Below are 106,384 nucleotides of genomic sequence, written 5' to 3'. Positions count from 1 at the left end.
TTTGAAATCAAAGAGCCTCATGAAGGAGTTCTGAATTTGGGGGATGAGCATGTGAGCGGAAAAAAATCACATTTTTTATTTTCACTCACTCCCAAGGGAAAATTAGCATTTCCTTCAATTATGAATATAGGTAACACATCACAGTAGTGTTAGCAGTACCTATTGACAAAGTCACAGATATTTCACATCATATTACAGTTTTTGGCAGATCTGTCAAATATCACCTATACTCATCACTACTTTGAAATTATGATAGTTATTTGACCCGCCACTAGATTTTGTTATTTCATGTGTTGATACAGGAGACATATATTGCCTTATCACAAATTTGTTTTAAAAAATGGTCTGGTAGTGATACTTTAATGTAATTGGTGTTCTTAAAATTCTAATTTTAAAAATATTATTCACTAGACTTCCAAAGGTGTCCATAATCAATCCAAACATAGTTAAGAGTGCCTGCTATGGTTTGAATGTTTGTATGATACTCAAATTCATATGTTGAAACCCTAATCTCCAGTGTGATGGTATTTGGAGGTGGGGCCTTTGGAAGGCTATTAGGTTTAGATGAGGCCTTGAGGGTGGAATCTCCATGGTGGAATTAGTATATTTCTAAGAAAAGGAAGATACCTTCCCCTCTCTCTCTCTCTTGACCATGTGAAGTTACAGCATGAAGGTGGCCAGGAAATAACTTTCATTAGATACGGAATCTGTGGGCACCTTGATCTTGGACTTCCCAGCTCCAGAATCATGAGAAACAAATGTTTGTGACTTTAGCCATCAAGTCTGTGGTCTTTTGTTATAGCAACCTGAGTTGAGTAAGCCCCTGTACAAGGGCAACCTTGCACTGAGAACTAGTCACAAAGGTGGAATTGGTGACACTGTATTCACTGAACAAAATATCATTTATTCAGGATTTTCATGATATTGTAGTAATGCTTAACAATCTGATATCAGAATTGTTCCCAACTAGCTCTTTGTCTCATATGAGACTCAGCTAGTAATAAGATATGAGAATTAATAGGTTAAACTATTAAATTATTTAAGACAACATATTAAAGTGCTTTCTTGGGAGCATGACTTTAGAAAAACTTAACTGACTCATTGACTCACAGGCCTTGGCGTCTTGACAGCTATTTTCCCCCTTTGGTAAAGACTCTAAAGACATGTCAAATGGCTTAATGTCTCGCTTTTAAAAATGTGCAGTGTATTTGTGGGGAGGGATGGTTTTTCCTTTAAATGTCATTTTATTTATTTTTTCTCCACATATAAACATTTTTCTTTGGAGAGATGAAAAGATATAAATTATGATTGATTTATTTATATTGAGTGCTTTTATTTTGCCTTATATTCATGCTGAGTGCTCACAGAAAGTATTAGGTTAATGAGTCTGGAGACTAACATCTTCTGTTTATCTACTTATTTGGGAAACAGAAGATCTCTAAATCATTCAGTGTAAACTTGCCTGTACTATGTAGCTAATTGCCTCAAACTTTACCCAGGAAGCTCAGGCTTCATCCATGCATCCATCATAGTGCTATAAAAACACTAGCTATCACTCTAAATCATTGTATAAAGAGGTCCTTCCTTCCTTTTCCCTTACCCCTTTTACCCTCTCCCCTGGTATTACCAGGAGGCCACCGATTGGTGTTCTGTGATTCTCCTTTTCCCTTTTGTACCCAAAATAATTAAGGTGGCCATAGCTATTTGTTCTATAGCCCTTCCTACATTCACTTTCTTCTTCTTCCTCTTTACATCTTCTCTTAGCCCCTATGCATCTATTTTGCTCTATGTTAGTGATAGGTATCAGCTACTTCCTGAACAAAGCAGCAAAGTGGATAACTAGAATGTCAGTAATATTCTGTGAAGCTGAACAAACTGATACAAGACGGGGAGATAGACCCTGATCCTGTCAGCTGCCCTTCTACCACAACAGCTTCTATCTATTATATTTGTCTGACTACTCCCAGTAAAATTTCATTTGAGTCTCAGACCAGCCCTTATAATAGCATTCTAGGGGCTGGTCTGAGTTTAGAAACAATTGAACTGGAGGATATTCTTGGCATGGTTTAACATTATACTTTGGCTGTGGTACATGCGAGGGGAAGACTTTGATTGTCTAGTTGTTCGATGACAAGAACCATGATGAGTGTGTAGTAGTAGCTACTCTGTTGGCCCCTGAAGCCACATGCTGCTATGGTCAAAAGGACAAAGCTATGTGGTTAGTTGCTTGTCTTGGAAGACTGTACTGGGTTGAATTGTGTCCCCACCAAATCCCTGTCCACCTGGAGCCTTAGAATTTTACTTATTTGGAAATAGATTTTTTTCAGATGTAATCAAGTGAAAATGAGGCCATACTGGATTAGATTGGGACCTAATTCAATAACTGGTGTCCTTAGAAGAAGAGGGAAATTTGGACCACACACACACACACACACACACACACACACACACACACACACGAGGACAACAGCATGTGAAGATAGAGGCAGAGATTGAAGTCATAGATCTATAAGCCACGGGTTGCCAAGGATTGCCTGCAACCACCAGAAGCTAGGAGGGAGGCATGAGATGCTTTCTCTCTCTCTTTTTTTTAAAATTTTCTATATTGATTAAGGTATTACATATGTGTCCTTTTCCCCCCATTTCCTTCACTCCCCAAACCCCCGCTCATGCCCTTACCCTCCTGGTGTCTGTGTCCATTGCTTATATGCATGCATACAGGTCCTTTGGTTGCTCTCTCCCCCTTACTCCCACCCTCCCCTGCCTTCCCTCTGAGGTTTGACAGTCTGATTGATGCTTCTCTGTCTCTGGATCTGTTTTTGTTAATCAGTTTATGTTGTTCATTATATTCCACAAATGAGTGAAATCATGTGATATTTATCTTTCTCCGACTGACTTATTTCACTTAGCATAATGCTCTCCAGGTCCATTCATGCTGTTGCAAGTGGTAGGAGTTCCTTCCTTTTTATAGCAGCGTAGTATTCCATTATGTAGATGTACCAAATTTTTTTAATCCACCCATCTGCTGATGGGCACATAGGCTGTTTCCAAATCTTAGCTATTGTAAATTGTGCAGCTATGAACATAGGGGAGCATATATCCTTTCTGACTGGTTTCTTGGGATATATTCCTAGAAGTGGGATCATTGGGTCAAATGGGAGTTCAATTTTTAGTTTTTTGAGGAAACTCCATGCTGTTCTCCACAGTGACTGCTCAAGTCTGCATTCCCACCAGCAGTGCATGAGGGTTCCTTTTTCTCTGAGTCCTCGCCAGCTCTTGTCATTTGTTGATGTTGATGATAGCCATTCTGACAGGTGTGAGATGATACCTCATTGTCATTTTTATTTGGAGATGCTTTCTCTTTTAAACCCTCCAGAAAGAAACAACATTGCAGGCACATTGATTTTGGACTGATAGCATCTAGATAAATATTTGTAGTTTTTAAGCCACCCAGTTTGTGGTATTTTGTAATGGCAGCCATAGGAGCCAAATACAGAACCTTTAACAATTCCTTCCTATTCCCTGTTCCTCTTCCTGATACTCTTCCACTTTCTCCTTAAGTCCAATATCTTATGCAGTCTCTTCCCTCCCCTCTATTGGGCTCTTTTCTAGGTTGTTTAACCTTTGGCTTAGGTCTGTCAGTTTCTTCTCTAAGGGATCTTGCATTTGAAGCCTCATTTCCATTGAGTGAAGGTCATGTCGACATCCTCAAGCTGTGGAACGGGCCATTGTCTGTTGTGAGACTTTCTGTTGCCTTTATAATATTGTCTTCCAGAAGTAGACTCTTTACCCCTTTATTAGGAAGGTTCTGGTAATGAAGAGCCCTGAATAAGGAGTCAGAGAATTGAGTTTGAAAAACTTGTGCTTTTAGTTATTTCTTAGGTTCAATGCAAGGATTAAGAGCAAGAAAAATTAATAACCCTGGGAACATTCCTTAAATAATAAAGGAATGGGAGCTGGCAGATAACTGTTCCAGCTTCCTGTTCTTGGGGAGAAGAATTCTTAGGTGCTTTTACATGATTCCTCTGAGACTCAATAATGGGACTGAGCCCTATTGTCCACCAGTTAAATTTTTACCCTTAATAGACTCCCCCCGCTTTTCCTTCTCTCTCCCATTCCTTTACTCTGCTTTCTGAGAGCATTTCCCAAATAAACTACCTATACTTGCACTCAAGTCTGTGTGTAAGACAGCATACTAAAGATGATTCTAGAAAGTAGACAATCAGGCTAGGATTGTTTAGTAGAACTGGATCACTTAAAAGCCAGTTTACAACAAAAACCTTATTGGTCGTGGTAGTAACATCACAATATTTAAAAGTTTCTAGAAAAGTCTCTGCTAGGTCAATGGGGAGCCCCAGAGGACAGAGATATCCCATTAGAAGAGTCCCATGAGGGACAGGAATAGACCAGCTTCTAGAATGCTATGGTAGTTGAACTTGAATGCCTAATAATGGGGGTATCAGATATCTATGTGATTGGAACTGCCTATCATAAACTTTGTCCTTAGTTGGAGCCCCCAAATCACGATGTTAGAAAGAAGAAGTTGCAACATTGTATGACAAAATAGTACATCTGGGAACTCGTCACAGGGCACAAAGTTAAGAGATAGGTAGACCTGACTCCCATGTCACATACTTCTCTTGTACTCATAGCTTTCCCTTAGCTAATCCCCATAGTTTCTTGAGGATTTCCCTATGATTAACCAAGACAGGAGAAAAATATCCAGCCTAGGTCATTGATGGGTTGGTTTACTATGTTGGTGATATCTGAAAGTGGACTGCTGTTGCTCATTGGCCCTGCGTGGAGTGTACCCCATAGGCAGTAATGAGGTGAAATCCTCCCAGTGGGTAAAGCTTTCAGTAGTAAAGTTTTGGATGACAGAAGTGTTCTAAGCATTGGCTGGTTGGTTAGGGATGTGAAAAGAGCAAGACTGGAAGACTGAAGTAAAAATTTAAAAAAAGTGGAAGATAGATGGACCTATTAGTATGGGCACAAACATCTTTCTGCTCATAGAGTGTCCACTAGGAAGCATCCATGTCAGAGGTTTTGGTTGGTAATAAGGTGGACAAAATGATGCAGCCAGTGGATGTTAGCCAGCCTCTGTCAGTTCTTGTGCAATGGGCCCATGAATAGAGTACCTATGTTTCAATGATCTATTGTGATGTAACAAACCACACCAAAACTTAGGGGCTTAAAACAATGATTGTTTTTTAATTTCTCATGATTCTGTAGATTGCACAGGTAGTTATTTTGCATTACTTGATTCTGGTTGAGCCAGCGCTATTGGCTAAGGGAGCATTGGAGCTTCTCTACAAAGCCCTTGTACTTAGCTAGCTTGGGCTTCCTCATAGCAGTATGGTCTTAGAATAGTCAGACTTTTCCCATGGTGGCTGGTTTCCAAGGGGAAGCATTCCAAGAGCATGAAAACAGAAGCTTACTGCTGCTAGTAAGTCATCTCAAAACTTTATGGCTCAAAACAAAAATGATATATTATTATCATTCTATGGATCAGGAATCTGGGTCAGGCTGGGATGGGTGGTTCTTCAGCTCTATATGGTGTCAACTTAGCTGCATCCAGCTAGGGGCTAGGTCCAAGAAGTCTTTATTTACATGTCTGGCACCTCAGTGACTCAGTGCTTCTCTGTGTGGCCTTTATTTTAGTTCAGACTCAGACCCATCATTCGTTTATCGAGCCTAAGCTTGTACCGCAGAATATGGATTTAAAGTCCCTGCACTAGTGCCTCTGCTAGTGTCTTAGGAACTACTACTGTACCTGATTTACTGACATGGATCCTTTATAACATAGCCTTGGACCAAGTGACCGATTTTGGGGGCAAAGGGTATGTGACTATGGGCTCATGAACACAAGATCTCTGAGTACTACAATATATCACATCACTTGAAGCATTGGCTTGATAAAATGTTGGAATGGCCCATTAAAGTCTCAGATAAGATGAGAGCTTGGAGACAACACCCTGTGGGCTTGGGCACTGTCCCCCAATTCTGAGATGCACAATACCAGGTTCTTCAGAGGGTCCCCAGCAGGACCAGACCCCAGTTACCTACAAACCTCAGTAACCAGCTCAAAATAGACCATTTGTTGTCTTTTCTTTCTTCTCTCTCTTGATCTTCCATCTCCTTCAATTTGTTTCCTAGAGTCACCTTTCAAATAAACGACCTTCCCAAGTCTATTTCTTAGGCTCTGTGATAGGGAAGCCATACTCTGACACTTCTTAGGATATATTACTTTTTGCTATTATGAAAAAAAGAAATTAACATTTTTAGCATACATCTTGCTTTTCAGATTATTTTTTGGTAGATTCACAGAATTTAAAGTGTTGGATCAAAAGGTATGGATTGCATTCAGGGCTCTTACTCTGTCCATCAAAAACAGTGTATTATTTTTGAAAAAATATGACATTGTTATGTCTCACTAAGTATGTACGAGATCTCTCTCTTAACTGACAATCCAAACTTCCTCACCCTCAGGCCCAGCTACTGTAAAGGGGCATGGTTTTTCTGTCAGGCATGCACATATACCACTCTAGAAATTCTATCGGGAGTAGGGCCATTCTTTGGAGCAGGGCTATTAAGCTTTTCTGTGTATCCAAATATTCCTCATATCAGAAGTCAGCTGTAATTGGGAGAACATGTTCCTCTCAAGTGGCTGCATTTAATCACAATTACCACAGTTTGAGAAAAACAGAGAGCTATAGTTCATGGAGAAATGGCTTTATTCTGTAAAAAGATGGAATACACCCTTTGGCTGAAAAAAATAATGGACCTTATAAATAGTTGACTTTCCTGGTAAAGTGATGCCCCAGATAGAGAAACTGAAAGAGTGATTTCAAATATGAGCCCAAATATAGTATGCTAAAGGAATCTAACATGTTCAATGCCTGGAACTTGCCATTTATGTTCATCAGTGAAATACAAATGTGTTGCTCTCTTTGTTGTGTTCTCCCAAAGTGGACTTTAAACCAAGGATTTGGGTGTAAGTGATTTGTTAAGCCCCCAGAAGAAACCAGTGAAGGAATAGAAGCAGCAGCCTGGGATAGGGAAGGAGCTAAGAAAGGTGAAATTTCAGGTGGAGTCCCAGACTCAGCCTGATCTCCTAGGCGCTTAGTGTTTACCCACCTGAGGCACAAGAGCTGGGCTTTAGCACTTCCACATCAGTAACTCATTGGCCATAGGTCACAGTGGGGGTGGGATGGACATCCCAGGCACTGCCTCTTCTGATCAGCTAGGGGATTCCCTTGTCCAAGGGAAGGCCCCTGAAAGTCCAAGGCACAGGTAGTATTAAAAACACTGAAGCTGGGGATAGGTGAGCAGAACTAGTACAAGGGATCCAAGAGAAACTGGTCAGGTTTCAAAAAGAGTCTGTTACATATGCCTGAAGGTATATGTTCCTCCAGAGTGACAGTGCCAATACAAAGTGGAACATTTGCAAGGCACCCCGAACCCTGGAATCTTTACTGATGGATCAACTCAGGATTAGTGGGGCCATTCTGGAGACAATCTGGGAAGTACTTAGAGATGTTAACTGTGCAAAAACCCTGTGACCCTGTAGCGATCCTACTCCTTTTTAATTGCCCCAGAGAACTCACACAAGTCTCCATGGAACCTTGTACAAAGATGTGTGGTATAGCCTTGTTTGTGGTAGCAAAGAACTGGATAAGTTAAATGTAAAATAAAGATGTAGAGATAGTCCCATAAGTAGGATTTTTTTTTCTCCCTTGCATGCATAGATCCTTAATTATTTTTTCATTTTGCAAAGGCTTTAAATATATTATAGATCTATTTTATATATCGTTTTTGTAATTTGAAGAGCAAACATTATTTTTAAAGAAAATAATAAAAATTGATGAATTAACTAAGCTAAAAAGAGCAACAGAAATGAGTATCAGGATATATGGGTAATATCTTCAATGATGAAGAAAGGATGGTGAAGCCCTGAAGGTGTGGCCCAGTGGTTGAGTGTCAACCTATTAACCAGGTCATGTTTCGATTTCTGGTCAGGGCATATGTCCGGGGTTGTAGGCTCGATTCCTAGTGCGGGGCAGGCAGGAGGCAGCTGATCAATGATTCTCATCATTGATGTTTCTCTCTCTCTCTCTCTCTCTCTCTCTCTCTCTCTCTCTCTCAAATCATTAAAAAATATTTTTTTAAAGAAGAAAGGATGGTGCAGTTATTCTCCCTTATCCTTTCTAGGGTCACACTGGTTTCCTTTGAGAAGTCAGTCCCTTCCCATCCCTGCCCTACTCCCCCATTCCAGTACTCCAGTTCTAGGAGTTGGCCTGCTTGGGCTAAGCTGGCCAGCTGAGTTCCCTGCCTTCCAACAGGGTCCTGATTGAGAGTGAGGAGCAGTGATCCAGGCCTAACCCCATTAGGTTTCATAACACAGAGAAAAGACTGGTCCGAAGTGGTCAGTTTTTCATTATGTACAAATGTGTCCCTGAAAAGCCTAAAAGAGCACCATGTTCCCTTCACCTGGTCACACTTAGATTTTCTCATTCTAGGGTATTTAAAAAACAGAAGAATTTAACTGCATTTAATCCCAATTACCACAGTTTTAGAAAAACAGAGAGCTATAGATCATGGAGAAATGGCTTTATACTGTAAAAAGGTGGAATACATGGAGCGAGTCAGGGCTGTGCCCTGTAGGTGCCTGGGGTGTAGGATTAAGGCTGACCATGCAATACTGCATAGTCTGGGGAGGGTCCCTGACTCTTCCCACCTGGGACACATCTGTCACAACACCCAATATATAATTGTATCTACCGTCATAAAATCAAATTCAAATAAAAGATGATCAGTCCCCCATAGATATATTAGGTAAGAGGATAGTGGTTTAGGAACAAAAAGGAAACATTTGTGGAATTCCCTGTATTTTCTTAGGAAGATTCCATGACTCTTCTGATGATATCTAGATTTGGCATTGCTGTTCCTAATTTATTACCTCCCAGGAAGAAACACAATCTGCTGAGTAACACTGATGCTAAAACCGTGGGAAACCAGGAGATAGTAGGACTTTGGCTCCATCAAATTGAAAGTGAACTACATTAGCAAGCTTCTTGGGGGAAAGCCTGGCTTTGCAGTTACAATGTTATGTTCAGTTCTTTATTATTCCCGGATTCTAAGAACTGTGGCTTGTCTCCTTTCAGTTTGAGAAACAAAAAGACCAGAGAGAGTATTGGCCTGACCAAATATAGACACTGGTTTGTCTTTGTTACTACTTAGAGGAAAGTGTGACAGAAGATTCTCCAAATGTAGGATTATTTAAAAGCCACTCTGGGGTTTTAAAATGCAAAGACCCCACTTGGAAGTTCAGAAATAATCAACTGCATGTGGTGGACTAGTACCCTGATTTAACCTTGCTTGCTTGAAGTATGGAGAAAAAGCAATAAATACAGAGCTGCACTAGATTATGTTGCAAGTAAGGGAATTGCAGACTCAGACTTTCAAACCTGGAGAGGCTTGGAAGAAGGACTGGCAGTGCATTTTCTTCACTCCTCACATATAGGGTGTCCCCCCAAAATGTATACACACTTTGAATAATTATTGATTCCATTGGGTTACAGCTGAAAAGAAATAAACATTAATTAAACTATAAAAATGTATGTGTATGCATTTTTGAGGTCACCCTATATATATAATGCTAACACTCTAACAATAGAGGTAACATATGTGAAAGATTCACATTTGTCTCAGTTATTTCCTGAACTTAATCTCCAATTTTTTTCATTCCCTTAATTTCAAATTTACTGCATAGATTTATTTTTGCATAGAGATTAACATGTACTTATTTACTGACTTCAAAAGCTCATACTGTAGAGGCAATACAATGTTGCTTATATTATCCCATTCCCCAGCAGTGACATATCTGTGCTCACTACAATACGAATTGTAGAAGCAAGAGCCCTCACACTGTGTTCACTGAGGTCGCCAGCTGAAGTTGAAAGAATTTGGACTACTCTTGTCTTCACTGTCTCATAAGCTGATGCCTACTGAGTCACCACCTAGTACTTCCCTGCATTTATTTAGTTACTAGAGGCCCAATGCACGAAATTCGTGCAAGGGCCTTGGCCCCGGCCCCCATCCACCACCGCTGTGGCTGGGGGCTTCTGCTGCCTCTGCCACGGCCCCTGTCCACTGAGGCTTTGTCTGGAAGGAAGGATGTCCGGAAGGACGTCCAGTCTAATTAGCATATTATGCTTTTATTATTATAGATAGCTGTGTTCCCAGCAGTTTAATATGGTGGGTGTTCATTAGATCTGTGTTGAGTGAAAAGGTAAATCAGAGGGGGAGAGAGACAGGGAAGAAAAGGTGGAGCACAAGGGATTCTTAGGGCAGTGAAACTATTCTGAATGATATATAATGGTGGATAATTGTCACTGTATCTTTGTCAGAACCCATAGAACGTACAACACAAAGAGTGAATCTTAATGTAAATTATAGACTTTAGTTAATAATAGTGAATCAATATTGGGTTCATCATAAATATTACACTAATACAGGAGATAAATAATTGGGGGCACTGTGCAGGGAAGGAGGAAAGAGAACATGTAGGAACTCTGTACTTCCCAATCAACTTTTCTGTAAACCTAACACTACTCTAAGAAACATAAAGCCTATTAATCTAAACAACAACAAGAAAATATAAATAACTTAAGTCAGATGGCCTTAGCATGTTGTGTATTGTAAGAAAACAGAGAACCAAATGTAACTAGCATAGGCAAAGAGGTAAATGTGTTAATGTGTTGGTTTGCTTACACAAACCAAGGGAAAGCATGAGGGGAAACTGAAACCAGGAACTTACATGCTCTTTTTCATTTTTATAATGATCTAGATAGACTTTCTTCATAATGCCCAAATGACAGTGGCCTATAGCTCCCAGGTCCACAACCTCCCAGACTTGCCACACTGAGAAGGGGCACTCTCTTACTTTAGTTCTTTTCTCCTTCTCCTTCTTCTCCTCCTCCTTCTTTCTTCTTCCTTTAGCTCTTTTTTTTTTTTTTTTTTAAAAACACACATTTTATTGATTTTTTACAGAGAGGAAGGGAGAGGGATAGAGAGTTAGAAACATCGATGAGAGAGAAACATCAATCAGCTGCCTCCTGCACACCCCCTACTGGGGATGTGCGTGCAACCAAGGTACATGCCCTTGACTGGAATCGAACCTGGGACCCTTCAGTCCGAAGGCCGATGCTCTATCCACCGAGCCAAACCGGTTAGGGCCCTTTAGCTCTTTTTAAAAAAATCCTCAAGGGAATTTGGTCAGCCTACCTTGGAAATGTGAACCTCTTCAGACCATTTGTGGCATTTGAGATATAGGCCCCAGTTAGCACATGGTGTGCATAAGGCTGGACACAAGTAGGCATGATAGGAGCCCATTGCAATTATTCTGACCAGAGATGTTGGTGGCTCAGAAAAAGATGCTGGAGATAGACAGAAGTGGTTAGGTTCTGGATCTAGTCTGCAGATAGGCCAGCAGAATTTATTGAGGCATTGGGTGTAAGGTGTGAGAGAAAGTAACGAGAATGACTTCAAGGTTTTTATCCTGACAACTCAAAGGTTGGAGCTGTCTTTAACTGAGTTGTGATGGTTAATTTTATGTGTCAACTTGACTGGGCTAAGGGATGCCCTGTGAACTGGTAAGACATTATTTCTGGGTGTGTCTGCGAGGGCATTTCCTGAAGAGATTAGCACTTGAATCGGAAGTCAGAGGAAATCAGATGTATTCTCACTAGCGTGGGCTGGCATTATCCATCTGTAGATGGCCTGAAGAGAAAAAACAGTAGAGGAAGGATGAAATCTCTCTTTCTCTTCTGGAGCTCGGACATCCATTTTCTCTTGTCCTTAGACATCAGCTCTCCTGGTTCTCTTGGGCCTTTGGGCTCTGGGACTTACATCAGCTGGCTGCTCCAAATGTTCTCAGGCTTTTGGCCTCAGACTGGGAGTTACACCACTGGATTCCCTATTTTTCAGGCCTTTGGACTAGGACTGAATTACATCACTGGTTTTCCTTGTTCTCCAACTTGCAGATGGCAGATGATAGCATATCTCAGCCTCTATAATTACATGAGCCAATTCCCATCATAAATCTTCTCTTATACATATTGGCTCTGTTTCTCTGTTGAATCCTGACTAATACATGAGTAGAGGGATATTATAGTGGCACAGGTTAGACTCGCAGCGGTTCTCAACCTGTGGGTTGCGACCCCTGAAAATACATCCTGCATATCAGATATTTACATTACGATTCATAACAGTAGCAAAATTACAGTTATGAAGTAGCAACGAAAATAATTTTATGGTTGGGGGTCACCACAACATGAGGAACTGTATTAAAGGGTTGCGGCATTAGGAAGGTTGTTAGAGGGATATCAGGAGCTTAGTTTTAGATATGGTAGGTCTGTTAGTCATTCAGTTGGAGATGTTAAGCAGCTGGATACACATAAGTCTATTCCTCTAGGTATCGCTTGACATATTATGGACTGTAATTGTTAACTCCTTTCTCTAGAATTCAAGCTCCGTAAGAGCAGGAACTTTGCCTGTTTTGTTCACTGCTGTATCTCCAGTACCTAGAAAAATTCCTGGGGCATAGCAGATACTCAGCAAAATTTACTAGAAAGGTGAATGAAGAAATGAATGAGGTTGTTATGTGTTCAGCACAACAGTTAGGAAGTGTTTGAAAGTGAAATTGCTTGACTGGCTGTTACTAGGGAGAGGTTTACAATAGGCATTGTCTAGCAAACATTTTCTCTGAAGAACTATGTAAAAATGAAGAGACACTTGCAAGGCTTCTGTAAACTTTATTTTATACTTACAGGCCACTGCCAATGCAGGGCCTTGGCTTTTGGCTCATTTCTACAGTTTTACTTGGAAAGATGTGGTAAAAGTAGAAACTGGAAATATTCCTACTAGTAAACCACAGTTACTTACCAGTCCATAAACAAAATGTCCATTGAAGCCTGTGTGGTTATTAGGAAAGCTATGACTTTCTGAATTTATAAAATGCATTATGCATATGCAAGAGAGAAAGTTTCTTAAACAAAAAAATAGTTGTTTAAACAAAATGGTGTGAGTTTATGGCTTACATTATGGGTATATATCAGTGCATGGTATGTACCAGCGGAATAATGGAATTCGACTGCTTACACATCAAAAAGCCCTGCAAGGGGGTCCATTGGAACCTGATATCATTTTATATGTGACGGTGCTAAAACGCAGCCCAACAAATTATTAGCTAATTTATCATCAGGAATATGCTTGGTGTAGTCTGATATACACATTAGATTACTTGTCAACCTTATCACTGAGTTTAGTTGAGTATTAAGACTATATAATTACTCATAGTTTAATGACATTTGTTCCAACAACCCCAAATATTGTTTTATCAAACCAGCCAATCAGCCAACCAACCAAGCAAATAAAACCCTATTGTTAACCCATGACTCGTCCCCTTTCATGCTGCCTCCCATGTTCCACTTGTAACGGTGACATAGTCACATGCTTTATGAACACAGATTAAAACTGACTGAGGCCGACTGTCATGATAAACAACCACCTAGATTCCAGTCCAAGTGTGTGCTTTGGCACAGCTACAAGGCATCATTATTAGATTACATACGTCCATACATAACATCACACACATGCATGTATCACACATACAAATATATTCCATAGAGATAATAACAGAAAAATTGGCTAGAAGATATGTACAGTTGTATACATATATACACACACACACATGCTAAAAGATTTTCTGCTCTACTCACAGTCTGTAAACATTTTGGAAAATACCCAGCAAAAGTCACTGTGGGCCCTTTCAAATGGTGACCATGTGAATTGTGGGAGAGGGGGAGGTGTTTAAGTTCACACTGGAAACCCAGAGAAGTGAGGAAGCATAGTTCATGGTGGCCTTTGGGGTGATTATATTCACTGACATGATAAACTCAGCCAGCCACTTTGAAATTATGTTTACTCTATGGAAAAGGGAATGATCAAAAAAAGTCTTTCTGCCAGTTAACATTTAAAACAAAGAATATGAGGTGATATGTACACTATATATACATACACACATATATGCATATATGTACATATATATGTATGCATATACATACATATACATGTTACTATTACTAAAAAACCTCAGTGAAAATTTCCAAATCTTCTAAAAATATTCAATTCTATTCTCCTAGGTTTAGACTTCTATGCATTAAACTGAAAGTCTTGGGTATAGTTAAACGACACGTACCTTTACATTTTGGTATATGATATTGATTGTACATAAAAGACATTAAAAATAAATTGGGCTTATGAAAAATAGAACTATTTGATTCAAGCATTATTTTATTAAAATTTAAGATGAAAAAATGTTCAGGATATCCTGTAATGAAACACCATCAAAAAATAGGTTCTTAAAAATTCTTTGAATAGCAGCTATTAAACTGCCATGTGTGGTTATCAATTTGTGCTTTAGTTCTGTATTTGTTGCAGCTTGAAAATTTATGTTAAAAAAAACCCCACAGTGGCATGAGAAACAACCTAATTTTTCACTAAATTGTTTTACTTTTTTTTTTTTTTTTTTACAAAATGAGCTCAAATAATTATTTTTAGGCTGCTATGCAGTTAAAAAATACTGGCACTGAATGACATGTCAAAATAAAGGTGACTTATGCCCATACCGTGTTTGCAAAAAAACACCAAAACCATTTAAAAAATATCTCTATTTTATAACCTCCGAACTTTCATGGTGACCAGTTCTCATTAAACATTTGACAGAACAGCCGTGAAAGCTAGGCATGCATGTGAAAACGGTTTTCATGCAAAAGTAGTAAATATCCTTCTGTTTTCATTTAACAGTCTCCCTATCCCCTGACAACTCTCACCATTTTTTAGTGTTGAATATAACATACAGAATACGTAAATTAGATAAATTAAAGAAGTAAGAGTCATTGAATTTGTGGGCATAAGACAGTCCACTCTCTGATGTTTTGGAAAGCATTTTCCAGGCGTAGGTCTGAGTCATGAGAGAAGAGACTTCTGGAGACATAGTTGCTGTGTTTTTTTTCTCCAATAAGGTTTGAAGGAATATTGATTAATGTTTCTTAAGCTGTTTAGTTTATACTATCCTTGTGGCTACTCCTCTCTGTGTTGTGGTTGTTTTGTTCATGGTTCTTCCACTGGATGCTGGTTCCATTCATAGGGACTGAGGTCATCAGACTTTTGGACTGGTAACAGCAGCAGCAGAGGCAAGACTGGGAGAAGAAACAGATGCTAAATGACATGACGTGTGTTACGTTCCCACCAACAAGGGGTAAATGCCCACAGACATTTGAGGACAGAATGTGAACCTTAACAGTAATCTAGGGTATGGAGTCTGTAAACCCTAGGTAGAAGCTAAATTGTCCATTCTTGTGCAGTGAAATATATCCCTTGTTTCTTGTTTAAATTCTAAGTAAAGAGGGAAGCAGTTTTGGCCAGAGGAAGAGTGCTCTATGACTTGGGGTGGGCATGAGTGGGGGATTAGGAGGGGGGCCTAGCATTTCTTCAGTGTGCACCACTGGTGTGGCTCTCTGCATTGTGTACCTCATCTGATGCTCACAGCCCTATGTGGTAGTTGCTAATTTCCTACCAAGTTGTATGAAACTACCAGGTTTCATCTATTTGTACAAATCTCCCTTTAGATTGTAAGTTCCACGAGGGCAGTCACTGTGCTTTTTTCCTGTCCACTTTATCCCAAATAATAATAAACTCATACTTAGCACTTATGATTTAAGCACTTAACATATAGTATTAACCCACTGAATCCTACTTATGAGATAGATATTGTGACTGTCTGATTTTACAGACCAGCAAACGAAGGAAGAAGGAAGGGCACCACCCAGACCTGGGTTTGTCAGTAAGTGCAGAGCTGTGATGCAAATCAAGATTGTTTGCTTCCTGAGCTGCACCCTTGACCTCTATGCTACTCTTCCTAATATGTGCCATGAACTAACATCCTGGCTACAGATAACAGAATCCAATTCGGATTAATTCTATGTTAAATCATTCCAGGAACTGTGCTTGGAGCTTCTGGAGGACATGGGTTGATTTAGCTACAAGAAGGTTTGAAGAACAGAAGGAAACTGATTTCAAATGCAATTACATTAATTCAGGTTTCCAGAGCAATAAGTATTTACTTGTCTTGAAGAGGCTATTATTAAATATACTATTAAGTAGTATTTAGAAAGAGCTTTCTTTTTTAAAAAAATATATTTTATTGATTTTTTACAGAGAGGAAGGAAGAGCGATAGGGAGTTAGAAACATTGCCTCCTGCACACCCCCCACTGGGGATGTGCTCGCAGCCAAGGTACATGCCCTTGACTGGAATTGAACCTGGGACCCTTCAGTCTGCAGGCCAACGCTCTATCCACTGAGCCAAACCAGTTAAGGCAGAAAGAGCTTTCTTAACAATAGAGTTTATGTTTTGCTGAGACTGTTGTTAAAACCTAAAAAAAAACATAAGGAAGGAATAGGATTTATGTATTCTATATGACCTGCAGTTCACATTTGAGCCTTTCTTTTTAAAGGAGGGTTCTAAATTGACATGTTATTAAGTTAGTTATTTTTAACTTTAACCTCTGAATATGTTGTTGTCTGAATAGATATTGCTTTTCTTTTATCCTGACAATCTAACCATCTTTCTGGTTAAAAATCTGATTTTCACTTCTCTACTGAAAAGTATAGCTGATGAAAGTAATATTTACAATTGGAATTAGCCATACCTGTTGGCTACTTAATATACTTATTTGGTTTTCCTTAAAAATACTTGCAAAATAGTCTTACCTGAAAACAATTTTTAAATTTCTTGCTCACAAAATATAGAGCTATTGGGTTTATACATGAATTCATAGTTGCCAAGTTAATGCCGATATAATCCATGAGCAGCAAGAAACTAGAGCAAAAGAAAATAGTAGAATAATTAGCACATAATGTTTTCAAAACTGCAAACTAGCATTTATCCCTAGAATAAGCATTTTTCTTGCCCAGAAGCCATTTCTCACAGGTAGCAGTCAGAATTTTTTTAAAGTCCTTGTTTAAATGGCACTCTCAGTTCTGCAGAACATTTAACTGCCACTTGGTTAGCTCAGACTATTATGCACAGCCTCAGGAGGGGAGCAGCAAGATTATAGACATGGCTTGCACAAATTTTGGGATCAGTTATGAGTTATGTCAGCTAAAGAAGAAATAATCAACTTTGCAGTTTTAATTTCCAGGGCTAATGAGAATGTGGACTAGATGGTTTTGTAAAAGTATCATAAATGTGAAAATCAGAGAAACTCCAATTTCCTAATGGGTACGTAGGATCATACCTAAGTAATTCACATCGGTTCTTGTCCATCTCATCATACACGGTTTTCTTCAAAATACGGCTTAAATGAAGAGGGAACCAGCAAAGAGCAAAAATTACAACCAAGCAGAAAACTGTTTTTGCCACTTCTCGACGCTAAAGGAAAGTGAGAAAAAAAGTACAGTAAATTCGTTGTTTTTCGGCTAGATAAAAGAACTACATAATAAGGAAGTAGTTGAGAGCAGAGAAAGAATAACTCAAAGAGGAGCCAGGACAGCCTGCCTCACAGTACTTCTACCTCTTTAAGATTTAGAATCCAACTTCAATAAGGATTTGCTACTGACTCTTTTGGGCAACTGCCAGGAAGGACGGTGGCTTTAGGTTGGTTATTAGGACTAGGGCAGAGGTTCTGTGGCAGGGAGAGGTAGGAACTGGCTGGAGTAGAGCCAACACTGTGGGTGCGCCTGAGTGAGTGTGTGTGTGTGTGTGTGTGTGTGTGTGTGTGTGTATGTGGCAAATATATGGGGAAAAGCATTATCTAAAAGCATTAATAACAGGTAACTAGCTAGCATTAATTACAGCATAGCAGTCAAAGTGACTGAACTCACCATGTTAAAGAATGGACAAATCTGCAAAGATGTTTGGAAAACAAAATAGAAATAGGAAATAGAAAAGAAAAAGCAACAGCAGCCTGGACGTGGTGCTCAGTGGTTGAGTGTCATCCTACGAACCAGGAAGTCATGGTTTGATTTCCGGTCAGGGCATGTGCCTGGGTTGCAGACTAGTCCCCAGTAGGGGTTGTGTAGGAGGCAGCTATCAGTGATTCTCTGTCATCATTCATGTTTCTATCCCTCTCTCTTTTTCCCTTCCTCTCTAAAATCAATAAAAATATATTTAAAAAAACAACAAAAATCATCAACACAGCAATATGTTTTCTCCATTTCTTGATCTTTAAGAGAGCTAGCATTGGGATATTTTTGCTTTAAAAATATTTTATTAATGACATATTTCCCAAAGATATATTGTTTGCAAACATAGGGATGAGGGTAAAGGATTATCAGCAATGATGATGAGAAAACCTGGGACATGCTGACCCTGGAGTGACTTTAGTTGAAGGTTTACATACTTTCAAGTCTGCACAGGATCAGGAAAATCATACGTTAGGGATTAGCAGCAACCAGTCTTTTGTGTGCATTATGCTTGAGTAGTATAGCGCATGCATTTAGAAGGCTAACTAGGAACATAAAATGTAACTTGTCTGTAACTGGGATCAGTTAATGTCAAAATAAAACTGATTGAAAACAGGGTTTGGAAGAGTAATGCTGGTTCAACCAAGAGCATATAGCATTAAGTATAGGAAGCCTAGAGCAAACCCACATGATTAATGGAGTCATTTAAAAAGATTTGGGGGCAGTTATCACAAATTTCGACTCTAATTCAAAGAACTGAGAGTTCTTTAATCTTTTTGGAGCTATCGGACTAGCTGGGATATACTTCAGAGAACACATAAACCGAGCAATGATTGAGAAAAATAAAGGATTCCAATCTGCAGGAATGGGAGATCATTTTAAAGGATCATTTTGTGTAAACAGAAAGACGGTGTGCCCAGAAAAATAAAAAAGTAAAGTATTAGGGGGAGGTTATCTTCTCTGAGTTCATCATCAAAGAGGATAACCCTTTTAAAAGGTAATATTAATACATTGCCATTACAGTCTTCTATTTGCTTACCCAATATTCATCCTCCTATTTTCCCTGCTATCAATCAGATTCTTGGTTTTGTTATAGCAGCGTGGGAGCCTGGGCCTAATCATCTGCATGGCTACCTGGCAGTTCTGACCAATTAGATTAAGTAGAAATTGTGTGAGGTTTCTGTAAAGCTACTTAAAAGTGGGGGATACTCCTTTGATGCTCATACACTCATGTGATCTATGTTCTTCCCCTTTTTTTGCCTGGAAATCAGATATAACTCATGTGATCTATGTTCTTCCCCCTCTTTCTGCCTGGAAATCAGATATAAGGGTAGAGCTGTAGTTGCTGTCTTGTGATAATGAAAGGTCAGCAAAGCAGCAGACACCTGCCTGTGAGTCCCTTTACCACTGAATCAATAACATCTGAACTTTTTGCTGTGGGAGAAAGATAAACCCCTCCTTGGTCTACTCAATGTTATTTTGTTTTGTTTTGTTTTTGCTACCAGCATCCAAACACAATCCCTAACTGATAAAATTGTTGTCAGCATAACAAAGAAAAACTTGAGAAACATACAAGAAGCAAGATCAAGAGTCCAATAGGCTAACAGTCGAAGACTGACAGGGCTTTTCACTCTAAGCTAGCTCCCCCATAGTTCCACCTGAAGGCCTTCCAGCCAGGCTTGCTCGTCTGCTCTTAGAACCTGCTACAGCTTTGAGTGTGACACAAAGGAATGTCTACTGCATAAGGACCAAGTCTTGGATTCTAATTTCCATTTGGTTGAGCCACTCTCTTAATCAATCAGATTCTTGGTTTTCTTATAGCAGCGTGGGAGCCTAACCTAACCTTCTGCATGATAAGGATAATGCCTGCCTTGTCTATCTCACAGCATGCTTGGGTGAATCAAATAAGAAGATAACATGGAAATGCTTTACAAAACTTTAAAAATGCTGTGTAAATGTGAAGTATCATCATATTATTATTGTTTCCAATCCCTATTGAATTATTTTCAGAGAAAATACCACTTATAGCTTAAACAGGCTCAATCATGGTGCTGATACAAAAATCAACATTTAAAACACTGTTTTTCACACATCTATTCTAATTAATTATTTCCATTGCAGGAGTCAGAGGTAATAATTGCTTAATATGTTTCACATTGGGAATACTTGAAATTTTCATGCTTGAACAATGTCATACTAAAGTTTTTCAATATAATTTTCCTGTTAAATTTCAACAGGAGGTAATAGCTACCATTTTTATGGCACGTTAGATTTTTACAAAGTATGTGTATGCATATTATTTCCTTTGATTCCTATAATAACATTGATTTATATGATATTATGCCCAATTTACAGACAAGGAGCTGAAGCTCAGAAAAATTAGTAAAGTAGTTGAAAAGAGCTGCTGCTGAAGAATGATGCTTGTGTATTGTAATTATATAGGGTGGATTTACAGGCTCCATCTGAAACTCACATTAAAATTTGCTGTGGTGTGGTGTCCTTTTCTGCTGAGATTTAGAACTTACAGTCCTAGTTTTACTCTTTGAAAAGTATCTATGAACTTTTTCTGGATACTTACTATGAGTTGGATTCTATTAGATACCTTACATGCATTAGGTAACCCCCTTGACGTTATATATATATATTTTTTTAAAAAAATATATTTTATTGATTTTTTACAGAGAGGAAGGTAGAGGGATAGAGAGTTAGAAACATCGATGAGAGAGAAACATTGACCAGCCGTCTCCTGCACACTCCCCATTGGGGATGTGCCCGCAACCAAGGTACATGCCCTTGACCGGAATCGAACCTGGGACCCTTGAGTCCGCAGGCCGACGCTCTATCCACTGAGCCAAACCGATCAGGGCAATTATATATTTTTAAGAGGAACTAGAAGCTTAGAGAGATTAAGCAATTTCCCCAATGCCACAGAGCCAGCAAGTTTAAGACTCAAGTTTCCCCCTCTAAAGCTGTGTTCTACTTGTTTCCCTGGAGGGACTACTAGCAGCCTCCTATTGACATATTCAAATTCATCCTAGAACTTTGGTTGCTCCAAAACTTGACCTCTTCAAATATATAGGATCATATTTCTTGTCAAGAGTCTCATCTTTGATGTTGTTGATGTTGCTCTAATGAGGTTCATCTCCTTTCTCACTCCTCAAATGGGTGGTTTCCATGTCATGTTATAACTGACCCCTCTCTTCCCACCTGAAATACCCGCTGGCCTTTTCTTTCCCATCGATCCCATTTATCTTCCATGAACAATTCAATCCCCTTCATCCATGAACAGTTTTTCCATGACTTAGTCTCATATCTTCCCTGGATTTCTACAGCATAGGCTACTTTTGCCACACCTTCTGATTCTATTTTCCAGTTGTTTCCAGGTTTGTATTTTATTTCCACAACAATACTGCAGAGCCTGCTAGGGGAGACAGTCATATGCTCCTTTTTGTCTTGGCAGAGTTCCAAGCCAAATTCAATGGATACACACACAAACACACATGGTCAATATACTCTTGGCAAAACCAGTAAACAGTTCCTCCATTTGGGCCTAGGATCCAGTTAGGCTCCCTATTTCACAAAAGAAATACCTAATATTATAACTATAAAGAAAATAAGACATACAAGCAAACAAGACAGTATTTTTATTTTCACGAAAGCAGGCTAAATCTTGAAATACAGTATTTGTAAGCCTTTTGTTGTCAAGGACAAAATAGTCTTGGCCAGATTTTCATAATCTTATTACATTTACCTGTTTAAGATGTTCACTGAGGGCAATTCTCAAACTTCCATTCCTTCTGTTTAACATCTCACAAGTCATGAGGGTGTAGAAAATTGCGGTGCACACCAAGGGCATGCAGAAGTAGAAGCCGAACAGCCACCAGTCCTTCACATCTTGGTAGAACTGTAAATGAAGAAAAGGGAGAGAGAGGGCGGGGCTTTATAAGGTAAATTAACTGTGTAGTGCCTCTGGGTCCTTAAAAATCTTCATGTTTGCAGATACTTTGTATATTTATGCTCTCTGGTTGTGGCAATGAGCTTGGGGTGGTGCTCAAAACCCAATTAAATTGGCAAGTCTAGAAATTATCCTGGCTTTATAAAATAGCACATGAATAAACTGCATTAAAAAAAAAGATATATTTTATAAGACACCTTAATTGTACAATGGAAGAGCCCTAATCAATAAAAAGAATTCCCTTCCAAAGCTCACAAAACGATTCTGAGACATACAGAATATATATTTATCTTTATTAGTGAGCCTCAAAATTTTGCTAATGTCTGGTTTACTTTTGGCTATTACGGTCAAAGTGTACTTAATGTGAATATCTTGTTTGGAAACAGGGAAGGTTATGAATGGCTTATCTGTGTAGCTTTGGTTACCAGGAGTTAACCCTTTGCCTGGTATGCCTGCTATGTGACCTTTTAGCTAGCCAGTTTGAGCCATAAATAATCACGCCCCTTCTCACTCTTTTTAATACTTACCACCTGGAAACTATCAAGACAGAGTACCTTATCTGAAGGCATATTTAGCATGATCTCTCTATGGGCAGGAGTTGCAAATACTAGGATTATTCACTTTTATGTCTTTTTAAAGAAGAAAATTTAATACCCTATAAAAATGGAAATTGGAAAATTATATCTACATTCTTCTTCCCACTAAACTAATTATCAACTTGGGGAGAAATGCTTTTCTTTTCCTTATTCTGTTTCCTCAGATTGTTTATTTACTATGGATAATGCAGTTATAATATCTCAGTTCCCACAGTAAAAACTAATCATGTTGCTCTGTGAAAAACTAGACAGTTTCTGAATATAGAAGAGGCACAGTGGGATACATTTATAGCATGTTTATTAAGATAATCTATAAATGGTTCCTGAGGAAAAAAAGTTCTGGGCAGAGGTTCCTAACTATTTTTATGCCATAGACCTTTTTGGAAATCTGGGGAAGACTGTAATCCTTTCTGGGAATAATATATTTACATGCATAAAATAAAATATGTACGATTATAATGGAAACTAGTTACACAGAAACAGTATCAAAACATTAAAAATAAAATTTTGATATAGTAATATAGGTGTTTATTAACAAATTAAATGACATATCCAATGGTGGTTCTAATAACTATCAGAATGTTGAAGCAATGATGACTGTAAATGATATTGCAAGATTATACAAATGTTATATGGTATGAAAATGTATTATTTCTATTAGTGACAAAAATGTAGTTTGTTGCCTATATTCATAATTGAAAGAAGTGATAAATTTTAGTTATTAGTTAGTGAAAATAAACGTGTAATTTCTTTCTCATTCAAGTGAACAGACCTCTGGATTTTAACTTCAGGTTAAATCAAACTCCCATTTTATGCAGATCTTTCCCTATCCACATCACACTGTAGAAAGATTTCTGTAGTGAGCTTAAAAAACAAACAGAAAAAATCAGGACTCTCGAATACAAACACTCCTTTAAGTACCCTCTTCAATTTGTATCCCCTTCGTCCAGGTGCATTGCTGGCTGGAGTGAATGCCCAAATGCAGTTACAGAGGGCCTGAAAGATGACCCCCTGAGGGGCCTGGATGGAGTCCCCTTGCCCCCTCCATGGCAGAGGCCTATAGACAAAGGGGTCACAAATTCCTTTTGAACTGATGTCATCAGCAAGGGCGTGGAGGGACCTCTCTCCAGTCTGTTACAGCAAAGTATAGGAGGAAAGTGTGAAACAAAGAATAAGAATAAAATTTGAGAGAAAAAAACAAACAAAAAACAGGAGGAGAAAGAGACTCTCAAATTTAAAAAAATTATCAGTTCATACTCATACCCTTTACTACAACCCTCTAGGTTTTTCCTGCCTGAAGGAAAAACATTGCTTGACCATTTTATAAAGGAGACTCAGTCATTGCAAAGTACCCCTTTTCTTTTTGTCAAGTTCTAGTGATTAGTAAGTTCCTATGTTGAGCCTCTTCTCCCGAACATTTTATTCAGAAATATTTAGATTGCCTATTTACACTGCCCAAATTCTGATAACCTCCTACTGACTACTTTGTTTTCCACTATGGAGATTTGACGTAATAAAAAATTCAGTAGATAAACAGACCTTAATTTTAAGGTTGCCAGTTTGGCAGCTTTCATGAATAGTTTTAATTTTAAAACAAGAATGTCCAAGCAGTATAACTGGTCAACTGTAAAACCACTAATTTTGTGAATTTTCCAAGTTAGGAAAACATACCTTCAGATGTCTGAAAGTGATTAAATGTGGAATCTGAGCTGCATGAAATTTACATCAAAGCACTAAATTATGCTGATTTAAGTGAAATAGTTATCCTTTTGGTTTTCCTCCTCAGTCCACCTTTGACTAGTTTTGCAAAGGTAATATGCATTGTAAGTATGTTTCCTGATTACACGCATGTGATTAAGCTTTTCAGAGAAACATTAATGTGACCAGATGTACTAAACAACAACTGAATTTGTTAAACGGAGCACTTTTTAAAAAGTTCTGCAAATTTATATTATTTGTACATGCAAATATAACTTTCTTCCTACTTTGAGTTAATTCTATCTTTAAAAAATGTGTGAGCAACATATATTTACCTGAGTAACCAAAAATAAGTATCAGCATGTCTGTCAGATGGAAGTTGTGCTGTATTCCGTATTATAAAACAGTAGAGGCCCAATGCACGATATTCGTGCACAGATAGGGTCCCTAAACCTGGCCAGCAATCAAGGCCAATCTGTGGGGCAATTGGGGGTCCCCGCTGGCACCCACCTTGGCCGGCCTGGTGCTGCCCACTCCCCAGCTCCGCCCCCTGCTGCCGCCAGTCAGTCGACTCTCTCTGCAGGGCAACTGGCAGGGCGATCGGGGTTGGGGGTGGGAAGTGGGGGGCCAGCTCACATCCTCCTTGGCTGTCCTGGGGCCTTCGGACTGGGGGCAGATCCTGCATTGAGTGTCTGCCCCTTGGTGGTCAGTGTGCGTCATAGTGACCAGTCATTCCACAGTTTGGTCAATTTACATATTAGGCTTTCATTATATAGGAAGTAGCACTTTATACATATAATCTCTCTTTCCTAATAAATGCACTTCAGAATTCTGGGTTTTTTGGTACAGAACAAAAGTTGTATCTACAGTTGTGCTATAAAAGTAAAAACAAAATAATTGTTCTCTTCAAGAAACTAAGCCCTAGTTTAACATCTACTTTTTATGCAACTGTAGAATATTTGACTGAACTAATAGAGTAAACCACACTGGGCACTGCAGAGGTATCAATAAGTTGTGGTGATGGTAAAGTAAAAGTGAAGACCTCCTCCTCTCCCCAGTTAATTCCCTTGAAGCTATTTGTACCTTCATGAACGCTGATGTGGCATTGAGCATACAGGTATTATGCTGTTCACCCTTGTATTCAAAGGGCACCATGACGAAGCCAATTGCTTCAGGGATGGCCAGGATAAAAGAAAGGATCCAGATGGAGACAATCTCAATGGCAGTGACCAAGGGAATCCCAATTCCCTGAACACGACTCCAGGAAGCAACAGCTCTGTACCTGAAAATAAAAATGGGGTGATGGAACCAAGGTGTTAGGGAATTTTGAATTATTTCAATTAAAAAAAATTATAAATGCTGCAAGTTCCCTCGCTTGGCCAGTGACCAACCATTGGCTTTTTAGGAACTTTTTTTTGGCGTTCTTGTGTGAAAAACAAGTGGGGCTGTTAAAAGTTCTACCCATTTGGAAATCAATTGCCTGGCAGGTCTAAGTCTGAGCTCTTCATTTGGCATCTAGCATAACCTTGTGAGAATATAGAATGTGGCAGCATCAGATAGGAGTGTCTATGGTTGTTTTTTCAAATTCCTCATCCAAGGGTATGTTTTTATTGATTTGAGAGAGAGAGGAAGGGAGAGGAGAGGGAGAGGGAGAGAGAGGGAAACATTAATGTGCAAGGGAAACATCCGTTACTTCCCATTTGCACCACCTGACCAGGGATCAAACCCGCAACTTGGATATGTGCCTTTACTGGAAATCCAACCCTCAACCTTTCAGTGCATGGGACAACACTCCAACCAATTGAGCCACACCAGCCAGGGCAGCGTGTTTATGTTTCTTAAGTGGGGAGGGGTAGAGGGGGGAAATTGGATGATAGAAGAAGTAGTGAAAGCTGCTGGTACTTGTAATGCTAATATCTTACTTCTCTTTATATATTACAAAATAACAACATTTGAAATCTTATCTATGAAGTGGAGCTAGATATCCTTAAGTGAATAGTGACCATAGATAGTCCATCATTTTCTCTTTTCTTCTACCCTCAAAATATGATTACAGTGAACCTCTCCCGGGTGGCAGTTTTAGTAAATAGAGAGTATTTCTGGTAAATGTCAAAGAATGACTATATCACTTTCATTATGGTCCTGAGCTAGAATATATAAAAATGACTTAAAGATACACTGATTTCTAATCTTTAGTATGTATAGTCTAATAGAAAGAACAGTTTTTATAGAAGCATAGAATATAAATGTAACTGAACAATTATGTCAATTAAAAAACAAATTGGCATTAATAAATTGTGTTTACCTTTTACTTTAATATTTTTGTGATAATAATCACATTTAAATGTTAAGTTTAAAGAAAGATTGGTTTATGGTCTTTGATCTGATGTGATGGTCTGATGCTAACTACTTTCAGACTTAGTACTAAGAAATGACCTGTGATGTAGTATGGTATTTTTGTGGCTTCATTCTTGAAATTTTTGTTGCTGTTGTAATGGAAAGGAAACACTCTCCTTTTTATAGCTTCATGAGATAGAGCCAGGAGGCTATAAAACAGATCGAGGCATTGGAGACAGGTACACATGGGTTCGCAGGATATGCAACTTAATGTGGAAGATTAGTCAGGAAAGCCAGGCAACTTACAAGCTACCCATATCTACCAAGATGAGTCCCATCACTTATATATCAGTGTTCTATCTCAGTATATCTTCAAGATACATCTGTGAAAACACAGCTTCTTGGAATTATGCTATCTTGTTCTTCACTGTAGATTAGTCTATAGTTTTGGTATGCACAATGATGCCACATGGGATATATACAGCACAATTTTCTGGAGAAATGTTTTGCAAAAGATTTTTAAGGTAAATAAGTTTAGGGTGCAGTACAATCTCTAAAAAAGTCCAGATGAGTTCAGAATGGAATAAAATACAGCTATGCAGAGACCAAGAAAATCCTTTTACGATATGGCCAAGATTGCATTTTTAAATTCATGGTTATTTTCAGTAGGATAAAGATTGCTATTCATTTTGCTACTCATTTCTGTTACTTTTCCTGTTGCCTCATTAGACTGCTAGCCTGAAGTTCAGTGAAAAAGGAATGGAGACTGAATGTCTATATCCCGAGGCTCTCAATGAGTTACACTAAGCATCTATTTCTTCTCTCCTCCTCTCAGATCAGTTATCAGGAAAGGTGACTTAAATAAAATACTTTAAAATACTCTCTTAAGGGAGTAAGAAAACCAGATGTCTTAGGCAGGATTGAAGATAGAAAGTGGTTTAAATGTAGTCAACATGTACTTATAATGAATATATTCAAAGACCAGCTTCATTTTATAATGTGACATGAGTTCCCAGAATATGACATGTCTATAATCCAATGTAAATTAAATATTTAAAAACAAATAGAAGTAATTTTTAGTGTCTAGCTTAGTAAATTATTTACAATCAGTCTGCTCCTTCATTAACACACATGACTGAGAACTAGAATATTTTCCATTTGTCATCATAGTTGTCTTGATAAAATCTCTATGAAATGAGAAAACAACCATCAGAGCAATTAGAAACAATTGTGATGATGGAGGTGGGGAAAGCTGTGGAAAATAAGAAATGCTTGGATCCAAGATAGCAGCAGGGTAGGTGGATGTTACACTCACCCCCTCCCAGGACGAGCCTGGAATTACAACTAAAATGTAGAGCAATCAACCTGAATAACCAATTGAAGGCTAGCTTAAGAGAAGTCTTATAAGGAAGGATTTACAGAAGAAGGGTGGAACTGGGGAAAGGGCTAGCCCCACTCCACCACATGGCAGCTAAGATTTTGGAGGGATATCTCAGCTGAAAAGGTTCCTCCTGAGAAGGGTGCGGTCTCAACCCCAAGCCAGGCTTCCCAGACCAGAGCATCAGAGCTAGGAAGACATGGCTGTGAAAATCAGTGGGGATTCTATTTGTCAGGGGGCCAGGAGAGTCTGCTAGACACTGGCACCCTCTTAAAGGGCCAATGCACAAAAATCTCATTCACAGCCACTCATCTTGGGCTCCAGCAGAGGGAGGGCAGATTGGACTAGAATCACGTGAAAAGAGACTGGGCTTTATGGCTCTGTGAGAGAGCTGAAGGGACAACTGCCAGGATCTCTGTGCTGAGTCCCTCTCCCATACCCCAGATGCCTTCCTACTTGGGTGGAGCACTCCCCTCCATATACGTTAGCCTGGGGGAATGCAATTGCCTCACACTCTGGACTCTCTGTTGCACCATCCTGGGAGCTCGTGCCCTGAGGAGTCAGCTGCCTGGGCTGGGTTGTAGAGGTCTGGGCAGACTAAGGGATCTCAGTAACTGAGTTGAGTGGCTCTGGGGTGGGGGCTACTCCCCCACCTTCCCTCAAGCCTGACCTGCACCTCTCTTTCATGGGAGATCCACTAGCCCAGCCGTGGGCAAACTACGGCCCGCAGGCCGGATCCGGCCCGTTTGAAATGAATAAAACTTAAAAAAAAAAAAACAGACCGTAGCCTTTTATGTAATGATGTTTACTTTGAATTTATATTAGTTCACACAAACACTCCATCCATGCTTTTGTTCCGGCCCTCCGGTCCAGTTTAAGAACCCATTGTGGCCCTCGAGTCAAAAAGTTTGCCCATCCCTGCACTAGCCCCATCTTCTTGACTCTTGAAGGCCTCCCACACACCCAGTGGCCAGCTTCAGAGAACACCAGAGCAGGATCCAGGTAGCTTCACAAGCAGCATATCCAAAGGGAGATCTTAGCAGGTACCAGACCCTGCTGAGGTGAATTCTGCTTTTTTGTGGTCAGTATCTGCAGAGCAGCTTGTACATCATGGTAGGGATCGACCCTCCCATTCAGCCAGCCCGAGGGTCCACCCCACGCGTGAATGGGGTCAATAGCAATCAAGACTCAATTACAACAGGAGGGCCCACATAACTCACACAAGGGTCATTCCTGGAGCACCCAGTTTAGGTGAGCAAGGAGACTGTGCCAATGGGTCCCACAATACAATATATAGTTGATGTATTATAGAATTGTATATCTGAAACCTATATAATTTTAGGCCACCCCAATAAATTCAATAAAAATAAATAAAATTTAAAAAACTGGATGTTCCCAAAGTGATTTCTTTTGGAATATAATAACATAGCACATATCTACTCAAATAAATTCTTCTTACTATGAGTGATTATAAATAGCCTTCAATCTAGTCATCATAGAAAATCTACAAGTGTAGATCCTATCTCCAATAACTGATATTTGAGAAAAAAATCCCTCCTCTTTGAAATGCTTTCTATTCTTGGCTTCCCCCACATTCTCCTGGTTTTTCTCCTGCTTCACAGGCTACTCCTTACTTCCTTAGCTGGATCCTGCATATTCCTCTTAGAATATGGCTTTAATATCATTTAAACTTTTTATATGCTGATAAATAATTCTCAAATTTATATCATTTAAACTTTTTATATGCTGATAAATAATTCTCAAATTTATAACTCCAGCCTAGAACCTCATCTCTAACTCTAGACTTGAGATATCTACTCAGGTATTTAGTAGGCAAATACTAAACCTAACCTAATTCCAGTCTTCTTCCTTGTCCCCAAGCCTGCCTTCTTTTCAGTCTTTCCCATCTCAGGCCAAAACTCTGAAGTCAGCCTTCACTCCTCTTTTTCTCTCCCACCAAACAGCCAAGTATTCAGCCAACCTTGCAAACTCTTCCTTCACAGTATTTCTAATGCAATCGCTTTTCACCACCTCTCCTGTTACCATCTTGCCTGGATTATAGCAATAGCTTCCTAACTGGTTTCCCTGCATCCACTTTGCCCTACTGCAATCTACCCTGAACACAGAAACCAGGTTAAAACATCAGCCAATCATGTCACTCTGTTCTCAAACCCCAATGGTTTCCCACCCCAATGGGAATACCTCCCAGTAACCTCAGAGCTGCTTTTTAACTTTCCTTAGGTCTTTACTCAATTGTGCCTTTTTACAGAGGCCTTCCCCGAACATCCTATTAAAATTGCCAGCATCCCCTCAAACTTACCTGTCCTGCTAACCCTAATATATTTTCGCCATAGCACTTACTACCATGAGACCAGTCAAATATTTTACTTATCTATTTTTTTTTTAATTGTCTGTGCCCACCCTTCTCTTTAGAATAGAAACTCCATAGGGTAGACATTTTGTGTGTTGGTCACAATACTTAGAACAATAGATGCTGAATAAATATTTATTAAATTAAGTGTCTTTGTTTCCTTACCATGCATTTGCCTTTATTGGCTAAAGTCGATAGAACACTATATTGTGAACACTTTCTTATTTTTCAAGCTAGCCCTGAATAAAACAACAGATAAAGAGCTAATACGTTTAGAATTTTAGAATCAAATAATTAAAAAGCCAGGAGGGACCTTTGGGCTGATCTTCCTCCCCTTTATGTTCCAGTTAGGAGCCTGAAGACTGGTGTGTTACCATGTCCTCTGCCTGGTTTCCAGTGAATTTTGTACCCTGTCATGTGATATGCCAAAATAAAAGTATAAATTACATGTTTTCTTTCTGTAAAGTTGTTGGTTACTGTATACAGGGTGGGGCAAAAGTAGGTGTACAGTTGTTTGTGCAGAAAATAATAAAATCATTAATAAATAATGATACAAGAATACACTGTGTTTCACAGTACTTACAACTATACACTTATACTTTTGCCCCACCCTGTATTTTTTAAAAAAATATATTTAATTGATTTTTTACAGAGAGGGACAGAGAGTTAGAAACATGAATGGGAGAGAAACATCGATCAGCTGCTTCCTGCACACCTCCCACTGGGGATGTGTCTGCAACCAAGGCACATGCCCTTGACCGGAATCGAATCCGGGAACCTTCAGTCCGCAGGCCGACGCCTTATCCACTGAGCCAAACCGGTTAGGGCCCACCCTGTATTTTTTAAAATAGATTTTTATCAAGGCCAGAGATGTTTAATGCATGTTTTGAATCTTTACAGTATGGTCTAGTATGGCCATTAATTTTTTAAAAGTTTATTATTGAATGTGCTTTTAAACAGTATAAAAAGCAAATTCAAAAGATAGTACTTCAACAAAATCTTTTATTTCTTCTTCTTATTTGTCCATTTCTATTCTAATAAGCATAGTTTGAATATAAAAATCAGTTATAATTTTATTTTAGCTTTATTTACATTAGATTATTTTTTAAAATATATTTTATTGATTTTTTACAGAGAAGAAGGGAGAGGGATGGAGAGTTAGAAACATCGATGAGAGAGATCAATCAGCTGCCTCCTGCACGCCCCCTACTGGGGATGTGCCCGCAACCAAGGTACATGCCCTTGACCGGAATCGAACCCGGGACCCCTCAGTCCGCAGGCCGACGCTCTATCCACTGAGCCAAACCGGTTTGGCTACATTAGATTATAAAAAACTCTCATGTTTCTACAGAGGCATATCATTTATTAATTTAATGGTTACCCTGTATAATAAGATACTGATGCAGTTTACTTAAACCTTTCTTTAATGTTCATATTTCTAGCCTTTGAAGGTGTGAATAACACACCTACAAATATATTTTTTCTCTTTTTGAATGATTTTCCAGGATTAATTATCTTGAGTGGGTAGGATTATTGAATTAGAGAAATAGAAAGGTAACTGAAGTATGTTAAAAAACCTTCCTACCAAGTGCCGATCAAAATTTGCCTACATTAGGATTTATTATTTTTCTTTCAATTTCCCACTTTCATGAGGTAAAGTGGCACTTCTGTCTTAACCTCTGCACATTTTTGATTAACAGCAGACCTGACTGTATTTTTAATGTTTGTTTATGATTTATGTCTCATGTGATAGACAACCCAATTGCCATAGAGAGGTTTGGAGGCAAAATACTAGGTGTGAGAATTTTAAAGAGAAACACAGTGTGGTGGATTAAAAGATAGCTGCCCATAGACACAGACAGCAGCGTGGTGATGGCCAGAGGGAAGGGGGCAGGTGGGGGCTGGGTGGAGGTGGGCAAAGGGGAGGAAAATGGGGACATCGGTCATAGTATCAACAGTAAAATGAACTAAAAAATGATTTTAGAAAACATAAAAACAAAATATAGCAGCAAATACTGTGACACTTTTTCAACTGAGTCCTTCAACTTGGATGCAGCTGAAATGATGCTTTGCCACTTTTAGGTCTGGTCTCTAAGCAGAGCAACAGGTTCCCCTTGGAGCCCTGAGCCTGCTGGGCAGAATGTGTTGAGGGGCCCTAGACTACATGGAGAGGGAGGTGGGCTCCGCTGAGCTCAGACTTCCAGCTTTTCTTGCCAACAGGCCAGACATGTATGTCCTGCACGAAGGAGATGCTCAGCTGCCAGCTGAAATCCACCAAGGGACCCCAGTCAAAGTAACAAGGATCAGAAGACTTGTCTGTGGTACGATAATAATAAAATGGTGGATCTTTTAAACCACCGTCTTGGGGTAGTTGGTTATCAAAGAAAAATGAGCTAGCAAAATTAACCAGTTGCCTGGTTTTGACATTAGAATTAAGATAAAGAATGAATAACTATGTGAAATAGGGAACAGAACCCCAAATGAGATCTCAAGTTGCCCTACAGCCAGCGTTGGACTTTGTTCAGTCCCCACGTTCTCTCTTCTGGCTCAGCCATTTCTTCCACGTCTTCACTATTGTCATCCAGCAAAGGAAAACCATAGCACCAGGAGAGTAAGGAGAAAATAAGTTCATGTCTAAATACAAATGAAGGTTTTCAGAAAATCCCCTTCATGCTTCTTAAATTAGGATGAACCTTTGATATCACAGAGCCCACTGAGCAGTTATTTGAAATTATGGGATGAAGAGCTGACATCAACTTTTGAGTTTGAGACCTATCAAAGTTGCCTTATTAGTCAATCTTTGCAACTTTTCCAGGTGTCTAATTGTACATCATTCTGGAGTAGTTGTTAAAGGAGTTTTATCTTTTTACAGCCTCCTTCTCCAGGCAACTTTTAACTAGAAGTTGAATCTGTACCCAAACCCTTTTCCTGGTCTAACCTCCATCATCTTCCACTTTAAATACGACTGCTAACTACAAAGAACAGCACTGAATTCTCCTCCCCAAACTCAAAGTTGCCACCTGCCTTGGGCGGGTAGCTCAGTTGGTTTGAGATTTGTCCCAATACAGGAAGGAAGGTTTAGAGTTGAATACTCTGTCAGAATCAGCCAATGAATACATAAATAAGTGGAATAACAAATTGAGGTTTCTCTCTCTCAAAATCAATAAATTTTTCTTAAAGTAGGTTTAAAAAAATCCATCACTTATGGCATGTAAGAATATCTATTTTAATTATTGGTAATGGTTGATTATTCATATTTTGCCGGGAAAAATTTATTCATTTTAGAAATATACTTATAGGAGTATACTTTTAGAAGTATACTACCTTAGAATTTAAAAAATTATTTCACTGATAAAACTGAATTAGGGATCAAAATAGGTTTCTAAATTTCCTCATTCTTTTTCTGAAATTCCCACTTTATCTTTTTTTTAAGTGACTATGGATGTAAAATACAAATAAATACGAGTTATATTTGAGGAGGAATTAGTGAAAAGGTTACATCTCTTGTTTACCTTATTCAGATTAAAAGCTAACAGAACTTTTCTTTGATCCCACAGCATCCTGTATTAATTGAGCAATCAATGAAATAATAAAGAAACTGTATAGAACTTGGATGTACAGTTACTCTCATTATCCCCCCCCAAAACAACTCGGAAATGAGAGCTAACTGATATTTTAAAAAAATATATAAAAAAATCATGAAAAGTCTTTCTAAGCCATAATTGACTCAGCTCATACACTAATAGCATGGATTCCCAAGTTTCAAATTGTTTTGTAAAAGGTTCCAATTTCCTTTTTTTCTCTCCTTAGTTTAGTAAAAGAAATAAAAAGAAAGATTTTCATATTTTTAGTAGAATGCAATGCAACCAAATCAAGACTCAAAGCAAAGGTACCTTATCTTCAGGAACTAACTGTGAATGATTCATTCTCGTGTGAAACATTTTGAAACAGAAATGTCAAAATAGATTCCCTACATGCAGGTCCCCAAGCTTAGAGTCAATACCAAATAAAATGTAAAAATAATAAAAAAGGGCCCATGAAACAAAGAATGATGAGTTTATTACCAAGGAAAAAATTCCTGGATTAAAGTAGATTTTTGTGGGAGTGGAATTTTAAAATGGCTTATCTTCTTGACCTAAAACTGAGACCAAGTCTTAGTAAAATATAGGGTGTCTGCCAAAAATGTATACACACTTTGAATAATTATTATTAATAATAATAATTAATTCCAATGGGTTAAATCTGAAAAGAAAGAAACATTGAGTTATCAACTGTTAAGTGTGTATACATTTTTGGGGGACATCCTGTAGATGCTTGAAATTATTTTTTCTGTCTTAAAAAACACACACACAAATATTAAGAACATTGATACAGAACTGATAATTTGTAATTGAATGTTTAGTTAATTTTTTCCCACGCATGGTGGGGATGGTATGGGTGAGGCAAACCAATACCAGAAATAGGAATCTATGCCCTATTACTGAATTAGAAGGCAAACCTTCAGTAGGATTTTGTTTTCTAGAAGGGCTGTTCAATCTCTACTCCTTTTAATATGCTTTTTAATTAGAATTTTTGTTGCCATTAGACTGCCAAATGAATATAATTGACAAAATGCTCTAGATGCAAATTGCCTAAGCCAAAAATGACCAATAATCAGTAAATATGAAAAGCAATTCTAAACGGTAGAGTAAGACTGTTAATATTTTAATTCACTTGGAATAACAACTATCCAGGCACCAACTCTCAATGCTTCTTGACTTCCCTTCTTATGATAAAAATGCTTTTCTAAATCTAACAAAAGAGTAAAGGGAAAGAACCACATTACCTGTCAACACTGAGAGCACAGAGATTGAGGACGGTGATCCCCACTGAAGACTTCTGCAAAAAAGGGAACAGCTTGCATAGAAATATGCCAAAGTCATTGTGATCAAAAGGCCAGCGCCCAGCCAACAGCTGAAAAAAGGAGACAACGTAGTAAGAAATGGCAGAGCTGGCATGGAATACATGGACACATACTTCTAATTATCTTCCAAACTTCTACATTTTATTATTCATTATGCTTTCCCGTTAGCATGGTAATAACAGAAGTATTCTTCTTCTCCTTTTTTTCATGTTTTAAAGACTCAGCAATCTGGAAAAGTTTGGAAAATGATAAATATAACAACAGAAGAGATAAATCTTTGATCTTACATATAATAGTCGTAACAACTACTTTTAAAGAGTAGCAAAAGTGTGGGGCTTGGATGATAGCTTAACAGAGAAGCAAGGCAGTCATCTCTTATCAAATTTTGCTAAACCATCATAAGTAAAGCAAATCATTTTCAGCTAGTGGAATTGGGAGATAATATTGTCTCCTGACAAGCAGCCAAAGTTTTGAATGCGAGGTTATGAAGAATACTGGGAAAATGAAGTGGTTTAAGATGTACTGACTTTGTCAGCTGGTTAACACCCAAAGCTATTTGGAACTTACCTTTCCCTCTGTGCTTGAGGAGTTGACTGCTTCAGTATGTGTGTCATAAGCGGCCTTTCCTTACTAAGACTCAAACTTGCCTTTATCATACAGAGAAAAGTGTGGGTTCTGTGATCTGTTTGTAACATTTGTGGAAAATCTATTTTTCCATGTTGACAATTTAAAGTCTTTGTTGGTATGAAAGGATGGACCCCCTCTAGTGGCTGTGGTAAGTAGCAAGAACATGAAGTCCCTGGAGTTGCTGATATTCTTTTAATTGGGGTATTGCACAAGGAGAAGAATAGTTCAGTTACCTAAGAGGGGGAAGTCTTTGCTGAATATATGATGCATTTTCAAAGTAAAAATGGTATTAATTTCTTTTCCAAGTTTTGCTTAGTGACTCAGAATTTAAACTTTCTTCACTCAGTAGGAAACACTATCCTACTAACTAGATACATTTGTCTTTTTTTCTTTGCAAAGTACCTATTGCCATAGTAACTCTAAGTTGAGCTTCGAATTTCTGTTCTACCATTTCTAAAACATTATGTGAGGTTTAATTTCATGGTCAATGTGGTCATTAATGGGAGTCCATTGAAAGAGGGTGGGAAACCAGTATCCCATAGATACAAAATCAGAACCTATGCATTTTGAGAATTTAGTAACAAAAGCTCTCTAAAATTCTATTTTTTATGGCTAAGATCCTATACTGACTTAATTTTAGAAGTTATCTTTAGTCTTTTAATATATTTCCCTTTCTTCTGAATAACTTTCTAAAAGGACCTTTGTCTTTATTCCAGTCCTGCCTCTAGTCTCTTCTTCCTCTTACTCTAACTAGTCTTCGTTGGTGTCTTCTCAGAATTTCTACATAAACTTTTGTCCAAGGATAACTGATAGGTTCTTCACAAAAACACTTCCCTAAACTCTGACATTTTTCACGAAGCTAACAATTATACCATTGCTGATTGCTGGTTATTAATGCTTGATGCAAGCAAAGGCAAAACACCATTTCTGGGATGAATCACCCCTATAAAGGAAAAAACACACCTGAAAGCTCCTTTTTATAGAGTTTGGTATTTTATCCCAGAAATGTAATTCCCCATTAAAGACTACAGAGATATAATTTAAATGTGTAGGGGTTGTCATAGGATAAGCTTTGGAATAGTTGAACTGTTATGTTATTATTGGTTCATTCTCAGAGGCAGAGGATCCTGAAATCCACTTGGATGGATTTCCCAATAAAAACATCCAATAATGAGAGAAAAAAGGATGTTTCTTGCTTATCTAAGGAGACTCTGAAATCCTGTGAAGGTCTAAGTGACATGTGCTAAGAAAAATGATGCAGAAAAATCCACAACTGAGCATGTATTGTTTTGGGCCAATCTCAGTTGAATTTTTTCCTTTTTCGTGCTTGCTTAAAGTTTTAACTAAGGCTAGGTGTAAAGGAAGGACTGAGGGAAAGATATGGTTTTGGTGAGCCCAAAAATATTATAGAATTGTATTTCATTGACACAGATAGGTGTTTGTTATTTTTGTTGTTATTTGTCTTTTCTCCAGGAGTGAGCATTGATTCTTTTGGGGAAGTAGGGACAAAGGGAAATGAAAGAACTCATTGAAGGAAAAGGTTAGATACAACCACAGTGTAGACTTCCCCCACCTAAATCTGCCCCATTCTGAAAGATGTATGGATAGTAGCTGTTCCAATGCAGTCAGGGGAAATTAAGCCCTGCCTGGAGGCAACTTCTTCCCTTTCTGGTTAAATGTGGCTTCTTCAAAGATGCTCTCCTTAACTACCCAATCTCAAATCACGTAGGACCTGCTTGTTATTCTGATTCATGGAACCAACGTTGGAGTAATTTTACATTTAAAGTCTCCTTTCAACTCACTCTGTTTTAGCAATAGAACATATACAAAAGGAAGAGGCACCAAAGAGGCATGGAGTGCAGCTCACCCATTTTTCTCTTATTAGAAGAGGCATTTTGGAACTTCTGAAAGACTACAGGGAGTGTGTACTTTCTTTTATATACCAGTATGTAAAATTGAAAATAAAAAATTTTAAATGGTAAAAATAAGCAGTATAAAAGTATAATGAAAAGCATGTTTCCCTTCCAATCAAGGCCCCTAAACTTCCTGCCCAAAGGCAGCCACTGTTAACTGTGTTTTCTTCTGGAAATCTTCCTAAGTACATACAGGTATATGCCTTTCATAAAAACAAGTGGAACTGTATGAAAAACAATACCTATTAACAGTCTTTTATGATCCTTTTTCCTAAAGTACTTTCCTGGGAGGCCTAATCGAAAGGTTTTAATTTTTAAAAGCACAATGATGAAACAGTTTAGGCTAGGATAGAAAAAGATAAGCAACTGCTTAGGATAAATTAGATTATGCCAAAAGAATTAGTGGGTTTCATAAAATGTGAACAAGCTACTACCAATTGGTTCACAGAGTTAATCTGGTACCTTGGAGCAGTCAATTCTTATTTTTACTATAAAAGGGCCTATAATTTCCAAGCATATAACATAGTTCTTAGTATTACCATTTTTTCCCTGAAAACACATTCATCTTGTAATTTATTTTCTATTTAAAACTTATTTCTCAGTCTCTCAAAGTAGCATTTCCACTCTTATTGTTGAAAAAAACAATCACCTACCAACTGTTGCTTGAGAAAGTGGGAGAATACTGGTCTACTTCAGACCCAGGTTGAAGAGGGCAGGTCACAAACTATTTTCTTGGAGACCTAACACTTTGGGTTGAGATGGGACTGCTCAGCCTATGAGGTGCAGAGCAGGCATTTGGCGATGATGCACATCCTAACGTCTAAAATGCATACGGTGCCCTCCCCTTCTCGGGATCACAGAGGAACACCACAGAGCACTCACTGAGGCAGCAGAGGGCCGCCTGTGGAGAACAGATTTACTGAAGGACACTTGCCTTGGTTCTTACATAGGGGATTTTCCCTCAATTGAAATATAAAGTCCCTGATCATCATCTGAAAACTAAAATACTACTAAATGGCACAAATTAATGTAGAAATGGGTGATTTGGATTGTGTCAAAATCAACATCATAAAATTGACAGGCTGAATTTTTTTTAAGCCTGTCAAAACAGATTTACAGAAGGACTTGTATCACATGATACACTGATAAGCATCCTGTTTTTAGAAGGACTAGGTTCGAAAGCAGGATGTCCACTATTATATTTAGCACAAAGCAATATCTACTTGGTTGGGAATTTTTAGATAAGAGCAAAGTACCTGTTTATGTCAGTTTTCTGGAACACACCCAACAACCAGAAAGTCAGCAAAAATATAAGGAGCCAATGGTTGATGTGAAATTTACACCCTAAAGCCTGTATACTTGACTCCTGGGCAAAGTGCCAGAGTCTTCACTGCACATTGATTTATTCTAACTTTACACCCAATGCTATAAAGTTTACCTTTTCTTGTTCTTTAGTCCATTGCACATCCAAAGCTGCTCATTAAAAGGAACCTTCCAGAGTGACAGATCCTAGCCGTGGCTGTACATTAGCATGATTGAGGGAGCATTTAAAACTCCCAGTGCTTGGGCCATGGCCCTAGATTAGTGCTTCTCATCTTTGGCCCCCAGGGGACATTTGGTAATGTCTGGAGACATTTATTACAACTGGTGGTGGGGGAGAGGGAGGCTACTAACATCTATTGGGTAGAGGTCAGTGATGCTGTTAATCATTTTGCAATGCACAGGACAGGTCCGCCAACAAATAATAATCCAGCCCAAAATGTCAGTAGTGATGTGGTTGAAAACCATATTGTAGATCAATTAAATCAGAATCTTTGGGGTTGGGACAAAAGCCTCAGTAGTTTTTAAAGTTCCCAGGTGACTCCAGTGTGTGGCCAAGGCTGAGAATCATTGCTTTAGCACGGTGGTTCTCAAGCTTCAGCCCAGGGGTTCTTAAGCTTTAGCAGCATGAGAATCATGAGGATCATCTAGAGGACTCATTAAACCAGATTGCTAGGCCCTAACCCCAGAGTTCTGAGGTGGAGACTGAGAATTTGCATTTCTCTCTCTCTCACACACACCAAAAAAAGGTACAGGTGACCTAACCCTAATGTTGCAGTCTAATGTCTCAGGCCTCACCAGTGTAACACTACAAAATAAGGCTGTTCTTCCCCAAATTCAACATAGATTATGAACTCATAAGATTTAGGTGCAAGTACAAGATTTTCCTGTTACTAACTGTGTGACCTTGGACAAGCCATTTTCCCACTGTAAGTCTCATTCCTGTATTTGTTATTGGGATGGTTCTCATATCTGCCACATGATTGATGAGCATTTGGAAGGCTCAAAATGCTCATGAAAGAATTCTGTAAACCGAATGTATACCACACAAATGTTAGATATTTTGAACTGCTATGATTTATAATCATAAACTGAAATGTACCATTTATGCAGGACTCAATGAATAAAAAGATAATATAAATGAATTTCCCCCTCTTTATCCACTCCAGATGGTAATATCTCTTGCCAATTAATGTTGTTACTTGGACATTATTTTTCAGATCGGCATAACATCCTAATAATGAGATAAATGAAACCAGTGGCACATTTTTCTTTGTGTTTATTTTCCCTCCACCCTGTGTGGTGAGGCTGAGGGATTCTCCTCCTCCCCACCGTCTCACTCCACCCATCCTAGACAGGAATGAGGGATTTATGAGTACAGTCTGTAATAGCTGAAAACCTGAAAGTAAATAAAAGGTTCTCTTCCCCTCAACATGAATTATTGTAGGGTCACTTGGAATTGGACATGATGGACCCGATGCCAGTCTTAAAACAAGTGGGGTTCGAGGTTTTCTTTTTTTGCTGGGGCCAGGGCTGGGATGTAGAAGTTGGTACATCATCAAAATAAAAACATCTTCCAACAGCACAGGCTGAGATCATTATAAGCCTGTGACACCCAGGACAGGCCTTAATAATGAGAGTATGCTCGATGGGTATTGCAAATTTAAAAATCAAATACAATAAAATAAATAAACCACCGGGTGTTACTGAGAATAGATTTTGATCTTCCATTATGCTTTAATTGCTTCAGGATTGAGGACTAGAGCATTCATAGAAATAAATAAAACCTGTGGCTGCTACCCTATGCACACACTCTTTCCTGCGATAGACTCCTCTTGCCTCCTGACCAGCCCAAGCAGTTAGAGTGGATGACAAATGCAGAGCAGAACAGGAACTCCACAAGTGTTCCCAGCTCTGGCACGAGGTGCCCAGGGACCCCGGGATCCGTTTTCATTGATGCGAGTGGCCTGGCTTACTAGTTAAGTGTGGGCCATGAAGCTTGACTCATGGGTCAGACAGAAGGCTCTGCCATGTTCCTGACCCTGTGACCTTGGCATGTTGGTGAACCTCACTGCTTCTCAGCTTCCTCCTCTAGAAAATGAAACAGAGATGGTAGCTACCTCAGAGGACTACTGTGGGCAACAGAAGAGACAATCCATAGAAAGGGCTTAGGTGAAGTAAGTATATGGAAATGTGAGCTATTTGCACGGCCCATGGTTATCAGTCTCTACTTTTTAAAATTATTTTTGATTTCAAAAAAGGAAGGGAGAGGAAGAGAGAGAGAGAAACATTAATAATGAGAGAGAATCATTGATCAGCTGCCCACCCTCCCCCCACTGGGGATTGAGCCAGAACCCGGGCCTATGCCCTGACTAGGAATCAAGCTGTGACCTCCTGCTTCATAGGTCAATGCTCAACCACTGAGCCATGCTGGCCAGGCTATCAGTCTACTTTTTGTCCTGTTTTCCATGAGGTTGTGAAGGAGGATCATCCAGGTCACCATGCAGGGTCATGACAGACCACAGAAGCATAAAAGCCCCCATTCTCAAGGAAATCGCTACCTAGAAGATAAGCACCAATGACAGTTCCTAAGGAAGCTGTGTAACAGTATTCTGCGGGGGGGGGGGGGCGGGGGGGGGGAGAGGGGAGGGCGCACAACAGAAGGAGGAGGTGGTGTGGCACATGACAAAGAGCCCAGGTTCTGGAGCCTGCTGCTTTGTGCCCTGGCATGACTTGGGCAAGTTAACTGTGCCTCAGTGAAAACTGGAGATAAATAGAGAACCCGGGTCATGTGGGTGATGTGAGTATGAAATGAACTCCTGGCCCATCACAGATCAGATCATAAAGGTTAGTTCCTGTAAGAGATGGTTCCTGTTACTCCGCACTTAGCTTGGAAAACATGAAACTGTTGCTATTATTTGCTACCCATATTGTTCACTGTTGAATATTCAGTGTTTCAGTTTTGCTGAAGCCCTAACTTTTAGAATCTGAAACACATAAATGTTAATAATAACCAGGAGGAAGGGAGGAAAAAAAAGAGGAAAAATACTTTTTTTTTAATTGCTTAAAGTATTACAAAGAGTATTACATATGTCTCCTTCTCCCACCCCTCCTTGATAATCCCCCAGCCTCCCCTACCCTCCAGTGGAGGAAAAATTCTTTTTAAAGTCAGAGTTCCAGAGTCATGAAGGTTTTATTTCTTAGAGGAAAGATGATTCACCCAAGATATGGGATTATTATCCCCAACAATCTCAGTCATCTGAAGGCTGGGAAGACAAGGAAATTTCTCATTTTGATCACTCTGCTGTAAGGATGCCGTTCTGGATGCAAAGTCTTGAGACTTCTACTTATTTTACATTCACAAAACCAAAGGATCACTGGATGGAGAAGAATTAAACTTTGCTAAAGTAGAAAAACTAGAAATACTCAATATAAAAATTATACAGGTTAGTTCCAAATATACATCTCAATGCTTTAAAATTTCATTCGTAACAGAGAGAAGATTTATGTTGGAAAGAATGAATCTGGCTTTTCCTGAATAGAGAAAAGATTTCACACATATGTCATGAGTGGAGCCTTACATTTGCTTGAAACAGTGCAAGCATAATTATGGAAAATAAGTGCTCTGACCTGGACACACAAGAAGGCCCGCCATCTAATGAAAAAGTTTTATTGTTTATTTTAATTAGCAGTCTCATGGTAGTACATGCTAGTACTCATCTGAAAGAACCATGCAGGCAAAACCAAAGTAGAATTAAACAAAACAAACTAGCAGCAATCCCTACATAGAGATTTAGGTAGTAGCCCCAAAAACTTACCAGGAAGGTGGTGATAAGTAGGAAAAAGGGAAAACAAATGGCACATTTGAAAGCAGGCAGCTTATTTAGTGTAAACAATCTTAAGATCTGGAGTTAATTCTTCATTATAAAGTATGTCATGTGTTCATAATTATCCTATGTATAAATGGAAACAATGACAGAACAAAGATATGGTATGCAGCATGAAGAAAATGATACCATATGTGACTTTCTTGGGGGAAAAAAGAATGCAATTGATGCTGAAGCTGATGTGTTACAGTAAATAAGGCTGAGGTATTTTTGAATGTTTAATAACAGAAACTCATTAGAAAATAAACAATTCCCAATAGCTGAGGCATAAAGTAAAATGGGAAGACATACTCAACATGTCTGAGTTACCAGTCATGTTATGATGCGTCACATAATAACGAGTGCATTTCAACAATGCATCCGTTAACGTTTTAGAAGCCTTGGTTGTCTTCTAGAAAAATGCTATGTGTGGTCTAGAGAGTTATTAAAACTACAAAAGTTTTATTTAATGTGAAGGGGGAAGGATGGGACTGAAGGGAAAGTTAGAAATTGTGGCTTCCAGCTCTAACCCTATTGAAAATCTTTGGGCTTTGAGTCCCTCCTCTGCCAAATAAGAAATGTCGGGCTAGAACTAGATTCTTTTTAAATTCTCTGCTAGCTCTTATATTGCCTGATTTTTTTCACATCAGAATTCCAGTATGTAACTGGTTTCTCTGAAACTGTTATTAACTCCATTTGTCCCTAACCTAACCATAATCCTTCCCTTCATTTTTTATGGTTAATTTTACTTTCCCCATTTTTCTGTTATTCTTCCCATTAAGTGTTTTAGTCCCTTTTGCCTTTTCTTTTACCCCAAAGGATTAAGGATGTCAGAACCTGAGGAATCCCACAGACTGAAGCCTTAAGACTATTTATTTACTTTGAATGTATGAATAGTATTTTAGTACTCTCCAGGGAAAAAGCTAAAATATATAGTAAACTTGCTCTATGTGCCATAAGCATCATATTTTAAATATTATCTTAATGATATGTAAAATGCAGGAAAAAATAGTAGCTAAGTGGCTAGTTTACCTTCCAGTCAAGGGTCTATTATAAATAATAATGTAAAATTAAGGCTCTTAAAATAGTTTTGAAAATTAGTTTGATATTGCCTTATGTCTTATTTATGATCATTTGGAAATGAGATAACATTAACTGTACTAGTAAAGAACAAGAGATTTTAACCTAGTTTTCCTTCTAGTGTTGATATTTGATAATTGCTGCACCTTCGCTGTAAGAATTTTGTTTATTTTTAGTGCTAGTAGAACAAAAAGATGTACAAATTAGGGGTCTAATGTAATTAGCCTACAGTGAGCTGGTATTCAATTAGAAACTTGAATACTCAGAGAGACTTGTACCATTTCCTTGAGATTAGAGCCAATGTTTTATTTTATTTTCATTTTTCTTAAGGACCTGGTATGTTGTTCCACATGCAGCAAATGCCTAAGTAATATTGACTGCCATGACCATAACCATTTAAGCAAATGTTAACATCAGTCTGGTAAACAACATTTATCTTAGATTTTTAAAATTATAGCATTTCAGACTTGCATAGGTGCTTAGACATCATCTAGCTCTCTAAGTGTTGTCTGTAGACTCCCTGGGATCTCTGAGAACCTTTCATGGGTTCTGCAAGATCCAGATATCATTAAGAGATTATTGCCTTTTTTACTGGTTGACATGTGTACTGTTGGTGCAAAAGCAATGGTGGCTAAAACCGCTAGTGCCTTAGCATGAATCAACACAGTGGCACCAAACTAGTCTAATAGTCACTGTATTCTTCACCATCACACACACTCAGCAAAAAAAATCGAGGGATTATGAGTAAGGGTGTGGAGTTCAGCAAGGTCTTAGGATGGAAGAGCAATATGCAAATATGCATTGCATTTCTATATACAAGCAATGAAAAATTCAAAAATGAAATTAAGAGATAATTCCATTCAAAATAGCATAAAAAAGAAAATACCTAGAAAAGTTTATCAAGAGAAGTGTAAGACAGGTACACTGAAATATACAAAATATTGGAGGAAGTAAAGAAGATCTCAACAAATGTTTATGGATTGGAAGAATCAATATTGTCAAATGGAAATTTTCTCCAGATTTATCTAAAGGGTCAATACATTCCCTATTATAGTCAAGGAAATTAACAAGTTGATCTTAAAATTTACATAGAAATGTAAAGACTTAAAATAGCCCAAACCACTTCGAAAACAGAGAACAAACTATGGCTTTAAGTACCTGTTTAAAAACTTACTCAAACCCACAGTAATCAAGACAGGATGGTGTTGGCAAAACAACAAAGAGATTGGTGAAAAGAAAAGAAAAGAAAGTTCAGAAATAAACCCTTAAGCATTTATTGTTAGTTGAGTTTTGACAAAGGTGCCAAGGCAATTCAACGAGGAAAGAATGGCCATTTTAATAAATGACATTGGAATCACTGGATATGCCTATGCAAAAAAAATGAACTTAGATGCTTGCCTCACATCATACACAAATTCAAACTGATTATAGATCTAAAAGAAAGAGCTAAAAATAAAAACTGTTAAGGAAAAGATAGGAGAATTTTTGTGTAATCTTGATTTAGCAAAGATTTCATAAATATGATACCAGCAACATGATCCATAAAAGAAAAGTTTGATAAATGGGATTTAATCAAAATTAAGAACTTTTGCTCTTTAAAAACACACCATTAAGAAAATGAAAAGCCAGAGTGGAAAAAAAATATTTGCAAATTATATATCTGATGAAGAATTTTTGTCCAAAATACCTAAAGAACCCCCACAGCCCAGCAGGCATGGCTCAGTGGTTGAGCATCGACCTGTGAACCAGGAGGTCACAGTGTGATTCCCAGTGAGAGCACATGCCCAGGTTGTGGCTTGATCCCCAGTGTGGGGCATGCAGGAGGCAGCCGATCAATGATTCTCTTTCATTATTGATGTTTCTCTCTCCCCCTTATCCTTCCTCTCTGAAATCAATAAAAATATATTTAAAAAAGAACCCCCACAATTGAGAAATATAAAGGCTAAAAGATTTAAATAGACAGTTCACCAAAGTAGATACACAAATAGCTAAGAACATGGAAATTAAAAATCCATAGGGGAATATCATTAAGGGAATGCAAATGAAAACCACAATGATTATTTTAATAAGGATTGCATTGAATCTATAGATTGCTATGGATATTTTAATGATGTTAATTCTACCAATCCGTGAACACAGTATATTCTTCCACTTGTTCATATTCTTCTTCTGTTTCTTTTTTCAACATCCTGTAGTTTTCCGAGTACAGGTTTTTTACCTTCTTGGATAAGTTTATTCCTAAGTATCTTAATGTTATTATTGTTGTTGCAATGGTAAATGGGGTTGTATATTTACTTATTTATTTTGTTAATCCTCACCCGAGGATATTTTTCCATTGATTTTTAGGGAGAGTAGAAGAAGGAAAGACAGAGAGAGAAACATTGATGTGAAAGACACGCATCGATTGGTTGCCTCCTGCACGAGTCCTGACTAGGTCCCAGGCCGAGAAAGAGCCTGCAACCAAGGTTCGTGCCCTCAACTGGAATCAAACTCGGGACTCTTTGGTCTGCAGCTGATGCTCTATCCACTGAGCCAAACCAGCTAGGACGGGATTGTTTTAGTTTTGTTTTTTTAATTTTCTCTTTCTGAGAATTCACTATTGGTGTATAAAAATGTCATCAATTTCTGGGTGTTATTTTTGTATCCTGCTACATTGCTGAATTCATTTATTAAATCTAGTAGTTTTTTGGTGGAGTCTTTAGGGTTTCCTATGTATACTATCATGTCATCTGCGAATGATGACAGTTTTACTTTCTTCTTTCCAACTTGGATGCCTCTTATGTTTTCTTCTTGTCTGATCGTTTGGCTAAGACTTCCAGTGCTAGGTTGAATAAGAGTAGTGAAAGTGGGCATCCCTGTCTTATTCCTCTTCTTAGGGAAAATGGTTTTAGTTTTTGCCCATTGAGTAATCGTTGGCTATAGGTTTGTCATATATGGCCTTTATTATGTTGAGGTATGATCCCTTTTTTCCCACTTTGCTGAGAGTTTTTATCAAAAACGAGTTTTGGATTTTGTCGAATGCTTTTCCTATGTCTATTGATGATTATGTGATTTTTTGCCTTTCAATTTATTTATTTGATGTATCATGTTTATTGATTTGAGAATATAAGAAAATAAAATTAGTGGAAACAATGGAAAGATACAAAGAAACAAAACATTTATGACATAAATGACACCAAGACATTTATTTTGTGAAACTAAGCTAAAAGTTCACAGTGGTCAGAGTTTTTTGTTTGTTTGTTTTATTTTGTACAGACAGTCTGCAGAATTGCTTTATTGTTTGCTTTTAAAGTTAGGTCTATTAATAAAGTTCCTTATTCAAATTGTTTTGGATTTTATGGTATCATTTCACAAAAAAGAATATTTGATATGTAAATTTTTAAAATTTGAAGATTTCTAGTTTCTTTTAAAATATCAGTTGAGCCCCAGCTGGTTTGGCTCAGTGGATAGAGCATTAGCCTGAGTTAGCCTGGCACAGAGGACTGCAGGGTCCTGGGTTCGATTCGGGTCAAGGGCACATACTCGGATTGCAGTTTTGATCCCCAGTGGGGGGTTGTGCAGGAGGCAGCCAATAAATGATTCTCTCTCATCATTGATGTTTCTATCTCTCTCTCCCCCTCTCTGAAATAAGTAAAAATATATTTTAAAAAATCAGTTGAGACATATTCCCAAATGTCATCTGTTTATGCCTTCGCATTCCCGTTTTAACTCCTGTGCATGTTATGAACATAGGGAGGCAGGTCTAGCAATGTAACCTTTAGTTTTTTTAGTAAATTCTGATGTTTCAACCCCAACTGAAAATATGGACTAGCCATAGACACTCATTTTCTGGATCATGTCCATACTGTCCTTTCCAGTGACTAGGGGAGGACACCAGTGTGAAAAAAATGTTCCTCTGAGCAGATGTCTGTGTCTAGAGGGCAATTGGTCCATCAAAGAACTCACTCTTTCCTTTCAGTTTATTTTTTTATTTTCTAGCTCCCTTCTGTCAGTTGGCCTCACCAACATGACAATGAGTATAGAATACAAAAATCTGTTTACCAGATGTTCCAATGCAAATCTGCAAGACTTACAACATGCATGCTATTTTCGAAGACAATCTTTGTTTCATACACATTTTCCCTTATAATAGCTTACTTCTGTTTTAAATAAGTGACTAAAGAAACTGTTAGGTTTATGGAGGAGAGAAAAGGGGATGACATTTATCATTGATCATTCTGAAAATATACTTCTGTACTAGAGATGCCATTTTGATAACTATGAAGTTTGCCTTATGAGGTAGGTATATGGGAGAGAAGCAGAGTGGCAGCTTAGCTAATAGCATGGCCTCTGACATCAGAATGGATTCAAATCCTGGCTCTACCACTTTTTTTAAAAAAATATATTTTATTGATTTTTTACAGAGAGGAAGGGAGAGAGATAAAGAGTTAGAAACATCGATGAGAGAGAAACATCAATCAGCTGCCTCCTGCACATCTCCCACTGGGGATATGCCCGCAATCCAGGCACATGCCGTTGACCGGAATCGAACCCGGGACCTTTCAGTCCGCAGGCCGACGCTCTATTCATCGAGCCAAACTGGTTTTGGCTTGCTGTGTAACCTTAAATAAATCCTTAAAAACCATCCTCAGTTTCTTTATTTTTGGAATTCAGGCAATACTAGTGAATCATATGTTTGTTTTGAGGATCAAATGAGTTAGCCTGGCACAGAGTAAACACTAATTAAGCTTTAGGTAATATTATTCTTATATTATATATTGGTATAAATAACATTTTTAAAAATATATTTTTACTGATTTCAGAGAGGAAGGGAGAGGGAGAGAGAGAAACATCAATGATGAGAGAGAATCATTGATTGGCTGCCTCCTGCATGTCCCCTACTGGGGATCGAGTCTGCAACCTGGCATGTGACCTTGACTGGAATCAAACCTGGGACCCATCAGTCTGCAGGCTGGCGCTCTATCCACTGAACTAAACCGGTTAGGGCAGTGGTCGGCAAACTGGCCCCTTGAGTGTGGGTCTTCCACAAAATACCATGTGCGGGTGCGCACTTACAGTGCGATTGAAACTTCATGGCCCATGCCACGGGGCCAAAGAGCCGCATGTGGCTCGTGAGCCGTGGTTTGCCGACCACTGGGTTAGGGTATAAATAACATTTTAATATTGCATATTTTCCTTTATTAACTTAAAATGTTTTTTCAACATAGTAGCCATTATGTTCTTGTTAAATTTAAATGAGATCATCTAAAAGCTTCCTCTCTCACCCTGGCTGTGTGGCTCAGTTGTTTGGAGCAATCTCCCGTACACCAAAAGGTTGAGGGTTTGATTTCTGGTCATGGCACGTACTTAGGTTGGGAGTTCAATCCCCAGTCAGGGCTCGTAGGGGAGGCAACCAATTGATGCTTCTCTCTCACATTAATGTTTGTCTTCTCTCCCTTCCTCTCTTTCTCAAATCAATCAATCAATCAATCAATCAATCAAACAAACAATAAATAAAAGCTTCCAGAGAAAATAGATGAAGGCTTTATAAAGATGTATTGGTAGGCTGATCATACTTCCTGGTTTATGCAGGACAGTCTTCGTTTATGCAAACAGTCCAGATGTAATTATTAATAGTGTCTCCTTTTACTCTCATAAATATCCTGGATTGGACAATAACTTTGTATTGCCACTTTTTCAGCCACCCACTCTTAGATTAATATCCTCTCCCTCCTTCTCCAATTTACTTTTATTTTTAGCACTTATCTTATATGCTGCAGGATGTACCAAAGACATGTATACACACTTTAACAGTTGATAACTCAAATGATGTTTCTTAATTTTCAGCCAGACTAAGCTTTGAACAAAGAAAATTTATCCACTAGACTTTTTTTTATGGGGATACATAAAAGGTAAAGTTTATGGCACAAAACTGGCAACAGTTGATGAATTGAGGGCACACAAATACTGAACGAAATGATTCTTGATGTTTGTGATTCCATTGCTTCACAGTACCAGTAATGCCTGGACCAGAATGGTCATCAGTTTGAATATAAGTGTTGACCAAAAAATTATTCATTTGTGTAGATTCTTTTAAATTTTGAAAATGAACTGTATGTTAATAAACCCTGATTTTATAATCATTCAAAGTGTATATACATTTTTTTGGCACCATATATATGTATATTTATTTAACTAGCTTATTATCTTTTTCTTCTATGAGGGCAAGGATGCTGGTCTGGCTTCTACTTACTGCTATTTCTCCAATGACCGGTATATATTTTTGAATGAATAAATGAAGAACATGTAGACAGGAAAGACCTGATGTGACTGAGAAATCAAATGGCCAACTAGTTTCCATCCCCATTACCTTTTAGTATAAAATTTGATCTAAAACAATAGAACTTGCATGTTTAGGATGTTCTGAGAAGCATAATTTGACTAGCTCTCATTATTGATACTAGTCTCCAAGTAAGTTGTTTTAAAAGTTGTGATGGCAAAAATTGTCAGTAAAACTAAAGATGTCTAAATTCTAACAGGTGACCTCCAAATTACACATTAAAAAATAATATTAAGTCTTTCTGAGGGCACTCTTGATTTTTGCTTCCAGAGTCCAGGAACACTGGGGGCTTCAAACTTTCCAAATTTAAATAAACATTTTATAGTATGTGGTTTTATAACATTTTAATGTTTAAATTTAAAAATAAGGCTACCAAAAATTAACACCAAATGATACTTATGTTCAGTTCTATTATTGAATTTAACTATTAATTTTATAACATAGGAAAGTTTTCCCAAGAAAAATAGACCTTGTTAAAAATAAAATTGTAGCTATAGAAAACTCTCAGGAGTATATGATCTAGAAAGCAGTTGTAGAATTTCTGGAAGTCTATCAAATTTACTTTGACAGAATTTCTTAGAACATCCCTTATTTAACTGCTCTATAGTCTTAGAAGAATCAATTCCAGAGACAGTAAACTTGATTCCCCATCCTCTTTCATTTTAGTTCGCACACTCTTCAAACTAACTGTGTAAACTTTGTATGATAATAAACAAAAAACACTCACATCCTGGCAACTCATAAGATGAAGACACTATAGAAATATTTCAGCATAGAAGAGCCAGAACATCTGCTTTAATTGATCAGAATGCTGGAATCAGTGCAGCACTCCCACACGCGCTGTGTACCATGTGAAAATTCCTGTCTCCCAGTAAAACTTTACCCATCACTGTTTTATGTTAAATGTAGAATACAACAAACTCTTTCATGACCTGAACTGTTTGATGGAGGAATATCATCAGGAATGATGCTTTTATTTATTTATTTTTTTCCCCACCTCAACACCTTCCTAATGAGAACAGGACTAAAACCATCTCTCCCTCCTCAGCCATGGGAAACAAGCTTGCAGTTATGGACTGTTTCCATCCCCCACCAGAAATGGTATAACTGCGCTATGAGCCAAATGCTGAGGGTTAGCAGAGTAACCTCACATGAGAATAATTACTTCACATAACCATGAGAGCAAGCAATGAGGTTCCCAGACACAGGAAACGAAAAGTCAGAAGGGGAGGTAGAGTTGGAGAGGGTTCTGAAGCCTTTCCAGACAGCAACTTCCTTCTAACAGCAAATTGGGTAATAAATTTATCACTCTGGCATTTGATATGTACATATATTCTTAAATCACCTGGTTAGCATGATGTTTTGTGATGCACGTCTTAGCAATGGCAGAAAATCAACTGTTTCCTATTCTCTAAAGAACGAAATCTTTTGTGCTATGAGTGTTCATTTTCATATTCCACATCACTTGTAGGATTAATATTTCAATCAAACCACAATTGCAACTACACTCAAAGAATGTATGTTGCACAGAAATCCTGGAAAGAACCTTTGGCTTGGTTATCTTTACAGAGAGAGAGGAAATTATACGACACAATGCCTGAACCATAAGGAAAGAACTCTTGACCTCCAGAGACAAAGGGAAGGGGGGAAAGTGATCCTGTTGTTATGTGCTGCTCTGCTTTGCTTGTGCATTTATGGATGCTGAGACATTCCTGGTTTGAAGGAAAAAAGTAGAAATTCAGTAAATTAGAACAGCAGGTTTGCCTTTAGATCTGGAATTGCGTGTGAGAAAACCATTCTTATAGAGGCAACGATAGTACATTTTCTGATTTGACTCATTCATCAAATATTTTTAAAGCTGCGCTCAGTGTTAGATGCAGGAGACACAGTGATAAATGAGAATGATGGCAGCTTGCCTCAAGGAACTTGCGGTCTAGTGGGTCAGACAGGCAAGTGAATTGGCAAATACAATAGAGTGTGTGTTACATGCTATTACAGGGTTAACAGAGGGTGCCCTGGGAGCACAGGATAAAGGCACTAACCTAGCTGGTCATGCCAGACAAAGAGATGTTTAAGCTGCGATCTGAAGAACAAAGTGGAGTAAGCCAGAGGAGGCATCAGGGAGAAATATTTTAGGTAGAAGGTTCATGGCATTCTCAGATGGAGCAGATTAGCTGGAGTAGATAAACATGAAAACCATGAAGAGAGAGGCACCTGGAAGGAGGCAGAGCCAGAGCTACATACAAGGAAAACTAGCTGGGAGGTGTTGTATCAAGGGGCAGAAATCTTGGTAAAGGGACACATTTTCTGTCTTAAAATTCAGGGATAGAGTTTCTATACCTAGTTTTGCACTATTATTATTACTGGAGTACAAGAGAAAGGTTTGCTTTTATTTGCTTGATGATGAGTAAAAGGGTTAGACAATATCCTTATCACGTGTGCAATTCATTGGTAATTTGATCAACTTGGGAGACTAGCATGTGCAGACCACAGATAATATCCTGTGCCTTGTCCATAAATGAAGAATTCCTCTGAGAAATTATCAACATTATCATTATTTTAATTTGAAGGTCTCAGAGGAATCTGATTAGAAGTTGATTTTAATAGCTAAGGCTCTAATCAAATTCTAAGCATATACTGAACAGCTATTGTGTTTGAAGCATAAAATCTATAAGTTGTGGCAATTTGCTTTTGAGACAGAAATTGTCTTGATGATTTGATGTGTTGAGAAACAACTTTTGTATGGCTGCCCTGACAGGATGGATCCTAGTTGTACAAGATGTCAAAGGCTGTGTGAATATGGAGATAACTGGCTTGGTGTGAACATCTCTGGTTTCCACATTTCTCAGATCCTCTGCCAGAGTGACATATTGGGAGCCTTGACTTTCCATTGCAGAACATTCCTGATCATTTCATACAGAAATTATATTTGTTTGTTTTTCATTGTTGCCCTCAACAAGAGGTGGTTGCTTAGATTAGACCCAATTAGTAATCAACAGTCAGTTACTGGATGCTCTCACTGGCTCTTTAACCTATTTTCTCAGATCTGCTGTACCCTCTGTGTTTCAATGAAGACAGTAATCACCTACAGTATTATCTCTGGTTCCAACTTCCCGATATGCATGTCAGAGATTTCTATGCTGAGTCATTGGACTCAACTTCTTCCTTCTTCCCATGACCACCATTTTACTTTTCTCCACTCTACTTTTCTCACTTGTATTTTTCCACATTCCTGTTTTTATGTAAATAGGCCAAGGTACAGTAGTTTATGGGAGTGTCTGCATGCACATATGGATGAGCTTGGCACAATAAGCTCTGGCCCACCCATGCACAAACATCACTTTTAGGGTTTCTACTTTATTCAAAACTAGAGGCTCAATGCATGAAAATTTGTGCACTCGGGGGGGGTCCCTCAGCCCGGCCTGCACCCTTTCACAGGCCGGGACCCCTTGGGGGATGTCCACCTGCTAGCTTAGGCCTGCTCCCCACGGGAGCAGGCCTAAGCTGGCAGGTGGACATCCCTGACAGCCCACAGTTGGACATCTTAAGCCGCAGTCGGATATCCTTAGCACTGCCACAGAGGCAGGAGAGACTCCTGCCACCGCTGCTGTGCTCAGCCCAGCTTGTGGCTGAGCAGAGCTCTCCCTGTGGGAGGACAATGACCACCAGGGGGCAGCTCCTGTTTTGAGTGTCTGCCCCCTGGTGGTCAGTGCTTGTCATAGCGACCAGTCGTTCTGTTAGGGCCAATTTGCATACTACCCTTTTATTATATAGGATTACAATCCAACTTGCTATAGACAACACTCCATACACAAAATCTTATGAATCATTAAAGACTATAATTATTAAGTTCTATACTTCTATCCATATTGCCACTAAGTAATTGGGGGTTATTTTTTGTCCCTAAAAACATACAATATTTTAATTGTTTTGTAATGAATGCATATATTTTATATATAGATTAGTTTACATCGTTAAGTTTTGGCATTTCTTGAAAATTCAGGGTATAAAATAATGTGATTTCTTGACAAACTGAATTCATTATCAGTTAGGTTATAAGTGTGGGTATTTGAAAGGTTCTGCTAACTCATTTCCCTTCCTCCCTCCTGTTCTTTTCAGTCTTTTCTTGAAATTAGAGATACTATGTTTTTTGAACAATTAAAAACTAGATAGAGTGATTCTTTGATAAACTTAGTAATAGGTTTTCTTCAGTATTGCCATTTGCAAGGCCCTTTTATGCTTGAAAACTAAGAAAGTAACTGGCATTAATTTGCTTTTTTAGGTTCCTTCTGCTTTACATTTTATTATCTCAGAATGTCAAATTTTGTCACCAGTTAATATAACGTGTGTGTGAGTGTAAGTAAGGGTCAGAGGAGTTTTTTTCCAGCTTTTGGTTTATTTTTTCTCAATGCAACATAACTCCAGGCGTAACTCATTTTTCAATTTAGGATCTGTAAAGGTCTCTGCAGCAGCAATTTGGTGACTCTATTCCACCTCTCTGTGAATGTTATTTAGGGCACAGCATGTTACTTAGGGATAGTGAAGGAATTCGACAGAGCTGAGCATGAAGTGGTTAAGAAGTAGGTAAAGTATGTCCAGAGTGGGGAGGGCCTTGACTACTAAACATGGGAGCTCCTGGGTGTTTTGGGTAGAGTTACATTCAATCAATAAATAGAAGCAAAGTCCAGTACAGGCCGGTAGGAAGAAACCCTGAAGATGTAGAGATCTTTTGGAAACTTTTGGAAATTGTGTGGAGTGATCCCCTCTTGCATGCCCACAGACTGTCCAGAGCTACCCTGCACTAGCCGAATGGAATAATGACAGATTAGAAACAGCTCAGCCATTTTGCTTTTCAGTTGTGTTTTACATCACATTCATATATGGAACATTTTCAGTACAATCTATTTCAAAGTTAGAGAAAGGGAATAAAATGTGAATAGAAGGAACAATTAATCACTTGTAACATTACTGCAGTCTAATCAGCAAGTCTGCCTTGCCCAAAGATGCAATCTTCACATTGTCTCCTTCCACTTAGGCTGGCTCTAGACTCAGGGTAATGTTCTCTGCCTGGAGACACCTTGGAACTGCGTATAAAAGCAACTGATAGAATTGTTACATACAATAACCTGTGTGATTTGAAAACTCATTGTTCTTTAAAGAGCATAATAAATATTTTCACATTCCTCTTTCAACCTAATTCTTCTAATGGGGGTAGGGGGAAAACTTCATGCATCCTTTTCACAGAATGTTCTCCAAGTCTACACATTATTTTCATTTCATGGATACCTAAGCATAATAGTAAAGTGAGATGGACAGCTGCTACTTTGCCCTGAAGTAAAGAGATAGTTTAACATAGTTGAAGAGAAGTCACAGGCCCATTATGTGAGACCCCAAAGCATCAGAATCTTACAGCAGGAGACAGCTGTGGAGCACAGGCGTGAGGACCTGGCACTCACATTGCTTGGAAGGATTTCTCTTGACTCTTGTGGACAGAAGTCAGAGAAGCAGCAATATCTTAGGGCCTCCTAACCTAGAGAAGAAGACGGAGAGAAGCAAATAGAAATAGCTCCACCAATATTTTAAGCTCACTCAAATGCTTTTCTTTTTTCCTCTAAAAAAGATTGAAATGACTAAAGAGTATTTTTGTTGAAACCAAAAGGTTTATTTTCTAAAAGTAATGTTGGTTAAATAACTCATTATATGAGTTTTAGAAAAATAGAAATTACACAAATGTACTCCTGTGAGGCAAAAGCACCATATTCACACTGTCTACATTATTTAAAACTATAGTAGGTATTACTGTACAGTCATCCCTCAGTATCTGCATTTGGTTCTAGGACCCCACCAATAACTAAATTCTTGGATGCTCAAATCCCTTATATAAAATGGCATAGTATTTGCATATAATCTACATACATCCTCCTGTACATTTTAAATCATATCTAGGTTACTTATGATACCTAATACAATGTAAATAGCTGTTATACTGTACTAGAAGCCCGGTACACAAAATTTGTGCAGGGGGGGTCCTTCAGCCCGGCCTGCACCCTCTCGCAGTCCAGGAGCCCTTGGGGAACATCCACCTGCTGCGGGCCTAATCCGGCAGTTGGACATCCCTCTCGTAGTCTGGGACCCTTCGCTCCTTTCCGCCTGTCTGCTTGCTGCTCCTTACCGCTCAGCTCACTGCTCCTTAGTGCTGCCACAGAGGCGGGAGAGGCTCCTGCCACTGCCGCTGCACTTGCCAGCCATGAGCCCGGCTTCTGGCTGAGCGGCACTCCCCCATGGGAGTGCACTGACCACCTGGGGGAAGCTTCTGTGTTGAGCATCTGCCCCCTGGTGGTCAGTGCGCATCATAGCGACTGGTCGTTCTGCCTTAATGGTTGCTTAGGCTTTTATTATATAGACTAGAAGCCCGGTGCACGAAATTCGTGCACTGGGGGATGGGGTTACCTCAGCCAAGCCAGCCCCTCAGTCCGGGAGCCCTCAGTAGATGTCCTACTGATGGCCACAGTCTGGCAGCAGAGGCTCGGTGCAGGCGTCCCGTGTATGTGTGTGTGTGTGTGTGTGTGTGTGTGTGTGTGTGTGTGTGTGTCTGCTGGGGGCCTGCCCCCAGCCACACCTGGGAGGCGCCCCTCTCTGTTGATCTCTCATGCTCCTGGCCTCCACTGCATGTTGTACTCTCCCTTGAGCTGTGGCCAGGGTGGGGCACCCTTTCCTGCTGTGGGATCACCAGAGCGACCTAGGGACAGGTGCACACAGGGCCTGGCTGCAGGCCGCCCTTTCCTGCTCTGGGATCACAGCAGCGACCCAGGGGCAGGTGCACACAGGGGCTGGCTGCAGGCCGCCCTTTCCTGCTGTGGGATCGCCATGGTGACCCAGGGACAGGTGCACACAGGGCCTGGCTGCAGGCCACCCTTTCCTGCTGTGGGATCACCAGGACAACCCAGGGGCAGGCACACAGGGGGGCTGGCTGCAGGCTGCCCTATCCTGCTGTGGGATCCCATCTGTGATCCCATGGGCAGGCATTTGCACACAGGGGATGGCTGCAGGCTCCCCTTTCCTGCTGTGGGATCTCCGGTTGCTCATCCCTGGCAGGGGCAGCCAGGAAAGAGGCGGGTGCCGGCCTCTTCCATGTCCCGCTCTGGCTTCTCTGATCACTGGCAGGGGGGCAGGCAGAGATGGCTGGTTCTCCGATTCAGGGCCAGGGGCAGTGCCTCCCGGCTCTTGCCTGCCGCCTGTGTTTCCAATCACCATCCTTCCCCTATGGCCTCCCATCATTGTGCCTATGTATGCAAATTAACCGCCATCTTTGTTGGCAGTTAATTTGCATATTACCCTGATTAGCCAATGGGAAGGGTAGCGGTCGTACGCTAATTACCATGTTTCTCTTTTATTAGATAGGATTATATAGGGAATAATGACAAGAAGAAAAGTCTGTATATGTTAATCATTGACACAACCATTGTACGCCTAACTACATAGTCATGTCTGCAACAGCATAGCCTTTTCTTCTGAATATTTTCAATTTGTAGTCAGTTGAGTCTGCTTAATCAGAAACTGTGGATACAGAGGGCTGACCATATTAGATTCCCAAGAGGTAAGAACCATATAGTCAAATAAGAATGAATTAATTTTTATCCATTATTATATGAATGTAAAACAAAGGCTTTTTCTTTTTGGATTTTCAACAAATTTGAAGATAGTCCACATGATCTGACTTAAAATGTTACTATGGAATAGAAATGAAGTTTGGTCTGTTGATTGGCAGGTAGCACCTTAAATCGACAAGCAAGTCCCCTTCCCAGCAATTGCAGATATTGATTTGTCAAGAAGCTGCTTTGCGCATGGCCAAATGGGACTAATTCAGAGATGGTTAATTATTCTCCTGAGCCATATGGATTGGTTAACTGGTACATAAACATGAATAATTAATGTTTATTACTCCACACCATGACTGCTGAAGAGTCAAATTTTGAATGAGCCATATCAACATTTTTAAATCTATGATTAAATAAATATGTCACAAGAAAGTGGGTGTTGAGTACACATAATACTTCATAAAGAGAAAATAACCTTGTAAAGAAAAAAATTGAAGTTCTCTAGCATACGTTAAACCTTTTAAATTAATTACACATTTTCATTTGCATCATTGTTTGGTTCTAAAATCCCATTTTAATTTCAAATAGAAAACACATGTATTCATGCTATTCTGTGGAAAGAGATGATATGTGATTTTTTAAAAAAATATTATTTGTTGCCTAATTTCCCCAATTTTGCAGTGTATTGAAGGAATGTTGAAATGTTTTTTATTTGTAGTGTTGAAAATTGTAATCATTGCTTACAACTTTATTGTTAGCCCACTGATTTTCCTGGTACATTAATAAAATTTTGTCACAGTTTAAGTGTATCTATTGGAAACTGAAAGCTATTGGTCTATTTTAAAGCTATGTCTTCAATTGACATAACTTGCCATTTAAAGTCCTATTTCAGAATATGATTGCTCAGAATTGTTTCATTTCTATGGCTAATACAGAGAAGAGAAAAATAAAGGCTGAAGAAAGTGTTTTTTTCTGGGCTTAGAATAAAGACATTCCAGAATATCTGGCATAGATCGTGATTTCATTTGAATTTTAGTTCATTTGAATTCTTTCAGCAATTTCCCCCTTACATCCAGAAATCAAATATGTAATATATAATTCCTTTTGGCTTTAGTTTGTTTTGGTAGTAACTCATCCTGAAAGCAAGGTGACCACAGCAGCGGGTGAGTTATCCTCCTCTCTCACTAACTTTGTCTAATTTGTCTTTGGAGCCCATTGCCCAGCTCAGGGGCGGGCACACAGTAGGCACTCCTCAAATGTAAACTGAAGAAATGAAAGAGGCAAAGGTAAACTGATGCTTATTTTAAACAGTTTAGTAATACTGCTCACTGAGGTCCCCAGGGGCCTGCAATCATGTGGATCCTATTATCTCTAAGTCACCCAGATAACCAAGGAAGCTAGCATGTGCTTGGGCTCCAATCTAGTCAAAATAAAACTGGTGCTTTTCCTTCTAAGCCATAGTGTGGACATTGGGCTTCTGCAGAACATTACATTAAAAGGGTTAACTGCAACTGAGTATATTTATGTAGAGCACTTTTTGGGCTCAGTAGGTCTCACCCTGAAAATTAAATCTCAGAAATTAAGTGATCTCTCCAAAATTGCCTATCCACACAGCAATAAGAAGCCGATGCTGCATGAAAGGCCTTCATTTTGAGGAGTCACTCCTGCAATACTATTTGGTTAACAATTAAGTTAGAAAATTAAGTGTAACATTTCACAAATAATAAACATTTAAAAAGCCACTAGTTGTAAGATAGCAGAAACTGCTCTCAGTAAAAACAGACTAAACTCCAGAAGGTCAGAAAAGTCTGCAGCAACTCTCTTACTGTAGAATCAGAGCATATGCTCAAACTTGCAAATACATTTGTGGTTACTTCCTACCTTAAATACATTGATGGGGATATCAATGATCACATAGATAAGGTCTCCAAGGGCAAGGCTGGCTATCAGCGCGTTGGGTCCGTTCCTCATACACTTGTTCTGGTAAATGATTCTGAGCAGAGTTGCGTTCCCCACCATTCCCACGATGAAAATAGTACAAGATATCACGGTGTTAATGTATTTGAAAGCTGAAGTAATCTTAGTCCGCTGTGGACAATAGTTGTGCATTGAGCCATTGCTGGGTAGGGCCAAATTAGTGGGTCGATGAGTGGTAACCAGGAAGCTGAGCTCTGTCCCACGAAAAGTGGTAAAATCGTCCATATGAGTGCTTAGATTTGTGCTGTAGCTCTCAGGATTATCACTAATTACACATCCAACCAGTGCCACCCAAAAGGACACCCTGAAGCAAAAGGTTTCCATCTTGATGCAAATTTGAGGAAATGTCTCTTATTCTGTTGATTTTTCACCCTCACTTTTTTTTTTCAACCTAGAAAAAAAAAAAGAAAAATAATTTTGGTTACAAAATCCAGCTGCCAGTAAGACTGCAGTCAATGATTATTTACTGCTCCAGTTAAAAAGCAGGATATATTTGGTAATTAGATAAGATATATCTATGTCAGCTTATCCCAAAGCAGAACAAAATCAGAAAAGAGCAAAGCTCTATTAGAGCGCTCTCTCTCTCTCTCTCTCTCTCTCTCTCTCTCTCTCTCTCTCATCTCTGTTCACAGCTATACTTATATCTATATTATAATACGCATGAGGATATGTCAGTTTTCTTTTAAGAAGTAGCTTAAAAGCTGCTGTTTTCCATCCACTATACCTCTGCTAAGAACCTGAATTACAAAAATCTTGGAGAGTTGACATACATTTTACTAGTGGAAAAGAAAAGGTATTAAATGCTGAGTAAAAGTTATATAGTGCTAAGGCAATGGTTCTCAACCTTCCTAATGCCGTGACCCTTTAATACAGTTCCTCATGTTGTGGTGACCCCCGACCATAAAATTATTTTCGTTGCTACTTTATAACTATAATTTTGCTACTGTTACGAATCATACTGTAAATATCTGATATGCAGGATATACTTTCATTGTTAAAAATTGAACATAATTAAAGCATAGTGATTAATCACAAAAACAATATGTAATTATATATGTGTTTTCCGATGGTCTTAGGCGACCCCTGTGAAAGGGTCGTTTGACCCCTAAGGGGTCACGACCCACAGGTTGAGAACCGCTGTGCTAAGGCATAAGATTATCAATTGTATAATTAAGAATCCAATATTCCAAAATATGTTTGCACATGGTAAATAATGAACATGGTAATAAAATGCAGCATAGGTAGCCATTTAAAGCATTACGCAATGTTAATTTAAAATCAGAACTCTGGTTAACACCATCTCTACATATAACAATTTTACTACTAGTTTGAAATAAACATGACATAACTGATAAAGACAAAATATTTATTTTTATTGAAAACCCTGATGATTAATGTGTACAATCTACTAGTACATCTTCTGACAGGAGTTTTGGGTTTTTCCATTCCTCAGAAATTATCGGCATGATATTTGCCAACAAGTGAAACTGGGAGTAATGGACTTTCCCAGGCAGGCACACCATTGGTTTTCTGAGGGATATCTGTCTCATGCTTGGTCACGGTGCTGGGCACTCCATAGGCATGTTGCCATCTGATCTATACTCTCCCTGACCCTGTGAAGCAGGTACATTTTCCATTCTAAAGGTAGGGAACCAGAGGCTCAGGAACGTCAAGATGCTTGTCAAAAGCACAGGTGGTGGATGGCAATGCTGTGATTCTAAGGCAAGTTAATGCAACGCTGAGCTCTTAACCTCTAGCCTGCACTGCCTCTCATTCTCATGCCTTCTTAGCACCTGAAATGTTTGAATGAATTCTCCAGAGTTTCAGTGAAGCAGTGGACTTAGAGGTTGGTGAGATGTTTTCAAAAGACCATTTGTTTGTTTGCTTGCTTGTTTTAGTCACTTTTGTAGAGCAAGTGGTCTTTCTTGCCCCGGAAGTCTACATTTTTCTACTTTAATCCTTAAAGAAAAGATGGGAAAATGAGGGAGGTTGGTGGTAACACAATAAGCAAAGGTAAATAAAAATGGCTCCTCACATTTAAATAGTTTTGTATTTTCTTGCTTGTGAGTTTTTAACAATCTTTTAAAATGAAGGCCCTAAGTTCATTTATGCCCATCAATGGTGGGTGTGTCTATGACATAAAATTTAATTTTTAAAAATTGTGTCCTTTTTCTGAGTTTATTCGTGGTTGGAATTAACCACTTTTAGGGATTTTGAGTTATCTTTGACAGTTATCAATAAAGCGTAGTCAATATGTGGAGGAAATGAGATTTATTCATGTTGTATAGAAGATCTAAAGTAAACAGATCTCAGAAACAACTCTAGGTGGGCAGGGCCAATATCCCCATTTTATGCATAAGGGAACTGAGTCTTTTTCATGGCCAAAAAGCAGTTCAGCAGATAGAGTGCTTCACTTTACTTTGCTTATAGGACTTGACTCAGTCTGATATTATAAAAATAAATAATAAAAAGTGATAAAAAGCATCAATTTTTCTAAGCTAGGGGCATACTATGTACATATCAAATCTGCCTGGACTTATAAGTAGTTTTTTTCTTGCTTCTCACATTGGGGAGTGAGTATCTAACCTAATATTGACAGACCCTGTTTCCATTCAGCATTGGAGACCAGAACTTTGAGAACAAAGCATACTGTCATCCTCTTCAGATCAGAGAAGGGAGAAAAAAAATCCTTCAATATCTTGTGCTGTTTAATGACTAAAGCCTCCTCCCAGTTTCCCAATCAGAATGGAACCTTCATTAATGCTTTTATTAAAACTAAGAGAGAGAAGGCTTTTCTCAGTAATGGAATGACTCCCTGCCCATGAGAGTCTGTTAGAGGATATTTAGTAAACTGACCTGGCTATCGTATTCTGCCACCCACAAAAGGTGCCACTAGTGTTTGAACACTAGCTTGCTGGTCTGCTTGGTCAGCTGATTATAGCAGGAGCTAAGGAGGCCAAGGCTGTGGGTTCTTATCAAAGTGTGAGCTAGCTACTATTAAAACCACTTTCCTTCCCCTGCAACAATGACACCACCACAGAAATAATTTCTGATGGTGCCTCCATCAGCTCTCTACATGTTAAGCTGCGGAGCTACCGGATACTTGGCAAAGGCATGTGAATACTACATGTTGCATGAAAAATACAAAACCACACAAAAGAAGCTCCTTCAAATGCATGTTCCTCCAAGGATGAGCCTGCAGCTCATTTCCATGGATCTAAGTCATGCTGTGCTTGGAATAATCAGTCATACCCAGGCATCGCTCTAGTGAAGCCTCTGAGGTTCAGACCTCAGGGACATGGTTTATACATTCAGCATTCTTCTGTTTGGGGTCTAAGAATTCGCTTAAGTTCAAAAGCTATTATTAAGGAAGAGGACTGGACCCTTATGCTTACACTTTAACCATTTAACATCTCTGATTCTCAGGATCAAAGTGGACCTGTACTGTAATTAGTAATTTGGAAATTCCAACCTTACCTAAATGGTCTGAGTTCAGAGCAGGTAGTTACATGAAATGATTGTCAAGATGTTTCCCAATTAGTTGCCACTTAAAACAGAAGGTATTGGGGAGGGGGGAGGCGGAGAGCGAGGGAAGCCATGAGTATCTACAAGAGGAAAAACAAAAAACTAGGTACTTTCTCCAAGTTCTCTGTGGGTTTTGCTCGCTGGGTAAGATATTAGCAACTGTCCTTGCTGACAATGTCTGACTTTAATTTGCCTCCCACCACCCCTCTCCGCCGCCAGCTCTATCCGGAACGCCATTAGGATGGTGTAAACAGAGGCTGATTATCTAGCAACAGCCCTAGTTTTCTGCACGTGAAAGGCAACAAGTGGCCTTTAAAGGACAGCATAGAACCAAACGCCCAGACATCCACAGGCAGGTTTCCAAACCAGCTGCCCTGGGGGTTTTCCAAAACATCTGTCCCGCACACCGAGTGCCCTTGGCTGCCCTTGACAACCCCGGGTGTGCAGGGAGCAGAAGCAGGCGAGTAAGAAAAGGCTGCGGGACACCTCTCACAAGTACGCTTTGGAGCTTGCGACAGGGGCGTGATGATCCATAAAGTTCTCGCGTGCCCGGGGGGAAAAGGGAGACCCAGGGAGAACTATATATTTTCCTTTAACTAAAAATCCGAATCCCACCTGGATAGGCAGCGGGCTTTCAATCAGTTCCTCAAACCCCAGACGTGCCCGCAAAGAGCCCCTCCTAGGAAGGCGCCGGCGCCACCACGCACCCCTAGACCGTGTGGGAGGGTCGCCCAAGGTGCAGGGCGCCGGGCGGAATGGATGCCTGCTCTCTCTGCTCCCCACCGAAGGGCTCAGGCGACATCTCCCCCACCCCTGGCGGGTCCCCGAGAGGAAAGAGTTGCACCGACCGTGGAGCTAGGCGGGCGCAGACGGCTGCCCGGTCCGCTCGGCACCTGGGCGGCTGGGCGAGAGGAAGCAGAGCCGGAGAGATTGGGTGGCCTGGGTCCTGGGCTCCCGCGCGGCAGCAATCGGGCTGCACTGCTGCCTCTCCGTCGGAAAACTTCCTGGGCACCGCTTCTGTGCGGAGGTCTCCCCAGCCCCCAGCCTCTGGCCACCGGCGGGGATGGAGCCTCGCCACCACGATCCACAATCGCCAGACCACAGGGATGACTGCGCGCGCAAGGACTAGAAGAAAAAGGAAACTCCAGAGGAGCACACGCCCCCCCTCTGTCTGGCCTCCCCTTCTCCTCCAAAATCTCCCCCACCTTCTGCTTTACTCTAGGACAGAAAGAACGTCCTAAGCTTCCAGCCCTCCTTAGAGGCAGCCACTATAAAGCACAGAGCCGCCCCCTCCCAGGCCCTGTAGGGCAGGAGTCTTGTTTTAACTATTTCCTTCCTGAAATGAAGGCGTGGGGGTGGGGGGTAGTGGGGGGGTGATAATCCAGGAAGGAGGATAGTTCATCAGACAAGCCCGACTCGAGGAAGGCAAGCAGAGAAACCCATTCCCTTTCTGGGAAATGCAGGCAGATTTGATCTGTGATGGAGCCACTGCAGACAGAGGCAGCTAGGGTCCACCTCTGCGTTCCCTGCCCCTTTGCTTGGCTTATACGTTCCCTCTTAAACTCAGAGCAGGTTGAAGAACCCACGTGGACTGTATTTTACCGGATCAAGTACCTTTTGCTTCTGTCTTGTCTCTTGAAGCCAGCACCCAAAGGCTACTAGCCCAGGACAAAGCAGGAGCCCTGGAAAGTCTATGGAGGGTCCAGTGTGTGGCTCAGAGAAACCTATGATTCCTCTGGAGATCCAAACAGTGAGGGTGCAGATGCTGCAGAAGATGGATCTTAGCATCTTTATATGATAGTGAGTTTATCCTAAATTAGGCAGTGGGAGAGGAAATGAGAGACAAAGGCCATTGCCTGTGACATGTGAGAAATAATTGAGGGCTCCTTAGAGAAGGCCTTGCCTCGGAGTTCTTTCGTTCACTGTTGGTGTGAGGCTTATTGTGGAAATGTGTATGTGGAGGACTGGATGGTCACATTATATTGTAGACTGTTCTGGTTATCTACTGTAACTAAAGAAAATCACCCTAAACCGGTAGTGGCCACTTTACTCATCAGTCTGCAATTTGGGTGGGTCTTGGCTAGGACAGCTCATCTTTGCTGGGGCTGGAGGCTTCACTTCCAAGATAGTTCACCTACTTGGTGATGGGCGTCTCTCTACAAAGTGGTTTAGGCTTCCTCAGAGCATGGTGGCTAGGTTCCAAGAAGGAGTGTTCCAGGAGAAGGAAGTGGGAGCTGCTAGTTTCTTAAGGTCTGGGCCTGGAAACTGGTAAAGGGTTACTTCTGCAGAATTCTATAGCCAAACAGTCACAGATCCCAGATGCAAGGTGAGAGGATATCGATTCCACTGTCAGTGCAGTGTCACTTTGGGGGGCATTTTGTACAACCATCAAAGAGATCCACAGAGTATCACCATTGAAAGGGGCCTTAATAGTCATCTACCAATTGGACTCATTATTACTAATCTGTTGTATTACAGTATCCCCATGATGAGATGGTGCCCCTTGGAGCACATGACCCGGTCAGCTGACATTTATTACATATGTGTCCTTATCCTCCCAACCCCCCCCCCCCCCCGCTCATGCCCTCACCCCCCTTGTGTCCTTGTCCATTGGTTAGGTTCATATGCATGCATACAAGTCTTTTGGTTGATCTCTCCCCTACCTTCCCTCTGAGGTTTGATGTTCTGATTGATGCTCCTCTGAACCTGACAAGTTATTGCTTCCTCCAAGAAGGGGCAGCTCTACACCTGGGTTTGCACCTTGGCATGTGAAACGTGTGCTGGATTTCAGCCCCTACTCACCCTGTGATCAGATATATTTGGACAGTGCACAACTTGCACTAGTGAACATGTCAGTCTATCCAGTCTTTGATAAAGCATATCCATCAGTCCCTGTCTCCTGGACAGCTCAGTCCACTGTAGTGCAGATCTAGTTATTAAAAATTCTTCCTTCATACCCACTAGGGTGGCTATTATTAAAAAGCTGAAAAGAACTGGTGTTGACAAGGATGTGGAGAAACTGGAACCCTTGTGCTGATGGAAATGTAAGATAGGGCAGTAGTCATGGAAAACAGTATAACAGTTTCCCAAAATTTAAACATAAAAATTACTCTATGACCCAGCAATTCCACTTCTGGATATATACCCAAAATAACTGAAAGCAGGGGCTCAAACAGATATTTGTACACCCATGTTCATAACAGCATTGTTCACAAGAGCCAAGAGGTTGCAAACAACCCAAATGTCCATGTATGGATGATTCGATAAACAAAATGTTTATTTATCCCTAAAAAGGAATGAAATTCTGACATAAGCTACAACATAGATGAAACTCAAAGACATTATATTAAGTGAAATAAGCCAGATGCAAAAGGACAGATACTTATGATCCTGCTTATAAGAAGCACTTAGAGGAGTAGTCAAAATCATGCAGACAGAAAGGAGCATGGTGCTCACCAGGGGTTGGGGAGAGGGAGGAATGAGGATTTATTGTTTAATGTGATTGAGTTTCAGTTTGGGCTGGTGAAACAGTTTTGGAGATGGATTGTGGTGATGGTTGCACAACATTGTGAATGTACTTAATACCACAACTGTACACTTGAAAATGATTAAAATGATAAATTTATATGATATGTATTTTGCCACAATAAAGATAATTCTTCCTGACATTAAGATTAAGTCCCTGCTTTGTACAGTTAATGAACATATAATCAATTAATTTGACTACACTTTTCAATTTGACTTCCAAAGGTTATTTCTTTTCCTTGGAACGTGGGTTGGATACAGATTTGCAGGTCTTCTGGGATTTAGGAATACTTTCTTTGACTTCTGGTTCCAGCAGCTCATTAAGCATTACTGTAATGGTAGTTAGAATTACTTTTCTCAGCATCATATTATCATTATTGATTTCCTGAATGATAACTACTGAAAATAAAGTACTCAAGATGGCACTTAAAAACCAACCTTGGAGTGAATTTTCTTATGAATTTAAGTTTCTTGATTCAAATTTTCAAGTCCATTTCACAATTGCTAATTCCACAGATCCTCAAACTTGAAACGCAGTAAAGGATCGGAGTCTCAGAGTATGTGCTAGGAATGTTGTGTTCACTTTAGGGATCCCTGGGGGAAATGAAACACGAAGGGTTCAGAGGAGAACCACAAAGATAAGGAAAGGCTGTGAGAGGAAAAGTGGAGAAACTGGGTAAATGTACATCAGAGGCCTGACCCCGTCACTGCAGCCTTCACATTGGGCTGTGCCGTGGCCCACTCACTGTTGGCAGCAATCAACACTGGCCTGGAGGGAAAAAAGTAATCCGTTAGTTGAAGGTCCATTTTTAATTAAAATTTACTATAGGCAGTTTGTTTTCAAAAGGAAGTATTCCAAAATATTAATTTGTAGATGGGTTGTTGAGGATTCTGAAGTGTGTTGGTGGTTATTTCATCAAAATAATCTTAAGGCTTAATGTAGCTCCAAGTTTTGTAAACTGCTGGTGGCCTCATTGGAGGGCCGAAAAATCATCTAAGCATCACTAATGATTGGGCAAGCAGATATTACATGTCCTCTGATTATATATTCCATCTGGACAAAAATATTGAACTTGAATCAAATCTATAGCTATCCAAATTTTGAGGAAATATAGTAGATACACAAGTTAAATAAATACCATGAGGAAGCAATAGACAAATCCAGAAAGAATGACATTTTATAGGAGAACTAGTCCTGCCTCTTCAGCAAGAAGTCAATGAAGAGGGATCTTTTTCTAGATTAAGACTTAAAGGAGCGTGACCTCTAGTTGCACTGTCCTGGATTGGATCCTGGTTTGTATAGACCAACTGCAAAGGACATTATTTTTTGGACAACTGGAAAAATTTAGATATGGATGAGGTATGAGATACTAAAAAATTTAAAAAATGTGAAATTAATTTTATTTGGGGCACATTCTTTTAGGGGAGGTACAATTTACTTTTAACTGCCAAAGCAGAAACAAAAATGTTATAAGTTTAAAGAATGAATACTACCTAAAGGCTTGGCATATAGTAAGAGCTCAATAAATTTTAGCTCTTTTCACTTTCATTTGTTCCTTTTTGTTTGTCAGTGAGTGACTGGGAGAGTAGAATAAGCAGCTTCACATGACATTATGGGTGACCTCAGTAAGGTGTCACATAGCAGTGGCTGAGGCCAAGGAGATCAGTGGTGTCCAGGGAACTACAAGGTAAAAACTTATGGGGATCTGAAGCCTTGAATTAGCCATGATGAGAATAACCATTTATAGCAGAGCTTATACAACGCTGCAGCCTGGATCCCTTAACAAAATAGGAAGGGCATGAGGGTTCCAGAGTTTGCTAGTGAGGACCAAGTTGGGTGCTAAGATGACATCTTTGTGGCTCTGACTCCCTAGTGTTCCTTTTGGTTGGTATGAATTTGGATTGCACTTGTAATAAAGACAAACAAAAGTTGCCTATGCTTGAATAAAAAAGATTTAATCAAAAGAGGTGACAGCAGGTCTCCTCTGGAGTGACTTCAGGGCAATTAGCTTATAGATGGTTGTTTAGATATGTCAGGGAAACTTATGAGAGAGCTTGAAATTGCCAGGAAGGATTACTAGGTATCCTGTCTAGTGCAATTTTCTATGTCCTTTCATCATCTTTGGGCTATTTTGCAACTCTGTAAGTTGTAGAAAACTGATAGCAATGCCAAGTCACTCTTGTCTATAGACCTAAATGTTAATTTTGATTGGTAGAGATGCAAGTGATTCTTACCTTATGGATCTTGACAAGCTGTCTTAGATCAGGCTGCCATACTAAAATACCACAGATTGGGTGGTTTAAATAGAAATTTATCTTCTCACAGTTCTGGAGGCTGGCAGTCCAAGATTAGGGCACCAGCATGCTCAGGTGCTGGGGAGAGCTCTCTTCTGGCTTCAGAGGGCTGCCTTCTTGCTGTTTCCTCATAAAGCACAGGAAAAGAGTGACAGAGGGTGAGGGAGAGTGATGAAGGTCAAACATATGTGAGAATAATAATAATAAAAAAAGCCCGGCTCCTCTCCGCGGCAGCCCATAGCGGTGGCGGCGGCTCCCTGTAGTCCAAGCCCAACCGCGCAGGACCCTCCCGGCGGTCAGGGCGGGGCGGGGCGCCATGTGGTTCATGTACGTGCTGAGCTGGCTGTCGCTCTTCATCCAGGTGACCTTCATCACGCTGGCCGTCGCGGCCGGACTCTATTTCCTGGCGGAACTGATAGAAGGGTACACAGTGGCCACCAGCAGGATCATCAAATACATGATCTGGTTCTCCACAGCTGTGCCGATTGACCTCTATGTTTTTGAGCGCTTCCCCACCTGCATGATTGGCTTGGGCCTATTCACCAACCTCGTCTACTTTGGCCTCCTCCAGACCTTCCCCTTCATCATGCTGACCTCGCTTAACTTCATCCTGTCATGCGGACTAGTGTGACAGTTTTTTGCGGAGGAATATTATCCTAGCATTTCAGTTTTTTGCGGAGGAATATTAACCTTTCTCAGAGGTCCTGGCCTATTTCACTTTCTGTCTGTGGATCATCCCGTTTGCGTTCTTCGTGTCACTGTCGGCTGGGGAGAATGTCCTGCCCTCCACCGTGCAGCCAGGAGATGACATGGTCTCCAATTACTTCACCAAAGGCAAGCGGGGCAAACCCTCAGGGATCCTGGTTGTCTTCTCCTTCATCAAAGAGGCCATTCTACCCAGTTGTCAGAAGATGTACTGACGCCCCTGGGGAGGGGATGTTTGGGCCTCTCTGTGAGCCTGGAAGGTTCCTTCCCCCAGCCCTGACCTGACTTCCTTCAAGTCTCCCTGGAGCCTCCACCCCCACCTTCCTCGGGATGCTCAGCTAGGCTCAGATCTGATGCTGCTAGAGGCCATGACCTAGCAGCCCTAGCCCTAGTCCTAGCCCTAGCCCTAGCCCTAGCCCTACTAGCCCTAGCCCTAGCCCTAGCCCTAGCCCTAGCCCTAGCCCTAGCCCTAGCCCTAGCCCTAGCCCTAGCCCTAGCCCTAGCCCTAGCCCTAGCCCTAGCCTAGCCCTAGCCCTAGCCCTAGCCAGTAGCCCCAAGCCAAGAAAAAGTTTCTTTAAAGGTAACATAAAGACCACATTTCCCCTCATTTATATGGGTAGGATAAACCTGGATTATGAACAGTACTGACATATTTCTAAGTCTACGAAAGGCCATTTCACCAGGCAAAGTAGTCAACAAGGTTTATATTGCTTGCGAAGGGTAAATCTACATGAGCTCTTGCAGGGCAGGTGAGCAAGAAGGAACTGACAGTTATTGCTCTGTCTCTAGATGTTATTGTGAAATAGTGTATACATTCTTCAAAGGATTATTACTTAGTCTTTCATTTAACCACATGTATTTACTTGAAATATGTTTCAATAAATGTTCTTTGTATTTATTTACAAATCCAACTTTGGTTATTTTTTCATTCAAAATAGCTTTGTACTTCTCAATGATTGCCATTTGTACATCTGCCAGTCTTTGCGTTGTATTTCAAAAAGTAAACATATGTTCATTTACACTGAATAAGAAACAGGTATATAATGCTCAAAATCTCTCTCATTTGTAGAGAAAGTAATTAAAAATTTTGTCAGATAGCCTTCAAAACAAATCATTTGTGAATCAAAAAAAAAAAAAGAATAGATCCTTATTTATTTTTAAAGATGCGTTTGCAGAGAAGTGAAATATTCTAAAGTTTTAATTCTAGGAAAGTAGTCAGTCTTAGTTCACAGGACTGTTTACAAACCTAACTGGTTAGATAATATAGAATATATATATATATATATATATATATATATATATATTTTTTTTCCCTTTCAAATCTAAGTAGGGTTTTCTTGCTTGCAATTAGCCATGAAATTTTGTTCACCCTCATTAGTAATCAGGAGATAAAAATCAAATCCACAATGTGATTCCACTGCAACCTAAAACAACAGCTAAAATTTTAAATAGTGGAAGTTCTAAGTGTTGCCAAAAATGTATAAAAACTGAACTCTTTATCTAATGCTTGTGAGAGTAAAAATTAGTACAAATTCAAATATGCATGTATCAGGTAACAAATTCTAGAAACATGCTTCTAAAACACATGCTTCAGAATTTATCCTATCTAATAAAAGAGAAACATGGTAATTAGTGTACGCCCGCTACCCTTCCCATTGGCTAATCAGCGAAATATGCAAATTAACTGCCAGCCAAGATGGCGGCCGGCAGCCAGGCAGCTTGAAGCTAACATGAGGTTTGCTTGCTTCAGTGACGGAGGAAACCAACGTTTCCCACCTGCCTTGCCGGCCTCTGAGCTTGCAGTTTGAAACATTGTTACAAATATAGAAGCTAAACAAAACCCCAGAAACCTGCTTTCAGCCCGCCAGGATCTCAGAGCTGGAGTTGATACAGTGTTTCGATTATAGAACCCAAACAAACCAGATACCTGCTTTTAGCAACAGAGGCCTCAGAGCTGGAGCCAGAGCTAAAGCTGGCCCGGAATTAAAAAAAAAGAAAAAAAGGAGCAGTTGGGAGCTTCAGTCACCTGCCAGCCTGAAAACAGCTCTCAGCCCCTCACCCAGACTGGCCAGGCACCTCAGTGGGGACCACCACTCTGAAGGGTGTGTGACCAGCTGCAAACAGCCATCATCCCCTCACCCAGGCTGGCCAGGCACCCCAGTGAGGACCCCCACCCTGAAGGGTGTGTGACCAGCTGCAAACAGCCATCATCCCCTCACCCAGGCTGGTCAGGCACCCCAGTGGGGACCCCACCCTGATCCAGGACACCCTTCAGGGCAAACCAGCTGGCCCCCACCCATGCACCAGGCCTCTATCCTATATAGTAAAAGGGTAATATGCCTCCCAGCACCGGGATCAGCGGAACTGAGAGGCCTCCCAGCACCGGGATCAGCGTGACAGGAGGCAGCGCCCAAACCCCCTGATCGCCCTGCGGCTCTGTGTGTGACAGGGGTGGGGCCACAACCTCCCTATCCGCCCTGCTCTGTTCATGACAGGGGAAGGCGCCCCAACCCCCTGATCAGCCCTGCTCTGTGCCTGATAGAGGGGAGCTCCCCAACTCCCTGATCACCCTGCGGCTCTGTGTGTGACAGGGTGCGGTGCCCCAACCCCCCACCCCACAGGCCCTGCTCTGTGTGTGACAGGGTAGAGCCATAACCTCCCCATTGGCCCTGCCCTGAGTGTGAGAGTGGTGGCGCCCCAACCCCCTGATGGGCCCTGCTCTCTGCGTGACAGGGGGCAGCGCCCCAACCCCCTGATTGGCCCTGCTCTGTGCGTGACAGGGGGTGGCACCACAACCTTCCCATCGACCCTGCCTTGAGTGTGACAGGGGGCGGTGCCCCAACCCCCCAATCGGCCCTACCCTGAGTGTGACTGAGGGTGGCATCGCAACCTCCCAATCCGCCCTGCTCTGTGCATGACAGGGGGCGGCGCCCCAACTCCCCAATCGACCCTGCTCTGAGCCCGAACAGGGGCTGCACCTAGGGATTGGGCCTGCCCTCTGCCACCCGGGAGCAGGCCTAAGCCAGCAGGTCGTTATCTCCCAAGGGGTCCCAGACTGCGAGAGGGCACAGGCCAGGCTGAGGGACCCCCTCTTCCCCCCCGAGTGCACAAATTTTTGTGCACCGGGCCTCTAGTATTTTAAATAAAAGCAGTATCTTAAATCTGGTGTGAAATATAGGTTTCCAATGATTTATTGAACACAATTTTATACTTAATGGATAAATTATGCTTATATCAAACAGCGTACATTACTCAAATTTTAATTTATGATCCCTTTGAGAGCATATGTAATATCAAAATTGCAAATACCTTATAACATGGAATCAATTTAAATATTTATTCAAAAATACTGTTTCAATTTTATTGGAATATTCCCTTTGATGTGCAAAGAAAATTCAGCTTTAGAATGTAGTTATCAATATTCTTTTTTCTTTTTTTCTGAAGCTGAGGCAGTTGGAGAACATTATTAATAGTTAAGGTTAGTCTGGTGAGTTTTCAAAACACCTACCAGATAAATTAATGAGCACTGCATGCAAACTAATTTGATATCTTACTGTGTGAAGAGAAAGAGACAACTGTTTGGTGTTTCTCATTAGAAACAATACTTCTAGCTTTTCTAGTGGAAATAAGTTTGCTTTCTGACTTTAGAGACTGCCTGTTTTCTTGAGCTCTGCATTATTACTTCTTAAAATTGTAGTCATCAATTTTTTTGGGTGCTACTTTGAATTATTAGGAAGAATCCCATAACTTGCAATGAACCTGAGTAACTTTAATTAAATCCTTTGTCTTCACAGTACAAAATGACCCTTTCTGTTATTCTTGACCATATACACTCAAACTTAATGATAAAGAGATGTTCTTTGTCTGAAAGCACACTCCATTTGTGCAAATTTCGATGTCTCTACTAGATCTGATATGCAGCAAGTTGCTTAACCTCTGAGTTTTTTTATCCATACAACAGGGGTTGAACCCATTATACAGAGCTGTTGGAAACATTAAATAATTTGACATTTCGCCCCTTTGCCCCTTTGTACCTATAACTACCTGGGAAAAAAGACAAACGCTGATGACCGAGCATGGAGAAATCAACCTTTCAGTCATTGGTCAGCACGTGGATTATCTTGTGGAAAAACAGGGAGCGAAGAATATTTCTGTGAATGGCACCACGGGAGAAGGCCTGTCTCTGAGCATCTCAGAGCACCGCTGGGTCACAGAGGAGTGGGTGACAAAAGGGAGGAACAAGTTGGATCAAGTGGTAATTCATGTAAGAGCCCTGAGCTTGAAGGAGTCCCAAGAACTGGCCAAACATGCAGCAGAAATTGGGGCCGATGGCATCTCTCTTATGGCACCTTTCTTTCTCAAGCCACAGAACAAAGATGACCTCACTGCTTTCCTAAAGGAGGTGGCTGCTGCTGCCCTGCACTGCCCTTCTAATACTATAACATCCCTGCCTTGACAGGGATAAAGATTCGTGCTGAGGAGCTGCTGGATGGGATTCAGAAGATCCCCATCTTCCAATGGCTGAAATTTAGCGACACAGATCTCCTAGACTTTGGACAGTGTGTTGATCAGAATCGCCAGCGACAGTTTGCTTTCCTGTTCGGGGTGGATGGGCAACTGCTGAGTGCTCTGGTGATGGGAGCAACGGGAGCGGTGGGCAGTACCTATAACTACCTGGGAAAAAAGACAAACCAGATGTTGGAGGCTTATGAGCGGAAGGACTTCTCTTCAGCCCTGAATTATCAGTTGTGTATTCAGAGATTTATCAACTTTGTGATCAAACTAGGTTTTGGAGTGTCACAGACCAAAGCCATCATGACTCTGGTGTCTGGGATTCCAATGGGCCCACCCGGCTCCCACTGCAGAAAACCTCCAAGGAGTTTATTGACAATGCAGAAGCTAAACTGAAGAGCCTGGGTTTCCTTTCTTTTATGGATTTAAAGAATGGAAACTTGGAAACCTCTAGCTAATGCCACTTTATCAAGTCAGAGTGTGTACATTGGGATATAATCCACCTTGAATAGTGCATTCATTTCTCAAGGACTTTATAGACGAGCTTGAACTAAATTCTTTCCCAGCAAATGAAATCTCCCATCAAATCAACAAGTATTTAAGTACCTATTATGATCTTTAAAAAGTTTTATTTTTGTGAAGGGACAAAAACTCCAAAGGAGCTATGAACCTCAGTCATTCAATATTGCACAAAATTTTCATGGAGAAATTTCTGCTTCTATGTATGAAATGGAATCAAGAGGAAAATTGTAATGAATTCCATCTGCCTTTGGGAGCTCCCGTTATCTTGATTTCTGGTTCTCAATCCTACCTTCAAGTTATCTCATCTTAAACCACTTGTAATGTACTTTCATTTTAATAAATATTCATTTGGAATCTAGGAAAGAAAAGGGTGCCCCTTTGCATGTGTGTACTTAAATGTTAATCTCATTAAAAATTACATTTACAGCAACATTCAGACTAGTTGACCAAATATCTGGGTACAGTGATCTAGCCAAGTTGAGACATAAAATTAACCATCACATTCACAAAACCCCTTCTACAGCCCTAGATATGTACATGTAAATGCACACTGAAATATACATGTAAAAGCCAATGTACATTCCGTGCCAGTCAAGAGAGAGAGAGCCTTCTGTTTCCATACTTCTGTCTTTTCATCTCCAACCATGGAGATGTCAGGAACGACACACGGGCAGGGAGAAAAGTTGTCTGAGTCCTTGTCCCACTGCAGGCTTCTCAGATGCAGAAGGTCAGGCCTAGAAGCGGCCAAACATCTTTAAATTTCAGAGCTTTTATTATTTCCCTGGATGGACATATTATTTACTCTTTAGGGATGTAAAACGTGACAGAGGACAAGGGAAGAAGACCTATTTCCATAGAGAAGGTTTGTAGGAACAAGAGGAAGAAATGCAGTTGCTTTATCCCCATATCTTGATTGTGCTGCACTTTGCCCCTTTGACCCTTTTCCCCCCTTGCCCTGGATGTAGCTTAAAATGTAAAGTCTCGAGACTTGCAGGCAGTCCAGGGCAACCACTAAAATTTTTTTAAAAGATGACAATTGATATGTTAACAGATGGGATAAAATAGGATCATATGCAATGCTCAAATGAAACCAGAAAAAGAGGGAAAAAAGAGAGGTGAATAAAGAAAAAAGGGCAAGTCAACAAATAGAAAACAATTACAAACAGGGTAGATAGTAATCCAAAGATATCAACCAATTTAAATATGAATGGTTTAAGTACACCAATGATAAGTGAGAGATAAGAGTTCATCAAAAGCAAGAATCATTATGTGCTGTCTATAAGAAACCCACTTTAAATACATTCCTAGAAATGGGATCCCTGGGTCAAATGGCAGTTCCATATTTAATCTGTTGAGGAAACTCCATACTGTTTTCTATAGTGGAAATGTGCCCACCGTGGCACACCAGTTGAAAATTGCTGAACTAGAAGCTTGCCAGAGTAAAGCATCTATAAGAAAGAACCAGGGAAGGGCAGTGTCTAAGATGTGGAGAAAGAAGAGAGTTTCAAGAATGAATGGGTGGTCAAGAGAGGTCAAAGGAAATGAAGACTGGGGACAGTCGTGGAGATGGCCCATAAGGGGGGTATTGTTCTAAGGATGTCAAGCTGAGCCTTTAGGCAAACTCTTCTGCTTTATATGAAGAATAACTAAGAAATTAGAAACAGTACAAAAAGATCTGCAGAAATATTGCTAAGTAGTAAGTATAAATCTTTTGCTAAATTTATTTTTGTAATTTGTGGAAGAGATATCAACACCACCTACAGTTAGCATGTGCTATAAGCTTTTTTTCAAGACTTCTTGGTAACTTTGGAAAAGGAATTTTATTGGGAAACAGTTCTACTTATATTTTTATATAGAGGTGAACAAGGAAGCTTGCAAGCAAGGTAAAATGTGAAGAAAAGCCTTTTTTTTTTTATAATACAAAAAATATATTTTTCATTACCTTATCTGAATTCTGAGTTAAAGAGACAATGATAGAGACTTCTAGCTTTTCATGTGTACTTACTGATTAAAGTTAACTAATATTAATGCAGAGTGTGCTCTGTAGCCAAGCCTTACAATTTTTTTCCTTTTCATTTCTCAACCAAGGACTGAAGGCTACTGTTCTGAAATAGATGGCCCAAACCGGCTGATGGTAAAGAATTTAGAATTAATATTTCAGAATTCTATTTTCAGTGTGGCCTCCCTAACCACTGTCATCTCCCATGGACAGCAGACTTTCTTCCCAGGCACTCTCTTTGTCCTTATACTGGAAGGCTTAGAGATGGATTTGCCTAAAGGATGATGGATAGATTAGACAGCATTTCAAGGACCTTTGCTTACAGCTTTCTGATTTCATTATATTTGGGAGGACATCTGTATTTGTTTGCTGGGGCTGCAGTAACAAAATACCACAGGCTGGGTGGCTTACACAACAGGAATTTATTACTCATAATCTGGAAGCCAGAAGTCCAAAATAAAGGTGTCCACAGGTTCGGTTTCTTCAGAGGCCTCCAGCCTTCCTTGTAGATGGCAGCCTTCTTGCTGTGTCTTCACATCGTCTTTCCTCTGTGTGAGTGTGCACTTGTGTATGTGTATGTTCTAATCTTCTCTTCTCATGTTGGGCTATGAGCTCATATTGGATTATGGTCATATTGGCTCAAAATATCTCATTTTGCCATAATCACCTTTGCAAAGGCCCTGGATCCAAATACAGTTTCATTCTGAGGTATACATATGAATTTTAGGAGGGGACACAATTCAGCTCATAATATTGCACGTTATGGCTTGAAATGGCAGCTAATTTTGCAGGCAGATTTAGCTCGCACCGCTACACTGCAGGCTCCATAGCTCTGCTCCACCTTGCTGCTTCATGTACTACCCTTTGGATTTGAATGATTCAACAGAGTTATTCACAGTTTGATTTATGTGCTTCATAAATGTATATATTTCTGTGGAGGTATTTTAAACTAAGTTATAAACATTATAACACTCACTTCTAAATATCTGATTATCTCTAAAATACAAATATTTTCTTATTGAATTTATTTGTGATTTTATGAAATATTTATTCTCAAACATGAATTCAATTTTGATATTTTCCTAAGTACTTATTTTTGCTCTCCCCTTTTTAATCAAGTGTGCAGAATAATATCCTCTAGGTTGGTATTTCATCAACATTTTATAATAAATCATTTTGTGGTTGAGTAACATTAGAAAATGCTGATTAGGTTAGTCTTAAGGATATGATTATGCATCATTATTCATCATTTTAGTAATACTACATTGATGTTAGTCACCCAGGTAAAGTTTATTGATGCTATAGTTTTGTGATTTCTGTCCATGTGACACCAAAACTAATCATACCTCAAGGATAGTAAGTTTTAGATATTATTTTTAACAACATTTTTTAGCTCTTTTAGTTTGAGCCCTTCCCTACTTTATTCCTTGGAGATACCCTCTGCCCCCCCCTTCTTTTTTTTTTCTGGGCTGTGGTCATGTTTCCCCAGAAAATTTATTTTCTTTATCCTTAATACCTGGTAAGAACTAACTTAAGTGTTAATATAAATGAGTCCACCCCTACCCTTCTTTCTATCTTTATTCATAGCCAGTTCTACATAATAGAACCATTGTGTAGGTAGCTTGCACATACACTCCCAGCCCAGAATCTTGCAAGGATATTCACTGTCTTCTTCCTCAAACACATGAAACTAGAACTCCCCATTATCATATCTCTTTATCAGCATTACAAATTAAAATCCTACTGGTCTGTATTTGTCATTTTTTATACATAAGGCTCTATTTTTTAGCCTAGTGCTCTTTGAGTTTAGTCAAATATATTTGACATCTTTCAAGCAAGTGCCTGCCATCAAAGCCTTCACGTATGACACTCACCCTAACCAGAATGCCCTCCCAATTTCTTTTGAGAAACACTGGTATATTTTCTTTTAATTTCTTTATTAAGTTATTCCTTATGTGTCCTTATCCCCACTTCCCCCCCCCCAATCATGCCCTCACCCCCCTGTTGTCTGTGTCCATTGGTTAGGCCTATATGCTTGCATATAAGTCCTTTGGTTGATCTCTCCCCCTTACCCCCACCCTCCCCCTACCTTCCCTCTGAGGTTTGACGGTCTGATCGATGCTTCTCTGTCTCTGGATCTGTTTTTGTTCATCAGTTTATGTTGTTCATTATATTCCATAAATTAGTGAGATCACATGGTATTTTTCTTTCCCTGACTGGCTTATTTCACTTATCATAATGCTCTCCAGTTCCATCCATGCTGTTGCAAATGGTAAGAACTTCTTTTTTACCACAGCATAGTATTCCATTGTGTAGATGTACCACAGTTTTCTAATCCACTCATCTACTGATGGGCACTTATGCTGTTTCCAAATCTTAGCTATGGTGAATTGAGCTGCTATGAACATATGGGTGCATATATCCTTTCTGATTGGTGTTTCTAGTTTCTTGGGATATATTCCTAGAAGTGGGATCACTGGGTCAAAAGGGAGTCCCATTTTTAGTTTTTTGAGGAAACTCCATACAGTGGCTGCACCAGTCTGCATTCCCACCAGCAGTGAAGGAGGGTTCATTTTTCTCCACATCCTCTCCAGCACTTGTTGTTTGTTGATTTGTTGATGGTAGCCATTCTGACAGGTGTGAGATGGTACTGCATTGTCGTTTTGATTTGCATCTCTCGGATGATTAGTGACTTTGAGCATGTTTTCATATGTCTTTTGGCCTTTCTTCTGTCTTCTTTTGAAAAGTATCTATTTAGGTCCATTGTCCAGTTTTTGATTGGGTTTTTATCTTCTTTTTGTTAAGTTGTATGAGTTCCCTGTAAATGTTGGAGAGTAAACCCTTATCGATGATAACATTGGCAAATATGTTCTCCCATGTAGTGGGCTTTCTTATTGTTTTGTTGGTGGTTTCCTTTGCTGTGCAGAAGCTTTTTATTTTGATGTAGTCCCATTTGTTTATTTTCTCTTTAGTTTCCATTGTCCTAGGAGCAGTATCAGTGAAGAAATTGCTTTGGAATATGTCTGAGATTTTGCTGCCTATGGATTCCTCTAGTATTTTTATGGTTTCCCGTCTTATGTTTAAGTCCTTTATCCATTTTGAGTTTATTTTTGTAACACTGTTATATTTTCATCACACCATCAGACTCACCTCACTAGTGAGATCTTTCCAGACCTGGTCAACTGAGCCCACTTACATTATCACCCCAGGGGCTAGAATGTATCCATTTTTTTCTGCCTTCTAGATTACGTAAATGCTTACTTAAATGTATTCCTTTTAAAAGTGTTCCTTATTTGGGCTTTATAATGGAAAAGCATATAACAGATACAGTCCTTGGTTGCATAAATTTTAGAAGCTAAAAGGATGAGCATGTATAGCAATCATGCTGCCCACCTTAGGAGGGAACATTAAAAAAACTCATAGTGTTGCTATGAAAAAGGTAGGGCAGGTATAGGCAAATATAATTTTCTCTGGAAACTATATCCTGTAAGGAATCTGCATTGTAAGGAAATTCTCTTTTCCCCAAAAGGAAAATGTTAAATTTGGAGTTTGCATACCTTACTAAAGACTCTCACTTTTCTTGGAGCTGTTCTAAGAACAGTATAGTAGGTGTTCAATAAAACCCTGACAAAATGCTTTCACATCTTTTTTTCTCAGAGGCATTTTGGAGGTTAAATACCTTACTAAAGATGCCCATTTATCTCACAGTTGTTCTAAAAACAGTATAATAGTTGCCTTGGCTGGCCTGGTTCAGTGATTCAAAGATTGTTGGGTTCAGTTCAATTCCCAGGCAAGAGTGCATACCTGGGTGGCAGGTTGATCTCAGGCCCCAGTCAAGGCATATGTGGGAGGCAACCAATCAATGTGTCTTTTTAACAGCTCTCTCCCTCTCTCTCTCTCTCTCTCTCTCTCTCTCTCTCTCTCTCTCTCTCTCTCTCCCGCCTCACCTCCCTTCCATTCTCTCTGAAAATCAATGGGAAAAAGATCCTCAGGTGAGGATTAACAAAAAACCTCACAAGAAACAAAATCAACAAGCATACAAAAAACCAAAAAGTATAGTAGGTGTTTGATAAAAACAAACAAACACAAAAAAACTTACAAAATGCTTTTACTTTTTTTTCTTACTGGCAGTGTTCTTAAAAATAAAACGCAGTGAATTTCAGCTTTACTTTCTCCAACATCCTCAATTTATTTAGTTATAAATGTGAATGCTTGATACCAAATAGATGAACTCTTCCACCCTTCAAAGATTTTGGACCTCCAAACACTTTGTTGACAGATATTAATTCAAAGCGTTGTCTATTTTCTTTCTAATATTTATGGTTGATTTTCTTTCTTCTTTTATTATATTATCTAGGAACTTTAGAATAATTTTGAATAATAGTCATTATTTGTCTTAATTCTTTCTCACCTTTTACTCTCAAGAATGCCATTTACTTCATGTTTCAGATACATTCTCTTTATCAAATTAGCGAAGTTTTTTTCTATTCTTAACTAATTAATAGTTGCAAAAGTATCAGGAATGGCTATAAAAATTCCAAGTGTGTGTGTGTGTGTGTGTGTGTGTGTGTGTGTGTGTGTGTGTGTATGTGTATCCATGTATCAAATGGTGATATAGTGATATAGCATAGTGAATTCTGTGAATTAATTTTCTAATGATAAACCTGTCCTTGTATAAACTCTATTTAGTTATAACACTTTATTCTTTTACTCTATGTTAGATTTGATTTGCTAATATTTTAGTAAGAATTTAATTAAAACATTCACAAATAAAGTTGGTCTATGGTAAGAATTATAAACTCAAATACCTAGAGGAGCCAAATTTGCTTTAAAAATTAGTAGAGTTAGATGAGGGTCACAGAGAAGTGGGGACTGGGATACTAGGATAATGTATGTTGTGTCTCATAACATTTATATTCAGCCTTAAAAAATGCTATCTGAATGTAATCATTGACAAGACAGATGTGGCCCTGAGAACCCAGTAAGTAGCATTTAGTATGTGTGTATGTGTTTATGCTAGCCTCACAGAATGAGTAAAGAAGCTTTTTTTTTTTTTAAATGTCTAAGAACAATGTAAATAAAATCAATATCATTGGTTTTATTGAGACAAATTCACCCATAAAGCAGTGTAGGCCCAGTGCCTTTTTGTAGGCATACATTCCCCCATATATTTAATTTCTCCTATCATTTAATTTTTCTAATCTGGGTTTACAACTTGTTCTGTAAATATGGATATTTCTTTTCTAGGAACATAGCATTTCTTCTAGAATTATAAGCAAGTAAGTCTACATGCTTCCTTTTAGAGTATATTAGCCTGGAGGAGCTGTGCAGGCTGAGAAACCCCCGGATTGTAAATGCAAGATTTGTTTGAATGTAGAAGTTGCTCCCTTTCCTGTGGTGTGTGTGTGTGTGTGTGTGTGTGTGTATGTGTGCGCGTGCACGCGTGCATTGTAAATGTCTGGAGTTACTTCGGACTTGGCTGTGCTTCCATTCTTCCCAGTGTTAGAAGCCCTGCCCAATTAGATCCTCTGAAAGCAAAAACCCAGGCCAGATTTGCACGGACAGAAGATGGGCACAGCTAGCTCAGCTGTTGTGTAGGTGTTTCTTTAATTTATCATTTTGATAATCTTGTCATCCACTCTGCCCCACAATTGTAAGTAAATTCAGGGCTTCCAGTTTCTCCCTGACAGAGTTGTTAGAGACAAACATCTCTCACGGTGGCCCTTCCCGTATCTAGTGTGTGTTTGCAGTTTTCTCTGCTTTGGATTTTTCATCAGTCTGATCTCATTGGCTTTTTATTTCTTCAAAAATTTGGGTCTGTTGATTATACTTTTTCTTGTTTCCAGTGCTGTGAGGAATTTATTCTTTAAATCTGTATGTTTTTAATTCTTTCAAATGGGGTTTGGGAAGGAATTAAAACTAAACATATGTGGTTAGTCTGTCACCTTGAACTGAAAGCTCGATGGGCTCGGTATAGCAATTGCATTACTTTATTGGACTCCTGCTCAGTCTCTTTCCTAACAAATGTACAATATTTTCCCTTTCTAACTGTTGAGGAGTTTATATTAGAGTTTTTTTATTGCTTAATATTATGGTATGAATACAGTCTTGGCCAGAACTATTTCTTTTAATTACTTCTAAACTTTAGACTCTTTATTATGTTTGAACCATGAACTTATTTGAGGGATGAAAGTTTTTTTAAAAATACGAATTCTATGGTGTTTTTGGTAGTCCATTCAGTTAGATCAGTCTGGAACTCAATCACTAAATCAACTGAGTAAGGATGGGTATGGGATAGGGACAGTGCTGGTGGATCTACTGTTTTCTGCTTACTCATATGGGACATATGTGAGAAAAGAATGTTGGGTCTGGAGTCATATAATTAGGTTTTGCCTATCGCATTTACTAGCTGTGGGACCTTGAGCAAGTCACTGAAATTTCAGAACCTTAGTTGCTCCATCTGCAAAATGGCAATAGTACTTGCCAACTCCTATCCTACAGGTTTTGAGAGAATGAATGCAAAGACCCTTTAAGAAACCAAAGTTGGGGAAATGTAAGTTAATATTAAGAATTCTCATACCTTACCAATGTCTGTCTTCAAACAAAGATTAGATTTAAAACATGAATAGAATTTGTGACTTCCTTAAAACAAAGACAACTTGAATTTAAATATTTATTATTAAAATGAGACATTTTGTATGAGGAAAGACAAATGCAGAATAACAAGTTATTTATTTAATAAAGTAAAGCAGTTCATTAGATCTGGTAGAAAATAGAGGTTTGTTTCATCAGTTTCAAAATTATGCTTCCCAAAAGGACTAAAGTTAGAGATGTTTTTATAGAAACATCTGGATAGTGGGTTAGAAATGTTTAGAATGTGCCTGGTCTAAGTATACTTACTTAATTTTGACTGACTAAAGCTTTTTACTAGAAAATATAAATATAAATATATATGTTTCATGCAGAACCAAATTTATTGTTTTATTTTTAATTAAGTTTATTGGGGTGACATTGATTAATGGGTCATATAGGTTTCAAGAATACATTGCTATGATACAAAATCTGTATGTTGCATTGTATGCCTACCACCCAAAGTGAAATCATCTTCTGTCACCATGTGTTAGAACTCACCTTTCCTTGATTAGTTCTGTACATTAACTAGTGTCAGCTGAAGAGATTCGTTCTTTTCATCAGAATGCCCAATTCGGTAGTCTGTGTGAGTCAGTCCTCAATCTGAGAGTTCTGACAGGTAGGGAATTGTAAAAGAAAAAAAATTTGAAGTCAGGCCATAAAAACTCAGGATTCATTTGTGCCCAGCTAATTAACCAGGGAAAATAACCTTGGGGCATCTTTATTACAGAAGAAAATTAAACATTCAAATGGGTCAGGATTAAGATTTGGAAAAAGAGGATTCATTAACAAATAGTTCCTTTCTCCTACCCAACCTTCTGGTTATGGAAACAAAATACTCCAAAGAACAAATGCCACTGAAAGTTTGCGGTGGTTGAAGGGGGATGGTATCCCACAGAGCTGGAACAGAAGAGTAAGTGCCGAATGGAAAGTCCAAGGCTGTCCTGTTTTAAATGTTAAAAGTTTAAAAACTGACTTTATTGGTCTAAATATACTTCCTAATTTGCAAAACTGCTTGTAATGATAAATAGCTTGCATATGTGCACATTCAAATGTAGACTATAATGGATTAAGAATGTGAATTATTGAAAACACCTTAATGTGATTTTTGAGCATCACAAGTGCTCAATACTGCCCTTTGTGATATTCTTGATATATTAGGTAAGATTAGAAAAAAATAAGGAGGATTTTTTTATTGGCTATTTGGAAAGAATGCAATAATCCTTCTTGACTTCACTCCCCCCACCCCAACTCCTTCCCAAACCAGTCATGCCCCTAAATCTCTGTTCCCATTTATAAGACATCTTAAGAGAATTGTCTATATTCATTGTCTCTAATTTTCTTTTTCCTATTTTCTCTTAAATCCACTAAATGTGAACTAGCCCAGACTAACTGGTCATGTATGACAATTAGATTCTTTTTGGCTGGTGATAGTAGTAGCCACCAAGAGAGGCAAGTAGGGGCTTTCCCTTCTTCTATCACCTCACTACCTAGTTATAATATAAGCAAGTTTCAAAGAAAATTCTGACACATGTAAAATGTTTAATAGCAAGCAGGCACAAAAAGGGAATGAAAACTCAAATCTTTGCCCTTTTAGGTATTCTGACCACAGCTTGTTTGAAAATGTCATTAAAGCAAACATGACAATATTTTAGAGGCACCATTCAAACAACTAAAATTCCCTTTATTCACAGCTGGCCACAGGACCAACGAGCGATCTTAGCTAGGGTGCCATCCTGAACTTTACGGGACAGGGCATACCAGACTTTCATATCATCTTTTTATATTTATTTATTTATTTTTTAATTGTTTAAAGTATTACAAATATTAGTACATATGTCTCCTTTTGTTTCCCCAGTTGACCTTCCCCCAGCCTCCCCTACCCCTCGGCACATGCCCTCATCCCCCTCCCAGTGTCTTGCGTCCATTGGTTATGCTTATATGCATGCATACACATCCTTCTGTTGATCACTTACCTCCCCCCCATCCCCCATCTCCCATCCCTCCCCAGCCTTCCCACTGTTGTTTGACAGTCTGTTCGATGCTTCTCTGCCTCTGTATCTATTTTTGTTCATCAGTTTATAATGTTCTTTATTATCCATAAATGAGTGAAATCATGTGGTATTTTTCTTTCACTGACTGGCTTATTTCACTTAGCATAATGCTCTCCAGTTCCATCCATGCTGTTGCAAATGGTAAGAATTCCTTCTTTTTATAGCAGCATAGTATTCCATTGTGTTTTTTTTCCCCATTGTGTAGATGTACCACAGTTTTCTAATCCACTCATCTGCTGATGGGCATTTAGGCTGTTTCCAAATCTTAGCTATTGTAAATTGTGCTGCTATGAACATAGGGGTGCGTATATCCTTTCTGATCAGTGTTTCTGTTTTCTTGGGATATAGTCCTAGAAGTGGTATTACTGGGTCAAATGGCAGTTCCATTTTTAATTTTTTGAGGAAACGCCATAACGTTTTTCACAGTGGCTGCACCAGTCTGCATTCCCACCAGCAGTGAAGGAGGGTTCCTTTTTTTCCACATCCTCGCCAGCACCTGTCATTTGTTGATTTGTTGATGATAGCCATTCTGACAGGTGTGAGATGGTACCTCATTGTTGTTTTGATTTGCATCTCTGGGATGATTAGTGATTTTGAGCATGTTTTCATATGTTTCTTGGCTTTCTGAATGTCCTCTTTCAAAAAGTGTCTATTTAGGTCCGTTGCCCATTTTTTGATTGGGTTGTTTATCTTCCTTTTGTTAAATTGTATGAGTTCCCTGTAAATGTTGGAGATTAAACCCTTATCAGAGATAACATTGGCAAATATGTTCTCCCATGCAGTGGGCTTTCTTGTTGTTTTGTTGATGGTTTCTTTTGCTGTGAAGAAGCTTTTGAGTTTGATGTAGTCCTATTTGTTTATTTTCTCCTTAGTTTCCATTGCCCTAGGTCCCTAGGGCCTAGGAGCTGTATTGTTAAATATATTGCTACTACAAATGTCTGCTATTTTGCTGCCTATAGCTTCTTCTAAGATTTTTATGGTTTCCCATCTTATGTTTTGTGGGAAGAGCTCAAGAGATTTATCTCAGTGCTGCAACCAAAGCAACGCTGTGAGTACACTCCAGTGAACAGACTTCCTTGGCACACCAGGAAGTGGCAACGCCCGCCTGACAAATCTCCAGGAGCCTTCTACTCTTAGCCCCGACCCTCACACCCATTGGATAACATAGCAAGCGTGTCCCTATTGTATTGGCTGCTTACCAGATCTGTGTCTCTGAACCTGGTCTCTGGAGTCGTGCATGCAGGACACCCCAGCGCGTTGGACTCCGTCGTCCTCACTCCCGAGGGACACCCTGTTTCAATGTTTAAGTCCTTGATCCATTTTGAGTTTATTTTTGTGTATGGTGTAAGTTAGTGATCTAGTTTCATTTATTTTTTTTTTTTTGGCAAGTATCTGTCCATTTTTCCCAGCACCATTTATTGAAGAGACTGTCTTGACTCCATTGTATGGTCTTGCCTCCTTTGTCAAATATTAATTGTGCATAATGGCTTGTGTCTATTTCTGGGTTCTCTGTTCTGTTCCACTGGTCTGTATGTTTGTTCTTGTGCCAGTACCAGGCAGTTTTGAGAACAATGGCTTTGTAATATAGCTTTATATCTGGTATTGTGATCCCTCCAACATTGTTCTTCTTTCTCAAGATTGCTGCAGCTATTTGGGGTCTTTTTTTTATTTCAGATGAATTTTTGGAGAATTTGTTCTAGGTTTTTGAAGTATGCCATTGGTATTTTAATGGGGATTGCATTGAATTTATAGATTGCTTTGGGTAGTATGGACATTTTAATGATGTTGATTCTACCAATCCATGAACATGGTATATTTTTCCATTTGTTCATGTCTTCCTCTATCTCTTTTTTCAGCGTTCTGAGATGTTCTGAGTACAGGTCCTTTAACTCCTGGTTAAGTTATTCCTAGGTATCTTAATTTTTTTGTTGCAATGGTAAATGGGATTGCTTTTTAAATTTCTCTTTCTGTGAGTTCATTATTGGTGTATAGAAAAGCCATAGACTTCTGGGTGTTAATTTTGTATCCTGCTACATTGCCTAATTTATTTATTAAGTCTAGTAGTTTTTTGATGGAGTCTTTGGGGTTTTCTATGTACAATGTCATGTCATCTGCGAATAAGGACAGTTTTACTTCTTCTTTTCCAGTTTGGATGCCTTTTATTTCTTCTTGTCTGATCGCAATGGCTAGTACTTCCAGTACTATGTCAAACAGGAGTGGTGAGAGTGGGCATCCCTGTCTTGTTCCTGTTCTCAGGGGAAATGGTTTTAGTTTTTGTCCATTGAGCATGATGTTGGCTGTGGGTTTGTCATATATGGTTTTTATTATGTTGAGGTATGATCCTTCTATTCCCACTTTGCTGAGGGTTTTTATCAAGAAAGGGTGTTGGATTTTGTCAAATGCTTTTTCTGCATCAATGGATATGATTATATGGTTTTTATATCTCAGTTTGTTTAATATGGTGTATCAGATTTATTGTTTTGCAGATATTGTATCATCCTTGCATCCCTGGAATAAATCCCACTTGGTCATGGTGTACGATCTTTCTAATGTATTGCTGGATTTGATTTGCTAGAATTTTGTTGAGGATTTTGGTGTCCATGTTCATGAGGGATATTGGCCTGTAATTCTCTTTCCTTGTATTGTATTTATCTGGTTTTGGGATTAGGGTAATGCTGGCTTCATAGAAAGCGCTTGGAAGTGTTCCTTGCTCTTGAATTTTTTGGAATAGTCTAAGGAAGGTAGGTTTTATTTCTTCTTTAAATGTTTTATAAAACTCCCCTATGAAGCTGTCTGGTCCAGGGCTTTTGTTTGTTGGAAGATTTTTGATTACTGCTTCAATTTCCTCCATAGTTATTGGCCTATTCAGATTTTTTGATTTTTACTGGCTGAGTTTTGGAAGGTCTTATTTTTTTAGGAATATATCCTAAATATATTCTAGGTTGACCAGTTTGTTGGAGTAGAGTTGCTCACAGTATTTATTTTTATGATTCTTCATATTTCTGTGGGGTCTATTGTTATTTCACCTCTTTGGTTTCTGATTTTGTTTATTTAGGTCCTTTCTCTTTGCTTCTTGGTGAGCCTGGCTAGTTCATCAATCTTGTTTATCCTTTCAAAAAACCAGCTCTTGGTTTCATTGGTCTTTTGTATTGTGTGTTTTTTTTTTTTTTGGTCTCTATGTCATTTATTTCCACTCTGATCTTTAATATTTCCTTCCTTCTGCTCACTCTGGGCTTTTCTTGTTGCTCTCTTTCTAATTCTTCAAGTTGTAGAGTTAGATGGTTTATTATCAGTTTTTCTTGTTTTTTTGAGGTAGGCCTGAAATGCCGTGAACTTCCCTCTCAGTACTGCTTTCATTGTGTCCCAAAGATTTTGGATTGTTGTGGTTTCATTGTTGTTTGTTTCCAGGATGTGTTTTACTTCTTCTTTGATCTCTTTGGTAACCTACTCATTGTTTAATAGTATGCTATTCAGCCTCCAAGTGTTTGAATTTTTGTGATTGCTTTTACTGTAGTTGATTTCTAATTTTATGCCATTGTGACCTCAGAAGAGCTTGATATGATTTAAATCCTTTTGAATTTGGAGAGACTTTGCCTGTGTCCCAATATGTGGTCTATTTTTGAAAATGTCCCATGTGCGTTTGAGAAGAATGTGCATTCTGTAGTTTTGGGGTAGAATGTTCTAAAGATGTTGATTAAGACCATCTGATCTAGTGAGTCATTTAGGATTAAAGTTTCTTTGCTAATTTTTTGTCTAGAGGATTTATCCAGCGATGTTAATGGTGTATTAAAGTATACTATGATTGTGTTGCTGTCAGTCTCACCCATGATATCTTCCAAAAGTTTTTTTTTAATGTATTTGGGTGCATAAATGTTTACCAGAGTTATATCCTTTTCTTGTATCAAGCCATTTAGAATTTTGAAGTGGCCTTTCTTATCTCTTGTTATGGTCTTCACTTTGAGGTCTATTTTGTCAGATATAAGTACTGCTACTCCAGCTTTTTTTTTCCATTTCCGTTTGCCTGATAGATATTTTTCCATCCCTTCACTTTCAGTCTGTGTGAGTCCCTTGTTCTGAGGTGGATCTCCTGTAGACAGCATATATATGGGTCATGTTTTCTTATCCATTCATTCACTTGATGTCTTTTGATTGGAGCATTTAATCCATTTACATTTAATGTTATTATTGATTGGTATTTGCTTGTAGCCATTTCTGTACTTTATACCTGTGTTCCTTCTTCTCTTTCAACTTCTTCTTTTTATAGCATTTCCTTTAGCATTTCTTGCATTGCTGGCTTGGTAGTAATAAACTCCCATAGCTTTTTTTTTTGTCTGCAAAGCTCCTGGTTTACCCTTCAATTTTGATTGATAGTCTTGCTGGATAGAGTATTCTTGGATTCAGTACTTTGCTTTGCATCACTTTGTATACCTCCTTCCACTCCCTTCTAGCTTGATGTGTTTCTGTTGAGAAATCATTTGATAATCTGATGGGGGATCCTTTGTAGGTAACTCTCTGTCCCTCTTGCAGCCTTTAAGATTCTCTCTTTGTCATTAACATTTGCCATTATAATTATGATGTGTCTTGGTGTGGGTCTTTTGGGATTCATCTTGCCTGTGACTCTCTGTACTTGTGTAACTTTTTTCTTTTCCATAGCAGGGAAGTTTTCTGTCATTATTTCTTCAAATAGATTTTCTTGACTCCTCAGGCTTATTCAAGTGGCTGAGTTCTAACACTTCTTTTTGAAATGTTTCTTATTCATCTCTTCCCACTATTGCTTGCTCAAGTCTTTATTTCTGCAAATCTGACTTATGAAGATCTACTAACTAGTCCTCTAGCTATTTGAATCCATCTTGCTCATTATTGTCAGATTCATCTTTCTAAAATGTCATTTTGGTTTGTCTATTCTTGCTTCAAACGTTTCAGTGGTTTTGTTGTTACCAATAGCCAATCTTTGCTATCTTTTCACCATGCTAGGCAAACTGTGACTTTTCTCATCTTTTTGCTCTTGTTTAAACCTTTTCCCACCAGTGTGTGTCAGGCAAGGTTGGATGCTTTATGGGCATAACAAAGGGATGAACATTAGATCTGGCTGGCATAAATTTCGAAAATTTAATACCTGAACGTTTTACTTGCTTTGGACTAGACAAATACTTTCTTCTAAATGTAATGAATAGTGTTTCATATTCTATTTAATGTAAACCTAAAGAGTCTATTGAGCATTATAGTCATTATAAGAATGCCAAGACTGAGCATGTACCTTTTTGGAGTAAATAATTATTACCTCTTTGTTACTTTAACCACTGTCTCTGAAGACACTTTAGCCCAGACATGTCAATTAATGACAGAATCATTAGTTCTTGGCAACCAGTGCTTCTTGATACCTTTTCCCTTATTCTAGCCAAATGCTAGCAGCTACAATCACAGAGATCCTTTTTTATTCCCTATAACCTCATTGTTATTTTTAAAATTGTAGCTAGAAAGAGTATTTCTCAAAGAATAAAAAGTTTTCCTCTGAGGAAAATAAATTATGTTTCAGCCAGTGAGGCCTATTGTTGAATATTTATAGAGTGTAAGAATATATTTCAGTTCTTTCTTTCACTCTTTCAAAGTCCAAATCACTAAAAAATAGTTGGAATGAAATTTTTGTTTATTTTTTACATCAGCATATGCCACAAGATCTACTTAGGTTGACTTAATCTTAGGAAATGACAGAGAAACTTTTTAATCAGATACCTTGACTTCTGTTTTTCAAAGTATAAACCAAGAGAAGTAAGATTTGTCGGGAGCCTCCTGTCAGTCGCTTTTATAGTGTTTCTTCCTCGCGGAATGTCTAGGGAGAGAAAGTGGTCGTGGTGCCTAAGGCCAACTTCCAGGAGGCCAGCAATGCTGTTGGGATCGTGCCGGTGGCACCAGTCTGTCAATGCCTGGCCCCATTCTCTGGAGATTGGACCTGCAGAACTACTGAGGGAATGAGTGGCTGCTGCTGGGCTGTTGGGTCACCAGGACAAGTTGGTCAGCTGATCAGTGCTCCCACTGAGGGAGCACACTGACCACTAGAGGCCAGCTCCTGCATTGAGTGTTTGTCCCCTGTTGGTCAGTGAATGTCATAGCAACTGGTTGTCCAGTTACATATATATATGTATATATATATATATATATCCTATATAATAAATGCCTAATATGCAAATTGTCCCCTTGACCAGGAGTTCAATCAGGAGTTTGACCGCTCGCTATGGTGTGCACTGACCACCAGGGGGTAGCGTGGAACCTGGCTGGTGTCAGCGACATGGCATTGGCAGCGGGAGGCAGGGGGTGGCAGTGGAGGCACTGCTGGCCCTGATGGGCCCCAATGAGAGCGGGACCATGGCAGGATGTGGAGCAGGTGAATGGGTGGCACCAGGCCAAGTTGGGTGTGAGTGGGGCCTGAATGCCCCTTTGATTCCCCCACAGACAGTGACCAGTGGTGGCAGCAGCAGGGAGTGGGGCTGCTACCCAGCTCCCAGGCACTAAGGCTGCCGGGCAGGTGCCCGGTGACTCAGGCGGAGGGGGGCGCATGGGGGCCAAAGGGCTCAGGTGCTGCCTAGGGCCCAGAGGTCAGCTGGGACCTGCCCTTCCATGCCAGATGCTTGTGCTACAATTGCTGGCGAGGCCTAGGGACTGCATCTGTACACAAATTTCAAGCACCAGGCCTTTAATCCTCATATAAATGTCCAAGCTATCTTAAATTCCTATGGGTATTATAACTCTTTGGAGAATTCTCACTTATTTATGAAGATAGAGATAGTTCATTAAATCCCTTAGTAGATTTGAAGTTGAAAACCAATTCTATTGGATGCCACCATACACTGGTATCTGGCTTTTTTTTGAATGGGCCCTTAAGAGAGGTGGCTAGTTATAGCCTTTATTTATTTGTTTTTCAAATCTTTATTGTTGAGATTATTACAGATGTCCCTCTTTATTCCCCCCATTGCCTCCCTCTATCCAGTTCCAGCTCCACCCCAGGCCTTCGCCACGCTATTGTCTGTGTCCATAGGTAATGCATATCTACAGTAATAAAAGAGAAACATGCAAATTGGTGTCACTCTGCTACACCCACCAGCCAATCAGAGTGACAATGCAAATTAACCCAACAAAGATGATGATTAATTTGCATACACAGACACAGAGCGAAGACTGAAGGCTCTGGCCTGAGTGAAGACTGAAGACTGAAGACTGAAGACTGAAGAGGCTTGGCTTCTCTGCTGCAGCTGCACCAGAGAAGCTGCAACAGAGAAGCCAAGCCTTGCTGAGGCCAAAGCGGAGAAGCCAAGCCTCGCTGCAGCTGCTGTGGCCAGACCAAAGGCCTGAGTCCCCGGTGCCAGAGGAAAACCAGTGCCAGGAGTCAGGGGAAGGAAGGCCTATTGCACGAATCTTCATGCAACGGGCTTCTAGTATGCATATAAGATCTTTGTTTAATCTCTCCACCCCCACTCCCGCTTCTCTCTGAGAATCAGCAGTCTGTTCCATTTCCATGCCTCTGATTCTATTTTATTCACCATTTTTTTCTATTCATTAGATTTCTTATTCATTTATTTTGATTTTTAGATTCAGTTGTTGATAGGCATTTGTTGCCATTTTGTTGTTCATAATTTTGATCTTTTTCTCTTTCTTCTTTTTCCTCTTCTTAAAAATACCTTTCAACATCTCATGTAATACTGGTTTGGTGTTGAATGAACTCCTTTAGCTTTTTCTTGTCTGTGAAGCTCTTTATCTGACCTCCAATTCTAAATGATAGCTTTGCTGGGTAGAGTAATCTTGGTTGTAGGTCCTTGCTATTCATCACTTTGAACATTTCTTGCCACTCCTTTCTGGTCTACATAGTTTCTGTTGAGAAATCAGTTGACAGTCTTAGGGGCATTCCCTTGTAGGTAATTAACTGCTTTTCTCTTGCTGTTTTTAAGATTCTCTCTTTGTCTTTAGCCTTGGCATTTTAATTATGATGTGTCTTGGTGTGGTCCTCTTTGGTTTTCTATTATTCAGGACTCTGTACTTTTTGGTCTTGTAAGTCTATTTCTTTCACTAGGTAGGGGAAGTTTTCTGTCATTATTTCTTCAAATAGTTTTCAATATCTTGCTCTCTCTCTTCTTCTGGCACCCTCATAATGCGAAAGTTGGTACACTTCAAGTTGTCCTAGAGACTCCTTACACTATCTTCATATTTTTGGATTCTTATTTCTCTTTGCTCTTCTGGTTGGGTGTTTTTTGCTTCCTCATATTTCAAATTGTTGATTTGATTCTCAGAATCCTCTATGGTACTGTTGAATCCCTGTATATTATTCTTTATTACAGTCAGTATATGCTTAATTTCTGACTGGTCCATTTCCATGTGTTTGGCATTCTCATTAAGATCCTTGAAAGTCTCACTAAGTCCCTTGGAGGTTTCTAGAAGATTCTTGAGTAACCTTATAACTGTGGTTTTGAACTCTATATCCAGTAGTTTGCTTTCTTCCATTTCTTTCATTGTGACATATTTCTTTGTCTCCACATTTTGACTGCTTCCCTGTGTTTGTTTCTATGTATTGGGTAGAGCTGGTATGTCTCCTTGAGTTGGTAGAATGGCCTTGTGTAGTAGGTGCCCTATAGGGCCCAGTGGCTCAGCATCCTGAATCACCTGAGCTGGGAGCTCTAGGTGAACCCCTGTGTGGGCTATGTGCACAGTCTTGTTGTAGTTGAGCCTTGATTGCTGTTGCCATCACTGGGAGGAATTTATCTCCAGGTGAATTGGCTATGAGGACCATCTGTGACTACAGTCCGAGAGCTGCTCTGCAGAGATACCACTATGGAGCAGGACTTGCTTCAGTAGGGCTTTGGTGCTCACTGAGTCTGCCTCTTGAGTGAGTTGCTTATGGATGTGTAGACTTTTAATCTGGTATGGTCTGATACTAACCCCTGGGTGCACTTGCTCTTGGGTTTCTAGGGAGGTACAAAGTCAGCCACTGCCTGGACCACCCAGCAGGAACTACAGAGAGATCTGTAGATTCCTCCTCTTTGTATCAGGTTTGGAGGTGCCCAGATGAGGCCCAGCTATGAAGTAAGGCAGGCTGGTGCTGGTGCTGTGTCTTGGGCCTTTTATTGATAGGTTTGGGCCTCCATGACCAAGCTGCAGCTTGTTTGAGATTTTCAAGGACAGGCCATTCATATGCAAAAGCTGCTGCACGCAGCTTGGGTGAGGTTGTAAATTGGATGAGATGGGGTCTTAGAGAATCACCAGGGCGGAGCAAACAAATAGCTGCCATCAGCCCTGTGACCAGAGAGGTTCCAGCACAGGAACAATGATCCCTGTAACTACCTCTGTCTGGGAAAAAGCTGCCCCCAAGTTCCTGCCCCGAAGCCTTACAAATGTGTCTCCCAGAGCCTCACCCTGGTGCTGGAGCTCAGAGGAAGCAGGACCTTGTAGGTTCAGTTCATGGTGCTGGCCTTTTAAGAGAAGCAGGTGGGTCTCCAGCAGCCTCTTTTGTCACTGGGCTCCAATTTGCACTGGTTTTTACAGCCCGTAGTTCTTACTGCCCGTAGGAACTTCTTTTCCCAGCTCTGGGACCCTGGGCTGGGGGTCTGGTGTGGGGGTGGGACCCTTTGCTTCTCCAGGTGGCCTCCTTAGAGACCATCTCCCTCCCAATTAAAAAAGCAGCACACGTGGGTGCTGGACAAGCCTGTTTTGCATCTCCACACCTCCTTCCAGTCTCAGTGTGCTTTCTTCTTTACTTCTCTAGTTGTAGGACTTCCATTCATCCAGCTTCCTGGCAGTTCTGGATGATGGTTGTTCTTTATTTTAGTTGTAATTTTGATGAGGCGGCGAGTACAGTTGTTTACCTATGCCGCCATCTTCCTGGAGTTTTAGTTATAGCCTTTTGACATCTGGCTTTGATTAAAATGGTAAAGCTTCCTTATGAATAACTGAAAGTAAGACTTTAACATATTATCCATGGTCTTACACATTTTCCTACAATAATACAATTTCAGCATTACTAGCATACAAGTTAACCTCTCATAATTAAGAGCAAGTAATTAATTTATGCCAAGATAAAAAGTAGCACTTTTAAAGAAATACAATTCCAAGATCCTTCTATAAGACCTCAACTGTTATCAATTATTGTTTAATCTAGTACTGATGAATATTTTTTTGGAAAATGTATTACCAGAAACAAAGCTTTTCACCCTTGATGCATTTGTATGCTTTCTTTCATTGGCATTATGTAACTCACTGTGTTTTCCTTTTGGTCTGACTGCCAAGAAGCTTGGGGCCAAGCATAGACCTCAATCACAGTAACTGTATTATCCTTTGTGCTTAGGATATTTGTTTCCCCTTTTCTGGTTTTAATTTCTATTTCAATAGCATTTATGCTCTACTTCAACCAAAAGCTATATCAAATTTCCCACACCCCGCTCTCTTAAATAGTCAAGAAGTAATAATAAGTAAATAATAATGGATTTACTTCTTTGGATAAAATACAAATTTTTTTTCAGAGTCAAAATTTGCTTCTAGACTCTACATGTCTGACAGTAATTTAGAACTTGATTAACTTTGCATTAACACGTGCACACATACACACACACATACATTATATACAGCAATGCTGTAACTAAGTCTTTAATTTCTTCTTCTTTATCAGAAAGGAGGTGGTTTGGCATTTTCTGTTTGGCTCTTTTGATTACCTATGGCCTACAGCTTTCCGCAGCCCCTCTTCTGAATTGAAGGGCTCGGCCTTTCCTGCTTAACTTCCTAGTGGCTGACATCTGGAGGTGGTGGGGGTGGGAGTGAGTGAGGAAAAGCTCACCTTTAATATTTTCTTATATCTGTGTTTTTTGGGACCAGCCAGGAGAAAATTCTCATAGCAGCCTAGTTATTTATTCTTCTCAACAATTTGATTCTTTAGCTAAATTATTATTCTATTTAGCTTGGTGAATCCAAAGTTCATACCTGCTTAAGATCTCTAGGTCTTTGCCAGTTCTTAAAGAAAAGTATATGTATATACACATATAGTTTTATTTTTTTTATTATATATAATATGTAAAGTATATATAGTATATGTATTATACACAAAAACACATATTGAGGGTATCTCCCCCAAAATGTATACATACTTTAATAGCTGATAGCTCAATTTTGAAAATGAAATATGTTTTAATAAACACTGCCTTTATAATTATTGAAAGTGTGTGCATATATTTTTTGTAACTCCCTATATATTTTCCTGCTGGCATGCCTTGCATATTCAAACCTGCCAGCCCTCACAATCACATGAACCAATTCCTTAAACTCTCTCTCGCTGTCTCTCTCTGTCTATATACTATACTATACTATACTATACTATACTATACTATACTATACTATATATACCACTTAAATTCTATCTATCTATCTATCTATCTATCTATCTATCTATCTATCTATCTATCATCTATCTATCATCTTCCATCTACCTTATTTGTTTTCTCTGGAGAACCCTAACTTCCTAATACTTCCTCTTTTTTGCTTGTTGTTACTTTTATTGAATATTAAGATTTGAGTATTCCAGATAGAGCTGAACATAACTTATACTCCACATCATGTATACTTTTTCTCACTGGTATTAGTTTCCTCTTCAGGTCAAGAGATTGACTAACAGAAGTAAAGGGTAATGAACATAGCTTCAGAATGAAGCATGAAGAGCATGGGGGTCTGCTCTGTTTAGATTCAGCTATTCAGTGTTATCCATCGTTCCCTCTTAGCCCATTAATGTCACGTTCCATTTGAGGCTGGGCTGTACTGCACTTTGCTGAGAAGAAGGAATGTAAGCTTCTTTATTAATGGGTATCATGTTATCTTGACCTATCTTTGTTTTTTTCTGAGCAAAGATGACTGGAATTTTATAGATGACAGTTCAAGATTTTACTTTTTGATTTGTTTTAAAGTAGAGTAAAACTTATATTCTTTTTTCTATTTATTGCTTAAAGTATTACAAAGGGTATTACATATGTGTCCATTTTTTTCCCCCCGCCCTAGAGAGTCCCCTAGCCTCCCCTATCCCCCAGTGTCTTATGTCCATTGGTTATGCTTATATGCATGCATACAAGTCCTTTAGTTGATCTCTTACCCCCCTACCTCCTGCCCCCCAACCTTCCACGGCCTTCCCGCTGCAGTTTGACAATCTGTTTGAGGCAGCTCTGCCTCTGTATCTATTATTGTTCAAAAGTTTATAATGGTCTCTATTATCCATGAATGAGTGAGATCATGTGGTATTTTTCCTTCATTGACTGGCTTATTTCACTTAGCATAATGCTCTCCAGTTCCATCCATGACATTGCAATGGTAAGAGTTCCTTCCTTTTTAGAGCAGCATAGTATTCCATCATGTAGATGTACCACAGTTTTCTAATCCATTCATCTACTGATGGGCACTTAGGCTGTTTCCAGATCTTAGCTATGGTGAATTGTGCTGCTATGAACATATGGGTGCATATATCCTTTCTGATTGGTGTTTCTGGTTTCTTGGGATATATTCCTAGAAGTGGGATCACAGGGTCAAATGGGAGTTCCATTTTCAGTTTTTTAAGGAAACTCCATACTGTCTTCCATAGTGGCTGCACCAGTCTGCATTCCCACCAGCAGTGCACAAGTGTTCCTTTTTCTCCACATCCTCTCCAGCACTTGTCGTTTGTTGATTTGTTGATGATAGCAGTCTGACAGGTGTGAGATGGTACCTCATTGTTGTTTTAATTTGCATCTCTCGGATGATTAGTGACTTTGAGCATGTTTTCATATGTCTCTTGGCTTTCTGAATGTCCTCTTTTGAAAGGTGTCTATTTAGGTCCTTTGCCCATTTTTTGATTGGATTGTTTATCTTCCTTTTGTTAAGTTGTATGAGTTCCCTATAAATTTTGGAGATTAGGCCCTTATCAGATATGACATTGGCAAATATGTTTTCTCACACAGTGGGTTTTCTCGTTGTTTTGTTGATGGTTTCTTTTGCTGTGCAGAAGCTTTTTATTTTGATGTAGTCCCATTTGTTCATTTTTTCTTTAGTTTCAAGTGCCCTAGGAGCTGTATCAGTGAAGAAATTGCTTCGGCATATGTCTGAGATTTTGTTGCCTTTGGATTCTTCTAGAATTTTTATGGTTTCCTGTCGTACATTTAAGTTCTTTATCCATTTTGAGTTTATTTTTGTGTATGGTGTAAGTTGGTGGTCTAGTTTCATTTTCTTGCATATATCTGTCCAATTTTCCCAACACCATTTACTGAAGAGGCTATCTTGGCTCCATTGTATGTTCTTGCCTCCTCTGTCAAATATTAATTGAGCATATTGGTTCGGGCCGATTTCTGGGCTCTCTATTCTATTCCATTGATCTATATGCCTATTCTTGTGCCAGTACCAGGCAGTTTTGAGAACAGTGGCTTTATAATACAACTTGATATCTGGTATTGAGATCCCACCTACTTTGTTCTTTTTCAGGATTGCTGCAGCTATTCGGGGTCTTTTTTTATTCCAGATGAATTTTTGGAGAGTTCGTTCTAGATCTCTGAAGTATGCCGTTGGTATTTTAATGGGAAGTGCGTTGAATTTATAGATTGCTTTGGGTAGTATGGACATTTTAATGATGTTGATTCTACCAATCCATGAACACGGTATGTTCTTCCATCTGTTTATGTCTTCCTCTATATCTTTTTTCAACGTCCTGTAGTTTTCTGAGTAGTCTTTTACCTCTTTAGTTAAGTTTATTCCTAGGTAGCTTAATTTTTTTGGTGCGATGGTAAACGGGATTGTTTTTATAATCTCTCTTTCTGAAAGTTCACTATTGGTGTTTAGAAATGCCTCAGATTTCTTGGGGTTAATTTTGTATCCTGCTACATTGCCAAATTCATGTATTAAGTCTAGTAGCTTTTTGATGGAGTCTCTAGGGTTTTGTATGTATAATATCATGTCATCTGCAAATAAGGACAGTTTTACTTCCTCTTTTCCAATTTGGATGCCTTTTATTTCTTCTTCTTGCCGAATTGCAATGGCTAACACTTCCAGTACTATGTTGAACAGGAGTGGTGAGAAGGGGCATCCCTGTCTTGTTCCTGTTCTTAGGGGAAATGGTGTTAGTTTCTGTCCATGGAGTATGATGTTGGCTGTGCGCCTGTCATATATGGCTTTTATTATGTTGAGGTATGATCTTTCTACTCCTGCCTTACTGAGAGTTTTTATCAAAAATGGGTGTTGAATTTTGTCAAATGCTTTTTCTGCATCAATTGATATGACCATGTGGTTTTTTTCTTTCAATTTGTTTATGTGATGTATCACGTTTATTGATTTGCGGATATTGTACCATCCTTGCATCCCTGGGATAAATCCTACTTGGTCATGGTGTATGATCTTTCTGATGTACTGCTGGATCCAATTTGCTAAGATTTTGTTGAGGATTTTGGCATCTATGTTCATGAGGGATATTGGCCTGTAATTCTCTTTCATTGTGTTGTCTTTACCTGGTTTTGGTATTAGGGTGATGCTGGCTTCATAGAATGAGCTTGGAAGTGTTCCTTCCTCTTGAATTTTTTGTAGTAGTCTGAGGAGGGTAGGTTTTAGTTCTTCCTTGAATGTTTGGTAAAAATCCCCTGTGAAGCCGTCTGGTCCTGGGCTTTTGTTCGATGGAAGCTTTTTGATGACTGCTTCAATTTCTTCCATAGTTATTGGCCTGTTGAGATTTTTAGATTCTTCCTGATTGAGTTTTGGAAAGTTGTATTTTTCTAGGAATTTGTCCATTTCCTCCATGTTGTCTAGTTTGTTGGAGTAGAGCTGTCCATAGTATTTTTTAACAATCATTTGTATTTCTGTGGGGTCTGTTGTTATTTTGCCTCTATTGTTTCTGATTTTGTTTATTTGGGTCCTCTCTCTTTGCTTCTTGGTGAGTCTGGCTAGAGGTTTGTCAATCTTGTTTATCCTTTCAAAGAACCAGCTCTTGGTTTCATTGATTTTCTGTATTGTTTTTTTGGTCTCTATGTCATTTATTTCTGCTCTAATCTTTATTATCTCCTTCCTTCTGCTCACTCTGGGGTTTTCTTGTTGCTCTCTTTCTAATTCTTTGAGTTGTAGAGTTAGATGATTTACTACCATTTTTTCTTGTTTTTTTGTGATAGGCCTGTAGAGCTATAAACTTCCCTCTCAGGATTGCTTTCATTGGGTCCCATAGGTTTTGGATTGTTGTGTTTTCATTGTCATTAGTTTCCAGGATGTTTTTAATTTCTTCTTTGATCTCATTGGTAACCCAATCAATATTTAATAGCATGCTATTCAGCTTCCAGGTGTTTGAGACTTTTGGGTTGTTTTTATTGTAGTTTATTTCTAATATTATGCCATCGTGGTCTGTGAAGACGCTTTTTATGATTTCAATCTTCTTGAATTTGGGGATACTTTGCTTGTGACCCAATATATGGTCTATTTTTGAATATGTGTTATGAGCACTTGAGTAGAATGTATATTCCGTGGCATTGGGGTGAAGTGTTCTGAAGATGTCTATTAAGTCCATCTGATCTAGTGAGTCATTTAGGATTGCTGTATCTTTGCTGATTGTTTGTCTAGAGGACTTATCCAGTGCTGTCAGTGGTGTATTAAAGTCCCCTACTATGATTGTATTGTTGTCGATCTCTCCTTTGATATCTTCCAGGAGTTTTTTTTATGAATTTGGGTGCTCCTGCATTGGGTGCATATATGTTTACCAGGGTTATATCTTCTTGTTGTATTGATCCCTTTAGTATTATGAAGTGGCCTTCCTTATCTCTTGTTATGGCCTTCACTTTGAGGTCTATTTTGTCCGATATAAGTATTGCTACCCCAGCTTTCTTTTCCTTTCCATTTGCCTGAAAGATATTTTTCCATCCTTTCACTTTCAGTCTGTGTGAGTCCCTTCTAATGAGGTGGGTTTCTTGTAGACAGCAGATGTATGGGTCATGTTTTTTTATCCATTCAGCCACTCGATGTCTTTTGGTTGGAGCATTTAGTCCATTTACGTTTAAAGTTATTATTGAAAGGTATTTGTTTGTAGCCATTTCTTTTTTTGTGTGGCTGTTTTCTTTCTGAGCTTTTTATTTCTTATTTTTATACCAGTCCCTTTAGCATTCCTTGCATTGCTGGCTTGGTGGTGATAAACTCCCTTAGCCTTTTTTGTCTGTGAAGCTTCTTATTTCCCCTTCAAGTTTGAATGATAGCCTTGCTGGATAGAGTATTCTTGGATTCAGTCCTTTGCTTTGCATTACTTCGTAAATTTCTGTCCATTCTTTTCTGGCCTGATGTGTTTCTGTTGAAAAATCATTTGACAATCTAATGGGAGATTCCTTGTATGTAACTTTCTGTCTCTCTCTCGTAGCCTGTAAGATTCTTTCTTTGTCCTGAACATTTGCCATGGTAATTATGATGTGTCTTGGTGTGGGTCTTTTCGGGTTCACCTTGTTTGGGACTCTCTGGGCTTGTGTGACTTTTTTCTTCCCCACCTCAGGGAAGTTTTCTGATATTATTTCTTCTAATAGGTTTTCTAATCCTTGTTCATCTTTCTGTTGTTCTGGTACCCCTATTATTCGTATGTTGTTTTGTTTCATGTTGTCTCAAAGCTCCCTTAGGCTCTCCTCCTGTCTTTTAATTTTTTTCTCCAATTGCAGTACATTTTGGGTGTGTTTTGCTTCCTTGTCTTGTAATTCACTAATTCGGTCCTCTGCTTCTCCTAGTCTACTGTTGATACTTTCAATGGTGTTTTTCATTGCAGCTATATCACTCTTCATTTCTTCTTGGGTCTTACTTAAGTTGTTGATTTTTTCATCTGTTTCTTCTAGCTTCTTCCATATGTTATTGATTTTTTCATCTGTTTCTTCTTGCTTCTTGCAGAGGTTGTCAATTTTTTCCTCCATCCAGTTTATGCACTCTAGGACCCTTATTCTGAATTCTTTTTCTGTCATGTTGCATGCCTCTGTATTACTTAGCTGCTTTTCTGGAGATTTCTCCTTCTCTTTCCTTTGGGGGTTTCTTTGTCTACCCATGTTTGATCTCACTGACATATCTAGACCTTGAGTCGTTCAGTGGTTGCTCCCTTGGAGGCAGTGACTCCTTGGTCTGTGGTTGCTCTTCGGGTGGTTGCGGTAGCAGCTGCTCTTCAGTTGGCAGCAGCTCCTCTGGTGGGTGCTGTTCACAGCTGTGGTGGCTCTTCTGGCTGGTGGGGCGAGGTTTCACGTACAGCTGCTGTTCCTCAGCAGAGGGTGTGGTGCTCAGGAGGTTGCTGTTGCTTGGATCTGCTGCATTGATTTAAAGGCACAAAATACAACACAACAAGGCACCACGTACCAGGCACTATACACAAATATATTCACGATATTAATAACCCCAAATAAAGGTGACCACCCAAATTAAGAGAATTAGGGGATAAGGAAGAAGGAAGAGAAAAAGATAAAAGAGAAAAAAGAAAAGAAAAGTAGGGACCAAAAAAAGGAGTGCAAAAATGAAATTGGTAAAAAGGAGGGGGGAAAATAAAAGCGAGAAAAGAAAAGAAAAGAAAAGAGCGAAAAGAGAATGAAGTGGAAGAGGGGAAGAGACTTTTTATATGTTGAGAATACTCTTATAGAACCGCCACTAATCCCAACAAATTCCAGCAACAGCTCCCTGGAGATGAATGCAAACTAGAAACAACCAATAATATAATGATGAAAATAGAATGGAGAACACTAATCCCAAAATAAAATAAAGAGAAAATAAAATGGCACTTTAAAAAATGGTAAAATGGTAGCAGTAATAATACTGGTTAAAAATAAGAAGGTAGTAATTAAAAGGGTAAAATCAGGTGATGGAAAAAGAGGGGAAAAAAAAGCAGAAAAGAAAGAAAAAAAAAGAAAAAAAATTGGTTTCTTAGTTAAAAGGTGAAAAAAGAAAAAAAAAATTGCAGTAGTGAAGGTCCTTCGGTTCTTCTATTCTTCAGTGTGGCTCACCTTAGACCTGCCAGGTATTCAGGAGAGTGTTGAGTTTCCCTGCGATACACTGTTCCTCTGTGTTGTAAACCACAGTCCTTATTTTAAAGCAGGCCGTATTTGTTTCCCAGACTGCCTTATTTTGTGTTTAGCAGAGTCAGTTTGTGGGTCAGCCTCTGGGTGGCAGTGTTCTGGGTTTGGCCTCTGAGGCTATAGGGCCTCTCTGTCCAGTGGAAGTTCACTGCCCAGAGCTGGCTGCGTAATAGTTAGTTACCGGTGCTGTGTTGTTGCTGGGATTGAAAATCCCTCTATAGGCCAGACCCTGTTAACTCCCAGGGACTGATCAGGTTATTTTAATCCTTGATCTGGTTCAGGGTGGAATCTGGGTGTGGCTGTGCTCCTTGCCTGGGGGCTGGGGGGAGGAGTCTCACTCTCCGGAGAGAATGGCTGCCCCAGTCCTGGGCTCAGGGGTGTCTCAGCACTCAATTCGCTGCCACCTCTCCCGGCCCCCCTTCTCTCCTCAGTCTCTCCCCAGATTCCACTCTTCCGCACACTCTCCCTCTCTTCAGCACAGGTGAGTGTCTGTATCCGAAATGTCCCATGAACAGGATTCAGTGAAAACAAACAAACAAACGCCGGCCGCGGAAACCGGGAAGGCTTGGTTTCTGTAAGCTTCTTCTCTTACCGGGACTGCATAGTCTGGTCAGCTCTTCAGGCTGCCCCCTTTAGGCTCAGTCCTCCGTGATCACAGAACCCAGCTCTCAATTCCCCCGGCGGCGCCAGGAATCCAGCGGTTCTCCTTTCCCCCGTCAGGGGCTGTGCCTGTCCCAAGGGACGCGGCTGTCTGCCACGCGGTCTCCCTCTGACTCTCTGGGCTCAGAGGTCTGGCAAACTTTCCTGCCCAAATCCCTGTTTTTTTTACCTTTCCAGGGGAGTTCTGCTCTTCCCAGCTGCAAACCATCTCATCAGCTGAGCAATTTCGCCAATTCGGGGTGGGTATTATTAGTTTCAGCTGCTCACTCCATTTGCTCCGGGACACGACCTGGGACGCGTCTGCCTATATCGCCGCCATCTTCCGTCTCCCTATTCTTTTAATTTTTGTTTGGAAACTGAACCATCTTCAGTTCAGCATTGTTCAATAGAACTTTCTATGATAATGGAAATGTACTTCCACATGTGGCTATTGAATGCTCAAAGTGTGGCTAATGTGGCTGAAGAATTGAAATGAAATTTGTATTTAAATTGAAGTCATTGAAATCTAAATAGCCATGTGATGCTATAAGTTACTGTATTGCAGAGCACAAATGCAAGTGAGTCTCCAAATATCAATTTTTGGTTTGTTTTCTCTCAAGTATATGAATTAAGGTTCTCCAGAGAAACAGACCCAATAGTATATATATGTAAATATGTGTGTGTGTGTATATATATATATATATATATATATATATATATATATATATATGTTATTGTAGCAATTGGCTCATGTGGTTATGGAGACTGAGAAGTCTCTTGAGCTGGTGTCTGCAAGCTGTAGAACCAGGAAAGCTGGTGGTGTAATTCATTCCGGGTTGCACAGCCTGAGAATTGGGAGATGACAGTGTGGCCCAGTCTGAGGCTGAAAGCCTGAGAACAGGAGAGCTGATGTCTGTGGGGAGCAGAAGATGGATATCCCAACTTAACAGAGAGTGAAAATTTTCCCCCTTTCCACCTTTTTGTTCTATTCAGGCCTCCAATGAATTGGATGCCCACCTTGTAGTGGTGAGGGTGGTTTTCTTTACTCATTCTATAAATCAAAATGGAAATGTCTTAGAAAAATCTCCACAGACCCACCCATAAATAATCTTGACATTCCTTAGTCCAGGCAAATTAACACCAAAATTACCATCATAACAAGTAAAAGCAGATCTCCTCATAAATCAACTTAATGATAAAAAATATCATAAAAATTCTACTACTTGTAATTGAGGTCCCTGACCCAGCAGTGTCATCTATGAGTTTTGTACATGTATAGCATCTTAGGCCCCATCCTAGACTTACTGAATCAGAATCCATTTTAACAAGATCCTCAGTTTATGTGCTCATTAAAGTTTGAGAATTACTGTTATAAACCATACAGTCTTAGTTCATAGACAGAGGTGGGGGAAAGCAGTGAGGAGTTTATCCAAAACGCTTGTACCTTCCCTACATGCCTTTAGCCTCAGTTCTGGGGCTCAGGACCTCCAACCCTGGTTCTTGCATGACCTTTTAGGGGAACTATTACAGTCTCTCTATGCATGTTTTTGATTTTTCAAGATGCTACACCTGCTCACAAACTTCTGATTTTTTTCTTGTTCTCTTGGAGTGGGAACTTTCTTAAAGTGAAAAAGTGTTGTTCCTAACTAAGTATCTAGTTGTGCTGTGTGATACCTTATGCCATGTAGTTCATTGATAAAATAACTCTCAATGTACAAATTGACATCTGCATTAGTTTTCTGTTTATTATAAAATAAATTATGTCATTATAGCATGAAACACAATGAATGTTAAATACTATATATGTTTATGACTACCACATACCAAGCACTGTGCTATCATTATTTGGGGAAGTAAAAATTGCAGCATATAATAGAGATGGGAGGTGGTAAATTTAGCATTTACTTGATATTAAGTCAAATATTTAGCCTCTGTAGTAATTAGGGGCTAAACCAGTATGATAGAAAAGGCAGATAA

The 106,384-nt window shown here is 39.4% G+C and overlaps 1 protein-coding gene and 2 pseudogenes across 2 annotated transcripts; 2 read left to right on the top strand and 1 right to left on the bottom strand.

The window, feature by feature from the left end:
- Window positions 1–12,799: 12,799 nt before the first annotated feature.
- Window positions 12,800–64,744, bottom strand: EDNRA (endothelin receptor type A). 2 transcript variants are annotated; one of them, XM_036313878.1, is made up of 9 exons: window positions 64,340–64,744; window positions 59,871–60,357; window positions 35,189–35,316; window positions 25,361–25,559; window positions 23,501–23,710; window positions 21,780–21,932; window positions 17,362–17,495; window positions 16,835–16,943; window positions 12,800–15,263 (listed from the first exon to the last, which is right to left on the bottom strand). In XM_036313878.1, exons 2-9 carry the CDS (start codon window positions 60,288–60,290, stop codon window positions 15,123–15,125), a joined length of 1,494 nt encoding a protein of 497 aa, XP_036169771.1. In that variant the 5' UTR covers window positions 60,291–60,357; window positions 64,340–64,744; the 3' UTR covers window positions 12,800–15,122. The 2 variants fall into 2 exon arrangements, with proteins under 2 accessions (XP_036169771.1, XP_036169772.1); XM_036313879.1 differs by lacking the exon at window positions 23,501–23,710 and having other exon boundaries at window positions 64,340–64,738.
- Window positions 64,745–69,627: 4,883 nt separating this feature from the next.
- Window positions 69,628–70,327, top strand: LOC118658923 (annotated as a pseudogene).
- Window positions 70,328–74,082: 3,755 nt separating this feature from the next.
- Window positions 74,083–74,986, top strand: LOC118658821 (annotated as a pseudogene).
- The last annotated feature ends 31,398 nt before the right edge of the window (window positions 74,987–106,384 follow it).

This window comes from Myotis myotis, unplaced genomic scaffold, assembly GCF_014108235.1.
Source record: "Myotis myotis isolate mMyoMyo1 unplaced genomic scaffold, mMyoMyo1.p scaffold_m19_p_6, whole genome shotgun sequence".
Lineage (NCBI taxonomy): Eukaryota > Metazoa > Chordata > Mammalia > Chiroptera > Vespertilionidae > Myotis > Myotis myotis.
The sequence above is the reverse complement of the archived record's forward strand: the minus strand, read 5'-3'. Positions and strand labels throughout refer to the sequence as shown.

Bases quoted from the DNA above. Each gene is read 5' to 3' on its own strand.
- EDNRA (XM_036313878.1), bottom strand. From the start codon at position 60,290: ATGGAAACCTTTTGCTTCAGGGTGTCCTTTTGGGTGGCACTGGTTGGA. The intron at 25,560-35,188 runs GTAATGTGGTTC...TTTTATTTTCAG, and splicing joins TGTGCTCTCAGTGTTGACAG to GTACAGAGCTGTTGCTTCCT. The intron at 16,944-17,361 runs GTATGATCCTAC...CTTTTGCTCTAG, and splicing joins AACCGATGTGAATTACTTAG to TTTCTTGCTGCTCATGGATT.